We start from the raw sequence: 144,179 nt of genomic DNA, 5'->3' as shown, positions 1-144,179 counted from the left end.
GTCAACATTCAACTCCAGTAATGATATGGTGCAACAAAATACAAATATAAAAGAAAATTTCAAAATGGGCGTGGCTCCGCCCTTTTTCATTTAATTTGTCTAGGATACTTTTAATGCCATAAGTCGAACAAACATTTACCAATCCTTCTTAAATTTGGTGGAGGCTTAGATTCTAGCCGGTAACTGTTTTCTGTGAAAAAGGGCGAAATCGGTTAAAGCCACGCCCAGTTTTTATACACAGTCGACCGTCTGTCCTTCCGCTCGGCCGTTAACACGATAACTTGAGCAAAAATCGATATATCTTTACTAAAGTCAGTTGATGTACTTATCTGAACTCACTTTGTATTGGTGTAAAAAATGGCCGAAATCCGACTATGACCACGCCCACTTTTTCGATATCGAAAATTACGAAAAGTGAAAAAAATGCCATAATTATATACCAAATACGTAAAAAAGGATGAAACATGGTAATTGTATTGGTCTATTGATGCAAAATATAACTTTAGAAAAAAACTTGGTAAAATGGGTGTGACACCTACCATATTAAGTAGAAGAAAATGAAAAAGTTTTGCAGGGCGAAATCAAAAGCCCTTGGAATCTTGGAAGGAATACTGTTCGTGGTATTACATATATAAATAAATTAGCGGTAACCGAAAGATGATGTTCTGGATCACCCTGGTCCACATTTTGGTCGATAACTTGAAAACGCCTTCACATATACATCTAAGGGCCACTCCCTTTTAAAACCCTCATTAATACCTTTAATTTGATACCCATATCGTACAAACACATTCTAGAGTCACCCCTGGTCCACGTTTATGGCGATATCTCGAAAAGGCGTCCACATATAGAACTAAGGTCCACTCCTTTTTAAAATACTCATTAACACCTTTCATTTGATACCCATATCGTAAAAACATATTCTAGAGTCGCCCTGGTCCACCTTTATGGCGATATTTCGAAAAGGCGTCCACCTTAAGAACTAAGGCCCACGCCCTTTTAAAATACTCATTAAAACCTTTCATTTGATACCCGTATCGTACAAACAAATTCTAGAGTCACCCCTGGTCCACGTTTATGGCGATATCTCGAAAAGGCATCCACATATAGAACTAAAGCCCACGCCCTTTTAAAATACTCATTAACACCTTTCATTTGATACCCATATAGTACAAACAAATTCTAGAGTCACCCCTGGTCCACGTTTATGGCGATATCTCGAAAAGGCGTCCACATATAGAACTAAGGCCCACTCCTTTTTAAAATACTCATTAACACCTTTCATTTGATACCCATATCGTACAAACAAATTCTAGAGTCACCCCTGGTCCACCTTTATGGCGATATCTCGAAAAGGCGTCCACATATAGAACTAAGGCGCACGCCCTTTTAAAATATTCATTAACACCTTTCATTTGATACCCATATCGTACAAACAAATTCTAGAGTCACCCCTGGTCCACCTTTATGGCGATATCCCTAAATGGCGTCCATCTGTAGAACTATGGTCCACTTCCTCTTAAAATACTCTTTAATACCTTCCTGATACACATGTCATACAAACACATTCCAGGGTTACCCTAGGTTCTTTTTACAACATGGTGATTTTCCCTTACTTTGTCTCCACAGCTCTCAACTGAGTATGTAATGTTCGGTTACACCCGAACTTAGCCTTCCTTACTTGTTCTGTTTGAACATTGTATAAGGGCAAAGCAAAAACAATTTTATAAGATGAACGAGCACTTGGATACTGAAAAAAATTGTATAACAAAAAGTTTTCATATATTTGGTGTGTGCGAATTTTGGAATTAATAGCGAGTAATAGAAATGTCCTTTAGTAAAGAATGGGATCATGTTCCACTTCTCTTGTTTAAGGACAATTTTGGATGAGTATGAAATTATAGACATTTATTTTAGTTACATGAAAAGCAGGCTAGAAAGCTTGAAAATAAGTTTTAAGAGCCTATTCAAAGATTTCGACGGAATTAAACAAATTTTAACAATTTTTTACAGTCCAATGACTTGTGATATATTATCGCAAAGTCTACAGTTTCAGATAGAATTGTGCAATTTACAAACTTCATTCCTTAAGGAAACAAAATTACAAGGCATTGATTTTTGGAAAAGTACGTTTTTAAGAAATTAAATAATAAAATACTTGTCTACGTTTAGTAGTACATATACATGTGAGAAAGCATTTTCCAGCCTTAAATTTATCAAAACGAATCTAAGAAACTCCTTGAGCCAATACCATTTAGAAGCCGTTATACAATTATCCGTATATAGTGCAACAATAGACATTGAAGATGTTATCAAAACATTCAAATAAGGTTGTGACAGGCAACATAATTATATTAAGTATAGACATTACTAATGTTTGTTGTATTATTATATGTAGATCTGTATTACAATATTATTTACAAAAAAATAATTCCATTAAAAAAAATATTTTAGTTTTTCTCAGTGCACTTATAATTTTTGTAGTTGTGTTAGGATTTGCACTTCAATACAAAAATTTTTCAGCAGCCCTGGTTCTGACTAATGTTTTCTGGAAAAATGTGTTTCCGAATTTTTGTTTTCTGAATTTATGAGGGGAACCAGATGTCGGACCTCAACATCTATGGTAGCGTCTCTAGCTTGGAGTACGACGTTTATTTCATTAATGGTAGTCAGTATTTTGAACCAAATTGAGGACAGCAAGATACATTCGAACTTGATGATGTACTTGAGAATGCCGGTAATATCTCCGTATGCTTGTGCAGTCAAATTTAGCTTAAGTAATGCGTTTAGTCCTTGTGTTAATCCTGGAACATGGTTTCCGATTGGCCTGACTGCCTCAATTCTAGCCAACCACCTAGTGTCTGACTGTGAAGAGAGATTGGTACATTTTTTTTTGAGGATGTCCCATCGTTGTGGACTGCTGCTGAAAATAGTAAAACATTTTTGTACAACTCCGAACAAGTAATTGCAGCCGTACAACATTCCGCAGCATCAACACCACATAAATTCTGACGGTGCCTTGCACAAAGCGAGTAATCAGCATTCGAGTTTTTGTCGAGAATGTGACGTTGTGCTCCGTTGTAAGCTCCTTTCATATTGGCGCCTTTATCCTACCCTTATGCACGACAATCATGGGATTTCATGTTTACCTGAAGTATGGCAAATTAAATCAGAGATTTCCTGACCAGTTTTTTGGTTACAATCTAGAAAGCCAAAAACCGTTCTTGAAATGTAAACTTTTCTGCTTTCGAATTGAAATGGAGGTAGCGCAAAATGAACGTAGTCTGTTCAACGTGACTAGCATCAGGCGCAGCATCAAAGATAATAGCAAAATACTTGGCTTTCTTGCGTTGATCTAATATATTTTCCCTCACGTGTTTTGCACAATTTTCTATAAACTCGTTCTGAATGTCTGGGGAAAGTTAGTGAACTTCTAAAAGTTTGTGCTGCTGTTGTGAAATCCTAACTTTCTGCAAATGATCTCTAAGTATGGGATCATAATGGTTTATGAGTTCTAAGACACCCAAAAAATTTCCATTGTTTCGTTCACCAAGATATGTATATAATTTCGCCTCTGAAAGCTAGGCCTCTTTCACCAGGAATAAAATAGTGTCCAAAATTCTATATAAAATTTCTTTCCACTTTTGAGTTTCAGTGATTAACTGTTCATTGATAAGTGTATCATTTGTAGCCTACTTTTGAATTAGATTTTGTAATGATCGCCGTTGAATATAACATTTAATGTGATCTTGAGTATTTTCGTGTGATGGCAATTTATCGTATAGCTCCTGCCACACCTGGAATTTCGAATATCTGCCCGGACAACAAATTTTAGGTCGATTTAAAGAATTGGTGCTTAACAGAAAACATGGTAGGCAATAAAAAGCATTGCTATTGGCATTCCACACCAACAAGGCACGGTCCACTTTCTCTCCATTTGGCAAGATTCTGTTTAACAACGAGGTAGAAATGCCTTGTCATAACGATCACGTGTAAAAATAAGAGGAAACTTTTGATGACCTCGACGAATTATTTCGTTGACATCTTCAGATCGCAAAAACTCATTATTCACGGTACCGATGTCGAAGTCGTTTAAATAATCTGGACTTTGGTATTGTTGGAAGACTTTTTAAGACGAACCTTCATCAGTGTCACCACGAAACTTTACAATTTCGGATTCATGTAAAAATACATTTTTGTTTGATGTTTTTATTGTCTCCTCACTGTTCGAAGGCCCAGGCAAAAAATTATTATCAATAGTCGAACCGGATGCGTAACCTGAATGGTTTTGAGCCAGCTGCCAAATGAAATATTTGTTCTTAAATTTTAGGGAAAGGACTTTTCTAATTATTTTTCACACTTCACTATAATATTAAAACGAAATGCAGATATTCGGTGCTTTTGAAATTCGGTTTAAAAATTGCACAAAACACAAATAAATATTCCTGAATTAAAAAATGTCTTAGTAGCTCTAAATCGCGGGCCTCCTCAGAATCCCCGGTCCCGGGGGAATCAGAAGTCAGAGAATGAAAACGAAAAAAAAAACTAACATTCATAGAGCAGTTTTATAGATATCCAGTTTACTTTACTTTAGTAGGTATAATATGTCCTAGTTGAGAGACAATCCTATTTTGTCCTGTTTAAGAACTTTCCTGTATGAAAATTTTGATGCATGAGATTCGATTGTTTTTTTTGTTTTTTTTTTGTGTAACACGGAAGGAAAGCATTTTTTATGCACTGTACTGTTCGTAAAGGCTTGGATGCAACATTCTGTAGCAGCGAGCGTCTTCGAGTGCAGGACACCCTTCTTCTTTTGAAGGGCTATCGACTAAAAATAAACCTCCCACTGCCCGCGTAGTTTCCCCACTTGGGACGCGTTTTGCATTACTTCGGGTACTAAAGTGCGCTACGTAAGATATTTCGCTTTCTCACGTTTTGCGAGGAGAATATTCTTCTCGTATCTGCTAACCATATCCCATCTGTCACTACTACAGGTCATGTTATGGATGAAACTGCCTGGGGATAGATCGCCAAGTGCTTCTTCCACCCTTCTCCTTTGCTGTGCGAAGTAATCGCATTCAAAAAATGACATCTGAATACTGATTCGTTCGGTGTACGAATTCCACTCTATCTTGAAAATCTCTTCTCCTTAAAGGATTCTTTCAATTGCTTAAAAAGAAGCACCTGTTTGTAGTGTGTTTGTGGTTGAGCTCTCTCAAAACGTCCCGAGCGATTCTCAAGAAAAAAGGGAGCTAGAGAGAATAGATGGTGAGGGAGAACGAGTCGCAGAGAGAGAATTGAATACAAGTATAAAGAAAATGGGCTGAGGAGGGGAGGAAGGGTAAGAGGTAAACACATCTTAAAAGTTATGCAGATAGATCAAACTTAGGGCAGAACAACGTCTGCCGGGTCTGCTAGTAATATACATATCTTAATAAGATGTAAAGAATCACTCAACCACCATCTTCTTAGGATAATGAAGCACATCAGTATTTTTATACACACCCATAAATTTAAAATATTTTAATACACAACATTGCCGGCTTAAAAGTAAATTTTTATGCTAAAGTAATTTCTATCACGTTTTTATCAACAAATCTTTATGCACGTGAGCCATCATCTACTCAACCAAAGCATATTATGCATAAGATCACTCAAAGAAGATTTATCCCACTCACATGCGCCTAAGTTATGCACAACAAAATAAAGACAAACATATTACTCTACGACAAATGAACAAACATCTGTTTAGCAGTGAATGAATCCTTTCGTTAGGTAAATGCTTAAGGGCAATTTAATGTGCAACGGGTAACTGTATCTTGACTTTACCAGCTGCGTGCTATGAATGCGTTACGTCCCGTTGCATACTTGCAGGCGCCAAGCTTGTTTAAAAGTTAATTTTCAAGAAGTTACTGTCATATAGGCGCTCAGTGGGTAAAAGAAGTGCAGAATGAAATGAAACGTAGTTTTAATGGAAAGGAAAACTGTAAAAAAAAAAAAATGGCGTGCGAGAAGGAAAGCAGAAATTTCTAAGACCTTGTACTGGGTCGGCTGCTTTTTGACTATGTCTTTCAGATGCGGGTCACGTTAATTTCTTTGAACAAGAAATCCCTAAAAATGAACAAACGCGAACAACAACTAATGCAATAACAATTTTGAGGATGTGAAAAGTAAGAAAAAAACAACGTGCCACTGCACGCTCGACTCTAGGAAAGAAGTAAAAATTATTTGCGCTTGCCGAAAAAGTTTTCGTATTTTCGCTGGGATTTAAGTAATACGCGAAGTGCGTGGCAACAACGCGTGACACGCGAATTCGCAAAGTTGCCAGCACATCACGTGCATCTTAGTTCGTACCCATTATACATATGCATGCTTCTATATGTATGTATATGCAGGAATCGCACGAAAGGATTCTGCACTTTGACCTGTACTCAAAAGAATCACTAAAAAATAGAAAATTAAGAAAAAATGCACTACAATAATAATGCAAAAACAAATATGAATCTACCAAGTGGTTAGTTTTCATGTAACTGAATTATTAGGGTGTCTCAATTTGCATGGATCCATTTTTTTGTCATATTTCATAAAAGACTCGAGCTCTAAATAAAAATCATAGAAAAAAGTTATGTACAGCAAGTGAAATTATAAGCTGTGCATTTTTGACAGAAGCGACCAATCTAATGGTTAGAATAACTTCAAAGATATAGAGGGCACTCATTTTTGGGCCACTTAAAATTTTAATTCACATGCTGTTTTGTTGTTGCTGTTTTAACGATAAAGACAATCCCCGAAAAGTTTGAGGAGTGTTTAAGGTCTCAATGACCCTTTTCTGCAAATAGATCCGGTACTTTTCGGTACCTATCACTACACTCCCGAAACATTTGTGGGATTCATGCTACAAAGCAACGTAAAATGGTTCACATCATAGCGGAAGCAATGAAGTGGATATATAGCCTACTAAGGCTACAACGTAACAGACTGCAAATATTACGGGAACTGAAATAAGCGCCGACTGGATAAAGGACCTCTCTATTAAGCTTAAAATGTTTGAGATGTTGGGTAGAGTGTACCAAAAAAGCCTGCAGTGTATAGCACGTTGAGAAAAAGTGTCCCCTAAGGTTTGCAGTGTGCAGAAGTACGTCCATTCTGTGCGATATTTCACAAGTCCTTTTGTTTGTTACATACCAATGTTTATAGGGCATATATTGTGTATAAATGGGATTTCCCGTGCCACAACGGGTTTGAGAATTCTCATGCCTTTTGGCAGACCTGTAAAACTAGAGCGAAGAGACGGATTGTAGACAAGGCCTCTCTAACCGTCTAATAGAGACATTTGAGCGATAATTACATGTAGAGTAGGCGATGATACAATTCAAAAAAATAAACAGGGCATGGATTGGAGACCAGGCTTCTTCAACTGTGCGATCGGTGTCAGCGATTTATTTAATCGAGAGCGCAAAACGAAAATAAAAATAAATAAATGTAAGGCGCGATAGACTTTGAAGAGATTTTACGTGAGCCGAGACCTACATGTTTTATGCCAACTCCGAACGGCATCTGCAACCTTTTTCACTACAATTTTCAAAACTGGCAACAAAAACAATATTGTTAATTACAGACCGATCTCTAAATTATCTACTGTCTCAAAAATTTTCGAATGTATTGTAAAAGAAAAAATTATTTTCTCATTAAATCGTCTAATCTCTGCATATCAGCATGGTTTCATGCCGGGAAGATCAACTATGTCTAACTTGGCAGTGTTTTCAGAATACTGCATCGATGCTTTTACTAACCAAGCCCAAGTAGATACCGTGTATACCGACTTTTCGATAAAGTTAACCATCGTATTCTACTATCGAAATTACATTGTTTTGGTTTTCATTCTGTTTTTTTGAAATGGATTAAATTATATCTCTCCAACCGTAGTTGTACCGTGGTAGTTGATGGTGTGACCTCATATCCCGTCATAGCTGCTTCAGGCGTTCCTCAGGGAAGCATACTGGGTCCTATACTTTTCGCAATTTTCATAAATGATATTGCTAGCTGTTTTGAATCTTCGCAATTCCTGCTATATGTAGATGATATGAAGATATTCAACAAGATTATTTGCATCTTCGATTCAACTAAACTTCAGAAGGACTTAGATAATGTAGTTACTTTTTGTAAAAATAATAAACTTGCGTTAAATATTAAATAATGCTCTCGTGTCTCAAACTATAAATTCCGTTTATTCATTCCTACTTCCTACGATATTGGGGGCGCGCAACTAAGCATTGTTCCTGAGGTCACTGATCTTGGGATGGTCTTTGATTCCAAGTTTTCTTTTTATAGTCATTTAGACTTTACAATAGCTAAGGCTTACTCGATGTTGGCTTTTGTTCAAGGATTCAGTTCTGATTTTACTGACCCATATACTTTAAAATCACTATATACTACTTTCGTACGTTCGAGATTGGAATATGCCGTATTTATTTGGCGATCGTTTTATACTTGTCATATTTATCGTCTTGAAAGAATTCAAAAAGTACAAATTAAGTACACTCTACGTCCCCTTCATTTTATTCATCCTCTTCCTTCATATGAATCCAGATGTTTGCTTATCAATCTGAAGACTCTAAACTGCAGGAGAACTTTTCTCTCTCTAATATTTGTTTTTAGTTTAATACGTGGGGCTGTTGATTATCCCTACCTTTTAGAACGTATTTTCCTTGCTATTCTACATATGTGCTTAAGAAATAATGCGTATTTTTTTGTGGGATTGGCCGGAACTAATTGTGCTGCAAATGCTACTCTTTTCCAGAGTTTAACTTGTTCTCAAATTCTTCAGTTTTGGATTTCTCCTACTCTGAAAATACTTTTAAATTGTTACTTAACCAAATGTTAAATCAGTGCGTTAAGTCTCTATATATGTCATTAGTCTGTAAGAAATGTAACCCACGGCTCTCTTCTAGTTATATGCTCGCATATGTGTCAGTAAGTTCCGCTATTAGGTGGTGATTAAGTGATCCCTGCAAGAAATCGTGAGATTAATCCTTGAAGAGATTGATATCCGATTGAGCGCTTTTATCTACATTTGGGCATAATTGATCCCCTTTGGTCTTTTTTGGATACAGTTGGATTTAGTCATTTTGAAATCTATGTAGTCCATTTCAAGAAATATTAAAAAACAACGGCAACGAAATGAGTAAAATGAAAAAAATTACAGGTGATTGAATGGAATTATTTAAGAAAAATGAATAGTATTAGCGTACTACCTGAATATAATACAAATTATAAAAGACTGAATTTCCTAACTTGCTTATTTCAATATAAATTTAAAATAGATTACATCGGTGAGTATCATTCTACTCAAAATGCGACTGGCCCTGGGTGACTCCTTATTGAAACGAAAATAAACTAGTCTTCATATGTTACCATATGGGTACAAAGGGGGTTGGTCCTATCGATCTTTTCGGGTATAAATGGGTATAATTAGTCTCTTCATAGGACATGCTCAAACAAAAGGGAACAATTCAACTTATACAAAGAGATCAAAACTGACATTGGTTGCATACTCCTTTTTTTTATTATTAATATTCGTCACAGTATGATCACATTGAAACTTCTAGGCCATCCCTCCCACGGGCTCTAGTTCCACGAGGAACTTTGGGTCGCCAGATCCTCTGCAGCAAAAGAATTGGGATTCGCCAAGGGTAGGGTAGGTTGACAATTGAGTTGGAGAAGCCATAAATTGCGATACACAACCTCTGAGTCGTTTGGGTATTTAAGTCGTCTCTTATGATAAGCATAACTGCTGCGGGTTTATTTTAAGTCCCTATTCCGGTAGGGCGGAAATAGTTGCTTTATACAATTGAAAAGTTTCAGTGTTTACGGAACTGTTGTGTAGCATTGAGATATATGTACGTATGTATATCATCAAATATTTTATAAAAAAAATTATTCAACAATGTGCCGTCAAATTTCATGTCAAGAAAATATTTCCGAAAAATATGTACATATATATACATATGTAAGCTTTAGGAGATGCGCGCCATTGGCATAAATCATGTGGGTCCTTCCAAGCGTTTAGAAAAAAATGTGTTCTATATTTCCCTTAAAAACAGATATAATATCCTTGTCATTAAACACTACTCCGTCTTAGCTCGACTGAGCCAACAAGCCGGCAATTTTTATTTTCAACAACTCGATCTAATTTTATAATATGATGCAGTACTAAATTTGGTGCCATTGCAGGAGCTGACGGTAAGCGCATAAAATATCATTCTACGATGCCTGAAGTATAAACATTCCCGCATACAGCTGCAGCAACGTGTTTAACTCTCTCATTGTCTATGTATATGTGAGTGTATTTTAGCGTGTTTATGATTTAAATTAAGTTAATTTAAGACACCTGCCTTTAACTGTTTTATGCCAAGGAAGTTGCGTTGCAACGACACTAATTTGTTTTTGCAGAACAATGGCGCAACAACGACTGCAGGGACAGTGACAACGTTAAACTTGGCAGGCCATGCCGCATGAGTTATTTGAGATAACAATGCAGTGGTGAAGAGTGCTTCGACTGCCGTACTGAAAGTATGCAATTAAGGACACTGTCTTAATAAAATTTGCTTACTATGTTGAATAAATTAACCTATGGAAGAAAAGACAGCAGAATTTTGCTGTTTCAATAAAAAAAAATTTTTTGCATTTAATCTTTGACTAGCAACGGAGTGTGTCAGGAAAGCCTACAATCTCGCTTCACCTGGAAATGACTTGGAAAGTTCTTCAGCATACGGCATAAACAGCCCGATATTTCATGACTTTTGTGCCCCATTTTCCTCATGATTGAATCTGAACATATGTGCTTTCGATAAAGTTTTAGCTGTGAGAACGGGACAACCTGTCAAGTACACTCCGACTCAGTCGGCTAAAGAAGGAAGAAGTGAGGTTGAATGGATATCTTTAAAGGCAAGCAACTTCGTGTAGCCAAACATCATTAACCGCAGAGCAGGCTGTGCACTAGGCATAGGATCCAACCGCAAGACGATGAGTGGATATCTTTAAATGCAAGCAACTCCGTTAGCTCAACATCATTAATCGCATGGCGGGCTGTGCACTAGGCATAGGACCCAACCGCAAGACGATGAGTGGATATCTTTAAAGGCAAGCAACTCCGTGTAGCTCTACATCATTAAACGCAGAGCGGGCTATGCACTAGGAATAGGACCCAACCGCAAGACGATGAGGGTAAAGGCGGACTTTAAAAGTGCTTCTGATACCATGACAAAAAGTCGACTTTGGGCGACAGGGTCAGAAAGGTCAGCCTCTTCTTTAAGACGTCACTCAATGGCTTGAGGCTGATAGAAATCATCACAGCTCAAAGTATGATCACTTCTAAACTATTCCAAAATGGTGGCTTAAACAGGTTTAAATCAGAAGGGAGTATGAATGAAGTTGTGAGCGTTATCAAGTTTTCCAAATCATATGAATAGGATACGTGGTAAGGGCACTCAGCATTGTGCTTAAAGGAACGTGTCCTGTAAGGCAAAACTGCATCAAGGAATTGTCTGCTGTTATGTTCTAATTTGTAACAATTCAGTAGGGACTATCTGCTCAGGGCCCGTAGCGTGTTATACGAACCGTATTCGAAATCAATTTTGTAAATCGCATTAGCACTGAAAGAGTGATAGGGATTAAGGTAGTACGTGAAATATATGCTCTACGTACTTGTAAGATTCATAATGGGTTATCATATTTATGAAAAGCTTGACAGTTTCATATTTATCATTTTAGTGAAATTAGTTTTTCATCCGTGATCGTATAACACGATACGGGTTCAGCATTTTAATACGTTATTTTACATTGAGAATTTTGGCCTTGCTACGTAAATGGCGTTCAGTTGTGATTGTAGAATATCACGTAGCACAGTATTCTGACAACCTTCTCCGGCGAGTCTCACATACATAATTCAATTCTTCTTCAGTCTTTTACTGGCGCTGCATAAATAATGGGCTGGACAATTGCTAATTATATTTTGAGCAGCGGTTTCTTATCTTCTATCTTGGAAACATTACGCAATCGATATCAATCTAAAATAGTTGTGTCATCTACGTAGTCCACGTGAAAAATTGTAAGAGGTTATTGAGATAGCTCTTTCTAACTGCGTAAAAAGATCAATCAAGCAGTCATGAAGTCCCCGATCGAAAAACACGCAACCATATACTTCATGTTACTATAGACGGACGCTTCCAATTTGAGGATCATGTTATTATCTCTCCGCAGCCAACCTTAGAGGGTGCAACTAAAACAATAACTAAAGCTATCCATTGAAAATCTAAAATCGCAGCAGGCTGCCAATGATTTCAGAATATAGAATCACAAACGTGTTTTCTAAGTTTATAGAGGCGTATCTTTTCAGCATTTCGTATTGACACTGGAAACTAAAAGAATACCCGTTACCTGGAAAAAATACCTCGAAGATGGAGCAGTAAAGGAGATGATACCTGGCTTTTAGGTCGTATGAAGTGAGGAGTGTGTGCGAGTGCTGCATTGGTTTCCGGAATGCAGTAAAGGTGCGGTAGGCTTCGAACAGATTTTAGGCCCAGCTTTTCTTCCAATCTGTGCGATGCTCTTTTAATTTTTCCTACTTTGCGGAATGGGACCTTCATGTTTTATGGCGACTGCTAACGGAAACTGCAAGACAGATGAGTTTTCACTGAAAAGCTTTCTATGGCAGAAATACTCTCGGAGTGCTTGCAAAATCACTGCCGAGGGGTGACCCGCTTATAAACACTTTCATTTAATTGAAAAAACTCGTTTCTAAAATTTTGATGCTGCTTTGCCCGGGGCGTGAACGATAAAAGCTCAAGCTAATATCCAAGAGGAATGAGGGCTGAGAACTGGAAACCGGAAAATTTAGCAAAAAAGAAACAAATTTCTCCCAGCGCTGGGCGAAGTTCTATAAGGAAAATAACACACCTTTTTAGCTTTTCAAATAAAGTCAACGATGAAGAATTCAAGAAAGTTGGTGAGGTTTAGCCTAAAATAAAATATGATAAGTTTTTGATTGGTTTCTTGCAGGAGGAGATAAAAAATGGCACAATACATCACACACCACGTATTTGCGGACGAAAAAACACCCAGGAAAACTGCACTCAGGTTGCGCATTTGATGCACTTTTTCTGAGCCGTCCGGCAACACTACGGACAGTGATTTTGCTGAGTCTTTTTCCAGGCATATGTCGGTTCTGACTCCATCCTGGGTATATGATGAAGGTATATTGATTACGGACCTCATCTGCTGCGATCCCGCCTGCAATGCCGTAGCCGCACTTAGCATTTGCGGCACAGGAGTTTTGGAAGTATCCACGTTTAAAAAGCATTTGGGTAATATAAATATAAATTTACCTCGACAAAGTTTGTAGTACTCCATCCTTTTACTTCTGTGATTTCTTTCGCTGTCCATGTGCTTCTTAATTCTTAAGCGACTTTTAAAAAAATAAGTAAATGTAAGGAGCGATAGCCTCCGAAGGGATATTAGGCCGAGCTTCTCTTCCAATTTGCGTCGTGCTCCTCTTTATTTGTCCTAAAAATTGGCAGGACGAGATTCACATATTTTATGCCTATTCCGAACGCCATCTGCACGCAGATTAGTTTTCACTGAGAGCCTTTCATGGCAGAAACTCACTCGGAGTGCTTGCCAAACACTGCCGAGGGGCGACCCAGCTTAGATAAATTTCCTTCAAATTAAAAAAACTTGTTTTTTTAAATTTTGGTGCTGCTTTTCCGCGGGCGTAAACCTAGGATCTTCGGTGTGGATGGCGGAGCACGCTACTATCAGACCTCGGCAACGCCGACTATTATGTTCCTTTAATTCTTCAGCTTCTACGACTACTATGATTTTCCTGCTGATAGATGGAATTGATATTCCCTATTTAGCTGCTCTGCTGCGACAATGGGAGACACTGTTGCAAAGCACCAGTTTTGCACTACAGGTTTAATGACTACCTCCTAACTGGTAAAATCGACTGCAGAAAGGACGGCTTTATGAATTTAAGTGAAATACTCAATGACAGCGAATATCTCAGAACCATCTACTACTGATCCAATAAAGAACGTACTTAAAAGTACTGAAAAGGCGAAATTGGGGCTTCGTAGGACATTTGAATGTAAAAAGTGCCAGTTGAAAGCGCTGTGCGGAAAAAAAATTAGAACTAGTCCAGTCTTTTAATTTGACTGTTCTGGGCTAGTTCGGAACTGGTGCGACTCGCTGCTGTCGCATGTTGAATTTGGGTCCAGTTTATTTGGCTACATTCTGTAATGTTATATGCTAAGAGAAGGTTTCAGACCTAACTTGTAACGGTATGTGCTTTTTTGTTAGGAACATCTACTCTATTGATGTTTCCGATACCCCCAATGAGGTGCGAATAGTGCTTCGAAATAATAACGCCCGCTGAGCTACTCTAGAATGATAGATTATGCACATGCATCAATTTCTAGTTAGGGAGGGCATGGTCGGATAAGTGCATATATGACGACTCTGTGCTCAATATACAAGGAGATGCTACAAACTGCGCGGAATCAGTCTTTTTAGTATAGGTATGATGGGACTAGTTGGACATTATCAGTTCAACGCCTTAATTGATGAATTATCGAAGCTCAAAATATTGCAAAAACCTGCTAAATCCATACAAGACTGAAAACTAACTCCACTTTTATAAAATTTATAAAATTTCTAATCACACTCGATTTCATAAAATGAATTTTGCTGCAGACGAATATCGCCTTGCCCACTTCAGTTACTAAGTAAACATTTAAATTTCTCATTTGTAGTCATTCAGGCGTATACGCAACCTCTTTCATCCAATTGAATTTTGGCTTATAATGAGCCATTCTTTGCCAACTTATTATCGTAAAAATGCCATAAATTAAAAACAATTTCAATATTTATCCGTTTTATTTTGAAATGTGACTAGTCAAGCACTCATAGTTCTTCTTTCTTTTTGTTGTCTGCTTTAGCAGCCAATTACTTTTAAATGCCAGAGCAACAGCAGATCGACCACAGTCGGCCAGTAATTGGCCAAATTCTTTTATCCTCTAACAAAACTATACAAACAGACCTCTTAGTGCTGCATTTTTTTTTACTTTTTTGTCTGGCGTATAAATAATGAAAATAAGAAAGAAGAAGAATAGGAATGACGTTCAGTTCAATCGCATGGAATTGAAAATCAATTTAGTGCTTGCATAGGAATTGTGATTTGTATGTATTTGTGTGTGTGTGTGTGTGTGTGTGTGTATTTACAGCACTTGACATTTATTTAAAGTTGCTTTCTCCGCTGAAGAAAGCTGGGGGAGAATATGCTATTTACGTAATTATTTGTGGATCGCGGTTGCTAAAAAATGCTGTTTTTCATGTCACTCTCTACTCTCATTTCTTGAGTTGCAAAATTGGAATACCAAATTATGTGTAAAGTCATCCTCTTTTATGTGTCTCCTTTCCCTTCTCCTTTCAACGAACTGCATGTGAGGTTTATGCATCGGAAAGCTGTTCGATTTCTACTTGCATGAGTGATTTGCTACTGATTTATGTACTCTACTTGAGTCACAACTTCCTTTTCTCTGCCATTCTTAATCGTTTCGCGTATTTCTTCAGATTTTTTACTGGATGTTTTCATTCCTAATTCCTAGCTTTTTAATTTTTCATAAATTGCATACAAAGCAGTCCTTTTTTCCTATACATACCAAATTATTTTCAAATAGTGAATTCTACCCGACCAAGGAATGTAATTTCAGAGTGGTTTTTTTGATACGCAACATTCGGTACGCAGAATTTGCTTGCCGATTTCAAAGCAGTTTCATCGATAATACCACAATTAATACTTGTTCAGAAAGAAATCTAATTAGAAAAAAATTTTGTTGATGAAAAAAAGATTACACATTTTAAAACGCCAATCATACCCATTCTCACATCTGGCGTGAAGCCATGTGAGTAGTCTACATCAAGTCATATGGGTAAAAGCGAGTTCTCTGTAATAGGTCAGAGTATACATAGTAACCCAACGAATTAACTGTCTAAATCATGATATGCAAATTGATAAAATGTCGTGGTCCAAAATAACTCAAAAAGACAGCCTCCGGCGTCGTGAAAAGAAATAGAATACAACTAGCCTTTACCCGCGGCCCCGTCCGCAAGGAGAAAATTAAATATATGGGCTATTCACTTTAGCCTGCTTATTAAGTTATCTGTTTAAAAAATTTTTGCTGTCTAATGCATTTTATTTTTGTAATTGAGTCAAAAATGAGCTGATAACCTGATAGGATCCCCAAATGATCCCAAAATTATCCAGAAAAATCCACGAAATGACCCCGATGCTATCGCGGACGGATCCCGAAAACCATCTAGAAATGCCACGGAAGGGTCTCCAAAAGTTCCCGGAATAGTCCCAGAAAACCCGAAATGACAAAGACGCGATTCTGGATATATCCAGGGAACCACAAAGAAATGATGCCTGAAGGGTACCCCAAATGATCCCGAAATTGTCCCTAAATGACCCTGGCAAGATCCCGTACGGATCCCGAAAACCATCTAGAAATGATGCCGAAAGGCTCCCCTAATTATCCCGTATTAGTCCCGAAAAAGTCCCAAAATGACCCCGACGGGATTCCTGACGGATCCCGAAAACCATCCAGAAATTATGCCGGAAGGGACCCCAAATGATCCCGAAAAAGTCACGAAATTACCACGACGGGATCCCGAAAACTATACAGAAATGATGCCGGAAAGGTCCCCAAATGATCCCCTAATAGTCCCGAAATGGTCCAGAGGGGATCCCGAAAACCATCCAGAAATGAAGCCGAAAAGGTCCCTAAATGTTCTCGTATTAGTCGCGAAGGAGTCCCGAAATGACCCCAACGGGATCCCGGACGGAGTCCTAAAACCATTTAGAAATGATGCCGGAAGGTCCCTCAAATGATCCCGTATTAGTCGAGAAAAAGTCCCGAAATGACCCCGACGGGATCCCGTACGGATCCCGAAAACCATCCAGACATGATGCCGGAAGTTACCCCAAATGATCCAGGTCGAGAAAAAGTCCCAAAATTACCCTGACGGGACCCCGGACGGATCCCGAAAAGCATCCAGAAATGATGCCGGAAGGCACCCCAAATGATCCCGAAATGACCCCGACGGGATCCCGGACGGATCCCGAAAACCATCCAGAAATGATGCCGAAAGGAACCCTAAATGATCCCGAAATAATCCCGAAATGACCCCGACGGGATCCCGGAGGGATCCCGAAAACCATCCAGATATGATGCCGAAAGGGTCCCCAAAAGATCCCGTATTAGTCGAGAAAAAGTCCCGAAATGACCCCGACGGGATCCCGGACGGATCCCGAAAACCATCTAGCAATGATGCCGGAAGGTACCCCAAATGATCCCGTATTAGTCGAGAAAAAGTCCCGAAATGACCCGGACGGGATCCCGGATGGATCCAGAAAACCATCTAGAAATGATGCCGGAAGGCATCCCCAAATGATCCCGAAATAGTCCCGAAATGACCCAACGGAATCCCGGACGGATCCCGAAAACCATCCAGATATGATGCCGAAAGGGTCCCCAAAAGATCCCGTATTAGTCGAGAAAAAGTCCCGAAATGACCCCGACGGGATCCCGGACGTATCCCAACAACCATCTAGAAATGATGCCGGAAGGCACCCCAAATGATCCCGAAATAGTCCCGAAATGACCCGACGGAAATCCGGACGGATCGCGAAAACCATTCAATAATGATGCCGAAAGGGTGCCCAAATGATCCCGTATTAGTCGAGAAAAAGTCCCGAAATGACCAAGACGGGATCCCGGACGGATCCCGAAAACCATCTAGCAATGATGCCGGAAGGTACCCCAAATGATCCCGTATTAGTCGAGAAAAAGTCCCGAAATGACCCGGACGGGATCCCGGATGGATCCAGAAAACCATCTAGAAATGATGCCGGAAGGCATCCCCAAATGATCCCGAAATAGTCCCGAAATGACCCAACGGAATCCCGGACGGATCCCGAAAACCATCCAGATATGATGCCGAAAGGGTCCCCAAAAGATCCCGTATTAGTCGAGAAAAAGTCCCGAAATGACCCCGACGGGATCCCGGACGTATCCCAACAACCATCTAGAAATGATGCCGGAAGGCACCCCAAATGATCCCGAAATAGTCCCGAAATGACCCGACGGAAATCCGGACGGATCGCGAAAACCATTCAATAATGATGCCGAAAGGGTGCCCAAATGATCCCGTATTAGTCGAGAAAAAGTCCCGAAATGACCAAGACGGGATCCCGGACGGATCCCGAAAACCATCTAGCAATGATGCCGGAAGGTACCCCAAATGATCCCGTATTAGTCGAGAAAAAGTCCCGAAATGACCCCGACGGGATCCCGGATGGATCCAGAAAACCATCTAGAAATGATCCCGGAAGGTACCCCGAATGATCCCGAAATGAACCTGACCGGATCCCGGACGGAACCCGAAAACCATACGGAAATTATGCCGAAAGGGTCCCCTAATGATCCGATACCAGTCGATAAAAAGTCCCGAAATAACCCCGACGGGATCCCGGACGGATCCTCAAAATCATATAGAAATGATGCCGGATGGTACCCCAAATGATCCCGAAATAGTCCCGAAATGACCCTGGCAGGATCCCGTACGGATCCCGAAAACCATCCAGAAATGATGCCGAAAGGCTCCCCTAATTAGCCCGTATTAGTCCCGAAAAAGTCCCGAAATGACCCCGACGGAATCCCGGACGGATCCTCAAAACTATATAGAAATGATGCCGGAAGGTACCCCAAAGGATCCCGAAATAGTTCCGTAATGAACCTGACGGGATCCCGGACGGATCCCGAAAACCATCTAGAAATGATGCCGGAAGGTACCCCAAATGATCCCGAAATAGTCCCGAAATGACCCCGACGGGATCCCGGACGGATCCCGAAAACCATCCAGAAATGATGCCGAAAGCGTCCCCAAATGATCCCGTATTAGTCGAGAAAAAGTCCCGAAATGACCCCGACGGGTTCCCGTACGGATCCCGAAAAGCATCCAGATATGATGCCGAAAGGGTCCCCAAATGATCCCGTATTAGTCGAGAAAAAGTCCCGAAATAACCCCGACGGGATCCCGAACGGATCCTCAAAATCATATAGAAATGATGCCGGAAGGTACCCCAAATGATCCCAAAATAGTCCCGAAATGACCCTGATTGGATCCTGGACGGATCCCGAAAACCATCTAGCAATGATACCGGAAGGTACCTCAAATGAACCCGTATTAGTCGAGAAAAAGTCCCAAAATTACCCTGAAGGGATCCCGAACGGATCCCGAAAACCATACAGAAATGATGCCGAAAAGGTCCCCAAATGATCCCGTATAAGTCGAGAAAATGTCCCGAAATGACCAAGACGGGATCCCGGACGGATCCCGAAAACCATCCAGAAATGATGCCGAAAGCGTCCCCAAATGATCCCGTATTAGTCGAGAAAAAGTCCCTATATGACCCCGACGGGATCCCGGACGGATCCCGAAAACCATCTAGAAATGATGCCGGAAGGTACCCCAAATGATCCCGAAATAGTCCCGAAATGACCCCGACGGGATCCCGGACGGATCCCGAAAACCATCCAGAAATGATGCCGAAAGCGTCCCCAAATGATCCCGTATTAGTCGAGAAAAAGTCCCGAAATGACCTCGACGGGTTCCGGACGGATCCCGAAAACCATCGAGAAATGATGCCGAAAGGGTCCCCAAATGATCCCGTATAAGTCGAGAAAAAGTCCCGAAATGACCATGACGGGATTCCGGACGGATCCCTAAAACCATCTAGCAATGATGCCGGAAGCTACCCCAAATGATCCCGTATTAGTCGAGAAAAAGTCCAGAAATGACCCCGACGGGATTCCTGATGGATCCCGAAAACCATCCAGAAATGATGCCGAAAGCGTCCCCAAATGATCCCGTATTAGTCGAGAAAAAGTCCCGAAATGACCTCGACGGGTTCCGGACGGATCCCGAAAACCATCGAGAAATGATGCCGAAAGGGTCCCCAAATGATCCCGTATAAGTCGAGAAAAAGTCCCGAAATGACCATGACGGGATTCCGGACGGATCCCTAAAACCATCTAGCAATGATGCCGGAAGCTACCCCAAATGATCCCGTATTAGTCGAGAAAAAGTCCAGAAATGACCCCGACGGGATTCCTGATGGATCCCGAAAACCATCTAGCAATTATGCCGGAAGGTACCTCAAATGAACCCGTATTAGTCGAGAAAAAGTCCCAAAATTACCCTGAAGGGATCCCGAACGGATCCCGAAAACCATACAGAAATGATGCCGAAAAGGTCCCGAAATGATCCCGTATAAGTCGAGAAAAAGTCCCGAAATTACCAAGACGGGATCCCGGACGGATCCCGAAAACCATCGAGAAATGATGCCGAAAGGGTCCCCAAATGATCCCGTATTAGTCGAGAAAGGGCCCCGAAATGACCCTGACGGGATCCGGACGGAACCCCAAAACCATCCAGAAATGATGCCGAAAGGGTCCTCAAATGATCCCGTATCAGTCGAGAAAAAGTCCAGAAATGACCCCGACGGGACCCGGACGGATCCCGAAAACCATCCAGAAATGATGCCGAAAGGCTCCCCAAATGATCCCGTCTTAGTCGAGAAAAAGTTCCGAAATGACCCCGACGGGATCCCGGACGGTTCCCGAAAACCGTCCAGAAATGATGCCGGAAGGGTCCCCAAATGATCGCGAAATAGTCCCGAAATGATCCCGGAATAGTCCCGAAAATGTCCCAAAATAATCCCGACGGAATCCCGGACGGATCCCGAAAACTATACACAAATGATCCCGGAAGGGTCCCAAAATAATCCCGGAATAGTCCCGAAAAAGTCCAGAAATGACCCCGGCGGGATCGCGGACGGATCCCGAAAACCATCCAGAAATGATCCCTGAAGGGCCTCGATATGACCCAAACGGGATTACAAATAGGGTGAAGATAATTATAAAACCATGTTAATAAGGCAACAGGCGCGTTGGAGCGAATGAAGAGTTACAAAGAAACATACAGGTAAAGCTAATAAAAGCGTGCTAATAAAAACAGTTGATGGAGGGCGGATGGCGGGAGGAGGAGAGTACCACTGATCGTTTTTCCAAAATTGTTTAGATCTCGATCTGTATGAGCCAGATACCAAAAATTATTGATTTTAGGACAAAATTTACATTGAGTTATAACAATTTATAGATTTTGCACGAGAGGGGAAAGGAGGGGGGGGGGGTATCACTGCTCACTTTGAAGCCCTCGACTTATTTCTCCCATTGAGTTTGTAATATTGGTGAAGGTCAGTATACGTAAAGTTATAATGTGTAAAAATTGTTAAAAAATAATTATTCGAAGGGGTCGTGGGACCCCCTTCCCCCTTTCCATGTTCGAAAAAAATTTCGCCAGTAGCCTATTATCTCTGTCCCAAATTTCATCAAAATCCGTGAAGCCGTTCTGGCGTGATTCAGTCGCAAAGACAAAAAAATATAATAATTAAATTATAACTGTTCCTAGGGGGCGGAGACCACGCCCCTTTTGAAAAATATATAGCTAGTAGATCCTTCTAGACTATTGGCTATATGCATGCCAAATTTCATATAAATCCGTCCAGCCGTTCTTGCGTGATTGAGTCACAAAGACAAACGTCTGGACAAACATCCAAACATCCAAACATCCAAACATCCAAACATCTAAACATCCAAACATCCAAACTTTGCCATTTATAATATATACTAGCCTTTACCCGCGGCCCCGTCCGCAAGGAGAAAATAAAATATATGTGCTATTCACGTTAGCCTGCTTATCAAGTTGTCTGTTTAAAAATTTTTTCTGTCAATGTATTTTATTTTTTAATACAGTAAAAAAAAAGAACTAACTGAGCTGATGGGCACGCTTACATGAATAGTACAATACACTTTTTTCGAATTAAAAAAAATACATTTTGTTTCTAAGTTAAATTAATTGATATGACAGGGGTGAAAGAATTACTACTCATAGAACAAAGGAGTGAAACTACAATTAGCTAAAACCAAAAAGAAGTTTTTAAATAAAAGCAGTGTTGCTTTTTCGGGTATTTAGTTTGTTAAAATATTACAAAAATTTTAATTATAGTTGTAATAGTTCGTTACAGGATTCATTTAAAAATAGAACGAAAAAGCTGTGATATATTAAAGATAAAACATACCGAATTTTAATTACGAATAATTTGCCGTAAATCCACGGCCATGTGTGCTGAATTACCGGTTTCGAAGAGACCTAAAATGATCCCGGAAGTGTCCCTAAATGACACCAAATAGTCACGAAATGATGCCGACGGGATCCTGGACAAATCTCGAAAACTATCCAGAAATGATGCCGGAAGGGTCCCAAAATAATCCCGACGTAGTCACGAAAAGTCCCGAAATGACCCTGACGGGATCCCGGACGGATCCCGAAAACCATTCAGATTTGATTCCTGAACGGTCCGCAAATGATCCCGATATAGTCCGAAAAAGTCGCGAAAAAACTCTGACGGGATCCCGGACAAATCCCGAAAATCGCCCAGAAATGTTCCCGGAGGAGTCCCAAAATGATTCCGAAATAGTAGTCACGAAAAAGGCCCGAAATGACCCTGACGGGATCCCGAAAACCATCCAGAAATGACTCTGGAGGGATCCCCAAATGATCCCGGAAAAGTCCACAAACCATCCAGAATTGATCTCTGAAGGTTCCGCAAATGATCCCGAAATAGACCCGAAAGTCACGAAAAACTCAGACCCATCCCGAAAATCATGAAGAAATTATCCTGGAAGGGTCCCAAAATTACCCCGAAATAACTCCGACGGGATCCCGGACAGATCCCGAAAATCATCCAGAACTGAGCTCTGAAACGTCCGCAAATAATACAGAAATAGTCCGGAAAAAGTCCCGAAAAAACTCCGTCGGGATCCCGGACAGATCCCGAAAATCACCCAGAAATTATGCCGGAGGGGTCCCAAAATGATTCCGAAACAGTCCCGAAAAAGTCCCGAAATGACCTTGAGGGGATCCCAGCCGATACCGAAAACCATCCAGAATTGATCTCTAAAGGGTCCGCAATTTATCCCAGATAAAGTCGCGAAAAAACTACGAAGGGATCCCGAACAGATCCCGAAAATCATAGAGAAATTATCCCGGAAGGGTCCCAAAATGATCCCGAAATAGTCCCGAAAAGGCGCGAAATAACCCTGACGGGATCCCGGACGGATCCCGAAAACCACCCAGAAATGATCTTTAAGGGCAACTGACCCCGAAATAGTCGTGAAAAAGTCCCGAAATCACCCCGACGGGATCCCGAAAACCATCCAGAAATTATCCCTGAAGGATCCCCAAATGATCCAAGAACAGTCTCGAAATTTCCTGACATTTTCCCGAAAAAGTAAAAAAATAAACCCGACGGGATCTCGGACGGATCCCGAAAACGATCCAGAAATGATGCCGAAAGGGACCCCAAATGATCCCGAAAAATTCCCGAAATTCCCCCGATGGGATCCCGGACGGATCCCGGATCATCCAGAAATGATGCCGGTTGGTACCCCAAAATGATCCCGAAATAGGCCAGAAATGACCCCGTCGGGATCCCGGACGGATCCCCAAAAGTATACAGAAATGATGCTGGAAGGTGAAATGATCCCCTTAAAGAAAGATGAAAAATGAAATGATCCCCTTATAGTTCCGAAATGATCCTGACGGGATTCCCGACGGATCCCGAAAACCATCCAGAAATGATGCCGGAATGGACCCCAAATGGTCCCGAAATGACACCGACGGGATCCCGGACGGATACCGAAAACCATCCAGAAATGATGCCGGCATGTACCCCAAATTATCCCGAAATAGTCCCGAAATGACCCTGACGGGATCGCGGACGGATTCCGAAAACCATCCAGAAATGATGCCGATAGGGTCCCCAAATGATCCTGTATTAGTCGAGAAAAAGTTCCGAAATGACCCCGACGGGATCCCGGATGGATCCCGAAAACCATCTAGAAATGATGCCGGAAGGTACCCCAAATGATGCCGTAATAGTCCCGAAATGACATCGACGGGATCCCGGACGGATCCCGAAAACCATCCAGAAATAATGCCGGAAGAGACCCCAAATGATCCCGCAAAAGTCCCAAAATGACCTCGACAGGATCCCGGACGGATCCCGAAAACCATCCAGAAATGATGCCGGAATGGACCCCAAATGGTCCCGAAATGACACCGACGGGATCCCGGACGGATCCCGAAAACCATCCAGAAATGATGCCGGAAGAGACCCCAAATGATCCCGCAAAAGTCCCAAAATGACCCCGACAGGATCCCGGACGGATCCCGTAAACCATCCAGAAATGATGCCGGAAGATACCCCTAATGATCCCGAAATAACCCCGAAATGGTACCGACGGGATCCCGGACGGATCCCTAAAACCATCCATGAATGATTACGGAAAGGACCCAAACTGACCCCGAAAAAGTCCCGTTATGATCCCGGAAACCATCAAGAATTTATCTCTCGAAGGTACGCAAACGATCCCGAAAGTACCCCGACGAGATCCCGCACGGATCCCGAAAACCATCCAGAAATGATGCCGGAAGGGTCCCCAAATGATCGCGAAATAGTCCCGAAATGATTCCGGAGTAGTCCCGAAAATGTTCCAAAATAGCCCCGACGGGATCCGGGACGGATCCCGTAAACTATACAGAAATGATCCCGGAAGGGTCCCAAAATGATCCCGAAATAGTCCCGAAAAAGTCCCGAAATTACCCCGGCGTAATCCCGGACCGATCCCGAAAACCATCCAGAAATGATCCCGGAAGGGTCTCGGTATGACCCTTACGGGATTACAAATAAGGTGAAGCTAATTATAAAACCATGTTAATAAGGCAGCAGGCGCATTGGAGCGAATAAAAAGTTAGATAGAAACATACAGGTAAAGCTAATAAAAGCGTGCTAATAAAAACAATTGATGGAGGGCGGATGGCAGGAGTAGAGGAGAGGACCACTGATCGTTCCTTCAAAATTGTCTAGATCTCGTTCTGTATGTACCAGATACCAAAAACTATTGATTCAGGAGAAAATTTAGATTGAGTAATAACAATTTATGGATTTTACACCAGAGGGGGAGATAAAGGGGGGCGGGCGGAGGGTGTCACTGCTTACTTTGTAAGCCCTCGACTTATTTGACCCCTTGAGTCTGTGATATTGGTGAAGGCCAGTATACGTAAAGTTATAATGTGTAAAAATTATGAAAAATAATTTCTCGAAGGGGTCATGGGACCCCCACCCCTCTTTCCATGTTCGAAAAAAATTTCGCTAGTAGACTACTGTCTGTGTCCCAAATTTCATCAAAATCCGTGTAGCCATTCTGGCGTGATTCAGTCGCAAAGACGAAAAAATATAATAATTAAATTATAACTGTTCCTAGGGAGCGGGGACCACGCCCCTTTTGAAAAATATATAGCTAGTAGATCCTTCTAGACTATTGGCTATATGTGTGCAAAATTTCATCCAAATCGGTTCAGCCGTTCTTGCGTTATTGAGTCACAAAGACAAACGTCTGGACAAACATCCAAACATCCAAACATCCAAACATCTTAACATCCAAACTTTCCCATTTATAATATATATTAGATTAGATATAGCCTTTACCCGCGGCCCCGTCCGCAAGGAAAATTTTAAATATATGGGGTATTCGCGTTAGCCTGCTTATTATCTGTTTAAAATTTTGTTTTCTGTCTAATGCATTTTATTTTTGTAATTGAGTAAAAAAAAGAACTAAATGAGCTGATAACCTGATAGGATCCCAAATGATCCCGAAATTATCGAGAAAAAGCTACGAAATGACGCCAACGCTATCGCGGACGGATCCCGAAAACCATCCAGAAATGCCCCGAAAGGGTCTCCAAAAGTTCCCCGAATAGTCCCAAAAAAACCCGAAATGAGAGCGACACGATTCTAGACGTATCCAGAGAACCACACAGAAATGATCCCTGAAGGTGTTCCAAAATGATCCCGAAAAGGTTCCGAAATGACCCTGACGGGCTCCCGGGCGGATCTCAAAAACCATCCAGAAAACATCCAGGAAGGGTCCCTAAATTATCCCGACTAACTCCAGAAAAAGTTCCGAAATGGCTCCGAGGGGATCCACGATGGATCGCGAAAACCATGCAGAAATGATTCCGGAAGGATTCCAAAATGATCCCGAAATAGTCCGGAATTGACCCAGATGGGATCCCGCACAGATCCAGAAATGATCCCGGAAGGGTGCAAAAACTATCCCGGAAAAGTAACAAAAAATACCGAAATGGCTCCTACGGCATCCCGGACGGATCCAGAAATGATCTCGGAAGGGTCCCCAAATGATCCCAAAATGGTCCCGAAATGACCCTGATGGATCCGGCAAACCATCAAGAAATTATGCCGAAAGGGTCCCAAAATGATCCCGAAATAATACAGAAAAAGTCACGAAACGACCCCTAGAGGATCCCCAAATGATCCCGTATTAGCCCCGAAAAGGTCCCGAAATAACCCCGACGGGATCCCGGACAAATCCCGAAAACCATCCAGAAATGATGCCGGAAGGAATCCCAAATGATTCCGTAAAAGTCCCGCATTGATTCCGACGGGATCCCGAACGGATACCGAAAATCATCCAGAAGTGATGCCGGAAAGGTCCTCAAATGATCACCTAATAGTCCCGAAATGACCCTTAAGGGGTCATGGACGGATCCCATAAACCATCCAGAAATGATCCCGATTTAGTCCCGAAGAAGTCCCGAAATGACCCTGACGGGATCTCGAACGCACCCCTAAATGACCCTGACGGGATCCCGGACAGATCCCGAAATCCATCCAGAAATGATCTTGGGAGGGACCCCAAATGATCCCGAAAAGGTCCCGCAATGATTCCGAGGGGATCCTGATCGGATACCGAAAACCATCCAGAAGTGATGCCGGAAAGGTCCTCAAATGATCGCCTAATAGCAAAATGACCCTGACGGCATCCCGGACTGATCCCAAAATCCATCCAGAAATGATCTTGGGAAGGTCCCAAAATTATCCCGAAATAGCCTCGGAAAAGTTCAGAAATTACCCTGACGGGTTCCCGGACGAATCCTGAAAGCCATCTCTAAATGATCCCGAAAAAGTCCCTGACTGGACCCCGAAAGGATCCCGAAAACTATCCAGAAATGATGCCGGAAATGTCCTCAAATGATCACCTAATAGTTCCGAAAAGACCCTGACGGGATCCCGAACGGATCCCGACAACTATCTAGAAATGATGCCGAAAGGGCCCGCAAATGATCCCGTATTAGGCGAGAAAAAGTCCCAAAATGAACCCGACGGGATGCCGGACGAATCCCAAAAACCATCCAGAAATGATGCCGGAAGGGACACCAAATAATCCCGAAAGTCCCGCAATTATTCCGACGGGAATCTGAACGGATACCGAAAACCATCCAGAAGTGATGCCGGAACGGTCCTCAAATGTTCACCTAATAGTCCCAAAATGACCCTGAGGGCATCCCGGACAAATCCCGAAATCCATCCAGAAATGATCTTGGGAAGGTCCCAAAATGATCCCGAAATAGTTTCGGAAAAGTCCAGAAATTACCCTGACGGGTTCCCGGACGAATCCTGAAAGCCATCCTTAAATGATCCCGAAAAAGCCCCGAAATGACCCTGACGGGATCCCGAAAGGATTCCAAAAACTATCCAGAAACGATGCCGGAAAGGTCCTCAAATGATCCCCTAATAGTTCCGAAATGACCGTGACGGGATCCCGAACGGATCCCGACAACTATCCAGAAATTATGCCGAAAGGGTCCGCAAATGATCCCGTATTAGTCGAGAAAAAGTCCCGAAATGAACCTGACGGGATGCCGGACGAATCCCAAAAACCATCCAGAAATGATGCCGGAAGGGACACCAAATGATCCCGAAAAAGTCCCGCAATAATTCCGACGGGATCCCGAGCGGATACCGAAAACCATCCAGAAGTGATCTTGGGAGGGTCCCAAAATTATCCCGAAATAGCCTGGGAAAAGTCCAGAAATTACCCTGACGGATCCCGGACGAATCCTGAAAACCAATCTTAAATGATGCCGAAAAAGTCCCGAAATGACCCTGATGGGACCCGGAAAGGATCCCGAAAACTAACCAGAAATGATGCCGGAAAGGTCCTCAAATGATCTCCCTATAGTTCCGAAAAGACCCTGACGGGATCCCGAATGGATCCCGACAACTATCCAGAAATGATACCGAAAGGGCCCGCAAATGATCCCGTATTAGTCGAGAAAAAGTCCCGAAATGACCCCGACGGGATGCCGGACGAATCCCAAAAACCATCCAGAAATGATGTCGGAAGGGACCCCAATGATCCCGAAAAAGTCCCGCAATTATTCCGACGGGAATCTGAACGGATACCGAAAACCATCCAGAAGTGATGCCGGAACGGTCCTCAAATGCTCAACTAATAGTCCCAAAATGACCCTGAGGGCATCCCGGACAAATCCCGAAATCCATCCAGAAATGATATTGGGAAGGTCCCAAAATGACCTCGTCGGCATCCCGGACGGATACCGAAAATTATCCAGAAATGATGCCGGAAAAGTCCACAAATGATCCCCTAATAGTCCCGAAATTACCCTGACGGGATCCCGGACGGATCCCGAAAACCATCCAGAAATGATGCCGGAAGAGCCCCCAAATGATCCCGAAAAAGTCCCCAAATGACCCCGACGATATCCCGGAAGGATCCCGAAAACCATCCAGAAATGATGCCGGAAAAGTCCCCAAATGATCCCGAAAAAGTCCCCAAATGACCCCGACGAGATCCCGCACGGATCCCGAAAACCATCCAGAAACGATGCCGGAAGAGCCCCAAATGATCCCGAAAAAGTCCCTAAATGACCCCGACATACTCCAGAAAAGGTTCCGAAATGGCTCCGAGGGAATCAACGACGGATCGCGAAAACCATACAGAAATGATTCCGGAAGGATCCCAAAATGATTCCGAAATAGTCCGGAAATGACCCAAATGGGATCCCGCACAGATCCAGAAATGATCCCGGAAAAGTAACAAAAAATCCCGAAATGGCTCCTACGGCATACCGGACGGATCCTGAAATGATCTCGGAAGGGTCCCCAAATGATCCCAACATGGTCCCGAAATGACCCTGATGGATCCGGCAAACCATCAAGAAATTATGCCGGAAGGGTCCCCAAATGATCCCGAAATAAAACAGAAAAAGTCACGAAACGACCCTTAGAGGATCCCCAAATGATCCCGTATTAGCCCCGAAAAAGTCCCAAAATGACTCTGACGGGATCCCGAAAGGATTCCGAAAACAATACAGAAATTATTCCGGAAAGGTCCTCAAATGATCCCCTAATATTCCCGAAATGACTGTGACGGGATCCAGAAATGATGCCGAAAGGGTCCGCAAATGATCCCGTATTAGTCGAAAAAAAGTCCCGAAAGGACCACGACGGGATCCTGGACGAATCCCAAAAACCATCCAGAAATGATGCCGGTAGGTATCCCAAAGGATCCCGAAATAGTCCCGAAATGACCTCGTCGGCATCCCGGACGGATCCCGAAAATTATCCAGAAATGATGCCGGAAATGTTCCCAAATGATCCCCTAATAGTCCCGAAATTACCCTAATGGGATCCCGGACGGATCCCGAAAACCATACAGAAATGATGCCGAAAGGGTTCCCAAATGATCCCGTATTAGTCGCGAAAAAGTCCCGAAATGACCCCGACGGGATCCCGGACGGATCCCGAAAACCATCCAGAAATGATGCCGAAAGGGTTCCCAAATGATCCCGTATTAGTCGCGAAAAAGTTCCGAAATGACCCCGACGGGATCCCGGACGGATCCCGAAACCCATCTAGAAATGATGCCGGATGAGCCCCAAAATGATCCCGAAAAAATCCCCAAATGACCCCGACGAGATCCCGGACGGATCCCGAAAACCATCCAGAAATGATGCCGGAAGAGCCCCCAAATTATCCCGAAAAAGTCCCCAAATGACCCCGACGATATCCCGGACGGATCCCGAAAACCATCCAGAAATGATGCCGGAAGAGCCCCCAAATGATCCCGAAAAAGTCCCCATATGACCCCGACGAGATCCCGCACGGATCCCGAAAACCATCCAGAAATGATGCCGGAAGGGTCCCCAAATGATCGCGAAATAGTCCCGAAATGATTCCGGAATAGTCCCGAAAATGTTCCAAAATAACCCCGACGGGATCCCGGACGGATCCCGTAAACTATACAGAAATGATCCCGGATGGGTCCCAAAATGATCCCGAAATAGTCCCGAAAAAGTCCCGAAATTACCCCGGCGTAATCCCGGACCGATCCCGAAAACCATCCAGAAATGATCCCGGAAGGGTCTCGATATGACCCTTACGGGATTACAAATAAGGTGAAGCTAATTATAAAACCATGTTAATAAGGCAGCAGGCGCATTGGAGCGAATAAAAAGTTAGATAGAAACATACAGGTAAAGCTAATAAAAGCGTGCTAATAAAAACAATTGATGGAGTGCGGATGGCGGGAGTAGAGAAGAGGACCACTGATCGTTCCTCCAAAATTGTCTAGATCTCGTTCTGTATGTACCAGATACCAAAAACTATTGATTTAGGAGAAAATTTAGATTGAGTTATAACTATTTATGGATTTTACATCAGAGGGGGAGATAAAGGGGGCGGGCGGAGGGTGTCACTGTTTACTTTGTAAGCCCTCGACTTATTTGACCCCTTGAGTCTGTGATATTGGTGAAGGCCAGTATACGTAAAGTTATAATGTATAAAAATTATGAAAAATAATTTCTCGAAGGGGTCGTGGGACCTCCACCCCTCTTTCCATGTTCGAAAAAAATTTCGCTAGTAGACTACTGTCTGTGTCCCAAATTTCATCAAAATCCGTGTAGCCATTCTGGCGTGATTCAGTCGCAAAGACGAAAAAATATAATAATTAAATTATAACTGTTCCTACGGGGCGGGGACCACGCCCCTTTTGAAAAATATATAGCTAGTAGATCCTTCCAGACTATTGGCTATATGTGTGCAAAATTTCATCCAAATCGGTTCAGCCGTTCTTGCGTTATTGAGTCACAAAGACAAACGTCTGGACAAACATCCAAACATCCAAACATCCAAACATCTAAACATCCAAACATCCAAACATCTTAACATCCAAACTTTCCCATTTATAATATATATTAGATTAGATATATTAGATATTAGATATTAGATCAGTAGTTTCGCAATTGTACGGCATTTGGGTTTTATAATTTGCCTCCCTTACCACGCGAAAGAGATAGCGTGCTTCGGCATCAAATGATGATAAGCGTGTTGCTTACTATAACAAAATTCGACAATTGAGATTATTTCTTCATGGGATTAGGTATGAGAAGATGACCTAGAAGGTTCAATATCGTCATATTAAATCGGTCCCGATATAGTCGGCCTAGTGCCTTATGGTGTTTGTTACTGGAATGTACCGGATCGATCCGCAAGGGACCGTCAACACAGATAACTCTCCCCAAAACCTTTGAGGTATTTTTTCCCTCCCGTATTTTCCTCTTCCCTCCTATATCTGTTTCACTTCGCTCTAAAACTTCCTCTTCTCCTTTCGCCGCACCTATCATCTCCCAACCATCCTCTCTCCCTATCTCTGCTTCTGTCTCTCTCATTCTGTCTCTCTCATTCTTATTCACTCATTTTCCCTTTATCGTTATTTTTCTATACAAATTTTTCAGTAATCTACTTCCCTAGTACGCAAGGATATTTATATATAATTTTGGGCCAAATCAATTTTTTTTTATCATTTAGGAATATTGCAAATATTTTTCAGGATACCCGAAAAGATATCGAAGCCAGGTTGTTCCACAAGCAAACGAGCTGTTATTCATGCAACCTAAGCCATACGAAACACTTTCAACAGCCTGCTATCATTTAACATAGATTTAGACTCCCAACTTTTATGGCAGATCGTTGGCAAAACTCGAGGGAGGGACTATAGAAAACAAAGAGAAACTGATCACGATGGACATCTACTTTAAATGCTTGCGATGGAACCAAAACCTACAAATACTCGAGCAAATCACTAAAGAGGGTCAATTAATCAAAAACTTCTTAGAAACCAAACTCCGACCATAAAAGCGGGACCTAATTACTCAAAAACTTCTTAGAAACCAAACCCCGACCAAATAAGTGGGACCTGGATGAAGAGCCCCCAGAAGGCTCTTAAAAAATTAGAAATGTGCAATTCCATCCGAATTTCGCACGGCGATGTCGTAGTCGGTGGAAGTTGTCGCCGTTGCATTACCTTTTCTTCAGTTCCGAACTAGGTGTAAATTTCCATTTTAGAACTAGTTGGTTTATTAGCACTATTTGGATAGTTCCGAACTAGTTTAAAAATTTACAAGTTAGACCTATTATTTCCTTTTTTTTGGTACTTTTGGTTGATCACGAACTGGACAGAAATTCTACATGTTGCTTCTAGTACGATTTTATTCGCTTTGTCCGTTGTTCCGAACCAGTAGGAATATCGCTGGAAAATTCTTTAAAATGTGAGGAAAGAAAGCAAATTCATCGTCAAGCTTTTTAAAGGTAGTAGTATTTTTTTTGTAGGTAGCCTATTTATTAATTTTATGTTAAAAATGAAATATAAAAACTCACACCGTAATTTTTCACTAGAAAATATCTAGAGACTATAGAACTGTACTTATTTGGTACCTTAGGTCTAGCTCTGAACCAGAAACTTTCATAATTAGTTACTGACTTCCCTACAGGGTACATACAGCTCAAACTCTATTGGCAGAGTTTTGGCTGCCAACTGTCACGATTAGTACTAGTGGGGAAGGTAATAATTAAACCTGTAGCGCGAAACTATAGTTTTGCGTGACTGGCTCTAACTTTTGCTTAATGGATATTATTAAAAACGTACATTTTGGGAATAAGATGACTTCTGAAGGTATTGACGTAAGATATTTTGAACTTATCCTTTCCAACCTTGCAAAAAACCAAGTTCATATCGTTGTTTCCAACACTATGGACGATCCATCGTGGCACACATTTTGGGTGTAAAGACTATAATAGGCATTGGATCAGACAATTTTCTTTTGTTATAAACAACATTCGTAGAATTCTACCCAATGTATTTACAAATATTTTCGGAAAGCGACACATAATTACTTCATGGCGACCTAAAATTGCTGTTTGCTAAGAACTCAGCGAGTTGGTTTATTCTGCATGAAAATGTTGTAGGAGTGATAAATAAAAAAATATCAAAGGATAATTTTTGTGTATGTCATGATGTTGTTTGTTGGTAAAAAACGAATTGAAGCGGCTCGCTTTTCGATTGGTGTCTAAGTATTACCTTTTTGTTGCTATTCGTTTATAAACCATTAGGTATATACTAATTGTATATGTTTTTAACCCTAATTGTGTCTTCACTGGTAATGCTTCTCGTAAAACACATTATGGAACGACTAAGGTAATTTAAAATGACCCTCCTTCATCTGACCTGAATAGTTTTTCCACGGAGCTCATTTATCCGATTTTTGAAAAGATAATAGTAGCCCGTCAGATATGGTGAATACGGTGGATGGTGCAGTGATTTATACTTCAATTCACACAAGTTTTTCTATTATTGCGAATGGCTTGTCATATATTGCATTGTCTTGGTGAAAGAGCAAACGCGGCAGCCATTAGGAAAACAGCTTTCTAATACCAAATAATTCGTTTAAAACATGATGCACAGGTTCTTTTGATATCTTTATGAAGTCAGCAGTATTATTCATAAGTCACTAACTCATTTAGAAAGTCAGAGCGTGGTGCATCATCGGTGTCTATACGACCGCGTTTATATTCAGCATACCAATAACAAATGCTTGATTATGGTGGAGCAGAGTCTCAGTAACATTTTTCAAAACATTTCTGAGCTTGAATGGTATTTTTTCTTAACATGAACAAGCAATGAAAAAATTAACACGCAAAACCGTTTTGAATCCATCTTGACTTGTATCTACACTTAGATCGCTTTAACTTGTAAACAAGTAAACTCAATGACACGAAATTTTGACTGGCGACGTTTAAAGATTCATATTTTTTAGAAATAATATGGATTTAATCAAAGGGGTGCCATCTAGGTATCAGTCCAAAGAGTTTTCTAGTCACATGTTACATACTTATGAAAGTATGAATACAAATTACTTCAGTTTAATAAAATTATACGCTCTCCAGTCAGTATAGCAATACGTAGATGAACGTTAACGCCTATTATTTAACAAAATGTATTCCCTCCTATAGCATTATATGTTCTTCAAAAATGTTGTCTATAAACAAAACATGACACTTCCTAACTAAGCAGATTATCTTTTCCAGTAAAATATAATCTCAGAGAAAGCTTTATGTAGCATCATATCACATACATACACACATACATTCATATCAAGTGTCCAAATTCATATGCTTGTGCAATGTATGAGTAAACTCCTTTATAATCCGCTTGACGAGCAGTTTAATTCTATTTATTTACTCTTTTACAAAATTTACGCTAAATTCATTTAATTATTATTACTTTTCCTGAGCAACTGACTTCATTAAATCTGAACAGGAAACATTGTTGCAGCATTTAAGGAAAAGTGTCAACGAAAACAAAAAACTCAGAAAGGAGAAAGGACGCCATAGCGTCTACGTAACTTCCACAGTAAATACTTGAGGGTAAAAAACATATACATATAACACATGCATCATTGTATGTGTGTATGAGTGTAAATAAGTATTCAGAAAAGAACTGAGCGTATAAGTGTGCATGCTTATATGTCGCTACAAAAAATGCGATTAGTCTAGGGCTGAGTCTGGGAGGAGTCGCAAAGGAGGAGGTTGCAACCAATGCCAGTTTTGATTTCTTTGTATAAGTTGAACTGTTCCCTTTTGTTTGAGCACGTCCTATGAAGATACTAATTACCTACTTAATTGGCGATTAACCGTTTAAACGGCTATGACCGTCCAACAAGGCGTGCCAGTCGCTCCTTCTCTCTGCAAACCGGCGCCAATTGGTCACACCAAGGGAGTTTAAATCGTTTTCCACCTGGTCCTTCCCACGGATTGGGGGCCGCCCTCTACCTCTGCTTCCATAGGCGGGTTCCGACAGAAACACTTTCTTGGCAGGAGCGTCATCTTTAATTCGCATAACATGGCCTTGCCAGCGCAGCCTGCGTTTTAATTCGCTGGACTATGTTGATGTCTGCGTATAGCTCGTACAGCTCATCGTTAAACCTTCTTCGGTACTCGCCATCGCTAAAGCGTACAGGTCCATAAATCTTTCGAAGAACTTTTCTGGCGAACACTCTCAGAGCCGCTTCATCTGCCGTTGTCATGGTCCATGCTTCTGCCCATATAGCAGGACGGGTACAATAAGTGACTTGTAGGGTATAATTTTCGTTTGCCGAGGAGGACTTTACTTTTCAATTGCCTACCCAGTCCAAAGTAGTATTTATTGGCAAGAGTGATTCTTCGCTGGATTTCAGAGCTGATGTTGTTGCTAGTGTTGGTGCTGGTTCCCAAATAAACGAGGTCTTTTACTATTTCGAAATTATGGCTGCCAACAGTAGCGTGGTTGCCAAGGCGCATATGCGCTGACTCTTTGCTCGATGACAGCAGGTACTTCGTTTTGTCCTCATTCATCATCAAACCCATCTTTACCGCTTCTTTTTCCAGTTTGGAGTAAGCAGAACTAACGGTGCGGGTGTTTAGGCTGATGATATCAATGTCATCAGCATACGCCAGTAGTTGCACGCTTTTATAGAATATTATTCCAGAGCGGTTAAGTTCTGCAGCTAGTATAATTTTCTCCAGCATCAAATTAAAGAAATCGCACGACAGAGGGTCACCCTGTCTGAAACCTCGTTTAGTTTCGAACGGCTCGGAGAGGTCCTTCCCAATTCTGACTGAGCTGATAGTGTTGCTCAGCGTAATTTTGCACAGCCGTATACGTTTTGCGGGGAAACCAAATTCAGACATGGGGGCATATAGGCAGCTCTTTTTCGTGCTGTCGAAGGCGGCTTTAAAGTCGACGAAGAGGCGATGTGTGTCGATTCTCTTTTCACGGGGTTTTTCCAAGATTTGGTGCATTGTGAAAATCTGGTCGATGGTAGATTTACCAGGTCTGAAGCCGCACTGATAAGGTCCAATCAGCAGGTTCACGGTGGACTTCAATCTTTCGCACAATACACTTGACAGGACCTTATATGCGTTATTAAGAATGCTCATTCCGCGATAGCTGTTGCAGTTTGCAGTATCCTATGCGTCCATGCGCCTTACCAACTTCTCGCCGCCGTATTTGAATAGCTCCGCAGGCAATCCATCAGCGCCCGTGGCCTTGTTATTTTTCAATCTGGTTATTGCTATTCTGATTTCGTCAGAATGGGGGGTGGACATTTATTCCATCATCATCGATTGCGGGATCGGGTTAGTCATCTCTGTGCGATAAATCGTTTTCTCCATTTAGGATAGCAGAGAAGTGTTTCCTCCATAATCTAAGTACTCTCTGGACATCAGTTACAAGGTCGCCGTTTTTCTTCTTACGGTCTTAAAATCTTCCGTCTGTCGCCGAACTTTTTGGTAAAATTTTCGGGCGTTATTCCTGATTGCTAGCAGTTCAAGCTCTTCGCATTCACGCCTTTCTGTCCCTACTTTTTTCTTCCTGAAAAGGCGTCTCGCTTTCCTTTTTAACTCGCGGTAGCGTTCACACACTCATCTTGTTGCGCTCGCTTTTAACGTAGCCCTGTAAGCAGCGTCTTTTTTTTCGATTGCAACGCGGCATTCTTCATCGTACCAGTTGTTTTTCCGTGGCCGCCGGTAACCAATTTGCAGCCTTTCGACATCTAGCTTTCCTTGTGTGTTTGTTGCTTGGTTTTAGCCGCGCTGAGGCGTGTGCGTATTTTGGCTGCGACGAGATAATGGTTCGAGTCGATGTTAGGTCCTCGGATCGTGCGCACGTCTAAACACTAGAGGCATGCCCGTCTAACACAACGTGATCGATCTGATTGGGAGTATTTAGGTCAGGGGAAAGCCATGTGGCTTGAATTATCTTTTTATGCATGAACCGTTCTTTATGTGACCATGTTTCGAGCACCGGCAAAGTCAATCAGCCTCAATCCATTAGGACAAGTTTCATTGTGTAGGCTGAACTTTCCGACTGTAGGGCCAAACACAGATACTAATTGCACCCATTTATACCCAAAAGGGATCTATAAGACCTATCCCCTTTTTACCCGTATGAGAACATATGAAGACTAATCCCTTTTCGTATCATTAAGAACTCAAATAGTCGCAGTTTTAACCATAATGGTAGTAGAATAATGCTCTAATGGTAGTGGACGCTTTATTGTGTCAAAAGACGCGTATTGACGTCGACAACAATAATCCGAAGGCAGAAAGGAAAAATCATACATGGTGCAGTGAGAGAATATTTTTCCCGATCCAATCAGAAGATCAGATAATTTGTCACTAATATTTATGTTAATTTGAAAATGAAAACAACTCCAAAATAAGAACCGTAAAGCAAGTGCTACTGATCCGCCGCAAAATGTTAATGCGGCAGATATAGTGAAGGGACTTTATAAAAATACAAAAGTTGATAATGAGGATTCCTTTTCAATTTTTGCAATTTCTGCTATAGCCGTTGGCATGGCTACTGAGCCTTCTGCTTTGGAGTATCCCTGTTTGATGGCTTCATAAACGTTTGCGGTTTTTGTGTTTGTGCGCTCGCCTTATTGCTGTCGTTTTGTCGAGTTTGACAAGACCTATACCACACCATATTTGACGATAGTTTACCAATACCGCTAAAGAAGTTTTAAAAAATAAATTAGCTCAGAAAACCTGAGCGGGCACTGTCGGATGGGCCTCTTTGTACCCCTATGGGTAGTCTCGGTCAGGTCCTCTTTGTACCCATAGGGATACTGGCGGACAGATCCTGTTTCTACTTTGATTTATACCCTTAAGAGGTACTGTTCGAAGGTCACCTATGTAACACAACGGGTGATGTCAGAGAGGTCTCTTTGTACCTATTTGATTACTGTCAGGCAGATTCTCTTCTTACCTCAACATGTGCTATCGGACCGATACTCTTTCTTCGCCTACAAGCACTATCGGATAAAATCCTCTTTCTACCCATACAGGAATTTTTACCGATTTTATAATTTTTATTTAACTTTAACAAAAAAAAACAAAACCTTCGATAATGAAACCTAGGATACTGGTGTGTTGGGCTTGGTATGCGGCTCCGGATATTTGTGAAATATTTCGTTTCGTATCCACTTAATTTCTTTTTATTTTACCCGTTTCGGTTAAGTTTTTTATTGTTTCTTAAAATTTGCTACATAAGTTTCAAACTGATTTATCCCAACTGTACTCAAAAGGGACTTAAGTGGGATCAATTTTACCCCAATAAAGGTAAAAAAGATCAATCGCAGATCACTCTCGTTAGGGATTAGTCGCAGGACTTTTGTAGGGTTAATCAAAGTATATGTGTGAATGTGTGTGCGTGCATTTGTTTGGGCAAAAAACACCTTTATTTTCACATATTGTAAATGAAATTTGTTGTGACTTTTGTTGTTGCACATAACAACTACATGGCATGACGTAAATTTAATTACAGCATCAGTGTTGCCACAACTATGAATGTTGACACTGGCCGTTTAAGTGCGCTCATGCAAGTGGGGTCGCCAGAAAGGGCTCGTTTGACATGCAACAGAAAATCCATGAAATATGTGAAAAATGGAAAAAAGTTAAAGTTGTGTGTGCATCATACAAAGCATACCAATAGCTTTTGGTATAAAATTTTCAAGATAAATTCTTTTAAATTGTCTTACAGATAACAGTTTTTATACCATTTGAGATATCTTGTTGAAATATTGTATATGGATTCTTTGATATTCATATCCCACCATGATCATTTATTGCCGCGCTTTCCAAGGCAGTCGGTTCTATGTACCGGAGCGACTCGGGATTTTTCCCGACCAAGGACTGTCATTTCAGTGTAACCCCATTTAATTTGTTGCGTCAATTCCCCAAATTGTCATCCTCCCAGCAGCTCCTTGCAGCAGGACTGCTCCATATTCTCTTGCTCCGGGAAGGTATCGAATCCAATCCGGGTCCGTCTCCTGACCCCGGTCCTCAGAAATGGTTTTGCTGCATCTGCCGGAAAAGAATCTTTTTAGGACGGTCATACTCTGTTCAGTGTGTCTCGTGTAAGGGATGGTTGCATCTGACAGGTTATTCTGAGGATCCCAAAATCCGACGTCCACGTAACTTTTATAAATCTTTTGTGGCTCCTTGCTGTTTACGCCCAAGGGCGTCCCGTAGTCTACGTTTAAGCGCCCCCACTACCTTCCAGCAGCCCCGCTGCTCATCAAGCCACAACAATTACCCGCTGCTGCTCGCGCCCCACGGCGCCAACAACTCAAACAGCTGCTACAACTCACAACTACTATCTTCGTAGTAGAGTTGGTAGCAATGCTGAGCATCAGCCCCTGCCCTCGTCTTCTCCCCTCCTCTTTTCCGGCAGCAATCGTGTAGGTCAGGGAAACAGACTCTTAGTCCCTACCTCCGTTTGCACCGTTTGCCAGCACAGAATATATATGTTTGTGACATCCACCCAATGCAGCTCCTGCCTTGGGTGGTGCCACTTTCCTAGATGTTCTGGTCACTTTGTATGCTGGATTCCCTAGGGAAGATCTTCGAGCGTATAATTAGTGAGCACCTACAGCTGACTCTAGAAAGACCAGGTGGCTTATCGAATAGTCAATATGGATTTCGCAAATCAAGATCCACCGTAGATGCAATACAAACAGTCGTCAATATAGCTAGAGAAGCTATCTCTGGAGGCCAAAATAAAAGGAAGTTCTGTGCACTGATTATGTTGGACATCAAGAATGCTTTTAACACTGCGAACTGGATGCAGATAATGGCAGCGCTGCAAAGCTTCGGCACTCCAGCTTACTTACGCAGAATTATAGGTAGCTATCTTAAAGACAGAGTACTTCTTTTTGACACGGATCAAGGAGCTAAAGAGTACAAAATCACAGGAGGCGTCCCACAGGGATCTGTTCTCGGTCCAACGCTTTGGAATGTAATGTATGACGGGGTGCTAAAGATTGATCTACCAGAAAACACGCAAATTGTGGGATATGCTGATGATATTGCAGTGGTAGTAGTGGCCAAGAAACTGGACCTGCTTCAAGCATTATGTAATGACGCCGTAGCAAGAATAAAGGAATGGCTGACCAATACAGGACTGGAGTTGGCTAGCCAAAAGACGGAAGTGTTATTAGTAAGCTCCAAACGGTCGGCGAACGAGTTAGTCTTAACTGTCGGGGATCATCAAATCACCTCAAAGGATTCCTTAAAATACTTAGGAGTGCACATTGACTCTAAGTTAACTTTCAAAGAGCACTTCAGAGCGGTGGGGGAGAAAATTACCAAAGTTAATGGATCACTTATGCGAATAATGCCTAACATTGGTGGTCCGAGCGAAGCTATACGTCAGCTATTGTCCACAGTAACCAGCTCAATAATACTATACGCAGCACCAGTGTGGTATGGATCTAAACAGACCCATCAAAAATATATATTAGCAGCGTACCGACTTGCTTCTTTAAGAATAGCAAGTGCTTATCGGACGGTGTCCGACGACGCGATCCTGGTTCTAACCCGGAAAATCCCAGTGGACTTACTGGCAAGCGAAATGGCCGATCTGTATAACACTAATATCGAGCGACCATCTGAAGAAGACAAGAAAAGAGCAAGGACACAAACAATAGCTAAGTGGCAAGAACGGTGGGAGGCCTCGAGTAAAGGGCGTTGGACTTTCACACTAGTTTGGAACGTAGCTCAATGGAATGAGCGGAAGCACGGCGAACTGAACTACCATCTCACGCAAATAATGAGTGGACATGGCGGTTTCAAAGAGTATTTATGGAAGCGTAGGATAGAGGAATATCCTCATTGCCCAATGTGTACCACAGAGTTCGAAAACGCAGAACACGTCATGTTCTACTGCCCCCGTTTCCACGAAGAAAGACTCACCTTGCATGGAGTCTTTGGGGAGGAACCTACCACGAGAAATTTAGTTTCACATATGTGCAGCAGGAAAGAATGCTGGACTGCAGTGAGCAAAATGGCATTTATAGTAATGACACGCCTGATGGATGTTGAGAGGGAGCGCAGAGAAATGCGCATGCGAAGCAGTGGTGATTAAATGGACACTCAGAGCAAATAGCGGGAACCTGGACGCAGGTTTTTTAGTCTACGGACACACGGTTGCTGCGACGGCAGCAATTATGGTGCATTAGGCATTTTTCAGCCTCCCCGCAAAAAAAAAAAAAAAAAAAAAAAAAAAAGATGTTCTGGTCTCCGCGACGGCAACCCCCCGACGGGTTTCATCGCGCCATGTTGCCAGGTCGCAAACCCAAATCATCCGGGTACCCCAATGCTTGCCCAAGGACGCCCAGTCCCAGGGCCACAACAGCAATTGCGTCCTGGCCTTCCTCAACCCAGGTGTAGTCACTCGTCACTTACCCCCAGAGTGGCGACGTCTCCCCCTATGCACTTCAGAATTCTGCAGTTAAACTTTAATGGACTAACTGGGAAGATTACGGAGATAGTCGATTTCATGAAGCCGCACAATATCCGCATTGCTGCGATTCAAGAGCCTAAACTCACAGCAAGATCTGCATTGCAGAACTGCTCTGGGTATAATGTCCACAGAAAAGATCGCGAGAGCGGAAATGGAGGCGGCCTCGCGTTTATCATACACCACTCTGTGCAATATTATATATTTGATCCTGGCATCGACCGCAGGGACAATGTCTTAGAACGTCAAGGCCTAACTGTTCGGCCAGGCGATGCAAACCTAGAAGTCATCAACATCTACATCCCTCCTGCAACCTGTTGCCCCAGTGGATACCGCCCTAATATCAGAGCCTTACTTACTGGCAACAATCGCATTATCTTAGGCGATTTCAATGCCTATCACGATCTATGGCATTCAAATTTGCGGGCGGAACGTAGAGGTGAGATGTTGGCGGATCAAATAGAAGAAACGACGTTCTGCACAATAAACGGAGACGCCCCCACACGTATGGCAGGAAGCTGTCACAGTTCGCCACATATCTCACTCGTGAGCGCAGAACTCGTAAACTGCGTCAACTGGCAGCCGATGGTAACATTGGCATCCGACCACCTGCCTATACTTATTTCGCTCGAGCGTACCGCCGAATTCATCGTCGCCGAAAAACGCACTTTCATAAACTTCAAAAAAGGAAAGTGGGAAGAATATAAATCTTATACAGACAACGTCTTTGCTGCCCTCCCTATCCCGACAGATGCCCACCAAGGGGAGCGTGCCTTACGCAAGGTCATTGAATCCGCCTCGGCAGGTTTCATTCCCCCCGGGAGAATTCCCGAAATCCGGCCCACTTCCCGGCGGAGGCCGCATACTTAGCGAGAGAACGTGACCTTATAAGACAGCTTGATCCAGGCGACCCCCAAATAAGGGATATAAACCAACGCATCAGACTGCTTGTGGACGAACACAAGCGGGCGAAATGGGAGGAGCACCTAAGAGGTTGTAACCTCTCTACCGGTGCGGGTAAACTTTGGTCCACCGTAAAGTCCCTATCGAATCCGACTAAGCACAAAGACAAAGTTTCCATCGCCTTTGGCGACAAAGTGCTGTCGGATGCGAAAAAATGCGCGAGCGTTTTCTGCCGACAATATATAATGCATTCTACGGTCGACAAAGATAGACGGAGGGCCAACAGACACGCACATAAACACAAATATCACTACCACCGCGCTAAATGCCATTAGCACCCAGATAAATTTCGGTTTAAATCAAAACCCCCACCATAGAACAGTACTCGTAGCGCTAGACCTATCAAAAGCTTTTGATACGGTCAACCATGGCTCGTTACTGCAAGAACTGGAAGGGTCTACCCTTCCCCCATGTCTTAAAAGGTGGACCGCAAATTATCTGGGTGGTTGGCAGGCATCGGCGCAATTTAGAAATGAAACATCAAAACCAAGAAGAATTAAACAAGGGGTGCCAATGGGTGGTGTCCTATCCCCAATTTTGTTTAATTCCTACATATCTAAGCTACATTCACCATCGGAAGTAGTCACAATCGTTTCCTACGCCGATGACTGCACAATAAAGGCCACAGGCCCAGGCCCAAAGATCGATGCGCTATGCAATAAAATAAAAGGCTACCTCCCTGATCTCTCCAGTTTTTTCGCCTCGCGAAACCTGGCATTATCACTGACTAAATCTTCCGCGACCTTATTTGCAACATGGAGGACCCAAATGTCGACCAATTTGAACATCCACGTCGATGGCACTACGCTACCGACTGTCCTACACCCCAAAATCTTGGGTGTGACGTTTGATCAGGATCTACATTTTGGTGAGCACGCAGCCGCAATTGTTCCGAGAATTCAGAGCCGTAACAAAATCCTCAAATCCCTCGCTGGCAGTACTTGGGGAAAAGATAAAGAAACGCTCATGACTACATACAAAGCAATTAGCCAGCCGATTACGTGCTACGCGTCACCCATATGGTCGCCAAGCCTAAAAATCACCCACTGGAAGAAACTACAGGCCTGCCAAAATACTGCTCTCAGAATCGCCACGGGCTGTCTTCTTATGTCCCCAGAACACCATCTGCATAATGAGGCGAGAATACTCCCCCTCAGGGAGAGAAATGAGATGCTGACCAAACAGTTCCTGTTGAATACTCAGAAACCTGAGCATCCCAACAGACATCTGATTGATGAACCAGCACCGCCTAGGGGCTTAGGAAGTCATCTCCGTAAGCGTTTTGAGGAAATACGGCACCTGAAAACTCTGCCGTAAGAAGCAAAAAACACAAGCAGGTCCTTGGTGAACTCCACACTCGGAACTTAATGCCAGGAATTGCTCGGTGAATACAGTACTCAAAAACAGTATCCAAAACTTGCGGAAGAGGAACGCATACTCCCCAAGGAAACGAGAGTCACTCTAGCTCAACTTCGTTCTGGATACTGTAACAGGTTAAACTATTACCTATCCAGAATCAACCCCGACATACAAAATGTATGCCCCGCTTGCAATGTGTCCCCACGTGACAACAACCATCTCTTTAATTGTAATGTGGAACCTACGCCTCTAACACCCCTTTCATTATGGTCCACCCCTGTTGAAACAGCAAGTTTCCTTGGACTCCCGTTAGAGGATATTGATGACAATTTGTGATCGGTCGCGGCTCTTAGGTGGGGCGAAGCACTGCTACAACAACAACAACAAAAACATCATTTATTGCCGCTTAACCATCTAAGCGACTTTGGCTGTTTCGTAACAAGTCACGCCAGCTATCCCTATTCCGCGATGGCTGTCGCCTACTGAAAGTACCAAGCGGATTATCATCCTCGTTCCTCTGCTTCTAACTGCAGTGTTGACTGAAACACCTTCATTGGCCGGATAGTCTTCACTCATTCGCAAAAAATAACCTTGCCAGTGAAGCCTTTGAACTTTTGATCGCTGAACTATATTCGTATCTAAGCAAAGCTCATACCGCTTATAATTTGGCTTTTTTAATGCTTGCCAGCGGCTTCCCGGGCAGGAATATTAATCTTTAGGAGAACTTTTTCTCCCACAGGCACGATGAGAGACTTGAGAGTGTGATTGCCTTCACACCCCAAGTAGCAACTGTCGTCAAAAGTTACTCTCAGTTTGGTTCTTTAGCTGCCATTGTTTTCTTTGTTATTGCTGCATAGTCTCGAATTTATACAGCCAGTACTGAGTGATGCCCTTATATACTGTAATATCCACTTTTTTGCCTCTTTATATAATCCAGAAAATGCTGAAATTATGACCCGTTTATTGAGGCAAAAAATATCAATATCATCAGCTTACATCTCTGATAATACGCACTTATATTTGTGCCACGGTTTAGTTCTGACTCTAGAACTATCTTCTACAGAATTTCCAGGATACTGGAACCATGGCACTAAGTTATCGACTTGGTTTCGTATTCTTCGAAGAGGATATAACAAAGATGCTTGATGACCTTTTTTATTTTGGAATTAGGTTTTTCAAATGACCATATTTCGAATCAATTAGCCTCAACCCGTTGAGTCATGGAGTTTTAATTTTCCCTTTCCTCGCCCACCCTGGTTTTAAACTCAGCCAGCGTGATTTAAATATCATGGCGAAAGCAACCGTCGAGTATCTTTCTATCTTATTCTTTATTACTACGAAAGCCCATATTATCGCGATTTTGAAAAACTTAGCCTTAATGGTTGCCGCGGCGAGGCGCTAGTTCGCAGCCATGAACGACGTACTTGGCCCCCAGTGGGTTAGGGAGCTAAAAATATAACTGTGGCGACTAAAATACCCATATGGTTGAAGGGGTTGTGCAGCGCAACCCTTGAAATGGGACCATCAACATCGCTTACCGCTACAACAACAGCACTTGGTGGCTATGTTTCTTTTTCTTCAAAAAATGAACAACTTTTCCCCGAATTAAACTTTGCTTCATATAGTCACTGTAGTATACGTAGCAAGGTCCTGTCATTCATACGCCTTGCCCTGTCCATCCTGCTTCCTGTAGGGCGGCGATGTCGGCCGTTGCCTTGACGAATATATGAACCAACCGAAACAATGTGCCTTCGATACTTTCTCCCAAATGAGTTCACATATTCAAGGTACGTGCCCTCAAATCACGGTCTTTAAAATCGTCTTAAGAAAAAATAGGTTTAATCGTTCGGGTGTTGTTATTTACTTTTATGTTTCATTGGAAGCCTAGCGCACAACCCAGGAACGGGATTTTGATTGAGTCGATAGGCATATCTACCGTCAGTATATTTTTAGCTTAATAATCGGCAGAGACTCACTAACTCATCTCCCATCGCTATGAGGTATGTGCGTAGTCGGGCGATAGCCACACCCCATTTTTATTTACATACATTTTTGTGAAAACATCATTATGATTAACCAGATAATAATGTAGCTACAATAACAAAATTTCATATGTTAGTTGAAGTACGAACAACTAATTTAAATTTTTTAAAGGGCGTGGCACCGCCGACTTCTGGCAAAAGCAATTTTTCTAATATTATTGGTCATAAATTAGAAACAATTCAAGTTGTCATCACATTAATCTTTTCATAAGAAAAGAGTTTGGAACAGTGAACAAAATCGGATAAGGACTACGCCTACTTTTATATAAAAGAGGTTTAAAAGGACCTTAGATTAATATATGGGCTAAATATTTGCGCAAAATAACTTAATATCAATATCATCTTACTTCTACAGTGTGTTTATAAAAATATAATTAATATAAAAAAAATTTTGGAGGTGGGTGTGGCACTGCTCCTTTTTTTGAAACGCATTTTCTCACGCTTCGGGAGCAAATAATTGCAGAGAGCTGAAGTATCTTGACAACCTTCAGTGCACATATTTGCTTCACAAATTTCTGCCAAAAAGGGACAAAATTGCCCAATTTTATATATATGAAAGAGCTTCAAAAGGACCCTAGACGAGTAAAATAAGCAATATTTTTGTGAAAAATATGTTTATATCAAAGCTGTTTTCCTTCTGAAGCATATTTATAACAAGAAATTGAATAAATACAAATTCCTTTGAAATAGGCGTCTCACCGCCCCTTTTTCAGCAGTCATAAGTAGAAGAAGAATGAAGCTAACGAGAAAAAGTCGGTACTTTTACTTCTTCAAGCTTTCCTTCCTAAGCATGCCCAATTTGGTTAATACTTCGCGTAAAAAAGTGAAGCTAAATAACTGTAGGATGAAGGATTTTAGCTGAGTATTTGATAATCGGTTACACATGAACTTGTACAGCCTTACATGCCTTTCCAAATTTTTTTTATGTAATTTAAAAGTGAATTTGACTGCATAAAATTTCTCATACTTAACATGCCAGAAGTGAGTAGCTGTCTTTGGTTGTGGCTCAAATTTCCCCTCCTTAGTTTTTATGACCCGTACTAAATACTTTGTTGCATTACTTTCGCATACTCAGCATAGATATTTGAATTTTTATTGTCGTTTTTGCAAATTATTTTGCTAAAACTATGAAGTGGCTCGAAACTTCACCCTTTTGCTAGGCGCCATTTGCCCTTGCTGTATCCGTTTAGAGACTATTTCTATGCTATCAAATTGCAGTCGACTCATATTATTTGTCCTGCTGATAAACAATGTTGCAATATTTCGTTTCCTTTTGATGAGCTAATTTTTAATTGAGCGGATATTGCTTTAAAACTTTAGTACTAAAATTGTTAAAGTATGCATAAAACATAATTAGATTTACTTTATTTTTTTGAGTTGTAAAATGTTTTTGGATGTTATCATTTTATTTTGTGGTGTCCCTAAAATAAAAATTTAGTTAATATGCTTTAATATGGTTAAACTTACATACTCTTCCCAATTGGTACCTAGTCACCTAGATGAATTTCACTCTGATTCTAATGAGTGCTTTCACTAATTTTCAATAGGTAAACTATCTTGGTTTGGACATCTGCTCTCGATAGCACAATTTTGTTATTCTGGGAGGAAGGTTTTGGGGAGTGTTGTCGATGTTGAATGTCCTTTGCCATCTCGGGAACGATTTATTATGACCACATGAAACCTTCTAGGCCATTCCGCTCTCCCATCTTCTAGATCCATAAGGAACTTGGGGTAGCCAGAGCCTCGCCTGCTAAAGAAACAGAATTCGTCACGGGTAGGTGAGGTTGACAATTGCGTTGGAGAAGCTATAATTTGCGCTGGTAACCCCTTGAAAGGGTTGCGCTACACAACGACTTGAATAAGTTTGGTATTTTAGTCGCCTCTTACGACACGCATACCGGCAGCGGATAAATTCGAAGCCCCCTAACCCGCTGGGGGACTGGGCGAATGTTGTCGATGTTGATGGTCCTTTCCTGGATATAGGTCCGTTACGTTTCAATATCATTAATGTAATAGCCCTTAAAACCCTTCATCCTACCTCTTAGTTTCTTGAGAAACTTGGGGTCACAATTGCCTCGCCTGATTAATATGTTCAACAGTATTCGCCCGACTGGGCGCAATTTTTAACTGAGTTGGAGCAGCTGTGAAGCTTTGAAACTTTGTATTGCGCTTGAATCCCCTAACATGGCTTATTGGTGCATGACATGACGTATTAGCGTTAAAGACAAAGGTCATCGAATTACAGAAACGGAGTCTGGTAACCAAATTTGAGAACTGGATAAATCTCGATGGTTTCAGCGTTCAATATGGCTTATGGCTCTTAAATCTAACAGCCGTTGGTAACGGAAAGAGCTGTCGGCAGCCGCAAGTAGTGGTGGTAGGTATCTCTTTGCCCCATCACTGGTAATATACCCTTACACTTAACCATTAGTATCTTGAACTATGTTGGAATAAATTTCCATCATATCTTGCGTCACTACGTTTGGAAACATGACCATCTCGATGTTGTACTTTTGTCGATGTCAGTTTCAATTACAAAAATGAATTGAAACAATGGAATCACAACTATTAAATAAAATAATAAAAAAAAATATTTAAATTATTGAAAACAATACTTACATTAAGTAATAATAATACCAAAAGCTAGCAAATAATTAGGTAGGTCCTAGGTACTAGTCATCACACTCCTCATCAATTTAGGGCGTTGATCAAATAATTAAATAAAAGCACTGGGCGCGTGAATTTTCATAACCTTATTAAGGTTCAGTTGGTCTTATATATGTCTATCAAGAGAAATTTCATGCGTCCAACGCTTTTATTTAATTGTCTGATCAACGCCCTACATTGGTGAGGAGTGTGTTGACTAGTGCCTATGAACTACCTAATTATTTTCTAGTTTTAGTATTATTTCATTTATTTCATTTATTAAAAGAAATATATATTAGTACAATAAGATCATGTATGATCTTTTATAGTACAACAGACATTAAATGACAGGATAATAATAAAACATTCAAGTTTTAAATTTAACACATTAACCTAACATATTTAAGGTATATAAAATAATATATGATGAACACCAAAACAGATTCATAACAGAATATGCTCACTACAATTCATAAAGAAAAATCAAAAAAGAAAAGTTTAACGTTAGCAAATATTCGCTCCCAACGCTTACGAACGCTTACGAAAAACAATTTGGAAAATAAAAACGAACTTAGTATTAAAATCGGTTATATCTAAATATACAGTAAGCCATTTTCGGAAACAGAATTGCTAGTTGGGTACCAGAATACTTAAGAGAATAATAATAATAATTGACTAGAAGATATGTAGGTAAACTCAGTTTCAAATCAAGACATTCATTGACGCAAGAACGAATATATAACATTCTTAAAGTTGCTTTTACTTAAGCTATTGCGAATTGAGTTCCGGATGGAGTTCCATATGCGGATAGCATTGACAAAGAATAGCCTTGCAGAGGTCAAATAGTTGTAGTTTGGTAAAATTATGTCACATATGCGAGCAGACTGCGAAAGAGTCAACTTGTTATATAAGTAACTGGGCACTTTATCTGCCATAATACGATAAAGTAAAATGCAGTTCCTCGCTCTAAGGTAATCAGAGACCTCACAACCCAACAAACGAGTCCTCCATTCAGATACATGGTCAAATCTTGCTAAGCCAAAAACATATCGCGTTACATGATTGAAGGCTACATCAATTTTGTGTGCAGACTTGGAATCTAGTTTGCTGTATACACATTCCGCATAACAAATACTTGGCAATATTAATTGTATAGCCAGCTTTCTTCTTATTTCTAGCGGGGTAAAGGCCGCCGATACTCTTAAGTTTCGTAGGGTATAGTAAACTTTACTGATGACAGAATTAACGTGATCAACACAGGACAGATTAGAATTTATGACGAAGCACAGATTCGTCGCTTTAGAAACATATTTCAGACAGTTAACATTAATGTAAAAATTTGGTAGATCCTGAAAGTTAATATGCTTTTTTGAAATGGGAAGTACATACGATTTAGCACTGTTAAGAGCAAGGAGATTCGTAGATGCCCAATGGGATAAGGATGACAGGTCACTGTTAAACTTGGCACAAAGTTCAGAGGCTTGCCCCTGCATCGCTGACATATAGATCTGGATATCATCTGCGTATACATGTATCTGCGCATGCTGGCAGGAGCTGAAGATGTCATTTCTAATAGACAAAATAATAGCGGTCCCAATATAGAACCTTGGGGTACACCAGCGAGCAATGGCCTAATGTCAGATATTTCCGATCCAACCTTAACACGCTGCGCTCTACCCCCCAAGTAGCTCATCATTAATTTTACCGCAGGGTCACTAAATTCGAAGTAGGCTTTCAGCTTCATACATAGCAAACTATGGTTAACTGATTCAAATGCCTTTGAAAAATCGAGCATACACAACAATGTTAATTGATTTTTGTCATAGGATAGACGTATGTCATCCAGAATTTTTATAACAGATGTGGCGCAGCTGTGCTTAGATCTAAACCCCGACTGCATCGGTGAAAGCAATTTGTATATATGCGAGTGGATTTGTTCAGATAACAGGGACTCAAGGGTCTTCGATAGAGCGGGAGTGATGCTTATGGGACGAAAATCAGACGGACTACTAGCACTTCTATTTTTAGCTACCGGAAGAATGATTGCAAGCTTCCATGCATCAGGGAAGCACGAAGTTGTAATACAATGGTTGATGATATGTGTTAGGGTTGGCAAAATATGAGGAAGAATTATTTTTAGAAATTTTAGCGGGATTCCATCAGCACCAATCGCGTTTGAGCGGATCTTACAAACACATCTTGCAACATCAATCTCCGGGACGGCACAAAATTCAAATTGCTGAACCGATGCAGGTGGATAGGGTTTGTGCTGGGAAATGTTGGCGCTGGGTGAGGAAGTACGATTTACAAATACATCATTGAGCTCATCAGGGTTAAGGGAACAATTTGAATTATCCTTAGCATGCACACGAAGGTTCCTTAAATTACGCCAGAAGACATTATTTGGCAGCTTATTACTTAGTTTAATTTGTATTTTCAATAAAATCGTTTAACTTAAACATTTTTTTTATTATTTTTTTTTCAAGTTGTTAATCTTTATTTAATTGCCTATTATTTCCCATTCTATTTAGTTCAAATAATGACTCATTGTTACAAAGACTCTTTCCTGACAATTTGTTACAATCTAGGTCACATAATCCTTCCAAAGACTCTACTCTACTCGGCGCCATGTATGCTTGTCCCTCCTCGAACTCCAAAATATTTTGCTGTCAATTCTACCGGACTGTATGGAATATTTGTTCCAAATGTGAGGCAAATCGGACCACAAATACAAGTATTTTTAACATCTCGATCCTTGCACACCTAGCGGGATTTTTTTTATGAAGTGATTTCTATTTTTGTATGTAATATCTGTTCCAAATATGAGGCAAATCGGAGCAAAACTACGACTTTTTTAATACCTCGATCCTTGCGCCACCTGGAGGCGATTTTTTTTCATATGTCACTTTCTATTCATGTATGTATTATGTTTTCTAAATATGAGCCTAATCGGAACACAAATACGATTTTTTTTAATATCTCGATCCTTGCGCCAACTGGCGGCGATTTTTTTCATGTGCCGCTTTCTATTCATGTATGTAATACTTATGTGTTCCAAATATGAGCATAATCGGACCATAAATACCAATTTTTTTAACATTTTTTGAAATATTTCGATCCGTGCGCCACCTATCGAATTTTTTTCATATTATTGCATTGTCATCGGGCTCTGTACTATATTCCAAGTTTCAAGCTTGTAGCTTATCGGGAAGTTACTTAAATTTCAATTACAAAATTCGTTCACAACGGCCGTGCGGCCGGCCTGTCAAGTCAAGCTAAATAAAACCGTTTAAAAAGATATGAGCCTTGCTTGTGTTCAGGTTGTGTGGTTCTTTTGACCCTAAGGGCGAGAATATGTATGATATGGTATGGTAGTTTGTGTCGCAGTCACTGGCATTCACATTCAACATTATATAATATCAAAAAACTTCACAAGGGCAATCAGATTTACTGTCACTGACTGAGGTAAATTAATACTTTTATATCATATCAATTCTGGTTCATACGAGAAAATATGACACGCTGCGTTATACATAGTATGCCCCTAAATTTCTTTGGAGAGCAAATAAGTAAGTTGATTCCATTTGACCGATCGAGGGATCAAACAAGTAACTTCTGCAAAAATTGAGCTAGAAGGGAAAAGTATGAGTTTCTCGAACTATTTTTGGTGTCCTACTTTTAAGTGTTTCCCACATCTTTTATGCCATTTCCGAACGCTAATGCCGCTGGTGTTAGATGAATTATTGGAAAGATTTCAAGGCGGAAAAACATACATTAGAAGAGCTTGTCAAATTTTTATCAAGAGGCGACCCGCGGAAAAAACTCTTCTATAGCATTTGTATTATATTTTTCCTCAGACCTTCACCTGAAACCTTCCATATAGCTAACCGCCCAGGCGATTATGGCGTTGATCTTTGTCTCGCAATCACTGACGCCAATAAGGAGTTCTAATGGAGATCAAGTATTCCTCTTTATCAAATCATGACTGCGCCCACTTTTTCTATTTAAATATTTCGAGAATGAGAAAAAAGCAATAAGTCATTTCAATGACAGATAATATGCTGGTAACCCTCGCCCTTATTACTCCAAATAGATATTTGCTACAATGTTGGAAAGAGAGGCATGGCACCGCCCACATTTAAGACAAGGCAATTGAAATAAAATAATTCCGCTTAGTCACTTTTCATGGCAGATATACACGTGGAGTATTGGCCAGACCACTACATAGTGCCGAGACTTGAACCCAGGAACTTTAATGTGGTAGGCGAGCAGACTACCACCACACCGTAGCGGTCAATGTGAAAAGTAAGAAAATTAGTTGGCAACCATTGGTTTTGAAAGGGAGAATAAGCAGATTATAACCGCGCCCACTTTTTCGATATCGACAATTTTTAAAATTGTTAAACTGGGATGGAGCACTAACGAATACCGATAAAGTGGTGAAAATTATAGAGCAGTTTGACTTTATGGCGCAAAAAAGAAATTTTGTAAAATTTTCGAAAAAAGCGTGGTACTTTTAACATTTAGGAGAAGAAAATTTTAAAATGCTGGAAGCAGAAAATCAAAGGCCCTTTATATTGAGTGTTGCCAGTGTTCTTGGAATTATATATAAACTGGCTAAAAGGTGAAATCTTTACCAAATTGGCAATATCTTTACGGCACGTTACAATATTATTAGAAGCGATATGGTAGCGGAAAGAACGAAAATTAAAAAAAAAAAAGATTATATAAGTGGTTAGTTTTGATAAATTTCTCCCCAAAAAAAGCGAACAATATCTGCCAAGAACGTTGCTTTTCTGTCGAAAAATATTTTGTAGCCTTTATGGAAGACGATAAATGCATTTGTGTAAGTAGTACCTTTCACTTTTCAAGTTCGTGGCATTTCTCTTTCAATGTATCCTAAATATATATGTGTTAGCACAACTGAGTATATGATGTCTGTTTTTGCTCGATCCTGGATTTTATTACTTGTTGTTCATCGCCTGATTTTCTGATTTCGTACATAGTCCCAAGTAACACTTGGTAGCAAGAATGGCTCGATTTTTATTTTCTGGACTGATGATGTTCTTTTTACGATTTGATCATAATAGACGCAGTTCTTCGCACTTCCGAATTTATATGATATATAAATTAAATGGCTCTGCCATTTCTTAAACTATCGGTATCAGTACCATCACAATTACACCATTTCCAGTTGTTTATGAAAAAGCGTCATATGGAAATGAGAATAGTTACTTGTAAATGAGAAAGCATCAAAGAAATTGCGAAAACATAATTTGTAATTGATATAAAAATGGTAATAAAGATAAGCTGTATATGGAAACGGGCACATCCTCTAATGACAGTAACACTTGATGGGATATTTCCTATGTTCAGACTGACATATCTTGGAGTGATAGAGCATTTCCATGAAAGGCTGTTGAATGCTGGAATACTCTCGCGCAATCTCCTTCAGTTACTGATCCCTTCGCTCCATCCAACGATTGATCTACACTTCTTTTTGCATTACCCTGGATCACCACTATTTTTTGTTTTATTTATTATAGTCCCTTAATTATAAGAAAGGTCGAAATTTAAAATTCTATGTATACGTTTTGGTTTTTTTTTTGTTTTCTAAAATTTGCCTTTTTTGAAAAGGGAGATCCATTGATTTTATCATATCTCTGGAACGGGTTCTCCGATTTTGTTGGAGAAAACAGCATATAATAGCCAATGAAATTACCTTAAAACTGTTTAAATACCATTTTTTTATTGGTTTCAGAGTTATTTGCATCGCATTATAAAAAAACCGATTTTTTGTATTAAAAATTTCCATTTTTTTCTTTAATTCCTAAAAAATCAAAAGAGACAAAAACTTACAACTTTTATTAGATTATCATAAAACTGTGAATATTCCAAATAAGGCAAGCTTTATTTCATGAAAATCCATGAATAAACGGTAATATTATTAACAATTGAGTGAATGAAGGGAAAATACGTATTAATAATATTTTTGTTTATTTAGCTATTTAAGATACCTTTATTAAAGAAATTCTAAAAAATTTAGTACTTCAAATATATAAAAATAGTTTCTACTTTTTGCTTGTCAACTGAAATTTTCTGAATTTGATTCTCGTATAAGAAACCAATTAAAATCCCCCATCATATTTTCGTTCCAGAGTTCTTGATAACGCTCCTCCATTGACTTAAATTGTTGGTGAACTCGTTCTCCATGCTCGTCGCTGACATCACCAAGATTTGAAGGGAAAAAATCCAAATGGGAGTGTAAGAAATGCATTTTTAGAGACATGTTTGCACCTGAAATTATATGCATATGCAATTTAGATGTTACAATTATGATGAATATACAAAAATCATATCATATTCCTACTTACCGATTTTCCAATAGTTGGTTAGTAAATCAGAAATGATTTCCTTATAATTTGGACCCCGATTATTTCCTAAAAAGTTTGAAACAATCAGCCTAAATGAGTTCCAAGCAGCCTTTTCATCGGGTGATAATAGCGTCTCGAATGTTGAGGTCTGTAGTAGTTTTCGGATTTGTGGACCATCAAAAACACCTTGAGAAATTTTTTAAGCAGATAATTTTGGAAATATTGTTTGAATATAATCGAATGCTTTTTCATTTTTGTTTAGCGCCTGAACAAAATTTTGGCTAATCCAAGCTTGATGTGTAATGGCGGAAAAATCACATTCTCCTTTTTTATTAGAGCAGCATATTTTATTGTGTGTGCCTACTTCGTGAATGGTTCTTGCTGGCCAGTCCTTCCTTACATAATATGCGCTTCGATCTCGGCTATCCCAAAGGCAAAGAAAACAACAATGTTTTGTGTAACCACCTTGTAGTCGAGTAAATAAAGCTACCACTTTCAAGTCGCAACATATTTTGTAATCGTGTGTTTCATAATGAATATATTTTAAAAGTTTGGACATGGTTTCATAAGTCTCCTTCATATTTACGGCGTGTGCGATGGGTATTGATGGCTTCTGATTGCCATTGTGTAATAAAATTGCTTTAAGGCTTTCTTTGTTACTATCAATAAATAATCTCCATTCATTGCGTCATATGTTTGGCCAAGCTTTCCAAAAATGCAAAATTTTCGCTAAATTGGGTACTTTCACTTTATTGTCAATATAACCAACATTTATTCATGTATTTTCACGAAATAAGGTTTCAATTATTTACAATGTTTACTGCTTTAAGACCGTGAAATAAAAATGGTAAGTTTTTAAAACCTTTTCTATGAATTTTTCAAAAATAAAAAAATTTCGATTTTTCAAAAAAAAATTTTTTTTATATTTTTATATGAATAACTCCACAACCGTCGATCATATAAAAACATTTTCTTATCAAGACTTGAAGAAAATTTTGCGGTGAAAATCCACTGTTGTTTTTCTGAACGAATTTAGATAAGTAATTTCCAAGATATGATAAAATAAATGGAAAGACCTCTGTGAAAATTCGTGATTTTAGAAAAAGAAAAAAAATTGTATCCATAGAATTTTAAACTTTGGGTGTTTTTGTACTTAGGGGGCCATAATACATCGAAAATAAATAGTTAGACTTCAAAGTAATTTCTCTTGTTGACTAGTGTAATGTGTCTGTGAGCTTACGCTTTTTTACTTCTACCTAGAGATTCTCAATGGGGATCAGCATTATCGAGCTAAATGCAGCATTTCAGTTTGGACATTTTAAGTATCAGCAAAAACTGACTATATAGATTTTAGAATGCTTGGTTGTCGGTTGAATCGTTCGCCTACTCCTCCGATCGTTGGCGAACTGACCTTATTGAAGCAGCGCATGCACTCCTGGTAAACGGACGCTCTCGCATATTCAGTTTATGCTTTCTCATTTACCCCTAGCTATTCTCATTTCCTTTCTTCGCACTTACATCTGATGTTTTCTCATTTACAATTGACTATTCTCATTTCCAAATGACGCTTTCGCATTTTCAATTATCTATTCTCATTTTCATGTGAAGTTTTCGCATTTAAATTTGACGCTTTCTCATTTCCAAATGACTCTTTTACATTTTCAATTATCTATTCTCATTTTCATGAGAAACATTGTCATTTACATTTGACGGATTATCATTTACAATTGACTATTCTTTTTTCCAAGTGACGCTATCTCATTCACAACTGGAAATGGTTTATACACTTATGTAATAGCTTTTGCCTTCCTTTGCCTAAACACTGCTTGACTTCACAACATATTAGAGCCGTAAAGGCTCCTCGCTCTGTGCCAAAAGCTGCCTTTATAGCAACAAAAATATGAGAATTAAAGAGAATGAGTTTTGAATTTTCATCACAGTCTAGAACTTCTTTTCCGATCAGCCCGCATCTGAGGCCACCCATACTCACGGCAGTCGGCCTCACGTTTTCCTCTTCTACCTAGTTACCTCTCTTTGTGTCACCATATCCCACCCATAAATCTACTTGGTAGCGTTTTTTTTCTTTAAATCGAAGGTACTTTAAAATACTAAATTTAATTGTGATAGCCAAATTTTTCTTTATAAAATTGTACTAATACGATTAGCCGCAGTTTTTGCTGGAATTCTTTTATGTCTGGTAGTCCCATACGTCATTAGTGGGAGTCGCGTTGATGCTAGTCAGTTACACCGTTCAGTCGAAGAGAAAAAGGTGCAGGAATCCTCAAATGTTCCGTAAACAGTTTCCCCTTGCTAAACATTCTTTGCGACGTATGTAACTTGGCTGGAAAAAATTAATGGGTGGAGTCAGTACCTGGATCACCTCTTTGATCATGGACTTCATTACTACATAAAGTCAGTGTATCTACTTGCAACGTTACGTTTTAGCTGCCAAGATAAATACGCCACAAGGAATGTTAAGGATGGCCTAGGAGGTTGAATGTGGCCATATTACATTGTTCTCGACATAGTCGCGCTATTATTTTAATGGTGCATGTTATCGAACCGTCAACATCGGCAATACTTCCGGAAACCTTCGCCGACCATCTTAGTTACTACTAGAAGATGAAAAAGATAGTTATATATTGGGCAGTGGTGTTAAAGCTGAAGTCTATTTGTTTTAGTGTACTTTGGTCGTAATCTGAATGCTATTTTGTGTGGTCAAATGTTTAAACATTGCTAAGTTGATCAACCCCAATCCACTGTGACATTAAGGTCAAAGACTTCTTGCCCAGTCTTGCGATGTAACTATCCTTTGGATTTAACAATTTATCACAAGAGAGTCGCTATCTAAAGTACTTGGCGGAAAAGTCTCCCTTTAAGCACCAAGACTTCCCCTTTAGCTTACTTAAATGCTATTACTGTTGTGGGGAGTATTTTACGGGATATGAACGCGGCGCGCTACGGTATCAGCAGCTCTATATTGGTCTTATTTACTGCTACGATAACAATTTCCTTCACCACTCGAACCTAAGTAGCCTCTTCCGACAGAAAGGCTATAATAGGGGTTTTTCCAAACCATCAAACCTGCTGGGTAACCGAACAAATTGTGTTTTTGTTTTTTAAATTCAAGTAAATTTTCCACATTTTTTTTCCAAAAGCAACATGATACGTTGTAATGAGCCTACATAACCGCACATATGAAAATGAACTTTATTTGGCAACTGCTGTGATAGCTGAGTTAATTTTGCTGCCACTTTTCGTATACATCGGAAAAATTTACAAAGCGCCAAATGTTAACTGTAACCAAAACGAGGAGTAGAAAAAATTCAAAAACACAAGCTTTAGCAACGCCTCTTTAACGCCAGCGTGCAAAATCGCTTGTTTTCAACAGTTTAATGAATGTTTGGCGTTTTTCTGCTTTTTTAACATATCACTTTTTTCATTTTGTTAATTTTATCCTCGCTTAATAGTTAAAGTTTCAATGGCTTTCTAGCTCAAATACAACAACATTCAATATTTGCCACTTTCAAAAATTCAATCTGAAAACTGAAAAAGCTATAAAATATGCGAAGCAGGCCGTGCCAATTCGATGAATATGTGCCGGGTGTGTGTATTTGTGTATGTGCTGAAATACATAAAAACATATAAAATTTACTTGTTTTAACTGCAGGCTGCAGCGTAGGGGGTTGTAGAATGTTTGTTGAGCGTATGGGGCGTATACATAACACATGTTCGGCGGGACTGTGACGGTGGCTCCATTGGCAGGATCATCCATACTAATGTACATCTTTGTATATACAAATATACATATGTGTTTATGTGTATGTTCATACATGAAATAAAGACGTTAATCTAAAGTACCTAGCAAATGTTGCCATTGGGAAAATGTTAATATCAACAATGAAAGTAATGAAGATGGCAAAGGCGGTTAAGTGAACGTTGAAAACATTCAAACTTCACCTTTAAACGTTAGCTGTAACTGTGTTGTTGGGAACGGTGTATGTATGACGGTCACTTTTTACATATGTCGACATCGTTCCGGGTTGATTGGTTGGAACTTTGGTGTGTTTTGATTAAAGTGATGCAATCAATTGGATTTTTAGTGATTTAATGGCGGTGTTGATTTGTTTTTCAATTTATAGGCTCTGGTAATTGTGCAATTGTTATATTAACAAGATTTCGTCAAGGAACAAATTATTATTCGCAGCAATTTTCAAAATATTGGTAAAATTCGGGTATATGTGAAGATATCAATGGCGGTCTGATTCCCAGTTGTAAGGGTTGGCCACATCTCTTAATTGTGGTAATGTAAATGCTTCTAATGAAAAAAGGTTAATTGGTATAAATAAATAAATAAATAGATGTAAGGCGCGAAAACCTCCGATGAAATTTTAGGCTTAACTTCTCTTTCAGTTTACGTCGTGCTACTCTTAATTTTTCTTCCAAATTGACGGGACCTACATGTCTTATGCCTACTCCGAACGGCATCTTCAAAGGCAGATGAGTTTTCACTGCGTAGCTTTTCATAGCAGAAATACAATTGCAGTGCTTGCAAAATTAGTGCCGAGGGGCGACCTCGCTTAGAAAAACTTTCTTCTTATTAAAAAAACTTGCTTCTAAAATTTTGATGTTGCTTTGTCCGGGGCGTGCACCGAAGACTTCAATGTGGTAGGCTGAGCACGCTGCAAACACAACACGGCCGCTGCCAGGTTTATAATACTGTCACGGAAATGAAATGGATTAATTTTAGTCCGAATGACGAAAATTGTGAGTCCTTAAAGCAGAATATAGGCCCACAATAAAGTATACTGAAATGGAACAAGGGCTGAGTGCGGGATGGCTTTGATAGTTCATTAGATGGTGGGGCTTATATCTTAATGGGGCTTGTTACCGGAACGTACCGGATCTGCATCCGGCAAAGGACCATCAAAATCGATAACATTCACCAAAACCTTCGGGCTGTGTCTTAATCGCTACAACGACAATCACAACAACAACAACATCGAGCTGTGTTGATTAAGACATGCCTGGCTGTCTGTTTGAACACAAACTAGCCTCGGCTGTTAATGGAACAGGATTCGCCACGTGTAGGTGAGGTTGACAATTGGGTTGGAAAAGCTATATATTGCGCTGGCAACCCCTTGAGAGGGCTGCGTTACACAACCCCTTGAACCAATTTGGTATTTTAGTCGCCTCGCTTCCCCCTCTGCTTCCAATCTGCGGTGTTGACTGAAATACTTTCTTGGCCTAAGCGACTTCATCTATTCGCATAACATGACTTTTCAGCGAAGCATTTGGGGTTTTACTCGCTGCACTATCTGCACATCCGCCTAAAGCTTAAAAAGTCCTTCGATACTCGCCTTCAGCATTATTGGCAAGATCCTACACTCTTCGGATATCTCAGAACTTTCCAAGCCATACATCAAGACAGGTATGATAAGTGACTTGTACAGTGAATAGACCAAGTCCTTCACAATCTCGAATTTATATTCGTCAAGAGTGATGGGTTGCCAAAGCGCGAGTATCGAGTATTCGGTTCGTCTTCTTTTTTGCTAGCTAGCAATGAGGAGAAGTGTTTTCTCAACAACTTTAGCACACCCTGTAAGTCAGTTACCAGGTCGCAATTTTCACTTCTGCACAAATCTGCCCCGTTATTGAAAGTTTCCGCCATCTGGCGAATTTTTTCTTCGCTACACGATAACCCTCTAATTGAGCCCGTGTTATCGTGGCTCTATGCAACGTGGCCCTATAGGCAGCGTCCTAAGTTTCCGAGGCAGCGTGACATTTCTCACCGTACAAATTTTTTTGCCGGTTCCCCCACTTTTTCATGGTGTTGCTGCGCGCACTTTCATTACTGTACAGATGTGAAACATATTTTGGCTGCCAGAAGGTAGTAGTTCGAGTCGACATTTTCACCTTGAAGAGTGCGAACATCCAGAGGACTGGAAATGCTTCAGCCGTGGTTCATGACGGGATCAATTTGATTTCGTATTTTTCGATGAGGAAATAGCCAAGTAGATCGGTACATCTTTATATGCCGGAACCTGGCCATTTTTCGGGACGCGGCGAATTCGATCAGCTTCAATCCGTTGGGAGATGTAAAACTTTAGAGGCAAAATTTCTAGATTATAGGACCAAACGCCAAACGGTCACCCTACTATTAAAGTCTCTCAGCATGATTTTAATATCATGGCGGGGCAGTCATCGTATGTCTTTTTTAGTTTCTTATAGAAGAAGCCCTTTCACGTCCGCATCGTCTATAGGTGAATAAACGCATATAAATGAGATATTGAAAAACTTCGCCTTAATGTAAGACTCCCGTTCACAGCCTTGAACGATAGAACTTGGTGACGAACCATAACCTTGTCTCCGAATTTCGCGCTTGTTCATATGGCCACCGTAGTAGACGTCGCAAGGCCCTTTCCGCATGTCGGTGACGTCGTACTTTCCTTTTAAAGGACATCAATTAACCGAAACATCCGGGCACCGATACTTTCTTCTAAAGAAGTTCGACATTCCAGGTACATGCCCTCAAATATTGGTCTTTAAAATCATAGTCAAGCCATGCTTAAAAATACGTTTTTAAATTGTTAGTTAATTTTGTAACGTATTTACTGCAGATCCTCTTATTTGCAATCTTCTGCTAAGTTCGAATCACTAAACTGTTGAATAAATAACTCCAATATTTAATAATGCAAAATGGCTTTATTCAAGTACTTCATAATAAATAACTCTACTATTGCTCGACAGATAGCGTGCTTAATCGAAACTGATTATTGCGCCTCTACTGGTCGCCTTTTATACTGTTTGGTTTACTCGTTGACATTTCTAGGCGGTTCTGTTCTAGAATCCACTAGTTGGTTATTTGCTATAAGTTTCTCAGCTATAACTACAGATGCACAATTTTTATAGCTTCTCTCACAGCTCATGCGCGTGTGTTTATGAGCGACACTTCCAAAATTATATTGCATATCTCAGATAAGATATCTGCAAGTGTTTGTGCGTTGCTTCCCCGCTGCGTGTACTTACATATGTGTAGACATAATGATTGAATTATTGATGTGCATCAAGTCACTGCTTATCATCGGCTTAGAGATGGCAGTACCCCTTAGTGTTGCCAATATTCATAACACTGCCCTCCAACTAAGTCTGATCGTCCCGATCAGACAAATCTCTCGACCTAAACTCCGCTAGCATCTCGAAATGTACCACTCTTCTACTCTGCGGTTCCCCAATGGTTTGTATGCGGTAGATGGTATCATCGATCTTCTTCACAACTTTGTACGGCCCTTCCTAACTGCACCGAATCTTGGATGGAACACTTTTCCGCCCGGTGAGGGTTGTATAACAGTACCAAATCTCCCGCCAAGAAACCTTCCGAATTATTATTCTCATCTTACCTGTGTTTCATCGTACTACTCATTACCCTGGTTCGTTCCTTCACACTCTGCTGCTTGGCCAATGAACTATTTCGTAAAGCTTGCGCTTGACGGATTTGCTTTGCATAATCAGTATCGTTCCGATGCTTTACAACAGTAGTGTGTCCTGGCTTGAAACCACCCTTGCATTCTTTCTGCGAAATTCTTTCCTTCGTTTTAGTGCGTCCGTTAGGGCTTTTCAATGCCACTGTTTCTCTCACAGCTACCTTCGGTTTTGATTTGTTTGGCCCATTTGTTCCATCAACTTTTGCTGGATCTACTTTCTTTGACTTTCGTGGTTTCTGTCGAATCTCCTCCACCAGCACTCGCTTACTGCTGAACCCTTTTTCCAAACTGAAGTTAAGTGGCACATCCTGGTTCTTATACTGCATAATCCTTCTCTGCAGATCCTGATGTCATAGTCAACTAAGAAATCCACTCCCAATATGACTTCATCAACGATCTCTGCCACAAGGAATTTGTGTAGAACCATGACCTCCCCAATTAAGACTTCACATACTACTTCTCCCTGGACTTGGTTATACTCGCCAGTAATCGTACGCAATATTGTTTCAGGTAATTGCTTTACTCTCCTGTTGACCACATCAGATCGGATCAAGGAATGAGATGCGCCCGTATCTACAGTCAGTACATGTTCCTTGCCATCGAAATTTTCTTTGACGGTAAGACTGCTCGATTTCCTTCCAGTTTGCGAGATAGGTATCACACGACATTCAATAGCTGGGGCAAGTTCCCGATCTTTACATTTGCTCGCTCTTATTTATCTCCTCCAGCTTTGCGTTTACGATCAGCCAAGTTGGAACTACCATGACTGGTGCTGCAATGACATGCAATGTGACTTGGGTTACCGCACTTGAAACACTTCATAACTCCGGCATTGTTTTGTTGTAATCCCTTCAGTGCTTCCAAAATTGTGTCTACCCAATCTGGCCTTTCCACTTCCACGCGATGAGCTTTGTATGCGGGCTTACTCAAAAGTGACGCTGTTTCCTGAGTCAGTGCATGGGATACCGTTTCAGCAAATGTTGGCTTTGGGTTCGCGTATGTGGCGCGCTTCGTTTCGACGTCCCGTATGCCGTTAATAAAGCTCTGAATCTTTACCCTTTCAGTGTATTCCACGGGTGCGTCCGCATTTGCAAGATGAGCCAATCTTTCAACATCCGAAGCAAACTCCTGTAATGTCTTATTTGCTTTTTGGTAACGGTTTTGCAACTCAATTTGGTTTATCTGTTTTCTATGCTCGCTTCCATAACGTCTCTCGACAGCGGCCATTCATGCTTCATAGTTGTTCCGCTCTCCTTCGGGAATCGTCTGTAGGATTTCGTCTGCTGGCCCTTCAATACTACGAATAGAGCTGCAACTTTATCTTCAGCATTCAAGTTGTTCACTACTGAAGTCTTCTCAAATTGAAGCTTGAATACCTCGAAAGGAAGAGAGCCGTCAAAAGATGGAGTTTTTGCCTTCGGATTGCTCTCTGCAACAGCTGGGCGATTTAGTTGTAACTGTTGCATAAGAACTTTCAACGCTTCTATCTCGGCATCAATTTTGTCCTCGAGTTGTAAAATTCTTGCATCCTGCTCTTCCAGTTTCGCAAAGAGCTGCGATGATACCTGTTCCGAAATTTTTGTCGACATTCCAGATATACGTGCCTCTTCGCTTCCAGTTGAGATTACATATATGTCTTCTGTTCTTCCAATTGAGATGACATTTTGGACGCCATTTCTGAAATGCGTGCCTCTTGTGACTCCAGCTGAGATGCCATTGTCGATGTTTGTACAGATATTGTGCTCGTCACTGTCTGCGGTGTTTCGTTTTCTTCTTCCATTTTTGTTGTTGTTTTGTTGCTATCATAATGAAGGACATACTCCTCAGCATTGATGATTCCTGCTAATACCATAGCTACACTTAGTCGTTTTTGTAGCTGGGATTTATCGCCAAAAGTATCCAATTCATGGACTTTCAACTCCTCCTTCAGTTGCTGGATCGTCAATTCACTCAACTTTTCCATGTCCAAGTTGTATTCCCAATCTTCGGAATTTATTCAACAATTCCTCTTCTGACACCAATTGTAACGAATTTACTATAAATCCTCTTATTTGCAACCTTCTGCTAAGTTCGAATCACTAAACTGTTGAATAAATAACTCCAATATTTAATAATTCAAAATGGCCTTTTTTCAAGTACTTCACAAAAAATAACTCTACTATTGCTCGACAGATAGCGTGCTTAATCGATACTGATTATTGCGCTTCTACTGGTGTCGCCTTTTTTACTGTTTGGTTTACTCGTTGACATTTCTAGGCGGTTCTGTTCTGGAATCTACTAGTTGGTTATCTGTTATAAGTTTCTCAGCTATAATTACAGATGCACAATTTTTATAGCTTCTCTCACAGCTCATGCGCATGTGTTTGTGAGCGACACTTCCACAATTATATTTCATATCTCAGATAAGATATCTGCATGTGGGTGTGCGTTGCTTCTCCGCTGCATGTACGTACATATGTGTAGACATAATGATTGAATTATTGATGTGCATCAAGTCACTGCTTAGCATCGGCTTAGAGATGGCATTACCCTTAGTGTTGCCAATATTCGTAACAATATTTTAATATCAATAAAAAATGCAATATTCTCTTTTCTATTGCGATAATTTAAAGGTTTTGATTAATCCGTTTTCAGGTTGTTGACAACTTTGAAAGCCATACATTGTGTATGCTTCTCATAAACAATAACAGTAACTTGCGTCATATTCCTCCTAGTCCACTTATACATATAAACTCCAGCAATTCACCTTAAATGCCTTTCTCATTAGAGTATTTACTTAACCTATTACCTCAGTAGCTCAGAACAATCAAGCTTTGCACACAAAACAACCGCCAACCGTTAAACAGCTTGAACTCAGCAGCACTCGACGACACCTATTAACCTCTTAAAGCAGTTCAACCTATACTTACATTCGTATGCCGTATTTCTATTTGAAGTGCTTAATGTAGAACGTTTAAGTAGTACATGAATATTTGTGAGTGAATGTGAGATATGCGCGCTGGCAGGAGCTTAACCATACTTTCTTAAAAATATATGTAGATCCTTATACAAACAACAGAAAAGTTTTCGTTGATGTTGTTGTTTCAGAAATAAAACTATTTACTGAAGGTTTTGTAGAAAGTTACCGATGCACTTGCCCACATATAAATCCGTCTGGGTTGAGTATTTTGTACCATTTTTTTGCTGGTTCTACTTTATTGTCAGCTTCTTACTTTATATGTGGTAGACACGGTACTGCACGGAGTAGTGAAAAATATAGATAAAGCTTCGAAATGTAAGGAGTGTTCCTTAAGAGTCAACTTAAACATTTCCGAGGCTTTGACAATGTCTCTAAAAAGGCGATCATGGAGCGTCTTAAGTAAATTGAAGTATATCAAGCCCCCACAAGATGTATCGGCTACAAGCTTAATTGCATGAAGGTTACGTCGAAAGTGGTGGAGAGGAACCCGGCCCTGCGGCGTGCCTCTGTCACCTTGTCCCATTTGCTGTGAACGCAGGTCATCAACCATTTACTCAGGCGGCCAGATGAGAGGCCCGTAAAATTTACGGCGTACGAGGATGACATTGTATTTATGATTAGTGGAAAGTGCTTTCGAACAATTAGCTCTTTGATGTACCGGGCGCTTTGTGATACACATACCTGAGCATCTATTGTCGGATCGACTGGCAGCGGGTAAGGAGGTTTAGAACAAACCCGCGGCAGGTATGGCTGCCGTAGGAGGTGACTAAAATAACAAATTGATTCAAGGGGTTGTGTAGCACAATCCTTACAAGCGCAATTTATAGCTTCTCCAACCCAATTGTCAACTTGGCGAATCCTGTTTCTTCAATAGCTGATGCTCTTACGATTCCAAGTTCTTCATGGATCTAAGGGCGTGGGAGGGCGGCTCGGCCTAGAAGGTTTAATGTGGTTATACTAAATCGTTCCCGAGATGGTCGGGCTTGTACCTTAATGGTGCTTGTTACTAGAACGTACCGGATCTGCATCCGGCAAAGGAGCATATACATCGATAACACTCGCTTCAAAAAAAAAAAAAAAAAAAAAAAAACAGCAACCGCCAACGCGGGGTGATGGATGTGGTCTTTCTTACTAGGAGGTACAAAGTCCCAAATTAGTTTAGGCTTAAGCTAAGAGGTGTAGACAGTAAGTTTTCGTGGAAGCTCAACGTGAAGGAAAGAGTGAAGAAGACCACGGCGGCACTTTGTGCGTGTAAAAAGATGATACAGTGTACGAAGGGTCCGTCGCACTCTCTCCATCTCATCGAGTATATAAAGCCTTTAATATAATGTGAAGTTCTAGCTTGATGGACGGCCAATCACAGAATTATATGCTGCTCTGCATATTCCACCTGTAGACCTGGTGGAGAAGAACATGGCGTTAACATCCGCAACGGGACTAAATGCATCGGGTCAGCTTGAGTAAAGGCAATATTGCAACAACAAATATTGGAAGACAGACTACCCAGTATCCTACCTGCGCTTCGATGGGTCCCTTAGAACTACGATAGAGGTTAGCGCAAGAGCGCTCAAAGACGAGGCGATACACGTGTATTCGTTTTTTTCGATACTGATGATTATGATACATGCAAGTCTATATCTATCTCGATTTCTTTATACCCGTACAACCCACCGATATCCAATCAAAGTTAATATACCATGTGTGCAAAGCATGTTGAGTATAAAAAGACGTGCACATACATTCCTATATTCACATTTAATAAAGAGTTCTCATAAATTATGTCTTCAGAAGAAGTTTATCTGGTACGATATAAATTTGTAGGTATATTATCTTACGCCTTTAGCGTTTTGAGCTACACGCATACAGAAGTAGGCGCTCCAGTCATACCATTTTCTGCGCCTTTCATTACCTTCATCCATACGTTAACAGTCAATTATGCTAAAAAGCTAAAAAGCAAATTTTTATTGATTTATATATAACATACTCTAAAGGCGATTATGAGTACATAAATACTACTCGCATGAAGAGGAAATTAATGTATGAATATCGCATGGTGGTGTTGAAGTCGAAAGCCAATAAATATGATAAATGGCTTTTATGAGACTTCTAGTTAGACCTTTAAACACTCTCATATTTTATTAATATATGCACTATAGATGTATTTATGATGAGTATTTATGCTCCTGAAGATGTCTACTAAAATTAGTGATAATGGTTATTGTAAATTGGTATATTTTTAGAGTTCACTAAACACACAAATTGGAATCATTGAGTTAAAAAATTTTTGATTTATTTGTTGCACCATTTTTTCAAAGCTATAACTCAAAATCTAAGACATTTTATGTAGTGATTAGATGTAGTGAGAATTCATAGACAATTATTGAGTAAATATTAATTTATATAGTGAGAAACCATAAAGTTTTTTAGTAAATGTTTGCATAAATAAAAGGCTGGCAGTAGAAAGCAGATATTATTATTTTTTTGAGTTGGGAAAGGGCCGCAATATAAAAATAGAAAAAAAGAACACAAGGCGCGATAGCCTCCGAGGAGATTTTGGGCAGTCCTTCTCTTCCAATTTGCGTCGTGATACTTTGTTTTACGCCGAATCGGAACGGCATCTATGTGTAGATAAGTTTTCACTGAGAAGCTTTTCATGGCAGATGTACACTCGGAAAGCAACCCCCATTGGAAAAAATGGTTCTCAGTTGTTGATATAACTGTACCCAAGATTTTAAACCAGGATATTCAATGTGGTAGACGGAGCACGCTGGGACCACATCACCACGTCCGCCAACCAGAAACAAATAATTTCGAGCTTTTTTAAGAGCTATATCTTTAGCTGGTAACACTCGGAAGAAAAGGGATTCAAGGGGTTGATAAGCGCAATACAAAGCTTTATAGTTTCAAAGCTTCCTCAACCCAATTGTCAACGTCACCTACGCGAGGGGAATCCTGATACAAATATGAATGTATCATACACATATTTAGCAGGCAAGGCTCTGGCAACCCCAAATTCCTCATGGAAGTAGGGGTGGGGGCGGGATGGCTTAAAAGGTTAAATGTGGTCATATTAATCGTTCCGGGCAAGTACCTTAATGGTATTTTGTTACCGGAACGTACCGGATCTATATCCGGCAAAGGACCATCAACATCCTTTCCTTTCCTTTCGTGTTTTTTTCCTTTCTTTTCTTTTCTTTTCTTTTCTTTTCTTTTCTTTTCTTTTCTTTTCATTTCCTTTCTTTTCTTTTCTTTTCTTTTATTTTCTTTACTTTTCGAGGATATTGCATATACCGACTCTTTGTGGATTTATGCTTGTATGGATCAAACAGCTGTGTTGGCAGGTGCCGGATTTCGTCATAGTGTTTATGGAGATGTTCCGTTAACCCCCTAGAGGCGGTGCTAGATCAAGCAGTTGTGTGCTAGGATGTCCACAAAATTAAATTCATTATGACGTTAGCACAAGATATTAAGTAAAGAAATTCAATGTGAAAAAAGAAAACTCAAATAAATCTCAAGTGGAGATAAAAAAAAAAAAAAAAAATGTAAGGCGCGATAACCTCCGAAGAGATCTAAGGCCGAGCTTCTCTTCCAATTTGCGTCGTGCTCCTCTTGATTTTCCCTACAAATTGGCCGGAGGGGACCTACATGTTTTATGCCGACTCCGAACGACATCTGCAAGGCAGATGAGTTTTCACTGAGAGCTTTTCATGGCAGAAATACACCCGGAGCGCTTGCCAAACACTGCCGAGGGGCGACCCCGCTTAGAAAAATTTTCTTGTAATTTAAAAACCTTACTTCTAAAATTTTGATGTTGCTTTGCCCGGGGTGCGAACCCAGGGCATACGGTGTGGTAGACGGAGCACGCTACCATCACACCACGGTGGCCGCCAGTGGAGATAGCTTAAGTTAAAATATGAGATTTAATAAATCTTAACGCAGCTTAACATCATTTTTGCTCAAAACCTTTAATAGGCTGATAAATGTGCATAAAAAGTTCTGCATGGATGGAAAACTGTTCTCCAAATGAAACACATTCATCATTATTCAGATGGATCGGCTGCATGCTTAATTTCCGGACGATTATTTGGAAGTGGAACTGCATGAGGCCATAAAACCGATGTACAGGGGCACGCCACAGAGCGGAGTATTATCACCCTTCTGTGGACGCTGGTCATCAACCAACTGCTCACACGGTTCCATGAGGGACCTGTCAAACTCACGACGTTGCAGTTGTCATAAGTTGAAAGTGCCTTCTAACAATGGAATGAGTAGGGACTGCGGTATACTGCGCTCTTCTAGAAATAACCAAATCCTCAAGCTTCCAGATCACTGTGGTGTCATTCAGTCCCTTGTGAGGTACACATGGAACGACCACTTCAACCTTACGTAATGTAAAATTACTTATAAAATCGGGTTCGTCTCCCTCAGCCAAGCTTACACCATTCTCAAAGCCTTAATTTCCAGAAGTGTTTTGGGTATGCATTTATTTAAGGACTATAAAAATGTGCAAAATTTATTAAGCCTTAGAACTCAAATTTTAATTAAAATTTAAAAATCAATTTACCTGTGTATGTATGTAGGTAATAGTAGTACTGTATATATGTACATACTTCGATATTCGTATGCAGCTCAAACGTTAACTAAAACCGTACCTAAGTTCAAAAGTTTCATCATTTTGTGTAAGTATGTGAACTCATCGAAATTCCTAATCGCTCATCAAGCTCATAAAAGCTAAATGTATTCGTAGAATTCAATTGAATAGAAACCCATTCATTTGTCTGAACTAAAGAATGCTACTTCATAGATACCAATTTAAACTACTGCAGCAGTTGCACACACACTTGCACACATTTAACGCTCTGTTACTTCATTACGGCAGGGACTAAACTTTCTAACCTTTAGGCAGATTCTGTATTAGAACTTCGTGGAAATTATTGGCAAATGGGTTAGAGCGAATAAGTAAAGTTACCAAATTCTACTAACCGATTCTTGTATTTCCTATTTTGCTAGTTTTTTTGTTTTATTTTGTGTAGTGCTTCAAGTAAGTTCACCAATATATACGAATACGAGAATTCACTCACGGTATAAACTGTTATGGTAATGCCCCATAACTCCTGCCCGCCTTACTTACTTACCCACAACTTATGGAAGAATTATCATTGCATTTATTTTGCGGCTAAAACTTTAATTGAGTTTAAGTCCGACCATTTCATTTTAAAATATTTTTAGTTTGCGCTGCAGCAAGACAATTGCCGTTGGTAGTGCAAATTTTCCTGACCTGGGCGCTCTGAACTAAACGTCAAATTTACAGCTTAGTCTTGCGGTGGAGTTGAGTGTTTAGTGTTTTATATATGTACATTTTTTTTTAACTTCACTACTTTTTCTATAGTGTTTTTCACATATATGTTTGCTATGCAAGTTTTTTATTTATAGTATTTATTTTTGATAAACTACAAACATTTTTGGTTTCGAGTTTGACCCAACGGCCTTTCGAGCGCGTACTTTAATTGTTGAAGTTTAGTGGAATAAAGTTAATGAAAAAACCGACTGTTTTCATAAAAACTATATTTCCCCAATATCTCCAACATATTTATACAAATACTGCAAATAGAGATATTGGCCATAGAATACAGAAATTGGCTAAAAAAATGTCTTAGGTTATCATATATTCGGTCATTGGAAAGGGTTTACAAGTAAGATAAGTTTGTTTTCTTCTCTTTCTAACACACTGCCGTTTGACACCGACCGAAATGTCAAAAAAGTATGGAAGGAGCTTTTTGACACTGAATTAAGTGTAAAAATTACCAAGGTTGCTGCCATCAGGATTGACGTGGCGTGATTGACGTACGCTTCCCAAGGCAGTCGGTTCTATGTACCGGAGCGACTCGGGATTTTTCCCGACCAAGGACTGTCATTTCAGTGTGACCCCATCTAATTTATTTCGTCCCTCCCACAAATTGTCATCCTCCCAGCAGCTCCTTGCAGCAGGACTGCTCCATATTCTCTTACTCCGGGAAGGCATCGAATCCAATCCGGGTCCGTCTCCTGACCCCGGTCCTGAGATATGGTTTTGCTGCATCTGCCGGAAAATAATCTTTTTAGGACGGTCATACTCTGTTCAGTGTGTCTCGTGCAAGGGATGGTTGCATCGGACAGGTTGTTCTGGGCTTGATCCCAAAACCCGACGTCCACGTAACTTTTATAAATCTTTTGTGGCTCCTTGCTGTTCACGCCCAAGGGCGTCCCGTAGTCTACGTCTAAGCGCCCCCCACAACCTTCCAGCAGCCCGCTGCTCAGCAAGCCACAACAAGTACCCGCTGCTGCTCGCGCCCCACGGCGCCAACAACTCAAACAGCTGCTACCACTCATAACTACAATCTTCGTTGTAGAGTCGGAAGCAATGCTGAGCAGCAGCCCCTGCCCCCGTCTTCCTCCCCCCCCCCCCCTCTTTTCCGGCAGCAATCGTGTAGGTCAGGGAAACAGACAACAGCAATGCTGAGCAGCAGCCCCTGCCCCCGTCTCCCCCCCCCCCCCCCCCCCCCTCTTTTCCGACAGCAATCGTGTAGGTCAGGGAAACAGACTCTTAGTCCCTACCTCCGTTTGCACCGTTTGCCAGCACAGAATATCAGAATATATATGTTTGCGACATCCGCCCAATGCAGTTCCTGCCTTGGGTGGTGCCACTTCCCTAGATGTTCTGGTCTCCGCGACGGCAACCCCCCGACGGGTTTCATCGCGCCATGATGCCAGGCCGCAAACCCAAATCATCCGGGTACCCCAATGCTTGCCCAAGGACCACAACGGCAATTGCGTCCTGGCCTTCCCCAACCCAGGCGTAGTCACCCGTCACTTACCCCCAGAGTGGCGACGTCTCCCCTTATGCACTTCAGAATTCTGCAGTTAAACTGTAATGGACTAACTGGGAAGATTACGGAGATAGTCGATTTCATGAAGCGGCGCAACATCCGCATTGCTGCGATTCAAGAGACTAAACTCACAGCAAGATCTGCATTGTAGACCTGCTCTGGGTATAACGTCCACAGGAAAGACCGCGAAAGCGGAAATGGAGGCGGTCTCGCGTTTATCATACACCACTCTGTGCAATATTGTATATTTGATCCTGGCATCGACCGCAGGGACAATGTCTTAGAACGTCAAGGCCTATCTGTCCGGTCAGGCGATGCAAATCTAGAAATCATCAACATCTACATCCCTCCTGCCACCTGTTGCCCCAGTGGATACCGCCCTAACATCAGGGCCTTACTCACTGGCAACAATCGCATTATCTTAGGCGATTTTAATGCCCATCATGATCTATGGCATTCAAACTTGCGGGCGGACAGTAGGGGTGAGATGTTGGCGTATCAAATAGAAGAAACGATGTTCTGCACAACAAACGGAGACGCCTCCATACGTATGGTAGGAAGCTGTCACAGCTCGCCAGATATCTCAATCGTGAGCGCAGAACTCGTAAACTGCGTCAACTGGCAGCCGATGGTAACATTGGCATCCGACCACCTGCCCATACTTATTTCGCTTGAGCGTAACGCCGACTTCATCGTCACTGAAAAACGCACTTTCATAAACTTCAAAAAAGGAAAGTGGGAAGAATATAAATCCTTTACAGACAGCCGCCTAGCTGCCCTCCCTATCCCGACTGATGCCCGCCAAGGGGAGCGTGCCTTCCGTAAGGTCATTAAATCCACCTCGGCACATTTCATTTCCGCCGGGAGAATTCCCGAAATCCGGCCCCACTTCCCGGCGGAGGCCGCAAACTTAGCGAGAGAACGTGACCTTATAAGACAGCTTGACCCAGGCGACCCCCAAATAAGGGATATAAACCAACGCATCAGATTGCTTGTAGATGAACACAAGCGGGCGAAATGGGAGGAGCACCTAAGAGGTTGTAACCTCTCTACCGGTGTGGGTAAACTTTGGTCCACCGTAAAGTCCCTATCGAATCCGACTAAGCACAAAGACAAAGTTTCCATCGCCTTTGGCGACAAAGTGCTGTCGGACGCGAAAAATGCGCGAGCGCTTTCTGCCGACGATATATAATGCATCCTGCGGTCGACAAAGATAGACGGAGAGCCAATAGACGCGCACATAAACACAAATTCAGCGCGTCACCAATCACCATCACCGCTAAAGAGGTTGAGGACGCCATTGGTCGCACTAAACCATCCAAAGCAGTGGGCCCAGACGGCATAGCCATGCCGATGCTTAAAAACCTAGGGAAAGAGGGGTTCAAATATTTAGCACATGTCTTCAATCTGTCTCTTTCCACCTTTGTCATACCTGAGAAATGGAAAATGGCCAATGTGGTCCCGCTACTAAAGCCTGGGAAACCAGCTAACATAGGTGAGTCGTATCGTCCGATATCTCTCCTATCGCCAGTGGCAAAGACGCTTGAAGCCATTCTGCTCCCTTATTTCTAAGCAAATTTGCAGCTAGCCCCTCATCAGCATGGCTTCAGAAAACTCCATAGCACTAACACCGCGCTGAATGCCATTAGCACCCAGATAAATTGCGGTTTAAATCAATACCCCCACCATAGAACAGTACTCGTAGCGCTAGACCTATCAAAAGCTTTTGATACGGTCAACCATGGCTCATTACTGCGGGACCTGGAAGGGTCTACCCTTCCCCCAAGTCTTAAAAGGTGAACCGCAAATTATCTGGGTGGTCGGCAGGCATCGGTGCAATTTAGAAACGAAACAGCAAAGCCAAGGAGAATTAAACAGGGGGTGCCACAGGGTGGTGTTCTATCCCCACTTTTGTTTAATTTCTACATATCTAAGCTACCTTCACCACCGGAAGGAGTCACAATCGTTTCCTACGCCGATGACTGCACAATAATGGCCACAGGCCCAGGCTCAAAGATCGATGCGCTATGCAATAAAATAAACGGCTACCTCCCTGATCTCTCCAGTTTTTTCGCCTCGCGAAACCTGGCATTATCACCGACTAAATCTTCCGCGACCTTATTTGCAACATGGTCGCCCCAAATGTCGACCATTTTGAACATCAACGTCGATGGCAATACGCTACCGACTGTCCGACACCCCAAAATCTTGGGTGTGACGTTTGATCAGGATCTACATTTTGGTGAGCACGCAGCCGCAATTGTTCCGAGAATTCAGAGCCGTAACAAAATCCTCAAATCCCTCGCTGGCTGTACTTGGGGAAAAGATAAAGAAACGCTCATGACTACATACAAAGCAATTAGCCAGCCGATTACGTGCTACGCGTCACCCATATGGTCGCCAAGCCTAAAAATCACCGACTGGAAGAAATTAGAGGCCTGCCAAAATACTGCTCTCAGAATCGCCACGGGCTGTCTTCTTATGTCCCCAGAACACCATCTTCATAATGAGGCGAGAATACTCCCCATCAGGGAGAGAAATGAGATGCTGACCAAACAGTTCCTGTTGAATACCCAGAAACCTGGGCATCCCAACAGACATCTGATTGATGAACCAGCACCGCCTAGGGGCTTAAGGAGTCATCTCCGTAAGCATTTTGAGGAAATACGGCACCTGAGAACCCAGCCGTATGAAGTGAAAAAACACAAGCAGGTCCTTGGTGAACTCCATAAATAGGCGTCGGACCTTTATGCCGGGAATTGCCCGGTGAATCCAGTACTTAACGAAAATTATCCAAAACTTGCGGAAGAGGAACGCATACTCCCCAGGGAAACGCGTGTCACTTTTGCTCAACTTCGTTCTGGATACTGTAACAGGTTAAACTCTTAGCTATCCAGAAACAACCCTGACATACAAAATGTATGCCCCGCTTGCAATGTGTCCCCACATGACACCAACCATCTCTTCAATTGTAATGTGGAACCAACGCCTCTAACACCCCTTTCCTTATGGTCCACCCCTGTTGAAACGGCAAGTTTCCTTGGACTCCCGTTAGAGGGTATTGATGACAATTTGTGATCGGTCGCGGCTATTAGGTGGGGCGAGCATTGCTACAACAACAACAACAACGTGACGTGATGCGATGGAATTTCAGATATAGGTTGCTATGATGTTAAATTTTTTAGAACAAATTTAGTATGAAATATGTAGTGCATTATATGGAATTTATCGAAAATTTTATAAAAACGTAGAACGGGGTGTCCAAAGGCGCGTAGTTATGTCAACATTAAGAGACAGATTATGTATGGTGCCGTGACACTTTGCGTCGCAGTCACTCATATTCACAGTCAACACTATATTATACCAAACATTTCAGAAAGCATTCAGGTTTTCTGTCATTCACCAAAGCGAATGAATGCTTTTATATGAGAGGAATTTCGGTTCACACCAGAAAAAAATAATTCGAAAAAAATTATTTAAGTTAACCGGTTTTATTGAAAACAATACTTACATGAAGTAATAATAATACTAAAAGCTAGAAAATAATTAGGTAGGTCCTAGGTACTAGTCATCACACTCCTCATCAATCTAGGGCGTTGATCATACAATTAAATAAAAGCGTTGGGCGCATCAAATTTCTAAAAATCTCAGGCGTAGCATAACCTTATTAAGGTTCAGTTGGTCTTATATATGACTATCAATAGAAGTCCTCAATACAATACATAATCCTTTCAAATACTTTACTCGACTCTGGGCACGTATGCTTGTCCCTCCTCGAACTCCAAAATATTTTGATGTCACTTCTACCGGATTATTCCAAATATGAGCCAAATCGGACAACATAGGTCGCTTTCTATTCATGTATATATTATTGGTTCCAAATATGATATGGACCAAATCGGACCACAAATAAAATTTTTTTGAATATCTCGATCATTGCGCCAACTAGCGGCGATTTTTTTTCATAGGTCTCTTTCTATTCTAGTATGTATTATGTCTTCCAAATATGAGTCAAATCGGACCACAAATAAAATTTTTTTGAATAACTCGATCCTTGCGCCACCTAGTGGCGATTTTTTCATAGGTCGCTTTCTATTCTTGAATGTATTATGTTTTCCAAATACGAACCAAATCGGACCACAAATACAATTTTTGTGAATATCTCGATCGTTGCGCCACCTAGCGGCTATTTTTTTCATAAGTCGCTTTTTATTCTTGCATGTATTATGTTTTCCAAATACGAACCAAATCGGACCACAAATACGATTTTTTGAAATATTTCGATCCATGCGCTACCTATCGGAGTTTCTTTCTTATTATTGCGTTATCATCGGGTTCTTAACTATATTCCAAGTTCCGTGCTTGTAGCTTATCAGGAAGTTACTTAAATTTCAATTGCAAAGTTCGTACCGGCCAGCCAGCCAAGTCAAGTCAAGCTAAATAAAACCGTTTAAAAATTACTCGTTGTGTTATATATAATTTTCTCTTAAGAATGCAAACACCGAAATAAAATTTCGCGCCAATTAAGTAAGTAAGTGTTTCATTAGGCTCGTTTCTTTTTCTTTGCCCCGTCTGCCGCCGGAAAGGACATGAGGAATTTACTATAGCTCTGGAATTTAGGTACAATTGCGTTTGCAAGCTCACCAAAACGGAGGTCCCGATCGAATGTTACATATAGTATTTTTGAGTGTAGGACAGTCGGAAGCGTAATGCCATCGATGTGGATGTTCAATATGGTCAACGTTGGGTTTGTGCTCTTTATTAAACGGTTCACCAATGATTAGATTGCTAGATCTTGCGATGTGAAATACTAGGGAGATGGAAAATATTTTAAACCATAGCTCATCAATGGAATCCTTGTTCTTGCGCTGCTACCATTATCGCGTAGTCATCGTCTTAGGGAACAATGGTAATTCCTTCTGGTGCGGAAGGTAGCTTCGATATGTAAAGTTAAAGCAAATTGGAGATAGGAAATCGCCCTGCGATATCACTTGTTTATATCTGCTGGGTTTTGATGTTACCCTCACGAACTGCACCGATGCCTTCCCACCACACAGATAATTTGCAGTCCACTTTTATAGACTTGGAGAAAGAATTGACTAAGCCTAAGTCTTTTGACAAGTCTAGTGCTACGAGTACTGTTCCATGGTGGTAATCATAGTTGCATACTTACCTGCGCATATATCAAAGTTTTTGAAGCTTCCAACATAAAAGTTCTTAGAAAAACAATTGCAGTGTAATAAGTGCAACTTTTTAAACAATTAATAATATTGATCCTTCAAGTTTACGGTTAGTAACATTGATTACGATATCTTCAGTAACATTTTTAGTATTAACATATGGGCTTAGACTAAGTTATTTAACTATCAACGTAAATGATTTGATCGTATTAATGTTATGTTAGATGTACAGGGTGGGACACTCAAAAGCGAACTCGTAGAATAGGATCCGAGGCATAAGGAATACAACTGCAAGGATATCCTACGGAAATAAAACAACAAAATAATATTTTTGTTAATAAAATTTTATGCTTTATTGAATATTTGTTGCTTAATAAAACTAGATACACTGAAGAAAAATATATTAAAGTTTTTGAAAAAGTGCATGTTTGAAATCATAAAATGATTTGTTTAATTGTTATAGTTTGGTGTTTAAGTAAAAGATAAGTAAGTAAATTACAAAAGCTGAAAATTTCGAAATTTCAAAAGCTTTTTACATATTGTGATGTTAAAATGTGTTGCGTAAATTTACAGATACAATTTATTTGAGCAAGCGTATTATAAGCTGTGTTTTTTTACATGTATATACATATACACTTAAACTTTATATGGACTGCTAAGTGCATAACTTTATCTACACTTATGAAATTATTGTGCAGACAATTAAAACTGCTGAATTATATTATGCATTATACTCAGTTGCAACTGAAATGTATCTCTATATTTTATCTCTATGCTATTCGCCACTTCTGTGACCGAAAATTGTGTGTATACCAGCCATCGGCAATTTTGAAAATGCAGATGTGTTAGTGAAAGCACGATGATTGCGTTCATCATTTGATGCATCGTTTTGTGTTGTTTATTCGCTCCTTAGCAAGCGACAAGACAAAATCGCTTATTATTTTTTTTTCAAGTTTGCCAATTCTAATCAATAAAACAATGGTTTATCCTAAGGTTAATTTTTTTTGCAGAATATACATCACCTAATACATAGTTTTATTTACAAAATATGTACTCCTAATATACATATGGACAACATTCGTCAACATTGCGAGCGACGCACAAATGGATGTTACTATGCCAAATGCTCCGCGACTACTAAACTAAAGAGAATAAGAATACGTGTGAGTGGTTAAATAAATAGCTACAGAACAGGGTGTGCCTAAAATCGGAGACACACAGCTCTGGTGGCCATAGTGTATAACATATGGCTGAATTGGTTGCGGTGAATAGTGGACACACACCATTTGTAGAGGTGATACATAGAATTAGTGTAGAGGTGAAACATAGACACGTATTTCAGTTACATCTGAGTATAATGCGTATTAAAATTTAGTAGTACTAATTTTATGGGCAGCAATTTCAGAGAAGTATTTAAAGTTTGAGGCTTAGCAGTCCATATAAAGTTTAAGCGTAAAAATCTATAGATATAAAAAAAACACAGCTACTATCACGAACAGAGGTGTGTGTATCCGCTACTCAGTACACCCCGTTTTGTAGCGAATTATTTAACCACTGCCACTAGACGGGTCTTCTAGATATTATCTAAGTGATGATAGGGGTTTTTTACGCGCAAATGTAGATGTATATACATGTAAAAACAACAAGGCCGCAATAAAGTATAGAAATTGCTCTCAGTGTAGATTCTTATCACAAGTTATACATAAAAATTTATGTGTACATAGATTGAAAATGTTTCTTAAAATTAGGTATTTTGTGTCCATCCGTAAGAAATTGTGCTTTACCATATATTTATATATTGAAATAGGCATTAAAATTATTTGCAGTGCATTAAAATTTCGTATTTCATTTCAATACATGTATAGTGGGAAACTGGTCCAAACTACTTGGCCTATGCTATTTATAACAACTGCATTTCAAATAATGTAAGAGAAAAACAAAAACAAATTAAAGCGGAAAACCCAGAAAAAGAAAGAAAATAACTGAAAGAGCAAGGAAAGAGATGATTCGATGACTTTTTGTTTTGTTAATTATGATATATTTTAGTATTGTGAAATTATTTTGTATATAACTGTATATAGTACATGTATATCTACATATATGGCAATATCAATCTAGCTAAATATGTACAGTGGCGGACAAAATTCAACATACACCCACTATTTCCGCTGCATTGAAAGACTAACAATTTATCTGAAAAATGAGATTATACACTTTTATTTTAAACGATCTTCTTTTCATAATAAACTAAAAATATTATTTAATTATCATCAAATAGCAAAGTTATGAGAAACACACATAAAAACAACGTTGACGAAAGTCTACATACACTACCCAAGTAACCCGTTTTAGCTTCACTTATAAATATTGTTTTTTTTACTATTAAGTCGTTCCACCCTTTGCGTCTATAAGAGTTCGAAGCCTTTGTGGCATTGAGGCCACTAAATTTGTTAACTCTGCAGGTGCTATACTGTTCCTTCTTTTTATCGCCAGAAACCTGGCTTGGTGCATCAAATTGTCTTCGAGCATAGTAGAGAAGCAATACCGTATGCTTTGGCTCGTCATCCATTAAAAAGATCCAACCTGCACAGAGCTCCAATTCAGCCAGCGATGGTTTGAACATATCTTGCAATAAAGGCTTGTATCTAAAATTATCTATATTGCCCTTAATAAATGTAATTCTACCAACTCCAGGTGCCGCCACAGCTCTCCAAACTATAACACTGCCATGGTGGAGGCTTCACAGTTGATAATCAAGTGCAATACTTTTATTTTCTTCCATTGCTACCGAAAATATTGAACTATGACTCAACGGTAAACAAAGATGATTGCTTTCGTGATTTCCAAGCGAAGTTTACGTTTTTTTTTTTCAGAAATAAGAGCCTTTTTGCGTGGTGTTCTGCTATTAAAGCTATTCATGTGCAGCGCTCTTTGAACTCTTCTTGGATGGTCACAATTGTCTGTTGAGTTTGCCACATCGTCGGCTCATTTTGGAGCAGAAACTTTTGCATTTTCAAAAGTAAGATGATGTCTCGGCGAGATAGTTTGCTAGGACGGCCAATGCGCTGCTTCTTTTCGGCAGAGCGACTATTCCCAAAGTTTTTTACAATTGCCTATACTGTTGCTCGATTCATGTTTACTATTTTGCAATTTCATTCCATAACTTTTTTCTTTTCTGGGCTTGTCCGCCAAATTTCTTACGTCAACCCATATTTCTTTTGTCGAGGCATTGTAGATGTTTAAGGCCCGGTTTTTTAGTACAAGTTCAACACAGTTTGTCAGCTAAACTACGCTTAAACATATTCGGCAGTTTTCCAGTCTATTTTAACTTAAGTTTAAGCAGAGCTTAAGCGGCCGCTCTGACAGGGTTTATTTCCCACAATAAACAGCTGTTGGCTTTGGTGGTACCACCTTGGGAAGATTTTTTTTCCAAAGTAGGATATAAACTTGTGTTGGATCCGCATTTGAATTTGTGCCTTTCTCAAAATCTCTGAAAGGTCGGAAAATAATTTCAGAATGACGTTGGAAGTCAACTCGAGAACTATACATTGTACAAAATTTCTCAAAGGTTGGATAGTAATTGGAGAATGAAGATGGATATCAACTTTATAATTATCTGGTTTAAGAATAATTAGAGCATGATGATCCAACATCAGCTCCGGAACTAGATATATATTTCTCAAGGCTAGAGACATATTTGTTCCATGTTCGTTGGGTAAACAAAATCCAGCTGTTGCTGTATCTACAAATTATCTAGATAATAAAAAAAACAGTGTTGCCGTACAAAAAAGCCTACCCCAAAGGCGGCCTTAAACTGTGACTGAGAAACTGTTCAGTAGTTTAATTTTGACCAGAGTTTAAGCAAACTTAATTTATGCTTGGCTTAAACAACTACTAAACAACCGGGCCTAACTGATCTAACTACAACTCAAATCAATATTAGCAAAGCAACAAACATGAAAAAAGGAATAAGCTAGGTAAGCAGTACTTCACGGTTAGTACAACACTAGTGTTGGGAACTATCGAATGAAAACTATCGAGTTATTCGATAGTTCACTCATTTTCTTTCATTCGATAGTCATTTGAAATTCGTTCATTACTAATTTTTCGAATAACTAATTTTTGGTATGAATTGAGAGTTTTTCTCCAAAAATGGCAATATATGCAAAAAAAATAAAAATTTTAATATTCTGGAAACACATAAAACTTAAATGACCATCTACGCCGTAACGATCCGTCTTCCTCAGAATAAAGAAATGTAACTTCAGGAGAAATAGCGCCTGCAATTTCTGAAGAGGAAGATAGTTCAACTTCTCTCTCGTCAAGTACTGCAGTAAGTACAGAGAGCACTTCTATAACAGTACCTCTCGAAGACATTTCCAATAGTGGATGTTTGAGAAGGACTTTTCAAACAAAATTATGTTGTTGAACAATACAGATAAAAATTCATTTTCACTAATCTTCTGTCCTGTTGTTGTTGTTGTAGCGGCATAAAATCTCCCAAAAGGTTTGGGGGAGTACTGACATATTGCATGTAAATAATTGAAGCTAAATTTACCCCATTTTAGTCACATTCAACATTTTGTTTTATATAGGTTTTTACTTTAGCAACCCCGGGTGGTAAACAAAACAATCCAGAAATTGTTCCTTTGTATAGTAAATGTACTACAAAAAACATCGGTACTGGCCTCGGGCTAGCTAAAGAGCAGATCAAATGAATGAATGGAAAAATTCATTCGATAGTTAAAACCATCCAGTAACTAACTATCGATAGTTGAATGCATTCGATAGATCCTAACAATATACAACACAGCATATTAGAATGCAAGCTAGGTAACTGGTGCTGTATGTACACTTTGTCACCACTAATATTATGTTTTTCCACCATAATTTATTTGCTTCATCTTTAAGGACGTATTTGTTTTGGGTAAAACGATTAAAAAAAGTGTTAAAACATAACTGCATGTACAAATTTTTTTGCAATGTTTTTATCTTTTCTAAACTAAGAAAGTAGGTGCTGTAGACTTCTGTCCGTCACTGTATGTTGATTTGGTTTTATGATACAAATATAGAGAGCTGGCGCCTTATTCGCTAACTGTGAGTTTTAAAGTGTACACAAGAAATTGTGTAAACTTTGAAATTCTGATTCTGTAAAGCAAAACTGTGAACAAAAAACTCACTGATAAAAACTTCGTAAGTTTTCGGGACAGCCAGTATACACTATTGTGACATTCAAAACTCATACGCACTGTTGCAGAATGACTTTTTTGTTTTCGTGGCGTTTGATGAATATTTTCTCACTGACATAAAACTTTTACATTCAGCGCTCATTCAGCAAAACAATGTGCACCATAACTTACAGAATCGCATGAAAATTTAAAGTGTAAATTGTGTGTGCAAATGAGTTTTCAATGAGTGTACATTTTCCAGTTTTTCACAGTTAGGGAATTACCCCCTGATTCCTTTTCTTCTTCTGTTCACCATTACCACCATTTGACATGAACTGTGTTTTCGCATTCCCTTTTGAAACAGTGCTACCGTATCCTTAAAACAAACGATATTTTTATTTGCTGATCTACTTGTCTCTTTCTTTCAATATCTTAGTCAATTTTTTGACGTTCAGTAAGCTACTACAGACAGGTATTGAAAGCATCGCCTGTTCAAAAACATACAAGAACTGTATCTGCCCGAAAATATGTACATATCTTGCTTGTTTGTTATCGGTTCAATATAGCGGTTGTTCCGAACTTGACCTAACGCAAACATACATCTATTTCTTTTCCACTATTGGATTTTAAGCCATTGCTATAACAAGCCATATAGTTGAGTGGCTGAGAGCATTCCCCTCATTTGACCGTCTTGCGAAGTAGTGGTGGCTTTTCATAGCAAATGACGCTACCGCTACGAAGTGATTGATAAGCCAAAGTTTGGTAACACAGATACTCTGATTTTACTGATATTCTAAAAGAAACAAAATGCTGCGACGTTGGTTCCCATGGGCAGATGCCTCTTGAAAAAATAGAGTTAAGTTGAAAAGGCTGACAATATTAACTACTTGAGCTATATAACCAAGTTTCGACACACTTCCAAGGGCAGGGCAAGAAAAACATATGAGGTGATATCGTGATTGTCGGTTGTTCCACGAATATCCTTCCTCCTAATAAGCAAAAAAGTAAAGTATATGTTGTACCCAGAGCAAAAGGAAGGCGTAGTGACAATGCCAGAAATGTTGTAGGGAGCAAAAGAAATTGTTTATCAATGTTTTGCAGAATTGTTTTCCCATTTAAGAGGTCAAAGTTTATGAAGCATTTTAGTTGTGTTTGAATCAGTTCACACCTTTTAACAACTCTGTAAATACTCCAGACAAATATACCCATTTCAAAACTATAACTTTGCCTACGCGGCAAAGCTTTTCCAAAATTTGACAATATCTCTGACAACTAACACAGTTTATGTCAAATAAGTTAAAGTGATATTACCTTGTTTTGTTGTATCGTGATTAGTTTGTTTTTAAATTTTGACTAAAAGTAATGCTGAAAAAAGAGCCTCACATATTTTCTTAAGTATATTGTTATATATGATTTGAATGGTGTACCACTAAAGCCATTGTGATATTACATACATACATACATATATACAAACACTAAGCATAGCGTTCTGAAGCCATTACCCAATAAAAGAATCTAAAACATTTCAACTTGCCTCGCGGTTTACACTGCAAATGTTCTTTTATATATTGACATGGGCAATGGAATTGCCTACAATGTCGTCCTGGTTCCATTGCTGATACTTCTAGTATACCACGTAACGCCTCCATACCCCAACGTTCGGCATATCGTAAGAAAAGTTGTGCGCCACGCTCCTGCCGATGTGAATTGGATTTTGTTTTTTGATTTAAAATTTTTATTTTACAACAATAACACAGAACAAATGTAGGTAAATAATTGAATGGATTATAGAAAAAGAACTGGAAGTAAGTTGAGTGCAGCAGAAATGGGAAAAGTATGCAGGTTTTGAGTATTAGACATATACAAAAATAAGATTTACATGAAAATATGTATGTATTAAACATGGCAAACGTACGTTATATTTGAAATACAATAGTGAAATACAGTTATCATGAACGGACTATGACTTTTCATGTTACACTTAAAAAATCACACAATTTCTTACCGATGTATTAATGCTGCTGGGGATTAATTTACACAATATCATTTTATAACAATTTTGGTCCATAAAATATATACATGTGCACGTTTATTGTATATAAGGGTGGTCCTTATAAATCAAATCAACAATTTTTTCAGTCCCACTCCTTGTGACTTGGAAACGGTTAAGGCATGTTGTACAGTGATTCAAGCTCTGATTTTCATATTAAGACTTAATATTGTAACGAATTTTGGGAAATTACTGATAATTATACATCTTCTGCTAACGTTCTAATCGCTGAACTGTCGAATAAATAACTGCAATATTCAGTATTGTAAAATGGGCTTTTTTGTACCACTTTTGGAGTAGTAATGCACAATTATAATTCATTAATAACGTGATTAAATCCAACTAACTGACACTTAGCCTCGTTCACCTACTCCTCATAAGGTCAAGACTTTTCACGAACATGCCTTCTGAAGCAGTTGTATCTCATACTTGGTTATTTAGTTATATGTGTGTGGATGTGTTAGTAATAACTTCTGCTCTTAGCTAATGATAACGTGATGTGTATGTGAAAGAATATCTTTTCTTCAAGCTGCGGTTATGTGTATGTGTGGCTGCTTCATACATAAATGTGACTGCATGCTTTAATGAGTAAATTTACATAAGTGTGACTGCTTGCTTTAATGAGTACGTTTACATAAGTGTGACTGCTTGCTTTGTTGTTGTTGCGCATTTATTTTGTAGCAGCATAGTGATGTATAAAACTGCTAATATTCGCCATTATATATTAAAATCTGAACTTAATCCACTGTGAGACACCACTGCACCGTTTCTTTTCGTAACCAACCTCAATATGTGATATCGCTCACTATAGGTACTGAAAATCAAAAATTATACAATTTTAATTTTTTGGGTCTCAATAGAGCAATTTTAACCTTGAAGCCCCTGCCACAAATTTTTCTTCGACTCCAATCGAGCCCAACAATTTATATATGACATTTTTTTACCTAGATACTGAAAAAAAATTGTTAATTTTATTTATAAGGATCCCCTACTGTACATCTTTTTAACTTGATATATGTAAGTATGTGTTCATACATACATATCAAAGGTCCCTAAGTCCTCCTATGACATTTCTTAGGTTTTGTTGTATTATATAAAAGCAAACTAAATATTCTGCAGCGTAAAATACTTATGTTTAACCTTTCTTTTATTTTTTCTTTGCAAAACATTTTTCATAATTTGAAAAAATGTAAACAACGGTACATCGGGTTGGAATCGGTGACAGCTGTTTCGTATATGCCCTAACGGGAGTGGGCACTTCCACGATAGCTTATTCTTTTTTTTCTACAGCTTACTCTTATGGAAAGCTCAGAAATAAGTTGTTTGAATATCCCTAAAATTTGATTATTATGGACTTATGTGGCTGTTCCATCTTAAATTGAATTTTAAATTATTGAAAGCAATGTTATGACTTAAAAATTAGCAGATTAATATTAGGTCCCTTTATAGAATCCAAAATAAGGGCAGAGCAGCTCAGGGCAGATCAAAGTAGAGAAGCTGACAATAGCAAATAAGCTGGACATTTTAAATTAAACTTGATCAGTGATAGCAGATGTAAAAAGTGTGGGTTGGGGGTAGGAAACGATCGATAACGTTTTGTGCCCATGCCCTGCGCTTGTCAGTCTTATGCTCCAGCTTTAAGGAGTGATGAAAGTCCTAGAAAGCTTCTAATATTTGCCAAGAGGACGGAGCTATTTTATAACACAGGTCCTGATTTTTGATAGGATCTTGTGGCATTACCACAATGCAAGATATTTGTACTTATGTACATGCCAGAATAGGTCTAGCTTGAAATGCATAAGCAAACGAATTTCATTTTCGACCACACACAAACTACTCATAGCGACACAGTCATAGCGGCATAGTTAAGTTACATTGAACCCAGCGGGGAGCCATATCCATTTACAGTTGCTTAACCCATAAACATAACTGATCGACAGAGTCGGTTTGTCGGTGCGCCTGACCAAACATTATTACATAGTTAGGTAATAAGAATGTTGTACTGAATAAGTATATAGAAATAGAATGTAAGTTAACACCACACACATTCAAACTTCACAAATATTCACATAGTGGGTTGCCTGCATTCACTAAGTCACATCGCAGCACACGAGCATGCGATAAACGCTGACTAAGCATATTCACATCATGGAAATATTACTGGTGATATGATATCAACAACATAAGCCACCTGCATTCTTCACTCCAGTTACAAAACGCGCATGCATATGAAATAAATGCTGATGCCTCACTACCGCTCCGTGGGAACATAGTTCGCACTGCAAGTACTGCGCATACCTTAGCTTCAAATATCTATACGAGCATCCAACAAACGTCAACCGCGCGTCACCAGCGGATGGGAACATTGGCAGGGATACGATACCACTGCAACATATGAAAATACCAACAACGATGCGACGCCGCTGCAATTGGGCTGTCGCTAAGAATTAATAAAAAGCCATACTAATATAATTTTAAGTTCAGTTGTATTTTGCTCGTGTAAAAGTAATAAAGTGAAAAACACCGGCATAAGCCGGCAAAAAAATAATTTTTTTTTAAGTTTTAAACCCACAACGGGTTAACTGGCGCCCAACGGCCCAGTCGCGAGTTAAAAGGCCCTAAAGTAGTGCCCCGCGAATTTAACGCTCCAAAAGGCCCTAAAGCAGTGCCTCGCAAACAGATTCGCGGAAAACTCATCGCGGCAACGGGAATCCACAAGTGAATAGCTTCAGTAGAAGAAAGCCACGCACCCACGCAGAGTGCGCATCTAGGGAGCCAGAGTAGCAGAGAATTTCTATAACTATCGAGAAAAGATGCAAAAAGGACCAAAACCCTCTACGCCGTGGGACTAATGTAAGAAATAATTAAATTATAGTAATATATAGTTAACCAATAAAGATAGAACTAAGTTAAGTGAAGTGAAAGTGAAAGTGAACTGCTATCGTTAAACAATTTTTGTTTTTACTAACTTGCGAGGTTGGTAAGCGAATGAGAAAAATGGCTCAGAATAATATACTTAGGCCTCCACTCCTAAATACAGGAGCAACAACTGCCTCAACAGCACCTGCAAAGCTTTCCCCTCCCCAAGCCGTAACAACGACCGAGGAATTTAGGGAAGTTGTAAGAAGCACCCTAGCCGAAATCCTTCAGACCGACGCTTCAGTCCTGACTAGAATCAGTGCTCAACCCTATTTGCTAACTGATCAGACAATTGACGAGAGGTTCAGAAATAGCATTTCCGACATGGACAAGATCCCTGACGTCGTCCGTTCCCTAAGAGAGTTCAGTGGAAACCCTACTGAGTTCAGTAGTTGGAAGAAGAGCGTAGAAAGAGTACTAAACATTTACGAACCCAGTGTAGGTACTCCAAGGTATTTTGGTATCCTGAACATTATCAGAAACAAAATTATCGGTGGTGCAGATGCCGCGCTCGAAGCATACAGCACTCCGCTCAATTGGAAGGCAATTTCGCGTTGTCTTACAACGCACTACGCCGACAAGAGGGATCTCAGCACCCTCGAGTACCAAATGACCTGTCTCATCCAAGGACGGAAGTCGGTACAGGAGTTCTACGCAGAAGTTTACAAGCACCTATCTCTCATCCTCAATAAAATTTCCTGTATGGAAATTAACGACGAAGCCATGCGTGTACTCACCAATACATATCGCGATAAAGCACTAGATACCTTCGTAAGAGGATTATCAGGCGACCTCTCCAGGCTCCTCGGCATAAAGGAACCTGCAGACTTACCCGAAGCATTACATTTATGCACTAAATTAGAAAACCAAAACTTTAGGTCCATACATGCTAACAACCAATATAGCTTTCCGAAGATACTGAGTTCACCTTCAACCCCATTCGACACCCACCAAAAACCTACTATTCCCGCAAGGAAGTTCCAACACGGAAATCATCCCTTCTACCCACAGCTCGCCCACATACCTCAACCAACCCCTCCCATGATACAGTTCCCCCCACAGTTCCAGCATACCTCATATCAACAACCCATATACCAACAACATATATACCGACAGCCCTATCCTGAGTACTACTATCGGCAAGGTGTACCTCCTGGTAGACCTCTTAACAATAAACCACCTCCAAGACCAACTCAGCCAAAGCCGCCGGTACCAATGGAAGTAGACCAGTCGCTGAAAACGAGGAATGTTAACTACATCAACAGACCTAACGACAACAATGCTACGTCGAAACGACCACCGCCCACGCAATCGCATCAACATATTAGGAATTTCCCGAACAAAGTTCAAAGTGTAAACCATATTTCCCCAACCCTCGATTCCACCACAACCGACTCTGGCCAATACGAAGGCGACACCAACACATACGATCCGGAGAACGAGGAACAATCATGGCAGGACTACTACAACACTTACGAACAACAGGAGCACCAGTATCGCCAAGACGACGCAAACGAATACGTGGACGTTCATTTTTTAGATTAACTCCCTCATCGCTTCCTTACTTTGAATGTAAAACAAGCGATGGCAAAATACTTAAATTCCTTATCGACACTGGTTCAAACAAAAATTACATTCAGCCCGCGTTAGTTACAAACCCTAAACCAAATGACAGCGTGTTCTTTGCAAACTCCGTAGGCGGAAAAATAAGTGTATCACATCTTACCGAACTTAACCTTTTTGGCCTTAGAGATAAAAAGCTAAAGTTCTTTATCCTACCAACCCTGAAATCCTTTCACGCCATAATTGGCAACGACAGCTTAAAACAACTCAAAGCTGTTATTTACACCTCTAACGACTACATGCTTATAGAAAACAAAACAAAAGTCCCCATTAAGCAACAAATTTCTAAGTCAGTGAACAACATAGAAATAAAAACTGAACATATGAATCCAGAACAAAAAGTCATTATCGGGAATTTAGTGCAACAGTTCCCCACATTATTCGCCGAACCCGATAAAAAACTAACATACACCACTAGAATCGTCGGCGAAATCCGTAGAACAAACGACTCTCCAATTTACACCAAATATTACCCTTATCCAATGTCTCTAAAAAATGAGGTTGAAAAACAGGTCAATAAACTTGTCGAAGATGTGATTATACGACCATCTCACTCCCCCTATAATTCCCCCGTTTGGATCGTTAACAAGAAACCAGACTCTGCAGGAAATAAACAATACAGGCTAGTAATTGACTACAGGAAGCTCAAATCGGTTACTATTGCAGACAGGTACCCCATCCCCGAAATAAACGAAGTACTAGCGCAACTAGGACGTAATAGGTTCTTTTCCGTCATCGATCTGAAAAGCGGATTCCACCAAATACCCCTGAAAGAATCAGATATCGAAAAACCCGCATTTTCCATAAACAACGCAAAATATGAATTTACTAGACTCCCTTTCGGACTGAAAAACGCACCATCAATTTTCCAACGCACCCTCGACGATATACTACGGCAACATATAGGGAAGTTGTGTTACGTCTACATAGACGATATCATAATTTTCAGCAAGACAGAACAAGACGATGCTAAATCCTTACAAATAATTTTCGATACACTAGAGCAAGCCAATATGAAAATCCAGCTAGACAAATGCAAATTCTTCGCGCAGGAAGTAGAATTTTTAGGATTCATAATCACTGCAGACGGCATTAGAGCAAATCCATTAAAGATTGAAGCAATAGAAAAGGTACCTATACCAAAAACACTAAAGGACCTCAGATCTTTCCTAGGAATGGCTGGGTATTACAGACGTTTCATTAGGGACTACGCCAAAATAGCAAAACCCCTTACTCTCATCTTAAGAGGGGAGGAAGGACGAATGAGTAAACATTTATCTGCAAAATCAGCAATAACCATGAACAACGAAGCAATAGACGCCTTCAATAAAATAAAAAGGACGCTTACGTCCAACGACGTGATGTTACAATACCCCGATTTTGGTAAAGAATTCCATCTAACTACCGACGCCTCCAATTACGCAATAGGAGCAGTGCTTGAACAAGATAATAAACCAATTCTATTCATATCTAGAACCCTATCAAAGGCCGAGGAAAACTACGCAACAAATGAGAAGGAAATGTTAGCCATCATTTGGGCCCTCAAATCTTTGAGAAGCTATCTTTACGGCCCTGCCGTAGTCAAAATTTTCACAGACCACCGACCTCTTACATATGCCCTCAGCAACAAGAACAACAATAGCAAACTGAAGAGATGGAAAGCCATCTTGGAGGAGTACAACTATGATATCAAATACAAGCCCGGCCACACAAACGTCGTAGCGGACGCACTTTCTAGACCACCACAAGAAATAAATTCATTGACACCCACCCAACACAGCGACGGAAGTTCAGGTCAAATCCTTATTCCCTACACCGATGCACCCATCAATGCATTTAAGAACCAAATTTTTATTTCAGTAGGAGAAATTCCTTCATACCAATTTAAGATAATTTTCCCCACCTACCACCGTCATATCATAATCGAAAGAGATTTTACGGAGGAAACTCTCACCACCCTACTTAAACGATACTTAAATCCTTCAACAACAAACTGCATAAGAACCGAAGATAGCATTCTGGGCAAAATCCAAACAATATACCAAACTCATTTTAGCAGATACAGAGTACTCTATACCCGCAAATTCATAAAGGATATCTTGAACGAAGCGGAACAAGAAACAGAAATCATAAAGGAGCATAATAGAGCTCATCGAAATGCAATAGAAAATAAAAAACAGCTTTTAGATAGATGCTATTTCCCGCAAATGACTGCTAAAATAAAAAGAATCACAAAACAATGCAAAATATGCAATGAAAATAAGTACGAAAGACATCCGACTGCCCCAATCATACAAGCAACCCCAATTCCCAATTACCCAGGACACATTGTCCATATCGATATATATCACACAAACAATAAGGTTATCCTCACAGCCATCGACAAATTCTCTAAATACGCCCAAGCGAAAGTACTTAGATCAAGGGCGACAGAGGATATAAAACAACCCCTTCAAGAATTGCTAACCTCTTTTGGTATCCCAGAAAAAATCGTTATTGATAACGAAAAATCCTTAAACTCTGTAACCATAACCTTTATGCTCGAAAACCAATACGGAATAGAGATTTACAAGACACCCCCTTACACCAGTACTGTCAACGGCCAGGTTGAACGCTTCCATTCCACCCTTTCAGAAATAATGCGATGCGTGAAAAGTGAAAGGACGCACGATAGCTTCGAAGATCTACTTAACAGATCACTCTGCAAGTACAATTATTCCATCCATTCGACAATTAAGAGAAAACTAATAGAAGTATTTTTCGGAAGGACTGTAAGTACCGACCCCGAACAATTGGAAAACCACAGGCAAGAAAACATAAAAAACTTAGCTGAAAAACAAATAAAATATTTAGAATTCCACAATAAAAAAAGATCAATCTTCAAAATTTACAGTCCCAATGACATCATCTATGTCAGTATAAACAAAAGAGTAGGCAATAACCTTACACCCAGGTACAGGAAGGAGGTCGTCAGAGAAGACAGGAACTCCACAGTCATAACCCAATCAGGGAAGACGGTGCACAAAGGGCTGATAAGGAGCTGATAAAAATATAACAAAAAAAAATAAAAAATTTAAAAAAAAATAAAAAAAATTTTTTTTTTTAAAGAAGAAAAATCACTTTTTCTCATTTCTTATCTTACCTCCATGTAACGAATTTTCCATCGATTAACACGCCATAGGCGAACGATTTAACAAATAAATTTCACAAAACTTCGAATAAATAGAGTAAAGAAATTTCATAAAATGGTCGTATCCCCAAAATTTTTATTTTTTTTTCTCTCCAGCCTACTCGCCTGCACTACCCAGGGAGAAGTCCAAATTCACGACTATTCCTCATCCCACTTAATAACCATCGATAATGGTTTCTCCAAAATCAAGGATGGCACCCTTAACTTTATCCACATCATTGATACCGCAGTCTACCGTCAAGTTCTGCAAAACATTACTGAGATGATAGACAAAGTTTTAACCACCGAAAATCCTATTTATCCCACCTTGCAACACAAGGCCCAACAAGCTATTGAAATGTTGGAAATCGTAGAGCCTCCTCATAGTCCCAGACAAAGAAGATCCCTAGATATCCTTGGCACTGCCTGGAAATACCTGGCAGGAAACCCAGATCATGACGACCTAATTATGATAAATGATAATTTAGAAAAACTAATTAACAATAATAATAAGCAATATTATATAAACAATGCTTTTAAGCAGCAGATAAATAATTTAACGAAAATCACTAACGATATATTAAGTACCTTTCAGAACGAAGAGGTAATTGTAAACGAAATCGCTTTAAATTTACAAAATAAAATTAGGCTTATAAAAGAAGAAATAATTAACATAAAATATGCCATACAATGGGCTAGATTAGGTATTATAAATTCCATGATTTTGAATAGGAAAGAAATTGAGATATCCATTAAGGAGTTTAATAAGGAAAATATGCCCTTCAACACAATGGAAGAGGCTCTAGAATTAGCCGAAGTTAGCGTATTAAGCAACTCAACTTCTGTTTTGTACGTCTTGAAAATTCCATTAACTACAGAAGTAATTTATAACAATTTTATTATAAAATCAGTAATAAAAAAAGATATAATGATTAATTTAAAATTCAATAATATTATTCAAAATAAAGAAGAAATATTCGGAAGAAAAACTAGTTGTAAAAAATATAACTCAATTAGCATTTGTAAGCAAGACGAATTGTTAGATTTAAGAAATGACTTTTGTATAACTAACCTAATTAAAAGCCTTAATTCTTCGTGCCCCATGATAAATTGCCACCACATACCAAGAGACGAGCTAATTGCCCCAGGAATACTATTCCTTAATGATTACCATGGAAATATAAGTATCAGCGGAGATATGCGCAAAATAAATGGCACCTATATACTGAACTTCAAAAATGAGACAGTAATAGCTAACGGCAGAACTTATAGGAATTTCGAAACACCTCCTTTAAGGGTGATGCCAGCAATAGCACAGCCAAATCCAAGGGAGGAGAGCTTCACCAAACTTTTGTCACTCGAAGCCCTTAGCGAGTTACACTTGAACAACACTATAAAAATCCAGTCCCTCCAAACAGAAAACACGGCCAACCGAATATTCTCAGGGATTACCATAATCCTAGTTATCCTTGTCATTGCCAGCCTCAGGAAGCCCTGCAGGAAAAAAACAAATAAACCTACAGAGCAACCATTACAATCAATCACTCAAGGCAGCCAGAGCCAAGAAACAACCAGGCAAGTCCAAGTCCCAGTACCCGAAGTAAGGACTTTTCAAATTTTTCAGACGATCGAGGACAACCGTCTTTAAGAGGGGAGGAGTTAACACCGCACACATTCAAACTTCACAAAAATTCACATAGTGGGTTGCCTGCATTCTCTAAGTCACATCGCAGCACACGAGCATGCGATAACCGCTGACTAAGCATATTCACATCATGGGAATATTACTGCTGATATGATATCAACAACATAAGCCACCTGCATTCTTCACTCCAGTTACAAAACGCGCATGCATATGAAATAAATGCTGATGCCTCACTACCGCTCCGTGGGAACATAGTTCGCACTGCAAGTACTGCGCATACCTTAGCTTCATATTTCTATACGAGCATCCAACAAACGTCAACCGCGCGTCACCAGCGGATGGGAACATTGGCAGTGATACGATACCACTGCAACATATGAAAATACCAACAACGATGCGACGCCGCTGCAATTGGGCCGTCGCTAAGAATTAATAAAAAGCCATACTAATATAGTTTTAAGTTCAGTTGTATTTCAGTTGTATTTTGCTCGTGTAAAAGTAATAAAGTGAAAAACACCGGCATAAGCCGGCAAAAAAGTATTTTTTTTTAAGTTTTAAACCCACAACGGGTTAACTTGTAGTTATTTTTAGTGTGTAATAAAAATTAATCATTAATCTGATGTCTGCGCTGAACATTAGCGCCAGCAAAATCTATTTTGTTTTAATTTAACTGGCTTACACTACAGTCTTTCAGTTTGGTCGTTAAACAAACTTATGGCAACACTACGGACTCATTCATCCTCACGAACCGGTTAGTTCAGCCTAACCTAAGCTGGTGCAAGCCAGAGAAACAGTTTTCAGTACGTTTATCAAAATCAACGATTCGTTGCTAATTTCACTATCAGATTTGGCTAAAATATGTACTAAATATTGAAAACACTGCTTTAAATAAATTGTTAAAGTACTTTTAAAATGTTATATTTGTTTCAGTGATTGACAATGGTATATTGCTCTGGAGTCCTTTGTTTTTGCCTTTGCTCCGGCTTTGAATATGAACAAGGCATAGAGCAGAGCCATGTATAAAAAATTTATAGAATTTTTGACAAATTGATCGAGTTTTTTATGCTCTGTTACAAGCTTCGTCGTCTTTTATAGCGGAGTAGATAGCAGAATAAAAACTTTTAACGTAGTGATATCTGTAGTGGATTGGGCGCAAAAAAAATGTATTACTATTTGCTCTGTTGGGCATTGTTATACAGAAATTGGACCTTTATCGCGCTACTGCTTGTCTACAACAACTTAGAATACAACGTGGGAACAGAGCTGATAGTCCCGAAGAAATAACAATAATAACAAGAAGCTAAAACAACTTAGGGGCCGAAAAATAAAATTACAAGTACAAAAGCAACATCGTCACAACGCTATACTTATTTTGCTTCTTTTTTCTGTGAATTATTTCTGTTTTGAATTCAGAAATTACTGTTTTATTTTGACAACTTCCCTTTGCTTTAACTAAAAAGCTGGTACAGAAATTTGTGATCTAGATTGCTCTAGTTGAATGTTGTATTGTCTCATGAAACAGAAAGTAGAGCAACTGAGAGCAAGAAAGCTTGTCATTATGATATAATAATAATAATAATAATAAACCCAACGGACTATTACCCACCAAAGCCCGTCCAACCGACACGAGAGGTGTATCCGCATGACGCACACGTATTTTCTTGCCGAGTTGTTGATAGGCGCAAGTATGTTAAACGTCGAGATCGAAAACTGCTCAGCTTAGAATAAAAATCATCAGCTGAGAATTATACATAAAGGTTTAAACATATACATAGACTACATTGTTAAATAGCTGAACATTTTTAGTATATGAAGAATTTTTTTATTTTTTTATTTTTTTGTTACGAGTTAAGATAGGATAGGACAGTTTTCTTTATAGTAAAAGCTGAATCCGTTATATCAAATGAATTCGAATGAAAGCTAAAATAATAACACAAACACCAAAAAGGTTCATTTAATTCGAAATTAGTTCTGCACTGCCTCAAAAGAAGAGGTTTTTAATGTCTTGACGCTCGTGATGAGACATTGAAGTTTACTTCGTTCAAAAGAAAGGGGTTAGAATTCAGTTCATTTAGTAGTTTAGTCATGAATAATACGCCTAGCATTTTTCTACGACTTGCGAGAGTTGGACGATTGATAAACTTTAACCAACTGGTATAAGGTGGAAGATTATACGCAAAGTCCCAATGAAAATTCCTTAAAGAGAAAACTAAATATTGCTTCTGTATTAACCTAGCCTATCTACATGAACGTGATATCGGGAATTCCACACCGTATTATAGTATGGATCTAACTAATGTGGTAAAAAGGGCTTTAGTTACATAAGGGTTTCTAAATTCTTAAGACCATCGTTTCACGAATGACAGTAGCCATAATATGAAGGTTGAAGCTAAGTTTAGTATTCATCGTGACTCCCAAGTCAACAAAATAATTTACTGACACAAGACAAAAAATTATTAATTACGTAAAAGGGTGCTGGCAAGGATCTCGGAGAGAGGCACATGAATTTACATTTATTGAGGTTCAGCGGCATTGAATTTTCTTTGCACCAAGAAACTAAGCAGTCTAAATCCGCGAAGCATTCACCATACTTCAGTAGAACACTTTGTTTATATGAAGGTTTCTCCTGGCGATTTTTTGTTTAGTTTCTTCTCGGCGGACATATAAGACAACAAGGAACTGGGATTGTTTGGGAGACATTTCTGTGAAATCGTCGCATTGGCGACGAAGAAGCAATGGGAAAGTAGGGAGGAATGGGCTCGTGTCAAAATATTAGTATGAAATTTATATCTTTTTATAGAAACTAGCAGACTCGGCAGACGTTGTTCTGCCCTAAATTTGGTCTATCTGCATACATTTTAATAAGCTTTTTCCGTCTAACTCTGCCCTCGCCCCTCTACACTTTTTCCTAATCTTTGTATTCACTCCTCCCTCCGTATTTTTCGCTTCATCCGTCTCCATTTTCGTCTCATTCTATCTCTTTCTCAGTCTCCTTCTGCTTCTCTCTTTTCTATTCTTTCAAGTTTGTCTCATTCTTCTTCATATCTTATTGCCAGTCCTAGAGGGTGGTATGTATTTTGTTCCTGTCCCATTTCGAGTCTCAGTCCCAGTCCCACTCCGAGTCTCAGTCTCAGTCTTAGTCCCAGTCCTAGTCCTAATCCCAGTCCCAGTCCGTCTCTGGTATACTTCCCGGAAAAAGGTATCGTAAATACTAATATAGGCAAATTTATATACCTAATTTCAGTCAAATCGAATAGGACGTATGTAAATAGGTATGTGGGTATTATTAATTCATGTCTTTATATCGGCTTCGCATGCATATTTATCAGTTTTGCCAGGTTGATGCGACTAAATCGAATATCACAATGAAAGTTACTTTAAAGCTCTCAGCAACAGATTTCAGTTGATATCCATGATACACACACATTCTATAGGTATCCGGGTCTATGTTTTGGCCTATATCTCGAGACCCTAATCACCCGGCGGCATAAAACATACTCTGTACTAAAGCACACATCAGCAGCTTCAATTTGATATCCATAATGTAAAAACACATCCTAGTGTTACCCTGATCCACGTTTTGGCCTATATCTCGAGACCCTAGTCACCAATAGCCAATAGGTATGAAAACTACCCTGTACTAAAGCACTCATCAACAGCTTCAATTTGATACCCATAATGTAAAAACACTATCTAGGTGTTCACGGGCCCACGTTTTCGCCTATATCTCGAGACTCTAGTCACCAATAGGTATGAAAACTGCACTGCACTAAAGCTCTCATCAACAGCTTCAATTTGATGCTCATAGTGTTACCCTGATCCACGTTTTGGCATATATCTCGAGACCGTAGTCACAAATAGGTATGAAACTTACCCTCTACTAAAGCACTCATCAACAGCTTTCATTTGATATCCATATTCTATAAACACAATCTAGGGGTACCCGGGTCCACGTTTTGGCCTATATCTCGAGACCCTGTGCGTCGATCCTGCTCTAAACCTCACGGAGCCCGAGACCTTTCCAACGAATGCAAAACCGTGGAAATCGGTTAGTGCGTTCTGGAGTTATAGCGTCAGGAAGGAAAACCCGACTTATTTTTATATTATAGATTAATGTTCGTCGTGAGAATATCGAATTATGATAGTTAGAACACAACTGCAGCTAATTAAAAGTATAGATACTTATTCAAGAATTCGGCGAACTGTGAAATTTGTGTGCCCACATTGACAATTCTGTTCGGCTGCAAAAGCTTACATGTGCTATAATTCTTGACAGCATGCCAACGGATTACGCTCAAGGCGCATTTATATTAAAATTATTACAGTTTTGCAAAAAAAATTTATGCATTTTGTATACTCTACAATTCAGTGTTTTGTAATGAAAAAAATGTATCTCTGTTTGTATATAATCGATAAACTGTCAAAAATTGTAATGTTAGTTACATAATTAATTTTTAATACTTACTAGGTCAATTTTTGTCATAACCTTTAACCTCTTTACCACTATGACTTTTTTCAAACAGATAATAAGCTAATACAGCTTACAATAGTTTTAAAGTTGCTATACATACATACATGAATCTGTTTAAGGAAGTTGTGTACAAAATGTTCAAATGTTTTGTTAACTTATTTTACATATGCATTTTTTTTTTAATTTTTTCTCCTCTTCTTCTTTACAAATTTAAAGCCAACAGCCAATACAGTTAATTCCGCAACATTGTTTTCCTTTTAATTGTATTTTGATTTTATTACACAGTAGCTCCTCCTCGTATTGACAGGGGCATATAGACGATTGCAAATGACGTGGAGTTTCATGCACGCCTGCCTCCTGAACTGTCCAGTCCAAACGACGGCGCAAAAAATCTTTGCCCCAACGCTGCAAATAGCTAAGAAACAGCTCCTGTGCTACAACCTAAGTGAAATGAGTGAGTATCCATTTGGTGTAATACGATTATATAATATTGTTATATATCTTTGTATATTAGGGTGGGTCAGCTTGTATAAATCGAATGATTTTTTCCACAACGCTCAGTGGTTCAAAAGTTGAAAAAAGTATAGATATATATATATAAATAAAATTATAGCTAGTAGTAGGTAATTCTTTATAATTTTAATTAAAATTTGTTGAACAAGTTCTGCCATTGAGAGAATAATTACAATAGTTCACGATTTTTTAATTGCTCCGTAGTTTTACCACAATTTGTTAGACTAGCAAACGGAACACACCAAAGAGATACAAGAATTTATCTTATAAAACAACTCCACCCATTTGGCAATACTACAAGTTTTCTACGACACAGCTTAGTTACCGCCTCGAGATCTGAGAACTCTGGCGCCCCTATTAGAAAAAGCCTTGACTTCACGAGCGCAAAAAAGTAAGACAAAACATAATCAATCCGCTCTTATTGACGAGAAAAGATTTGTCAGCATGTGTGCGATAAATCAGTTCCCAGTTAGTAGGCTCGGTATAAGCCCTAGGTCTTTATTTATTTAAAAATATGAAAAAACTGTAGGTCTAATGATTCTAGAAATTTTGATGCTGCGAGTTTCAATCCACGCGTTTCCTGCTTCACTGATCATACACAACCCTTTGAACTTTTCATACATGAAATAGGATGTGTGCCATTTATTCATTGAGTGCTGCACCCTCTTCTGTCGACTCATCGACTTTTTCCTGCTCATTGACGACGCTATACTCAAGCTGCCCGCGGTCTTATATAATATATATATGATATATATGTGACCGATCTCTATGCTTATTCCACGCAGCAATAAATACTATATACGTAAGCATCCCCAGCGGGTTAGGGAGTTAGAATATGCCCGCCGTAGGTATGCCTGTCGTAAGAGGCGACTAAATTACCAGATTCAAGGGGTTGTGTAACACAACCCTCTCAGGATGCCAGGGCAAAATATAGCTTCTCCAAACCTAATTGTCAACCTCACCTTATACGACCGATCTCAACGATTTTACAGACAACAAAATGTGCTATATATCAAAGCATACGGTGAGATTGGAAGCTCCAGTCTGATAAATTGAGAAAGATATGACAAAAATCCTCTTTTCTGAATATCGGTTGTATGGGGGATAATATATGCTATAGTGGACCTATCCGACCGGTTTCGACAAATGTCTAATCGGACACCTAAATATAACCGCTCACCAAATTTTATCAAGATATCTCAGGGGGACTAGTTTGCGTTCAATCAGACAGACGGACAGCTACTCTGCTCTTCATCCTGATAATTTTAGTATAATTATTAGTTGGTCTATCTCTTCTGCTTTAAGAACTTACAGTTTTAATCTTCGTTACAAACTTAATATACCATTTCATTTTCATGAAAATTATAAATATACCGCTTAATACAAATTGACCCAACCTAATATATAATATGTTTGCAACAATGTGTATGATAAAGTGCGAGGTGCAAATATGGCTGCAAAAATGTATGAAGGTGCGTGTAAAAGTGTTAATTATAAATAAATGTAAATCACGAAATGTTAAAATGACCAAATAAATTGAGATTGCGAAATTAAAAGGTGTATAAAAAATGTCTTTTCATATTCCTCCAACCCTCACCTGTTTGCGCGATAGACGCACTGGATTACTCCCTTGTATTACAATATCATTCACATCAATATCCAATTTACGTTCCCAACCCGCTTTAATTGATTCGCCTCCATTTTGTTCTGTGTGCTCAAGAAATTCATTCAAATAGTTCACACATTGTGATGCATCGAAATATAAAAAGCATAAATTCACTTTATGACATGAAATACGCCCACGATCGTCCAATACGAGCAAAATTTTATGCTTCATTAATTGTCGATTGACGCGTGCCAAACATTTCTCCAAACCACGCGACAATCGCAATTTCATCCACATACAACCAAATATGGCCATTGCATTCAGAAATAACCAACCGACACCAAGGGAAAAAAGTGCAACACCTTGCAGACCAGAAAAGAGTAGCGTTAATAGTACGGTGAAGGCGAGCATAATCCAACAGACGAGTATGCGTTTGTAGCAAATGTTGTAGATAGTGAAACGATAATCATTGACCAGAGTTTCCATGGCGTTGACGTAGTCTTCAACGGTGAGCTGGTAAAATGCAATGGGGAAAAAGAAAAAAAAAATTTTAAATTGCATCAAATGTTTTATATTTTTCACTTACTGTTAGTCCTTGCGCCATTAGCTCTTCGGGTACAAGTTCAGGACGGAAGATAGCCGGCGTAATCCAAGGCCATTTTGTATTTGCAGGTAACAATGTGACTATAACGTCTCCATTTGCTATGTGGGTGGAAAAAATACAGACGTTATTCAAATTTGCAAAATGATTAAGAAAGATATCTAAACATGCTTTGGACATGCTACAAAATTTAACTATAAATCGGGAAACTTTAAAAAATATAGAAAAACCTAGTTTTGTTTGAATCTATGTCTTAACATAGCCTTACTGCGGTTGGCTTGCATATCGAATGTCCTTGCCCAATCTAGGCAGGTGTCACCAAAACACAGCAGAAAAATGGGAGCAAAAATTCAGAATCCTATTACGGCAGTGGTTACCAGCTCTTCGAATTTACCTCAGCCATAGCAAATATCATTTTGAATTGGCATATAGAGTTTAGGTGCAAACATTTTGTGGAAGAAATTTCAAACAGTGTAAAGAATTCCGAATGTCGGATTTATAGCTGGGGTATAACTCAGCGAATGGGCTCGCCTATAAACTAAAAGATGTTAGTTAAACGTTATAAAAAATGATGATTTATTTCTAATCCTTCGGAAAATACGTATGTGATTATAATATGTTTAATCGCCGAATGTTTTAAACGCCTCTGTGGTATGCCTGGTGAATATACGTAATCGGTGAGCGTTTTACACAACTCACCGGATCTCTAGTAAAATACGTAGACGTGGAACGTTTTACACGACTCGGCGGTATACCTATCATAAACAGCTGAAGTTCGACACCACCAGTCGCTCCGTAGTGGATGTTCAACACAGTCTCACTATACGGCTTCTAAGCGAAGAGTGCCTTGTTCTTGAATTTGCCGCTTTTGACAATTCCATTTCTCCTTGTTCGCTTATATGTAAGTATGTATGTTTGCGTATAATTATGTGAGTTCTTACACTCTGCGATAAAAGTTTTCATCTCCTATATATAATTTAATATGTATTATCATTATATATGTTTTAAAATATATGTATGATTGTACAAAATATATTTAATTCAAAATGTATGTACATACATATATTTATAAGTAAATTCATTTCATGCCATATATATATATATAAATTATTATAATTCAGTTTATAATTTTAATATGGAATTGTATTATCTACAATGAAAAATCAAAATTTGTGGAGGCCCCGAAAGCCTGTAATTTTGAGGTCTTCATATCGCCCCCTTACTTCCGGCTCATGATTGTTACCTCGCCGCCTCTGTTGATCCATTGTCATCGCGTGAAAGCTGTAAATTTTGTCCAAAACCATCTAACCAAAACCCGAACCGTGTTGGTATTTTCTTCTTTAAATTTCCAAAAGTTTCCCATTTCGCAAAATTTCGTATGTATATGTGTAGAAATGTACGTGTGAGTTTGATAATTTCTTACTTGTTGTTGTTGTCACCAAATAATTTTCCTTCTTAATTTACGTTGACCTTTATTGTTGTACTACTGTAGCTTTAATACCTTGCAATTCTTATGTTAGTTGCTGTCGGTATCCTCCTGTCTTTGCCCTTTCTTGTATTGCTTGTGTTTGTTGTTGTTGTACCACTGAATCTTTTCATTTCGTGCTTACTTGCGTTGTTTGTTGTTGTACCATGTAGCTGTGATATTTTCTATTACTTATGCTAGTTACTGTTGGTATGCGCGTGCATTGCCCTTTATTGTATTGCTTGTGTTTGTTGTTGTTGTTGTTGTAGCAGTGCTTCGCCCCACCTAACAGCTGCGACCGATTATAATTGTCACCAATATCCTCTAACGGGAGTCCAAGGAAACTTGCTGTTTCAAAAGGGGTGGACCATAATGAAAGGGGTGCTAGAGGCGTTGGTTCCACATTACAATTAAAGAGATGGTTGGTGTCATGTGGGGACACATTGCAAGCGAGGCATACATTTTGTATGTAGGGGGTTAATTCTGGATAGGTAAGAGTTTAACCTGTTACAGTATCCAGAACGAAGTTGAGCTAGAGTGACTCTCGTTTCCCTGGGGAGTATGCGTTCCTCTTCCGCAAGTTTTGGATACTGTTTTTGAGTACTGTATTCACCGAGCAATTCCTGGCATTAAGTTCCGACGCCTGTTTGTGGAGTTCACCAAGGACCTGCTTGTGTTTTTTTGTTTCTTACGGCAGAGTTTTCAGGTGCCGTATTTCCTCAAAACGCTTACGGAGATGACTCCTTAAGCCCCTAGGCGGTGTTGGATCATCAATCAGATGTCTGTTGGGATGCCCAGTTTTCTGGGTATTCAACAGGAACTGTTTGGTTAGCATCTCATTTCTCTCCCTGATGGGGAGTATTCTCGCCTCATTATATAGATGGTGTTCTTGGGACATAAGAAGACAGTCCGTGGCGATTCTAATAGCAGTATTTATGCAGGCCTGTAGCTTCTTCCAGTGGGTAGTTTTTAGGTTTGGCGACCATATAGGGGACGCGTAGCACGTAATCGGCTGGCCAATTGTTTTGTATGTGGTAATGAGCGTTTCTTTGTCTTTTCCACAAGTACTGCCAGCAAGGGATTTGAGGATTTTATTACGGCTCTGGATTTTCGGAACAATTGCGGCTGCGTGCTCACCAAAACGTAGATCCTGATCAAACGTCAAACCTAAGATTTTTGGGTGTAGGATAGTCGGTAGCGTAGTGCCATCGACGTGGATGTTCAAAATGGTCGACATTTGGGACGTCCGTGTTGTAAATAAGGTCGCGGAGGATTTAGTCGGTGATAATACCAGGTTTCGCGAGGCGAAAAAACTGGATGGATCAGGGAGGTAGCCGTTTATTCTGTTGCAAAGCTCATCGATCTGTGGGCCTGGAGCCATGCTGATGACAGGCTAGCTGCAAATTTGCTTTGAAGTGGGGGAGCAAAATGGCTTCAAGCGTCTTGGCTACTGGCGCTAGGAGAGATATCGGGCGACACGACTCTCCTATGTTAGCTGGTTTCCCAGGCTTTTGTAGCTTGACCACCTTGGCCATTTTCCATTTTTCGGGTAAGACAAAGGTGGAAAGAGGCAGGTTGGAGACATGTGCTAAATATTTGAAACCCTTTTTCCGTAGGCTGTTAAGCATCGGCATGGCTATCCCGTCTGGAACCACTGCTTTGGATGGTTTAGCATTACCCATGGTATCATCAACCTCTTTGGCGGTGATGGTAATTGGTGGCGCGCTGAATTTTTATTTATGTGCGTGTCTGTTGGCCCTCCATCTATCTTTGTCGACCGTAGAATGCATTATATATTGCCGGCAGACCCCGCTCGCGTATTTTTTCGCATCCGACAGCACTTTATCGCCAAAGGCGATGGAACTTTTTCAGTATGCCTAAACGGATTCGATAGGGACTTTACGGTGGACCAAAGTTTACCTACACCGGCAGAGAGGCTACAACCCCTTAGGTGCTCCTCCCATTTCGGCCGCTTGTGTTCATCCACAAGCAATCTGATGCGTTGCTTTATATCCCTTATTTGGGGGTCGCCGTGATCGAGCTGTCTTATAAGGTCACGTTCTCTCGCTAAATTTGCGGCCTCCGCCGGGAAGTGGGACCGAATTTCGGGGATTCTGCTGGCGGGAATGAAACGTGCCGAGGCGGATTCAATGACCATGCGGAAAGCACGCTCCCCTTGGCGGGCATCAATCGGGATAGGGAGGGCAGCAAAGTAGTTGTCTGTAAAGGATTTGTATTCGTCCCACTTTCCTTTTTTAAAGTTTATGAAAGTGCGTTTTTCTGTGAAGATGAAGTCGGTGGTACGCTCGAGCGAAATAAGTATAGGTAGGTGGTCAGATGCCAATATCCGATAGAAATATCCGGCGAAATGTGGCAGCTCCCTACCATACGTGTGGGGGCGTCTCCGTTTATTGTGCAAAACGTCGTTTCTTCTATTTGATCCGCCAACATCTCACCCCTACTGTCCGCCCGCAAGTTTGAATGCCATAGGTCGTGGTGGGCATTGAAATCCCCTAAGATAATGCGATTGTTGCCAGATGAGTAAGGCGCTAATTTAGGGCGGTATCCACTGGGGCAGCAGGTGGCAGGAGGGATGTAGATGTTGATGATTTCTAGGTTTGCATCGTCTGACCGGACAGATAAGCCTTGACGCTCTAAGACACTGTCCCTGCGGTCGATGTCGGGATCAAATATATGATACTGCACAGAGTGGTGTATGATACACGCGAGGTCGCCTCCAGTTCCGCTCTCGCGATCTTTTCTGGGGACATTATGCCCAGAACAGGTCTGCAGTGCAGATCTTGCTGTGACTTCAGTCCCTTGAATCGCAGGAATGCGGATGTTGTGCCGTTTCTTGAAATCGACTATCTCCGTGATCTTCCCAATTAATCCATTACAGTTTAACTGCAGAAGTCTGGAGTGCACAGGGGGAGACGTCGCCACTCTAGGAGTAAGTGACGGGTGACTACGTCTGGGTTGTGGAAGGCTAGGACGCAACTGCTGTTGTGGCCCTGGGACTGGACGTCCTTGGGTAAGCATTGCGGTACCCGGTGCATTTGGGTATGCGACCTGCAACATGGCGCAATTAAACCCGTCGAGGGGCTGCCGTAGCGGACACCAGAACATCTAGGAAAGTGGCACCGTCTATTGCAGGCGCTGCATTGGGCGGATGTCGCAAACATATATATTCTGTGCTGGCAAACGGTGCAAAGGGAGGTGGGGACTCTGAGTCTATTTCCCTGACCTACACAATTGCTGCCGGAAAAGAGGGGGGAAGAAGGGGACAGGGGCTGATGCTCGGCATTGTTCCCGACTCTACTACGGAGATTGTGAGTATGAGTGGGAGCAGCCGTAAGAGTTGGTGGCACCGTGGGCTGATCCAAGGTTCTATCGTAAACGGTTCAATTTCAACGTCAAGTTGGGTGGGGTTAACCGATTAAAAGGGATAAGTGCCCATATCTATTGAACCAAGCAAGATAGAATCGATTTTATTTTTGCAGATGGTAGGTTTTTATGTGTGTATTAATCCACAAGCTGATCCAAGGTTCTATCGTTCACGGTTCAATTTCTACGTCATAGTGGGTGGGGCTAACCGACTAAGAGGGATAAGTGTCCATATCTATTGCACCAAGGAAGATAGACTCGATTTTGTTTTTGCAGATGATAGGCTTTTATGTGTGTATTAATCCACAAGCTTATCCAAGGTTATATCGTTAACGGTTCAATTTCTACGTCATAGTGGGTGGGGTTAACCGACTAAATGGGATAAGTGTCCATATCTATTGCACCAAGCTAGATAGAATCGATTTTATTTTTGCGGATGGTAGGTTTTTATGTGTATATTAATCCACAGTCTGATCCAAGGCAGCGTGGCTACTGGTAGGTAGTGGGGGATGCTAAGGCGCAGACTACGGGACGTCCTAGGGCGTGAACAGCAAGGAGCCACAAAAGATTTATAGAATTTACGTGGACGTCTGGTTTTGGGATCTAGCCCAGAACAACCTGTCTGATGCAACCATCCCTTACACGAGACACACTGACAAGAGTATGACCGTCCTAAAAAGATTATTTTCCGGTAGATGCAGCAAAACCATTTCTCAGGAGCGGGGTCAGGAAATGGACCCGGATTGGGTTCGATACCTTCCTGGAGCAAGAGATTATGGAGCAGTCCCGCTGCAAGGAGCTGCTGGGAGGATGACAATTTGTGGGATGGACGCAAAAAATTAAATGGGGTTACACTGAAATGGCAGTCATTGGTCGGGAAAAATTCCGAGTCGCTCCGGTACATAGAACCGACGGCCTTGGGAAGCTTGTGTTTGTTATTGTTGTACCACTGCATTTATATTTCGTGTTTGCATGTGTTGTTTGTTGTTGTACCATTGCATTTATTTATTCCTTGTTATTTTTAGTCACCTGTGGTGTGTTTGGGGATGCTGTTTATGGTAGACGGACTAGATAAGCGTTGTTTTGGCGTGTACCAGATTAGGGTTGCCGTTGCGAAAAAATTTTGTTGCCAGTATTATAATATAAATGTGATGGTTACTATAACTTATTGTGATTATTACTATGATCATCAATAGTGCTATTATAATTATTATAGAGCATTATTGTTAAAAGTAATAATAATAAAATTAATGTAATTGTAATAATTATTAGGGCAATGATTGGAATTTATGAAACTTGTTCATATTGTGATTTACCATCAGATTTCTTCGTGCTACGACCTCGTTTGTAGTTTTCGATGATTTTACTCTTCGGTTGTGTTTGCAAAGATGTAAATGGGCATTTGTGGGGGGTTTTGTTGCGCTTTCGCTTCCTCCGCTGATTAACTTGTTTTCATAAAATGGTTTTAGCTCGCTTAGATGCGCTGTTCCTTTCTTACCTTGAAACATTTTGTCCAGCTCGACGATGACTGGCGAAATAAAATTCATGATTCTATGGGGCTCGCTGAATTTTGGTGCTAGTTTGGCCGCAAAGTTGTTGGTTGCCTTAGACAGATGGTGTTCCCTTACCAAAACTATGTCTCCTATCGCCGGATTCCACTTCCTTCTCCGCAAATTATAATGTCATGCCTGTTCTGCCGACACACGTTGCTGGTTTCTTCGTACCATTTGAAATATCTACTTCATTTTCGCTACTTTTTCATTTGCCGTTGTTGTGGCCTCGCCTGTGTCAAATGTTCGCTCGTCGTATAGGGCGTTGAAGATCCGTGGCTCTCGTCCTTGTACCAAGAATGCCGGGCTGTACCCTGTTGCCTCACGCACACTCGATTTTAGTGCTAACATTATCTCTGGTAATAACTCGTCCCAGTTGCGTTGTTCTTTTCCCGTGAATTGCGCTAACGTCCTTTTGATGCTTCGGTTTGCCCTCTCCGTTGGGTTCTCTTGTGTTGTATAGGGTGCTGTTAATTGGTGCTTTACTCTTTAGTCCTGAAGGAGTCTCTTGAGTTGTCTGCTCGTGAACTGGGCGCCGTTGTCTGTAATAATGACCTTCGGAACTCCAAATCGTGATAATATATGGTCTCTGAATGCTTTGATGAGGCTATCTGCTGTTGCCTTACGTAATGGTACGATTTCTACCCACTTGGTGAAACGATCTAGAAATACTAGAACCATGGTATTGCCGTGCTTTGAACCTGCTAACGGTCCAACGAAATCTGCGCACACCATTGCCCACGATTCTTCTCGAATTTGGGTTAACATTTTCTCTGCTTGCTGTTGATTATGCTTGTACATTTGACAGGTTGGGCATTGTTGTACATACCGTTTTATATCGCGAAACATTCCTGGCCAGTAGTACCTTGCGGCTGCTCGAGCTATTGTCTTCCGGATACCCATGTGTCCGGCGCTTGGACTGTCGTGCATTTCCTGTAATACTTTACCGCGTTGTGGTTTCGCTACACATAGCTTCCACGGGATCGCATCTTGATCGTCGATCTGAACTGCTATGTGCCGACATAACTCACCGTTTTCAATTATGTAGTCTGGAAGCTTCCCTGGGTTTCGTTTAACTTCCTCCTTCCTTTTTCCAAGCCATTTCCACGATGTTTCGTTTCCGTGCTCCAGTCTGTTAAGTTGTGCGTCTTGCGGCTGTCGTGACAGTGCGTCTGCTACTACGTTCAGCTTACCTTTCCTGTACTCTCCATCGAACGAGTATTGTTGCAACTCCAACGCCCATCTCGCAATACGTCCCGAAGGACTTTCGATGGCGTTCAACCATTTCAATGATAAGTGGCCCGTGATTACTGTGAATTCGTAGCCCTCCAGATATGGTCGCATTTTGCGTATAGGCCATACAATGGTTAAACACTTTTTCTCCGTAGGTGAATAATTAATTTCTGTTTTGTTGAAGTGGCGGCTAGCGTACACGATTACCCGCTCTCCGTCGTCTAGCTCCTGTGTGAGGACTGCCCCTAGTCCAAAATCGCTCGCGTCTGTTTGTAATGTGAATCTTCGTGTAAAATCTGGGCACGCCAGTACTGGTGCTTCGGTGAGTGAATTCTTCAGTGTCTGAAATGCTGTTTCTTGTGTTTCGGTCCATTTCCATCTATTACCCTTCTTTAACATGGTTGTCAACGAATGCGCTATTTTTGAAAACTTTGGTACGAATCGCCGGTACCAAGATGCTATTCCTAAAAATCGTCTTAATTCTCTTACGTTTGTTGGTGCTTGCAATGCCTTAGTCGCTGCTATTTTATCTGGGTCCGCGTGTATACCCTTTTCGCTTCCGACATGTCCCAGATACTTCAGTTGCTTCTTGAAAAATTCGCACTATTCGGCGTTGATTCTTAAATTTGCTTTTCGTAGACATTTAAACAATTCCGTTAGATGTTAAATATGCTCCTCTAGCGTTGAGCTTGTAATTATGATGTCACCTAGGTTTGCGAATGCGTTCGGTTCTAATTCGGAGCCGATTACTTGATCTAATGCCCGTTGAAATGTTGCGGGTGCTGAACGAAGACCAAATGGCATCACGCCGATGATGACCATTTCTTTAAGATACGGCGGATCCTGGAGAAGACTCGCAACAAGAAAAAGGAAGCGCACCATCTTTTTGTCGACTTCAAATCACCATTTGACAGCGCGAAAAGGAGTTTCTTTTATGCTGAAATGCCTGAATTTAAATTCGTTAATAAAGCTTTGCAGATGGACGATATCGACCTGTCTTTGTTCCCAGCGGGTTAGGGAGCTTAGAATATACCCGCGGTAGGCATGCCTGTCATCAGAGACGACTAAAATTCCAAATTGATTCAAAAGGGTTGTGTAACGCAACCCTCTCAAGGGATTGCCAGCGCAATATATAGCTTCTCCAACCCATTTGTCAACCTCACCTACGCGCGGCGAATAGTGTTCCATTAACAGTTTAGGCTCTGGCGACCCCAAGCTCCTCATTGAACTAGGGGGTGGGGAGGGAGGGATGGCCTTGAAGGTTTAATGTGGTCATATAAATCCTTCCTGAGATGGTCGGGCTAGTACCTTAATGGTGCTTTGTTACCAGAACGTACCGGATCTATATCCGGCAAAGGATCATCAACATCGATAACACTCCCCAAAGCCTTCGGGGATAGTCTTTATCGTTAAAACAACAACAGCAACAACAAAAACAACCTGTCTTTTTCATTCAAAGAGGCCTCAAACGAAATACCGTTTAACATAATACAAGTTTTCTAAAACCGATAATCTAGAAATAAGTGAACAAATCAAAATTGATAAAGGAAGACAATTTTTCAATGTTTTCCATAAAATATCAACATGGGACCTCTCTTTACGAAATATAAATAAATATATATAATTCATAGTATTCATGTGAATATGTGAAAACTTACCAAAACCTTCACGTATGCGACCCGTTGAAAGTTCAATTGTACGCATTTGGGGCGCTGTTTCCACGGGTATTGTCACATTTGTTGTTGCTTTGGTTGCTGCTAACTTATTTCCACTACCATTCGATGGTGAGGTGCCATTGTTATGAGGATTTTGTTGTTGTAGATGACTGTTGGCGGCGCCAGAAGTAAGAACATTGGATGGTGAAAATTTATCTTTTTGGTGATAATGTTGTTGTTGCTGCTGGACCGTGTGTTGGGCACTATTTGGTGTGTGATGTTGCTGTTGCTGTTGAACTTTCAATCGACCGGATGTATTCAAATTGACATGCGTACTTTCAGTGTTTAAAACAGCGGGTCTTACATCCGTCATGGACGGCGTAGGCGGAGCTGCAGTAACTGTTTTTGTAGCACGCTGTAAATGGCAAAATAAATGTTTTGCATATTTAATAAAGAAATTGTTAAAACAAAAAACGCGAATGCATGTCTTTTGTGAAAATAATTATGTGTGTACGAATTTGCACACATGCACTTAATACTTATGTGGGCAAATCCACAAAAAGTATAACATTTTCGATATCCAAAGTTCTTATTTGGAATTTGATTGGAAGTAAGTTTTGCTTCACTTTGACTTTCAAGATGTTGAAAAATATGTAAACATTTAAATAAACGAGGGGGGTTGATTAACACAGATGATCTTTCTAACGAGAGCACGAACTACATAGCTTCATAGCTGCAACTTGCTACTGGGTGGCTTGCGCTGTCCACGAAAAGGGACTGAATTAAATAGGGTTACAAATTAAATGGGGTTTTGGCGAGTATGCATCCGGTATTGTACCAGAGCCGTAATAAAGTTCTCAAATCTCTTGCCGGCAGCACTTGGGGTAAAGTTAAAGAGACGTTCTTCACCACTTACAAAAGCAATTGGTCGGCTGCTTTGCATGCTATGCATCCCCGATAAGATCGATAAGCCTACAGGTTACACACTGGAAGAAAATGCAGGCCTGTCAAAAAACACCGCTATCAGAACAGCCCTTCTTATGTCCCCAGGACACCATCTACACAGTGAGGCAAGACTACTCCCCATAAGGAAGAGAAATGAAATTATGGACAAACAGTTTCTGTTAAATACCCAGAAATCTGGGCATCCCAAAAATATTTAATTGAAGAGGCTCGGCCTCCCAGGGACTGAAGAATTCATCTCCATAAGACTCTGAGGAAATACGGAACCTGAGGCTAAAAATATGTTTTCCCAATATGAGTCTCAAATCATAATTTTTTATAACTGTTGATGCTGCCATGCCCAAAATTTTACCAAGTTTCTATTTTTATATCTTTCATGAAAATGAAATGGTATATTAACTTCGTCACGAATCTAAAAATTGCAAGTCCTAAACGGAAAATAGATAGACCCGCCATTAGTATACCGACGTTATCAGGATGAAGAGCTGAGTTGATTTAAACATGTCCGGCTGTCCGTCTGTCCGTTTGTCCGTCTGTCTGTTTGTATGCAAACTAGTCCCTCAATTTTTGAGATATCTTGATAAAATTTGGTGAGTGGGTATATTTAGGTGTCCGATTAGTCATTTGTCGAAACCGGCCAGATCGGACCACTATAGCATATATCCCCCATATAACCGATTTTCCAGAAAAGAGGATTTTTGTCATATCTTCCTCAATTTATCAGATTGAAGCTTCAAACTTCACCAAATGCTTTCGTATATGGCACATATTATTGTCTGAAAAAATGGATGAGATCGGTCGTATATATAGCATATTTGCCTCACAAAAGATTGTTCAGATAAGAAGCTTTTCGTAATTACTGCCCAATTTTGACAGCTAGAAGCTGCAAATATCACCGAATGCTTACATATAAAGCATTCATTGTTGTCTGAAAAAATTGTAGAGATCGGTGGGATATACATTATATTTCTCATACAACCGATTGTTCAGATAAGAAACTTTTAGTAATTTCTGCCCCATTTTAACAGCCAGGAGCTTCAAATTTCACCAAATGCTTACGTATATAGCACATATTGTTGTCTGAAAAAATCATAGAGGATATACCACATATAAACTGTCATTTTTGCCCCTTTTTTACAGCTAGAAGCATCAAATTTCATCAAATGTATCAAATACTTACGTTTACGTCATATATTGTTTAAATACGTGATACATGCAGACCACAAAAAACGTGAACCTTTGCATCCTCACACAAAGTACCTACCTATTTTTATACTCAGCGTGCTTTGCACACAGAGTATATTAACTTTGATTGGATAACGGTTGGTTGTGCAGGTATAAAGGAATAGAGATAGATATAGACTTCCATATATCAAAATCATCAATATCGAAAAAAAATTTGATTGAACCATGCCCGTCCGTCCGTTTTCCCGTTAACACGATAACTTGAGTAAATATTGAGATATCTTCACCAAATTTGGTACAGGAGCTTATCTGGGCCCAGAATAGATTGGTATTGAAAATGAGCGAAATCCGATCATAACCATGTCCACCTTTATATATATAAGATTTTGAAAAACACAAAAACCGTGATTACTTAGTAAATAATACACCTAGAATGTTGAAATTTGACTGATATTGAGACTCGTGATACAAATTTGAACAATTTTTTTTTTTAAATAAGCGTGGCACCGTCCACTTGTGGTAAAATCAATTTTACAAATAATATTAATCATAAATCAAAAACCGTTAATCCTATCGTAACAAAATTCGGCAGAGAGGTTGGCCTTACTATAAGGAATGCTTTGAAGAAAAATTAACGAAATCGGTTAATTACCATGCCCACTTTTATATAAAAAGATTTTTAAAAGGGTCGTAGATGAAAATAATAAGCTATATCTTAGCGAAAAAGAGCTTTATGTCAAAAGAATTTTACTTTATAAATTAAACTATAACACTAAATTGGAAAACACCAAAATTTTTGAAAATGGGTGTGGCATCGCCCCGTTTATGACTAAGAAATTTTCTATGTTTCGGGAGCCATAACTCAAAGAAAACTTAACATATCGTAATGAAATTGTGTACACATATTTTGCTTATAGCGGAAAATATTTCTAGTAAAAATGGAGGGCATCGGTTAAAGACCACGGTATTTTAGATATAAAACCAGTTTAAAAGGGTCGTAGACTAGAATAATATGGTAAAACTTAGCAAAAAATAGTTTTGAATCAATGATATTTCACTTATCAAGTTTTACTATAAGGGGAAATGGGGAGACATTTTTCTTTTAAACGAGCGGTGCACGTGTTATGTAGAAGAGTATGAAAATGAAATGTACAATTGAAGCTCACGCTGAGTATATAATGTTCGGTTACCCGAACATAGACACCTTTACTTGTCTTTTTTTATATTTATCTTAAAAATAATTTAGGTATGTACATCTGTTCACTATATATTTCTTATCTTATACATCCGATTATTTGGAGGTTACGAATGGGATAAGATTATTGTTCAGCCCCATTCATGAAAGGTATGAATTCTTCGGCACAACAGAAGGCAGTCCCGTCCTTACTTGTTTTTAAATTTAGTCTAGTCCATTTCTCAAACGTTTCTTAAGGCATCTCTCCTCACAATTTTCTCAGAAAAATGCGGAATCTGAAAAATGCTTGGTCTTAGAAGGTTGGCCTATCAAGCCACTTCATATTGAGCCATTTCTTGATGCTACCTATTCGTTAATTACTGTGAAGCATATAACCTCCGCCTTCACCGTTTGTACTGCTACCTCCCAAAACGTGGTATTAGAGCCTATGATAAGAATTTTTAGTACCATTTTGGCTTATTTTTTTACCCAAGCTTATGTTAAATTTGGTAAAATAAAACAATTATAACTGTTCAAATAAAAATTGAACATGTATATACATACATACACATGTGAACAAATATTAGTAATACAATCCGTAGATAATTTTAAGAAATAATATTGACACATGAACTGATATTTACAACAAACGCATGCATGCATATATTTAAAAAACTATTAATTCGATCACAATGCAATGCACATAAAATTCACAAATATTTACACATCTTCCTGTGTGAAATTTATAGCCAAACATAAGATACATTTCTTATCACACACAAGTAGTTTAAAATATATATCTGCTTGAAAGTACTTGAAATGCACACAAAGTAACTAAATAAAGACCTACTGATTGTCTATATTAAGAAATATCTTATAAGGCAAACAGTAAAATATACACATATATACATAATTAGATTAGGAACATAGTTTAAGATTTTGTATATAAACTCTTGTATATTATTATATAAGGCAGAATAAAATCGTTCTCAATCGAAGACCATCGCTATGCTTCTTTTTTTTTTCTTCTATAAATTACTTGCATTACCACCCCCACCAGCGGGAAGGGGTAACCAGATGAAATTTAAAAGAAAATCCCCTCAAACAATAACTAAAAATTTGTTTTCTGTATTTTTAATTTTTTAGCTCTCAAAACTATCAATATCTTGCTTTCTTTCTTTTTTCGCTGTAGGTATGTTTTATTGCTTTTTTTTTTCTTTATTTTCTAAGATTTCTTCAATATTACCTTGAATTAGGCTTCCTTTGGTTAATGACTTGGGTAGCACGTGTACCAATTGTGCTTGTTTTTCTTATTTGCACACTCTGCACACATTTTATTTTGATTTTTCATTTCGCTGCTGATTATTGTAAATTTATGAAATCGATATTATTGATGGTTCATTTCATTTTGTTATGACTTTGTATAAGTTGTTGAACAATTCTTATTATTGTTATACACCGCGGCCTTTGCATATAGAGTATATTAACTTTGATTGGATAAAGGTTGGTTGTACAGGTATAAAGGAATCGAGATAGATATAGACTTACATATGTCAAAACTATCAGTATCGAAAAAAATTTGATTAAGCCATATCCCTCCGTCTGTCCGTTAACACCATAACTTGAGTAAATATTGCGATATCTTCACCAAATTTGGTACACGAGCTTATCTGGACCCAGAATAGATTGGTATTGAAAATGAGCAAAATCGGATGATAACCGCACTCAGCTTTTATATATGGGGAATTCTTTCCAAAATCAGCAGAACAAAATTCGACAGAGAGGTTACCTTTACTATAAAGAATGATTGGAAGAAAAATTAACGAAATCGGTAAAAAATCACGCCCAATTTATATTGTAACGAATTTACTTGCAAATCCCCTTATTTGCCCTTTTGCTAAGTTCGTATCACTAAACTGTTGAATAAATAACTCCAATATTCAAATGGTGCACCTGAAATATATTGCTTCAGCTGGCCATGACTTCGTGTTTTGGGCCTTTCGCTCTGCTGCAAACCTCGCAGTTGGCAATCCACTCGGTGATCGACTGACGGAAACCAACCCAATAGAATATCTGCTTAATTTTCTCGAGCGTCTTCGTGATTCCAAGATGACCTCCACTTGGACCATTATGCAGCTCGCTGAGCACGTCAGGAATCCTCTTTCTGGGAACAACTACCAGTTTCTTCTTGCATTTACCATCCTCTCTCTCCCATACTCGATGAAGGAAACCGGATATCAATTCTAAACTGTTCCACTGTGCCCAATATGACTTCGTAATGGGACTCTCTGCTGACATCTCTTCTCCGTTTGGTCTTTCGTTTCGTTCGAGCCCTTGCATAACACGTGACAGATCGGTATCTTCTAGCTGACACTTTCTTAGCTGTTCCTTGTCCCTTTCATCTGTACATGTTATAGTCATTAGGCGGAAATCTATAATGTCTTCTTTAGCCTCGGCCTTTGAACAGTGCTTGCATTCCAAACTACATGGTCTTCGTGACATTGCATCAGCATTTCCATGGGTTCTACATTTTCGATGCTCAATGGAAAAGTCATAGCTTTGTAGTCGCTCGATCCACCGTGCCAATTGTCCTTCCGGATTACGGAACTGCAGAAGCCATTTCAACGCTGCGTTATCTGTCCTGACGCGGAATCGCTGGCCATAGAGGTATTTGTGGAAATGTTTAATGCACTCTACCAATGCCAACAGCTCTCTCTGTGTAACGCAATAGTTCCTCTCTGGTTTTCCAATTGAACGGCTGTAACATGCAACTACCTTCTCTTGTCCATCGACCAGTTGTGATAAAACGCCTCCTATAGCACAACCGCTCGCATCTGTATCTAGAATAAACGTTGCTTCTGGAATCGGATATGCCAACATTGGGGCAGTGCACAAACGCTTTTTCAATGTTTGGAAAGCTACTTCTTGCCCCTTCTTCCATTCAAAAGCTTTATTTTTTCTTGTTAGCTCGTGGAGACTTTGGGCTACGCTGGCAAAATTTGGTACAAATCGGCGGTAATATGTGCACAGCCCAAGGAAACTTCTCAATTCATATAGGTTCTGTGGTCTTGACCAATCCTTTAGTGCCTCTATATTTTCATTCGCTGTACGGATACGTTCTGTCGTTACCTTGTGACCCAAATAATTTACTTCCTTTTTAAACAGCGCACACTTTTTTGGAGTTAACTTCAGACCAGCGCCAGCTATTCTCTGGAAAACTTCCTCTAAGTTTTTAAGATGTTCTTCAAAGTTCTTGCCCAATACGATGATTTCGTCCAGGTACACCAAGCATGTTTTCCAATGTAGTCCTTGCGATACCTGACCCATGAGTCTCTCGAAAGTAGCTGGTGCATTACATAGTCCAAAGGGCATTACTGTAAGACCATCTCCGACGCTGAAGGCTGTTTTCTCTTTGTCTTCCTCCTTCACCTCCACTTGCCAGTAGCCGCTTTTCAAGTCCAGTGTGGAAAACCATTTCGTACCAGAGAGCGAGTCCAGAGTGTCGTCAATTCTTGGCAATGGGTAGCTATCCTTTTTCGTAACGTCATTCAACTTCCGGTAGTCCACGAGAAACCTCATTTTTCCATCCGTCTTCCTTACAAGTACTACCGATGAGCTCCAGGGACTAGCTGATGGTTCGGTGACGCCGCTGTCGCTCATTTCTTGTATAATTTTACTCACAACTTCCCGCTTTGCCAGTGGAACACTACGTGGAGCTTGACGTAACGACCTCGCGTCTCCAGTGTCAATTTGATATTTCACAACATTGGTGCGGCCTGGTTTGGAACCATCCTGGTCAAATATGTTTGCGTACTTTAGGAGCAGTTGCTTTGCCTTACTCTGATAATCTTCCTCTAGCCCCTCCATCCATGCCGTGATGTCATTTGAAAGATCAGTATTACTAGATGAAACGTGTTCCTGGTGCTGTTCACAGTTAATAATTACTTCAGCGTCTTGGCGTCATCCCAAAATAGCTCCTTTGGTCAGTTTGAGTGGTGACTTGAATTCTTTAGTACTCTTACCGGAATACGTCCATCTTGTTTTGTCATAGCCAGGGTTTTTCCTACAAGTATGTTCAGTGCTGATTTGTTTGCTGCTTCGACAACCCACAACCATCCATCAACCTTTCCCCAGATGACTGCTTCGGATTTTGGTGGTATTTGCTGACTCTCTTCCACCAGCACTCGTTTACTGCTGTAGTCTCTCTCGTAGCCGAAATTAAGTGGTACATCCATGTTCTCATATCGCATCGTCTTGCTTTGCATGTCAATCTTGATGCCTTGGTCGATTAAGAAGTCCACTCCAATTATGATTTCATCAACAATCTCTGCCACTATAAAATTGTGTACTACCGTGACGTTCAAAATTGCGACTTCACATGATACTTCTCCTAGAACCGTGCTGTCTTCTTCAGTAGCTGTACGCAATATTGCTCCATGCAATGGTCTTATCTTCTTGTTAACTAAATCCTCGTGTGCTCGTAACTGTCTGCGATGTTTCGTTTTTCTCTTCAATTTTTGTTGTTGTCTCGTCCCCATCAGGATAAAAGACATACTCGACCACATCAATTCCTTCTGCTTCCATTGCCTCTCGTAGCCGTGCCTGAAGTTCGAGTTTAACGCCGCTTGTATTCAATCCACGGCTCTCCAACTCCTTCTTCAGTTGATGGATCTTCAATTCACTGAACTTTGCCATGTCCTTGTTGTCCTCTGGAATTTATTCAACAATTCCTCTTCTGACACCAATTGTAAAGAATTTACTTGCAAATCCTCTTATTTGCCCTTTTGCTAAGTCCGTATCACTAAACTGTTGAATAAATAACTCCAATATTGAATAATGGAAAAATGGCCTTTATTACAGTACTTCACAATAACACTTATACTTTGCAACTAGGTGGCTTAATAACCAAACTGATAGCTTAAATGAAACTGACTTTCAAAATAATACTGCAATTGCTCGCTAGATATCGTCTTAATCGAAACTGCCCATATCGCCTCTACCGCTGATGCTTTTATACTCTGTGATTTCCTCGTGGCATTTTCTAGACGCTTCCAGAATTTTACTTAGTTAGTTATAAATTTCTCAGCTACAACTACAGATGTATAATTTCTCATTTGAGTAATACTTGCACAAATTACTGCCCTCTCTTGTGACAACTCAGATAAGATATATGCATGTGTTTGTGAATCGCTTCTCCGCTGTATACGTACATATGTGTAGACGCAATTATTGATTCGTTTATGTAGATACATAATGATTGAATTATTGATGTGAATTCACGTCACTGCTTAGCATGAAATAAGGTAAATTTTTGTAAAAAAGAGCTTTATATCAATGGTGTTTTATTTTCCACGTGAATTCATAACAAGAAAATGCGGAAAATTCAAATTTTTGAAAATGGGCGTGGCACTGTCCCTTTTTTCCCAAGCAATTTTTTATATTTCTGTAAGAAAAATTAACGGATTGTGATAAGATTGAATGCAAACATAGTTAGCGATACATAGTTTTGTATCAATGATATTTCACTTACCAAGTTTTATTGGAAGATTAAATTGGGAGACATTTTTTTTAAATGGGCCACGTGTTATGTAGAAAACTAATTTCTCTGAAATGAACTGTAAAATTGAAGCTCACACTGAGTATATAATGTTCGGTTACACCCGAAATTAGACAGCCTTACTTGTTTTTTTTTTTATTTTCTACACTTCAATATTACCTTGAACTAGGTTTTCTTTGGTTAATGACTTGGGTAGCACGTGTACCAATCAATATTGTTCTTCTTATTTGCACGCTCTGCACACATTTTGTTCTGATTATTGAAAATTTATGAAATCGATATTATTGATGGTTTTATTTCATTTTTTTATGACTTTATAAGTTGTTGAACAATTCTTATTATTGTTATACCCCGCGGCCTTTGCACATAGAGTATATTAACTTTGATTGGATAACGGTTGGCTGTACAGGTGTAAAGAGGTCGAGATAGATATAGACTTCCATATATCAAAATCATCAGTATCGAAAAAAATTTGATTGAGACATGTCCGTCCGTCCGTTAACACGATAACTTGAGTAAGTTTTGAGGTATCTTGATGAAATTAGGTATGTAGGTTCCTGGGCACTCATCTCAGATCGCTATTTAAAACGAACGAAATCGGACTTCAACCACGCTCACTTTTTCGATATCGAAAATTTCGAAAAATCGAAAAAATGTGATAATTTATTACTAAAGATGGATAAGGCTATGAAACTTGGTAGGTGGTTTCACCTTATGACGCAAAATAGAAAATTAGTAAAATTTTGGACAATGGGCGTGGCACCGTCCACTTTTAAAAGAAGGTATTTTAAAAGTTTTGCAAGCTGTAATTTGGCAGTCGTTGAAGATATCATGATGAAATTTGGCAGGAACCTTACTCTATTACTATATGCGAGCTAAATAAAAATTAGCAAAATTGGATGACGAACACGCCCACTTAAAAAAAAAAATTTTTTTTAAAAGTAAAATTTTAACAAAAAATGTAATATTTTATAGTATATAATTAAATTATGTCAACATTCAACACCAGTAATGATATGGTGCAACAAAATACAAAAATAAAAGAAAATTTCAAAGTGGGCGTGGCTCCGCCCTTTTTCATTTAATTTGCCTAGAATACTTTTAATGCTATAAGTCGAACAAAAATTTACCACGCCTAGTGAAATTTGGTAGGGGAATAGGTTCTATGACGATAACTGTTTTCTGTGAAAATGGGCGAAATCGGTTGAAGCCACGCCCAGTTTTTATACAGGCAGGAATACTATTCGTCGTATTACATATATAAATAAATTAGCGGTACCCGACAGATGATGTTCTGGGTCACCCTGGTCCAAATATTGGTCGATATCTCGAAAACGCCTTCACATATACAACTAAGGGCCACTCCCTTTTAAAACCCTAATTAATGCCTTCCATTTGATACCCATATCGTACAAACGCATTCTAGAATCACTCCTTTATGGCGATATCCCGAAATGGCGTCCACCTATAGAACTATGGCCCACTCCCTTTTAAAATACTCTTTTACATATTTCGTTTGATACCCATATTGTACAAACGCATTCTAGGGTCACCCTTGGTCCGCCTTTATGGCGAAATCTCGAAAAAGCGTCCACCTATAGGACTAAGACCCACTCCCTTTTAAACAATCATTAACACCTTTCATTTGATACCCATACCGTACAAACAAATTCTAGAGTCAACCCTGATCCACCTTTATGGCGATATCCCTAAATGGCGTCCACCTATAGAACTATGGTCCACTCCCTCATAAAATACTCTTTAATACCTTTCATTTGATACCCATGTCATACAAACATATTCCAGGATTACCCTCGGTTCATTTTCCTACATGGTTATTTTCCCTTATGTTGTCACCATAGCTCTCAACTGAGTATGTAATGTTCGGTTACACCCGAACTTAACCTTCCTTACTTTTTTTTTTTTTAGTATTCATTGGTAGAGTTCTAAATCATGTTCGCCGCAACATCTACTTATGTGTCCAGTAATCTCGTTCGCGCTAACATCTACACAGGCTTACACACAGATAAAAACGTCACCATGATGCGGATCACGGCGAGATGCTGATACTGTTGCCGTTTTACCGAAGGTTTTGAGGAGTGTTGTCGATGTTGGGGGTCATTGCCGGATATTGATCCGATACTTTTCAGTTTCAAGCTCATTTAAGCTATAAGCCAAACCATCTCGGGAAAGATTTAATATGACCACATTGAGCCTGCTAGGCCATTCCTTCCCCAACTATAAACTGAGCTGGCAGCCCCTTTAAAGGGTCGAGCCATACAACCCCTTGAGCGGCGAGATGCTCCATCACAACCATAAACTGCGGTACTTGGGGGGCAAAGTTTTTCCCATCACAATTCCTACTTTAGGGCTATGTTTTGTATATATGATTGCGGCGACTGGGCTAGTCGTTGCAGGGCCATATAGTCCTTCCAAGCGTACTGCACAAATCGGTCGCTGTTAAAGGGGTTCGATACACATTTATATAGGATCACGCTTATTTCAAGACAGAGGTCGGCTTGTGCTGCACCTCATGGCATGCAGACGCTGCGAACCTGGGCCCACCCTTAGTTGAATAAGTTGGAGAGGCCCGGCCCTGTCGTCTTAGATGTTATATGCGGAAGTAAAAATCGGGAATGATCGCGGCCGCGCTACTGGAACTGTTTTTCATAAATACAATCCCAATCCATCAAATTGTGTAGCCGCATAGTTCCTGTAATGGATTGTACGTAAGCGCTCTACATTTGTATAAAAAGTACATAGCCATACAGCTGTAGCAAAAGAGGATGACACAGAATGTTTTATTTTATAGAGAAGTAAAAGTCAATTCGCAGTTAACTCCACTGTTACTAACCGAAAATGGGAAGTGGCAAAGCAAAATAACCAGAATTTCCTATTACCGGGGAAATAGCCTCAATGAACATTACTGCGGTGGCTAGCGGTTGGGTTAGGCCAAGTTGAACTAGCCAGAAATTGGTTTAACGACTAAACTGAAAACCCCTATCAAAAACCAGGACCTATGTTATGAAATAACTCCATACTTTTGGTAAATACTAGAAGCTCTCCTACTCTTAGATTAAGGTTATTTCCTACTCCCACCCGCACTTCCGGCATCTGCTTTTTAATGATAACATTAACTTTGTTAATCTAAGGTTGTAAGACCTACACATGATCTTCGAGACTTTACAGCCCCCATATTGGGTCCATGCCTTTAAGTTTTTGCAATGATGTGCAACTCTTTCCATCGCTTAATCTCGCCCGGGACGTCTACGGAGCAAGCTTCGAAGGATGCCATCTATTCCCATATGCCCTGTGATTAAATATAAATGTATGCTTCTCCCGATTTGGGCTGCAGATTACTATTATTCAATTGCTGTTACTTCCACCTCAAAAACAGTACAGTGATCTTGCAGCTTGGTTGAACAGCAGGCTTCCGGACTTTTAAGTATGTGAGTCTCATCAGTAAGATAATCAGCCTTATTGTAAACTTCGCGTGAATGCAATTCCCAATGGAAAAATTCCCACATTTGTTCTGTTCTCATTGTGAACTTCACATGTGAAAAATTTCCCATTTTCGAAAAATTACCCCAACTGTCAACAAATTTTTTTCCACGTGAATGTATAGAATTTGTTCGCAAAACTGAAAGTGGGGAACAACACTCGATAAAATGTAAGGATTGTTTATTGCTTATTAAACTTAGTTAAGAATTATTTTATATCACATTAGGTCTATGAACAAAACTCAGTTGACTTTCTTGGTAAGCACTATGGCCGAAAATCCTGAAATAGGAAAGGGCTTCCAAAAAAAAATAAAGATAAAGTGCTGGCTTTTTGGAAGAAATTGAACAATTCCCTCAATAGCATGGGCCCACCATCAAAATCAATCTCCGAATGGAAAAAGGTGACTATCAATGCAATGTGGCTATGGAATGTGCCATAATTTATATAGCCATTGCTTACAGGTTTGGATTGATCAAAAACGATAAGTACGAAACAAGGCTGTCGAAAATACCAAAAATAGGAAAAGGACCGGTGGGTGACCTTGCAAGCAACATGTTTTCTCTATATTAGAACAGTCAATTTTGGATATAACTGTGTCAGTAGCAGCTGCGGAAGGTGTCGAAGATGGCAAGCCTTTTGGTTTGAATGCAACGAAATCATCTGGTAAGCAACGTGAAAATAACAGTAGTGATGAAGACAATAGCTCTAGTGAGGACTCTGAAGTGGAACTTAGTTGCATGGACAATAGCTGGGACGAAAATAGCACCGAAACTGCCTTTGACATGCAAAAGGAAAGTGCTTTGCCTGCACAAAAAACCAGCCAGCAAACTCGCAAAAAAATTAACCCTTCGGAGCTATTAAACATTGAACTGTATGTTCAAAAAGAAATGAACGACAACGTCAGAAAGGGCTTGGAAATACAGAGTCATCACTATACTGAAATAGAAGGCCACTTAAAGGAATTAAACCAAGGCCTCGAAAACTTTCAAATTATTCAAAACAGTTTACTAAAGGAAACAAAACGCCATAATTCGGAAATTGAACGGCTCAGAAAAATTGAAGTTGACCGTAAACTCATACTTATAAACAGCCAAATCTAGGTTCAAAATTTGAAAATACTAGCTGCAAAGAAAAGCTTAGGCATTAATTAGAATGCTTCGAACGTTTTTGTAAAAAAAATGAATTTTTTGTACTTTATTTTTTCAAATTGGTAAAGCAAGATTAACAATAAAGCCGCTTTTGATCTAATACAAATCAGACATTTCTTTGAAGAGTGTCATTCAGTTATAAAAACATTTTGTTATAAATTTACATATGGCAATTGCCTATATTTGCTCTAATACGCTTAGCCTCATTGAGATATGATGAATGCGATTCAGATTCTTCAAACTGCACGTGTTCAGAAATATTCGGTTGAGAAGCTCTATTTGAAATAAATGGTGTGTCATCGCACCGATACTTTAAGCATATATTGTGCAACGCGCAACAGACATTAGCAATTTGAGCTACTTTTTTAGGCGAATAATGTAGCTCTCTGGCTCCTAGTACACACCTCCATCTATTTTTTAAGACGCCATTGGTCCTTTCCACAATGTTACGTCCACGTGCATGAACCTCGTTAAATTTTCTTTCTGTGGAGCCTTCTTCCGCTGATCTGTGGGGTGTTAGCAACCAAGGCTCCAGTGGATATCCAGCGTCGCCTATGAACAAAATTTGATTTTGGGACTTACAGATTTCATTAAAATTTTACCTAGCAGCCAAACATTTCTAGTGCCTAGCAAGTAATCCTGCTCCATTGAAACCTTAATTCACTTGTATTCCAAATTAATGAGTCATGGCAGGCTCCAGCGTGTGTAGCATCGGCGTATCTTATTGCCATTTTGTTATCACATACCTGCAGATAAAATTATTAACATGCGTAAAAGCATACACAAATTTTATCAATCTACCAGCAAAACATTCATACTATAGTAACCCTTTCTGTTATAATATAAGTGTTGATTATTGCTAGGGCCTATAATTCTAACGTGTGTGCCATCTATGCAGCCAATAATGCCTGGGATATTAAATTGTTGATGAAAATCCAAAGCAATTTCACGCATTTCGTCTTTAGTAGGCCATTTTATCCACTGATTGCAAAAGCACTCCTCAAAAGCATTTAATACTTCAGACAAGACGTGGATAAAACTTGACTGCGATAAGCCAACATCCACTTGCCTCCCTACTCCTTTTTGGTATGCTCCTTCACCAAAAAATCTTAGAGCAGCTGAAAGCTTTACGACTGTGTCTATTGCAAAACGTTTACGTGCCACTGGCAGACCACTGTGCAATACATCCAACAAATATTTGAACGCCGGCTTATTTATTCTATACAATTGGTGAAAGCTATGTATGAATAGTTAAAACGCGATTATTTATTTGGGTTACGAGTATAATTATTTGCATGTTTACCTTACATTGGGTAGTTCAAGGGGATTACACTTGTCGCGTAATATCCTCCTGGACACTCGTTCAGCCAATTGCTGACTGGTATTATTAGTTTCTTCTTCAATTAAACAAAGGCGCAAGTAAGCACTAATCATTACAATTTTAATATTTAACGCAAAAATAAAAATGTTTGACTACACAACAGCAATTTTTTCTGAAAAAATTTGTAAACAAAACATGAGTGATGTTCACAATAGCATATTCGAAATTCGAATATAAGGATTGATTCACATGAAATTAACGATACGAATTTTTTGTTCATGGGAAATAAAAAAATCATGGGAGTGATTTATTCACATGAAGTTTACAATAAGGCTGAATTACTTCATAAAAAACAAATATTTTCTCAGGCGCGAAATTTTGTATGTGCTTTTCATCCAACGACTGCAAAGCAAGGCATATTTAAATAAATAAATAAAATAGCGTTGTGACTACCGACCAAAAAGGTAACATGAGATTTAACAATAAATGAGATAAGCAAAATGCATAAAAGCCATACGAACGACGGCGGAGATTAAAGTAGTTAATATATAATGCGTGCTCTCCAAGTTGCTCGTTTCATAATCTATAAAACATGAGAGATCATACATGCTGAGTTTTTCCAAAATTTCTCCCGGGAGATTTTTGTTGTATTATATGCAACTCACAGATAACGTTGAACGTGCTCAATTTAGAAGAAACCAACAAAACAAAAAATACTCATAGCTTTTAAATTGCAATAACTCACCTGAGCAGGTGCAGGTGCTACTGCCACGATCGTTTCGGTACCGCTCCCACTCTCTGCACCGTTGAATGGTGAACGTGGACGCGCTATTGCTGCGGTTGTTGTTATGGGTATTGTTGCAGTCGCAGCAGATGTTTGTTTTCGACTGGGTGGTGCTGGCAGCAACGTTGAAGGGGATAACCGGTTTGCCGGTGCTGGTGTCTCTATCAATGTTGACACTGGTTCTGTTACCAAGTCGTCTCTTCCACTATTCGCTGTAGGGTTTATCCCTATGGCCGCATTACCTTCACCATTACTATCGTTGGCATATGTATTTTTATTTTCTGCCTCTTCGTCATCGAATTTAACCCAATTTTGTTTGGCAGCTGCAGCATCGTCTGTCACATCCAATGCTACATCCTGTAGAGGATGTGAGACAGAGGTGGGATGTGTATACGCCTGTTGCGCATGCTTTTGTTCACCGTTATCACCCATGACTGTAGTTCAGAACACTAACATATGTATGTACATACGAATATATGTGATTGTGTTGCTATATTTTCGTATTTGTTTTCACTTTTATTCGTTTTTAATTTCTGCTTTAGTTGTTTACTCACAAGTTCGATATTCCTTGGTTCGTAGTTCACAGTAAAAGTTTTTATAATAGCTTCAGCGTGTATGAAATGGTTAATACAAATATACAGCTATGTTCACAAAAATAGCAGCAGTCCTAACTTTGAATTCTTCTACGCAGATGATTATTTGTGCGCATGCGATAAAAAACTTTACATTCAATCTAAATGGACGGTTCAAAGAATAGTATATAAAAGAAGTCGAAAACCAAGGAGTATAAAGGAGCAAAAACCCTTCGAATTGACCTCAAACCCAAGAATGATCCCCAAGTAATATAAACAATAGGTTGGTCTGAGTACTGTAGGTTAGGTTAGATTGAACTGACCGCTCCATGAGGACCTCACATAGACTGAATGAGTCCGTAGTATTACCAGAAGTTTGTTTAACGACCAAGCAGAAAACCCAATCAAAAACCAGAACCTGTGTTATAAAATGACTCCGTTCTCTTGGCAAATGCTAGAAGCTTTCTAAGAATTATGGCACTTGCTGCTTTTAGATCTGACAGCTGCATCACTCTCAATAGCTGGAGTCTTAACGTGGCAATACGTGCTCCATCGTTTCCTCGTCCAACCAGCACGCCCTACATCTGCTATCATTGACCAAGCCTAATTTAAAGGCATGCGACGCTAGAAGGCAGTGTCCAGTCAGATTATCCGTCATGAGTCTACATTCCTCTCTTTTGAATGATAGAAGCAACTTGGTTAGTCTAAGGTTTTAAGACCTAAACATAATCTTCGACACTTTACAGCCGCTCGCTTGGACCCAGACCTTTCCCGTTTGGTCGAACATGTCCACCTCTCGCCATCTCTTAATCTGAGCACTGTAGCTATGAGAAAATTATTAGAAAGAGAATTGAATAGTAGAAGCCCTCAGAATATACCTCAATCACCATCAATAATATAAAAGGATGGAGTTGCCACAGCGCATGATGGTGCTGTTATTGGCCGATAACGAATTGGCGCAACATTCTGTGGTGCAACGAAGACAAAATGTTATTTTTCGGTTCTAGAGGTGCCCAAAATTCGTTAGAAACCGATAAATACAGAATACATCCGTAAGTACATTGTAAGTATCGTGAAATATGGTGGTTCTTGTATCATGATCTGGGTCTGTTTCTCGCACCATTTTACGTGCTAAATTTACATAGTTTCAGGAGCCATGGATCGATTTCTTTATATAGATATCCTTTAAGGGGAAATCTACGCTGAAACAAAAACATGCAGCTCGAATGGATGTATCAACAGGATAATGTGGAACAACAAGGCGGAAAGTCAGGTTATGAAATAGTCACCTTAATAAAAAGACGTGAATTCGATGGAAAATCTTTTAAGAATTGTCAAGAAAGCGATGCGAGTTGTTAGGAGCTATAGAGGCGAAGAAATTTGGTGAAAAATATGGCAGCCCTGGTATACTATACCCACCGGAAGTTGTGAGAAGCTGGTTGATTCCATACAGTACAGAAGTCCCGCAGACATCAGAAACGTTGGCCATGTTTCTTAATATCAAACCAGTAACTTGAAATAATGACCATAATCTAAATTTATACTTTCAATTTCCAAAATTGTTCATCTTTTTTCAATTAAATTGAAATGCTGCTTTTATGTAAACAATACTGTACATGTTTGGAGTTCTCGCTATTTTGCCAATTGTTTTGTTTTTCTATTTGTTATCTATTCTCGAATTCCCATTATATGAATTGACGTATTTTAGATATTTGATTTTAAATATCCTCTCCGCCTTTCATGTATGTACCATTGATTGTAATCGAAGCAAAATTATTTAGTACACTGTAATTTTGTTTTAAAACACTTTAGAATCTATTCAACAAAAATCGTTCTGGGTTCAAGGCTTTGCAGCCTTGAAAATTTAGAAACAAGTTTTTTTCAATTTGAAAAAATGTGTTCTATGCAGCCTGTCAAACGGCAGTGGTTTGGCAAACACTCCAAGGGTATTTGTACCATGAAAACATTCTCCGTAAAAGTTCATGCTATAGGTAGATGATTTTTTTTTAACGAATTAGCAAGTCCCCACCAGTTACTAGTACTAGTGAACATTATTATTTCAATTTTCCAATCTTTTTGCGTTGAAAAGCTTTAGATAATTTGTACGACAAGCGACTTATTTAATTCTTAGTTCGTCAGTAGTGAAATTCCACAAGAGATTAAGATATTTTAGCATTTTTTAACGTGCGTTCTGATACTGAAAGTCAAACCAAGCGCTCTTAGCTTGGAAAAAACGGTTTCTTGGGTCTACAATGATATTTTATCACAAATGGGAGCATTAAGAATGTTTTCGCTTTTATAAATAAAAAAATAAATGTAAGGCGCGATAACCTCGAAAGAGATCTAAGGCCGAGCTTCTCTTCCAATTTGCGTCGTGCTCCTCTTGATTTTTCCCTACAAATTGGCCTGACGGGACCTACATGTTTTATGCCGACTCCGAACGGCATCTGCAAGGCAGATGAGTTTTCACTGAGAGCTTTTCATGGCAGAAATACACTCGGAGCGCTTGCCAAACACTGCCGAGGGGCGACCCCGCTTAGAAAAATTTTCTTCTAATTGAAAAACCTTATTTCTAAAAATTTTGATGTTGGTTTGCACGGGGTGGAACCCGGGCATACGGTGTGGTAGGCGGAGCACGCTACCATCACACCACGGTGGCCGCCACTGCTTTTATAGTTATAGTTAAAAACAGTACTAAGCCGATCACAATAAGTTTGCTAGTATTTTGCTTTCCAGATTAGCCTAGGCTGAAGGCTATTTTATGTATGCAGCACCGCAGTACCCTGGCTAACAAACTTCAAGACCAGAATCGTGTGATCAGGGAAAGCTTTACTTTACGCTTTATACAAGGTAGGAACTCGAACGAATAGATCGCGTAGTCAGTCACTGAACTGCCTGATGCTCTGAAAAATTTAAAATTTTCCAGGGTATATCCCGAACCTCTGCCATATAGAATTTCGCCATCCAAATCACCAACTAGATCAAGCAATTTTCTACCCGTGTGGTCCAAAATAGAATATTTAGAATCTCTATACTAGCTGATACGTTTAAGCTGAAGTAGAACAATTTATTTTAGGTGTTCATTCAGTTACAGTTGGCAGTTTTAAGATCAAGGTGTCGTCGTTATATATTCGGAGATTATTGAAAAGAACATTGAGGAACTTAACTCAAGCTTTAGTAAAAGGGTCGGGAAGGTACCAAAGCTGGCATGCCTGGGAATGTCAGGTGCCGTGAGTAGCGCACCTCAGGAAGCGCTAAATGTAATCTTTTACTTGACGCCTCTACAAGTCTTCGTGCAGGGATTAGCCGCAAGAAGAGCTCTGCCACTAAGGTAATCCATCATGTGGAAAGCAGCTACGAACGGACACGCGACGATTCCAGACGACATAACGAAGGGACAATTAAACGGAATAATAACTGTCCTATCATCCAAAACTGACCACATCACAGCGGTTTCAAGGAAGGCATGGGAAGAGGGCCTACTCATGGCAGGTGCATTAAAAACTACACCGACGGCTCGAAAATGAAAACAATAACTGGAGCTAGGATGTACCCAACACATTTACAGTTAAGCCAATCATTCCGGCTTCCTGACGCAGGCAGTATATTCCAGGCCGAGGCCTATGCCATAGGCTGACCAGCTCCGACAAAGACGTAACGATCTTTGTTGACAGCCAAGCCGCCTTAAGGGCATTAGAGTCCAACATGATAAAATCGGATATCGTGCGGAGTTGTCGAGCCTGGCTGGCTTCTATAAGGCATCTCAATATCTCCCTTTGTTGGATTCCTGGGCACAACGGTGCTGCAGGGAAAGAACTCGCAGATGAAATGGCTAGGAAAGATTCCGATTTGAATAAAAGCGAAGTGGGCAGCTCTGTCCGACCACCGCTGGGTTATTTCTTGTGGAGAATCGAAGAATATGAGAAGTGGACTGCAGACTTGCTATGGATCAACAGGGTTGACTGCGAAGTGTCAAGGTCCTAATGAACATGCTTGGATAGGAAAGGCACCAGCTTCCTTCTAAAACTGAACAAATCCGTGGTGAGGGTACTTCCGGGAGTCATTGTGCTATCGCACCAATGCTCCGACCGTGGCGAATACCAACAAGCTCCCTCTGCATAATAGATCTACCACTTTCTCTGCCGATGTCCGGGGTTTCAAAGAGGAAGGCTCCGATTTCTGGGCGCACGGTTCTTCGATAGCCTGGCAGAGGTTAGAAGGTGAACGTCTCGCTTCTACTTGGCTTCATCAGGGAAAGCAAGTGGTTCGTTGAGCACCACCAGAAGGTAATGAGGTTAAACGAATGTGCCGCCACCCAGCACTTACTGAGGGCACTCACAATGGACAAAAATGTCTCTGAGTGGAAGTGTGGATAATACCTACGCACGCGCTCTTAACCTAACCTAGCCTAAAGGATTTCTGCTTCCTGCTCAAATTTAAACTTTAACCACTTTTCTCTTACAACTTTTATTTGATAAAAACTTAATATCAGTGATTGTTATTACACGTAAGAACTTATTAAAATACGGTTTTATATTTGTGGCAGAAAAGTTCTGCTTGTTCTGCTTGTAAAACATTGCACCAAATTGTGTTAGGGCATTCGTGGCAAATTTTTAATTTTAGACCACGAAAAACATTTCTAGGCGGTCGACTTGCTTTGTACGACAAATTTGCAAAAAAGAGCGCACCCTAGTGTATTTATTTAATTAATTTTTTTATCTTAATAGTTATAATTTCAAATCACTGTAGCGCTTCTAACTGATTTGTCAAACTTTATTTGCATACCGTCACTTTCCATACATTCACATTGACATTTTGTTCACATTCTACAAGAATATGTAGATACGTAAATCCGAGTGTATATACTTTTGATATATCAATTTACCACACTTTATAACTTCACGACTACACATGGTTTTCACTTCCACGTTGGCACTCTGAATTTAATTAATTAATTTTTTCAATTATGAAAATATTTTAAAAATTTCTATACTTAAAATTTAAAGCTTGATTGCATAAGCCTGCCTGTTGGCTTAAAGGCATTTTTGCATGAGTCACGTCATACGCGAATATGTGGAAGTATGAAAAATACGTATGAAATATGAACAAAAGATAATAGCGAAGACAAAGTCAATAAGAGAATGAAAAATTTTTGTAAGGAAACAATTTAAGCCGCGTTTGAGCAACGGCAATTTACGCTAGACACGCTCTTGACTTTAAATTTTTACGCGTTTAAGCCAACAATGGTGAAACACAACTGAGCGCTACTAAAGTGGCTGAAAAGTGGCACACCCAACACAACAAATCAGTCGAAATAAAACATACAAAATATTTACATATTCGTAAGCTCGACTGTCTACCTACGGTCGTAAGTTTGAAAATTAAAAAATTCTCTGCGACTCGTAATAAACTTAAATTTTCTCACAAGCGTTCTCGATGTTTAACACTCTCATTCATATCTACATGTGACACACCCGCCCTTAATCCCAGCACATCTTTTCTTCATAACACATTGTACCGCTACTTTGTTGGTTATGCCTATGACTAAACACTCTATAATCAACCTTTTTTGTTTTTGTTGTTATTGTCATGCTACATAAAAAGTCCGCCCTGCTTGCACGTTTCACCATCTATATGAAAAAGTTAACTTATTTTTGTTTCTGAGTAGCTAATATATGAACTCAGTACCGCTCATAACGCTTACCTACTGCCCGTTAAGCCGATCGCTTACTTGCTCTATAATTGGCGTTACGCTCCACACGATCAAAACTCGCTCATTCGTACATCGTTAAAAACTCACAAAATAAATGCCGAAAAAACACTTTTATAACTGTTGAACGAATGAATGTTTACCTGCTTGCATTCTACAAAAAAGTCATAATTTATTAGTATGCGTGAGTTTTTTTGTTTTTTTTTCGGGGCACACATGCATAGATATATTCAGGTATCGGTCATTGAACGATTGTTTGTCACAATTCTGCATTTCTTTTATACGCATTTGTGGCACTCTTACAGTCATAAATGATTTTTTTTTTTTTTTGAAAACGGAAATTGGGTCAACTGAGTTTAGAAAATAAGGCAAAGGAGTTTGCAATTGGGGCTGGTTGATATGGTTTCTATGACTAGGTAATCGATATGAAATAATTGCGTATTGAAGTGAGCGAATAAAGCTTGACAACTTAGGCTCGGTTTTCATTAGTTGGTTAGGCTAAGCTTAAACTAAGTTTGCTTAAACTCTAGTCAAAATTAAACTCCAGTTAAACTACTGAGCAGTTTTTCAGTGACAGTTTAAGGCCGCCTTTGAAGTTATCTTTTTGTGCGGCAACATTCGTTTTTTTATTATCTAGATAATTTATAGATACGGCAACAGCTGGTTTTTGTTTACCCAACAAACATGGAAAAAATAATTCTCCAGCGAAATATATATCTAGTTCCGGAAGTGATATCCAACATCATTATTTAATTATTTTTAAATCAGATAGTTCTCGAGTTGATATCCAACTTCATTCTCCAATTACTACCAACCTTTGAGAAATTTTGTAAAATTAAGAGTTTTCGAGTTGATCTCCAACGTCATTAATATTTTCCAATTATTATCCAACTTTAGAGAGATTTTGAGAAATGTACAGTTCTCAAATGAATATTCAACACATTTCTCCAGTCCTACATTGGTTATCGAATTGAGTTGAAGTTGAAAAAACATCTCCACCACAACACCACCAAAACCAAAAGCTGTTTATTGTGAGAAATAAACACCTGGTTGATAGAAGTAATGAAGCGTAGTTAATCCAAAAAAATTATATATATTTTATTTTATTTTCGTGAAAATACTGCAGTATGGAATTTTACATTTGAGTCCAGTTAGAGAACCAAAAGTTGTTAATGAAATTTTTTCAACTTCAGTAACAGCATTTTTTGCTTTATAAAAAAATCCCTTTTTTGCTGAGTACGATATGATTCTCGAGGTGAACCACTGTTTCGAAACAACTCTTGAGATTTTAGGAGTATGCCTAGTTATCAAGCCCAAATGGTTGTTGGGTATATTCGCCGCAATTTCGAACGAACGCAAATAACTGATAGCTTAAAGTCTAGAACTTTAGAACTTAAACTTCAGTTAAAGTAGACTGAAAAACTACAGAATATATTTAAGCTAGGTTTAACTGACAAACTGAGGGTATTTGGGTGGGGGGGGGGGGGGGGGGGGGGGGTATTTGGGGGTATTTTTTTTCAACTATGACCTAGTTTTCATACAACGAGACTATCTTCATCGGTAATTAAATAACTAGATCTTCCATATAAGTTTTTCTCGTCAATAATCGGTAGTTATGAAGAAAATTTAGAGATGCTGATTCTTATAACCAGCTGTATTTGTACCCAGGGTATTACAACTTTGATTGGTACAGGTATAAAGGAATCGAGACAGATTTAGACTTCCATATATCAAAGCCATTAATTTAGAAAAAAATTTGGTTAAGCCGTCCGTCCGTATGTCCGTCTGTCCGTGCGTTAATATGATAACTTGAGCAAATATTAAGATATCTTCACCAAATTCCATACACGCTTATCAGGACCCAGAATAGGGCAAAAAACCTAAGTTCCAAAAATTTTTGGAATATGGGCGTGGCCCCACCCACACTTAGAAGAAGAAAATTCGGAAGTTTAACAAGCCGTACATAAAAAGTCGTTAAAGATATTACATTGAAACTTGGCACAGACTCTATCCTTACCAAATAATATAGACTGAGTGAAGATAATCTAAATCGGTTAAAGACCACGCTCACTTTTCCTGAAGGGCTAACCTTAGCAAAGTTTGCAATAACTCTACGGTATTTAACTACATTTGACAGATATACTACCTCAGTAGTGGTATGATTGAGTTAAGAACAAAACTTAAACAAATTTCGAAAATGGGCGTGACCCACTCTTTCTTTGTTACTCTTTCAAAAATACTTTTAATGCCATAATACCGTTTCCCTTTTCATGCAGGATCTTTTGCTTCATTAAGCGAACATCTGTCAGTAGTCAAATTAGTTAAAATGGAAAGCAGCCGTTTCCTTCTTAACTATAAATACAATCAAAATAAAATGGACGCAAATCTATCAACAGATGTTGCACCTAACCAAGTATGTGCCTAATTTCGAAAAATACAGCAAATGCAACAAATACAGCGTTTTTATAATTTTCGTAAATTATTGAAAGTACTTTATTTTTGACTGTTATTTGTAACATTGACAATAAAAGTCGAAGCACCAAGCAAAGCCTTCTGGATTTTTCACACGATTAGGCATTCAATAAAGGAATATTTATATAATTAAGAATTTGTATTTTGTATTGAAGATTGAGTGCAATTAAGGCTTTAATGTAGGAAACTTGACTAAATATTTCATTAAGCCACATCTTGCCACCGGTTTCCATTTATGTTGTACTGAGCTGCTATTTCAGCCATGTTCACAGCGTTAATGTTGAATGTTCCTTTCATGTGACCGAATTGGTTATCAAATATACCTGCACACCACTTCGATTTTTTTTTAAGGCGACTGGGTCGAGAACTTCACCGGCGGAGTCGACCGTGGTGGAAAATCTTTCCAATATACAGCAATTATCCACCCTGTCGGAAAATGGGCAAAAGAAAACAAATCAGCCTGCAACTAGATTTATTAGCTGGTCTTTTACTTGGCTTTGGTAATAAAACTTATAACTTGCGCTTCCAGCGAGTGTTCGCAGTTAAACAGGCATTGAACAATTTTGCAAGTACAGGCGTTCCAGTAGTAAAGTCCAATTTAAGTACTATGTTGGGCACGCCATCTAATCCACGAGACTTCGAATACAAAGGCAACTTTTTATACTCAGTTGAGCAGAGCTCACAGAGTATATTAACTTTGATTGCATAACGGTTGGTTGTACAGGTATAAAGGAATCGAGATAGACTTCCATATATCAAAATCATCAGTATCGAAAAAAAATTCGATTGAGCCATGTCCGTCCGTCCGTCCGTCTGTCCGTTAACACGATAACTTGAGTAAATTTTGAGGTGTCTTGATGAAATTTGGTGCGTAGATTCCTGGGAATTCATCTCAGATCGCTATTTAAAATGAACGATATCGGACAATAACCACGCCCACTTTTTCGATATCGAAAATTTCGAAAAATCGAAAAAGTGCGATAATTCATTACCAAATACGCATTAAGCGATGAAACTTGGTAGGTGAGTTGAGCTTATGACGCAGAATAGAAAAATAGTAAAATTTTGGACAATGGGCGTGGCACTGCCCACTTTTAAATGAAGGTAATTTAGAATTTTGCAAGCTGTAATTTGGCAGTCGTTGAAGATATCATGATGAAATTTGGCAGGAACGTTACTCTAATTACTCTATGTCTGCTAAATAAAAATTAGCAAAATCGGAGAACGACCACGCCCACTTTTAAACAATTTTTTTTTTTTAATTCAAATTTTAAAAGAAAAGTTAATATCTTTACAGCATATAAGTAAATTATGCCAACATTCAACTCCAGTAATGATATGGTGCAACAAAATACAAAAATAAAAGAAAATTTCGCAATGGGCGTGGCTCCGCCCTTTTTCATTTAATTTGTCTAGGATGCTATTAATGCCATAAGTCGAACAAAAATTAACCAATCCTTGTGAAATTTGGTAGAGGCTTAGCTCCTAGGACGATAACTGTTTTCTGTGAAAAAAGGTGAAATCGGTTGAAGCCACGGCCAGTTTTTATACACAGTCGACCGTCTGTCCTTCCGCTAGGCCGTTAACACGATAACTTGAGCAAAAATCGATATATCTTTACTAAACTCAGTTCACGTACTTATCTGAACTCACTTTGTATTGGTGTAAAAAATGGCCGAAATCCGACTATGACCACGCCCACTTTTTCGATATCGAAAATTACGAAAAATGAAAAAAATGCCATAATTATATACCAAATATGAAAAAAGGAATGAAACATGGTAATTGTATTGGTCTATTGACGCAAAATATAACTTTAGAAAAAAACTTGGTAAAATGGGTGTGACAACTACTATATTAAGTAGAAGAAAATGAAATAGTTTTGCAGAGCGAAATCAAAAACCCCTGGAATCTTGGAAGGAATACTGTACGTGGTATTACATATATAAATAAATTAGCGGTACCCGACAGATGATGTTCTGGATCACCCTGGTCCACATTTTGGTAGATATCTCGAAAACGCCTTCACATATACAACTAAGGGCCACTCCCTTTTAAAACCCTCATTAATACCTTTAATTTGATACCCATATCGTACAAACACATTCTAGAGTCACCCCTGGTCCACGTTTATGGAGATATCTCGAAAGGCGTCCACATTTAGAACTAAGGCCCACTCCTTTTTAAAATACTCATTAACACCTTTCATTTGATACCCATATCGTACAAACAAATTCTAGAGTCACCCCTGTTCCCCCTTTATGTCTATATCTCGAAACGGCGTCCACCTATAGAACTAAGGCCCACGTCCTTTTAAAATACTCATTAACACCTTTCATTTGATACCCATATCGTACAAAAAAATTCTAGAGTCACCCCTGGCCCACCTTTATGACGATATCTCGAAAAGGCATCCACCTATAGAACTAAGGCCCACTCCCTTTTAAAATACTCTTTAACACCTTTCATTTGATACCCATATCGTATAAACAAATTCTAGAGTCACCCCTGGTCCACCTCTATGTCGATATCTCGAAAAGGCGTCCACCTATAGAACTAAGGCCCAAGCCCTTTTAAAATACTCATTACCACCTTTCATTTGATACCCATATCGTACAAACAAATTCTAGAGTCACCCCTGTTCCCCCTTTATGTCGATATCTCGAAACGGCGTCCACCTATAGAACTAAGGCCCACGCCCTTTTAAAATACTCATTAACACCTTTCATTTGATACCCATATCGTACAAAAAAATTCTAGAGTCACCCCTGGCCCACCTTTATGACGATATCTCGAAACGGCGTCCACCTATAGAACTAAGGCCCACGCCCTTTTAAAATACTCATTACCACCTTTCATTTGATACCCATATCGTACAAACAAATTCTAGAGTCACCCCTGGTCAACCTTCATGTCGATATCTCGAAAAGGCGTCCACCTATAGAACTAAGGCCCACGCCTTTTTAAAATACTCATTAACACCTTTCATTTGATACCCATATCGTAAAAAAAATTCTAGAGTCACCCTGGCCCACCTTTATGGCGATATCTCGAAAAGGCATCCACCTATAGAACTAAGGCCCACTCCCTTTTAAAGTACTCATTAACACCTTTCATTTGATACCCATATCGTAAAAAAAATTCTAGAGTCACCCCTGGCCCACCTTTATGGCGATATCTCGAACAGGCATCCACCTATAGAACTAAGGCCCACTCCCTTTTAATATACTCATTAACACCTTTCATTTGATACCCATATCGCATAAACAAATTCTAGAGTCACCCCTGGTCCACCTTTATGGCTATATCTCGAAAAGGCGTCCACCTATAAAACTAAGGCCCACACCCTTTTAAAATACTCATTAACACCTTTCATTTGATACCCATATCGTACACACAAATTCTAGAGTCACCCCTGGCCCACCTTTATGGCGATATCTCGAAAGGGCAACCATCTATAGAACTAAGGCCCACTCGCTTTTAAAATACTCATTAACACCTTTCATTTGATACCCATATTGTACAAACGCATTCTAGAGTCACCCCTGGTCCACGTTTATGGCGATATCCCGAAAAGGCGTCCACCCATAGAACAAAGGCCCACTCCCTTTTAAAACACTTATTACACTTTTCGTTTGACGCCCATATTGTACAAACGCATTCTAGAGTCAACCCAGGTCCACTTTTATAACGATATTCCGAAATACGTCCACCTATAGAACTTAGGCCCACTCCCTTTTAAAATACTCATTAACACCTTTCATTTGATACCCATATCGTACAAACAAATTCTAGAGTCACCCCTGGTTCACCTTTATGGCGATATCTCGAAAAGGCGTCCACCTATAGAACTAAGGTCCACACCCTTTTAAAATACTCATTAGCACATTTCATTTGATACCCATAAAGTACAAACGCATTCTAGAGTCACCCCTGGTCCACGTTTATGGCGATATCCCGAAAAGGCGTCCGCCCATAGAACAAAGGCCCACTCCCTTTTAAAATTATCATTAACACATTTCATTTGATACCCATATCGTACAAACGAATTCTCGAGTCAGGCCTGGTCCACCTTTATGGCGATATCCCTAAATGGCGTCCATCTATAGATCTATGGCCCACTTCCTCTTAAAATACTCTTTAATACCTTCTATTTGATACACAAGTCATACAAACACATTCCAGGGTTACCCTAGGTTCCTTTTACAACATGGTGATTTCCCTTACTTTGTCTCCACAGCTCTCAACTGAGTATGTAATGTTCGGTTACACCCGAACTTAGCCTTCCTTACTTGTTGAAAGTAAATTTGAGCATAGGCTTTGGAATGAGATGCTACAGCTTGTAGTACAAGCGCAAGCTGATTCACTCCTTGCTCTACTGCAGGCCAGGGATGATAAATGGATTTTTTCATTTTGTACCAAACGAGAAAAAAAATGTACCAAATCATCAAAAAATGTACCAAATAATCCAAAAATGTACCAAGTCATCCAAAAATGTACCAAGTCATCCAAAAATGTACCAACTCATCCAAAAATATACCAAAAGTCTTCGGATGTGAATTTGAATCAAACTAGAGCTATATTCTGCTCTTCTTTCTACTTTCCAGTAAAAATAATAAAAGAAATGTATCGATTGAAGCGTAAAATTATGTACATATATAAAAACATTTCTTTATTGAGTACCAGTAAGGAACATAAAATTAATATTAAAAAAAAAAACAAGTAAGGAAGGGTAAGTTCGGGTGTAACCGAACATAACATACTCAGCTGAGTGCTTTGGAGACAAAATAAGGGAAAATCACCATTTAGCAAAATGAACCTAGAGTAACCCTGGAATGTGTTTGTATGACATGGGTTTCAAATGGAAGGTATTAAAGACTGTTTTAAAAGGGAGTGGGCCATAGTTTTATAGGTGGACGCCATTTCGGGATATCGCCATAAAGGTGGACCAGAGGTCACTCTAGAATTTGTTTGTACGGTATGGGTATCAAATGAAAGGTGATAATGGGTATTTTAATAGGGAGTGGGCCTTAGTTCTATAGGTGGACGCCATTTCGGGATATCGCCATAAAGGTGGACCAGGGGTGACTCTAGAATTTGTTTTTACGATATGGGTATCAAATGCAAGGTGTTAATGAGTATTTTGAAAGGGAGTGGGTCTTAGTTCTATAGTTGGACGCCTTTTCGAGATATAGCCATAAAGGTGGACCAGAGGTGGCTCTATAATGTGTTTGTACGATATGGGTATCAAATGAAAGGTATTAAGGGTTTTAAAAGGGAGTGGCTCTTAGTTGTATATGTGAAGGCGTTTTCGAGATATCGACCAAAATGTGGACCAGGGTGACCCAGAACATCATCTTTCGGGTACCGCTAATTTATTTATATATGTAATACCACGAACAGTATTCCTGCCATGATTCCAAGGGCTTTTAATTTCGCCCTGCAGAACTTTTTCATTTTCTTCTACTTAATATGGTAGGTGTCACACCCATTTTACAAATTTTTTTTCTAAAGTTATATTTTGCGTCAATAAACCAATCCAATTACCATGTTTCATCCCTTTTTTCGTATTTGGCATAGAATTATGGCATTTTTTTCATTTTGCGTAATTTTCGATATCGAAAAACTGGGCGTGGTCATAGTCGGATTTCGGCCAATTTTATACCAATACAAAGAGAGTTCAGATAAGTGCGTGAACTAAGTTTAGTAAAGATATGTCGAATTTTGCTCTAGTTATCGTGTTGATGGCCGAGCGGAAGAACAGACGGTCGACTGTGTATAAAAACTGGGCGTGGCTTCAAACAAATTTCGCCCATTTTGACAGAAAACAGTTATCGTCCTAGAACCTAAGACCCTACCAAATTTCACAAGGATTGGTAAATTTTTGTTCGACTTATGGCCTCAAAATTATCCTAGACAAATTATATGAAAAAGGGCGGAGCCACGCCCATTTTGAAATTTTCTTTTTTTTTTGTATTTTGTTGCACCATATCATTACTGGAGTTGAATGTTGACTTTTTTGTATTAAATTTCTTTTAAAATTTGACTTAAACAAAATTTTTTTTAAAGTGGGCGTGTTCGTTCTCCGATTTTGCTAATTTTTATTAAGCAGGAGTAAGGAGTAACCTTCCTGCAAAATTTCATCATGATATCTTCAACGACTGCTTGCAAAACTTCTAAATTACCTTCTTTTAAAAGTGGGCGGGCCACGCCCAATGTCCAAAATTTTACTAATTTTCTATTCTGCGCCATAAGTTCAACTCATCTGCCAAGCTTCATCGCTTTATCGGTCTTTGGTAATGAATTTTTCGAAATTTTCGATATCGAAAAAGTGGGCGTGGTTATAGTCCGATATCATTCATTTTAAATAGCGATATGAGATGAGTGCCCAGAAATCTACACACCAAATTTTATCAAGATACCTCAAAATGTACTCAAGTTATCGTGTTAAAGGACGGACGGACGGACCCCTCGATCGGATCTCGATTCCTTTATACCTGTACAACCAACCATTGTCCAATCAAAGTTAATATACTCTGTGAGCTCTGTTAAACTGAGCATACAAAAAAATAACAGCTGCATTCAATGCAAAAACTTTTCATAAAAACATTTTAGGTACAAAAGATTTGGATTCAGGTATAAAAGTTCACAAATTGTCGCCTACATCTATGCTAATAACTCATGTTTCAATCACTACATTAACAGTTCTTCTTCTTTGAGTTCTTTAAATACCTCAGTTGACAAAAATCTTTTTTTCATATTGTAACGTATTTAGTGCAATCTTCTGCTAACGTTCGAATCACTAAACTGTTGAATAAATAACTCCAATATTGAATAATGGAAAAACAGCCTTTCTTAAAGTACTTCACAATAAATAATACTGCTATTGCTCGCCAGATAGCGTCTTAATCAAAACTGCTTGCAGCTCCTCTACCGTGGTTTCCTTTTATACTCTTTAATTTCCTCGTTGCATATTCTAGGCGCTTCCATTTCTATAATTTGCTAGTTGGTTATCTGTTATAATTATAACTACAGATGTACGTGTATAGCTATCATATGCGCGTGTGTTTGTGAGCGACACTTCCACAATTACAATGGCATACTTTTGGAAGCATCTCAGATAAGGTATCTGCATGTGTCTGTGCGTCTCTTCTCCACTGCATGTACGTACATATGTGTAGACATTATGATTGATTCGTTAATGTAGATACATGATTGATTTATGGATGTTTATACAGTCACTGCTTAGCATCGGCATAGAGATGGTAGTACCCATTACATACATACATACATGTAAGGCGCGATAACCTCCGAAGAGATCTAAGGCGGAGCTTCTCTTCCAACTTGCGTCGTGATCCTCTTGATTTTCCCCCGGACGGGACCTACATGCTTTATGCTGACTCCGAACGGCATCTGCAAGGCAGATGAGTTTTCACCGAGAGTTTTTCATGGCAGAAATACACCCGTAGCGCTTGCCAAACACGGCCGAGGGGCGACCCCGCTTAAAAAATTTTCTTCTAATTGAAAAACCTTATTTCTAAAATTTTGATGTTGCTTTGCCAGGGGTGTGAACCCAGGGCATACGGTGTGGTAGGCGGAGCACGCTACCATCACACCACGGTGGCCGCCGTGTGTGTTGCTAATATTCGTAACACTGCCCTCCACCTAAGTCTGATCATCCCGATCAGACAAATCTCTCGATCTAAACGCTGCCAGCCTTTCCAAATGAACCACTTTCATTTTGGTTCGTGGTTTGCCAATGATTTGTATGCGGTACACTACATCGTTGATCCGTTTTATAACTTTGTATGGAACTTCCCAATTACACTGCAATTTCGGGGACAAACCTTTTTTTCGTTGTGGGTTGTATAACAGCACCAAATCTCCTTCCTGAAAACCTTCCGAATTAAGTGCTTTATCGTATCGGGCTTTCATCTTGTCACTCTTTGCTCGTTTTCTTACAGGATCGTGTATCTCTCTCAGCTCTTCTTCCAAGACTCCAGTGGATTTCTTGATATTTCTCTCCGCATCGGCATCTATCCCAAACTTCAAATCAGTCGAAGGTCATTGCCAAAAACTACTTTTGCAGGGATTTGGCCCGTTGTCTCATGCATTGCTGATCGGTAAGCCATCAAGAATAATGGTATGCGGGTATCCCACTCCTTATGGTACTTGTCTACTACTTGCCTTAAATGCTCCTCCAAGGTTCTATTGAAACGTTCCACCATACAATCGGACTGAGGATGCAATGCAGTTGTCCGTGTTTTTCGAAAGCTCAATGATTTACAGATTTCCTGGAACACAGCTGATTCGAAATCCCTGCCTTGGTCAGAATGTAACTCTATTGGTGCACCATACCTTGCAAGCCAATTGTTTATAAACACTTCTGCTACTGTTTCTGCTTCTTGTTTTGGGATTGGGTATACCTCTGGCCATTTGCAGAAATAATCCACAACTACCAGTACATATTTGCTTCCGCAGTTGCTAGTAGGAAATGGACCTGCGACATCCATGGCGATCCTTTCAAATGGTGCACCTGAAATATATTGCTTCAGCTAGCCATGACTTCGTGTTTTGGGCCCTTTCGCTCTGCTGCAAACCTCGCAGTTGGGAATCCATTCGGTGATCGACTGACGGCAACCAACCCAATAGAATCTCTGCTTAATTTTCTCGACCGTCTTCGTGATTCCAAGATGACCTCCACTTGGACCATTATGCAACTCGCTGAGCACGTCAGGAGTCCTCTTTCTGGGAACAACTATCAGTTTCTTCTTGCATTGACTATCCTCACTCTCCCATACTCGATGCAAGCAACCGGATATCAATTCTAAACTGTTCCACTGTGCTCAATATCACTTCCCAATGGGACCATATGCTGACATCTCCTCTCTATTTGGTCTTTCGTTTCGTTCGAGCCCTTGCATAACATGTGACAAATCTGTATCTTCTAGCTAACACTTTCTTAGTTGTTCCTTGTCCCATTCATCTGTACATGTTATAGTCATTAGCCGGACATCTATAATGTTTTCTTTAGCCTCGGCCTTTGACACTGTTGCATTCCAAACTACATGTTCTTCGTGACATTGCATCACCATTTCCATGGGTACTACCTTTTCG

General features: G+C 39.8%; 1 protein-coding gene across 10 annotated transcripts; it reads right to left on the bottom strand.

The window, feature by feature from the left end:
• Window positions 1-77,726: 77,726 nt before the first annotated feature.
• LOC137239864 (uncharacterized) lies at window positions 77,727-132,129 on the bottom strand. Of its 10 annotated transcripts, none has more exons than XM_067765611.1 (7): window positions 131,666-132,123; window positions 126,270-126,912; window positions 110,679-111,090; window positions 101,374-101,489; window positions 100,779-101,300; window positions 84,326-84,485; window positions 77,727-77,924 (listed from the first exon to the last, which is right to left on the bottom strand). In XM_067765611.1, exons 2-7 carry the CDS (start codon window positions 126,738-126,740, stop codon window positions 77,866-77,868), a joined length of 1,740 nt encoding a protein of 579 aa, XP_067621712.1. In that variant the 5' UTR covers window positions 126,741-126,912; window positions 131,666-132,123; the 3' UTR covers window positions 77,727-77,865. The 10 variants fall into 10 exon arrangements, with proteins under 10 accessions (XP_067621712.1, XP_067621708.1, XP_067621710.1 ...); XM_067765607.1 differs by lacking the exons at window positions 77,727-77,924; window positions 84,326-84,485 and adding an exon at window positions 93,574-99,109 and having other exon boundaries at window positions 131,666-131,817; window positions 132,045-132,129; XM_067765609.1 differs by lacking the exons at window positions 77,727-77,924; window positions 84,326-84,485 and adding an exon at window positions 93,574-99,109 and having other exon boundaries at window positions 131,666-131,817; window positions 132,078-132,107.
• Window positions 132,130-144,179: the final 12,050 nt, after the last annotated feature.

This window comes from Eurosta solidaginis, chromosome 2 (assembly GCF_040869045.1).
Source record: "Eurosta solidaginis isolate ZX-2024a chromosome 2, ASM4086904v1, whole genome shotgun sequence".
NCBI lineage: Eukaryota > Metazoa > Arthropoda > Insecta > Diptera > Tephritidae > Eurosta > Eurosta solidaginis.
The sequence above is the reverse complement of the archived record's forward strand: the minus strand, read 5'-3'. Positions and strand labels throughout refer to the sequence as shown.

Excerpts from the sequence above, each read along its gene's own strand:
- LOC137239864 (XM_067765607.1), bottom strand. The coding sequence starts at position 126,740 with ATGGGTGATAACGGTGAACAAAAGCATGCGCAACAGGCGTATACACAT. Across the intron at positions 101,490-110,678 it reads TCGCATACGTGAAGGTTTTG|CAAATGGAGACGTTATAGTC; the intron begins GTAAGTTTTCAC and ends CCACCCACATAG. Across the intron at positions 101,301-101,373 it reads TAATGGCGCAAGGACTAACA|CTCACCGTTGAAGACTACGT; the intron begins GTAAGTGAAAAA and ends GCATTTTACCAG.